Genomic DNA, 142,331 nt, shown 5'->3' on the forward strand with positions numbered 1-142,331 from the left:
TCTTTGCTATTCACCTCAAGGAGATGATTCTCTCTTAGAAACACTACAGCTCGTTTTTCGAAGGACAAAGAACATGGTCCCTTTCACAAAAAATTTCTCCAGTTGCTGATTCTTCCCCAGACTCTCACTACACTGGGAATTTGGATTCCTCCTTCCAACTTCTACTGCTAACAGAGCCCAAAACCCAAGAAAGAGTCTGAACCCCTCTACAGGCAGCAGGGAGTAAGTCAGCATAGCATTTTCCTGGGAAGAAAGTACAGAACTGAACAACAGAAAAGGAAATACAAAAGGCAAAACAACAATAAGGGAAAAAAGAGGAGGCTAAGCATTCCTGTTACTGATATATGCTTAATAATTAGCTGAGCACTTCGAAAGACAAAGAACTGTGCTGCTTTTGGCACTAAAGTAAGAAAAAGTCTAAAGCACAGCCCTCCTAATGTGGGAAGAGGTGTCCCCAGAAGAGACACAAGATCTAATGCAAAAACTTCTCTACGCCTTGCTGAAAACTGGCACGCCAAGAACCACCAGCTTCTGATTCAAGGGCACACCCCAGAGCAGCTTAGCGGTGGTAGCAGTTTTGCCCCATACAAGAAGTCAGAAAGCGCACTGTCCTTTAAGGATGCAGCACAATAATTTCTAAGCCTTTTTACTGATTTAGTTCAGTCAAGATGTCACTTGTTCAGACACAGCGAGGAGATGCAAGGTAGCTAAGACAGCAAAATGATTACTCCCCATTCACACAGAGCCAACTTTGACTCAAGTCAGTCCTCCTCTTCTCTTCCCACACCATTAGGAATGCCCTTCTGTGGGAAGGCCAGACTTTGTAGCCATCTATGCATGTGAGCAAAAAACCACCATGGATCTGCTGTTGTGGTGTTCAGGGATTTGCAGAATTCAGCTTAGGGATGCATAATCACAGCATTTCATGACCGTTTCAGTACTGATCTACAGACATCAGCACATGATAAACTGAAAGTCACGGTGCTTCTGGCTTGGTATAATCCAGCAGAACTCCAGGGATTTTTTCAGAGCACATAAAGGTACAGATCTCCAGGCGTCACAGGGTATCATAATCGCCAAATGGCTCAATGAGCCTCTAAGCATCCAAAGTGCTGCAAACGCATTTATACATTAATAATGGATTAAATGTAGATATATTCCACCTGCATGCATATACATGCAAACACTCATGAGTTAAAAGCTTCTGTAGGAACTGGCCTACAGAGTGGGTAACAAAGCCAGTGATTCCCTTACACACCTGAAGACCAGGGAAACATTCACCAAAATAAAATCAGGGCCACGCTCTTTTCATTTTACATTTTTTTAAACTGTAACACATACCAGGTAAGGCAATAAGATCGCTTTTCCAGCATCATTCATACACACATACACCCTGGAAGCGACTTGAAAGTACCTTATGTAACGGAAGTGTCTGGAAAGCGCAGCTTGAGCTAGCTGACCCCAGTTCCTGCTCAGCTTACGGGTACAGAAAATAAATGCCTGCAGCCTTTTAACAGCAATGACTTACCACTGTTACGTTATTTCCATTTAGCAAAATCTGGTCCAGCTTTGTGATTCTTCGGCCCTCGGGTGTAATCTCACTGAAGCAACATTAGAAAAATCAAGAAAGAACACAAAAGCAGAGACAGTGATTCCAGTTTTTACTACAGAAACTGACGTAATCTCTGCATTAAGATGACAGTTGTTGCAACTAACAAATAAATTAGCTGCACTACTGCCTAATCTTAATAAATTGACCCCCTGGGCAAAGAAAGCTGCCTGGCAACGAAAAATGTCCATTGTACTTTTCTGCTCAGTACATAAAGACACAGATTCACCCTCTAAATCTGGCAATTTCTTGAATACCACCAATGCTCCAAACAGGGTTTGAGTAGCAACACAGCATGACAAAGTAATAAATACTTATCCTGAAGTCAGCTAACTTTTTAAATCCTTGCCCAGGCCTCAAGGAAATGTAAAAGTAAACTCCTGGAAAATTCCACAACCCAGGCAAAATTAAGGCTGCAAATTAGGAACCTGATTACAAGTATAAATCATGCACCAGCTACTCCATGACATGGCTGTCCTGGATAGATCACCCTCTAGAGTTTAAATCCAAGGTATAAACTATTCAGCTGGCAAATATTCCTAAAATATAAAACGACCATGCTTCTAAATCTTATGCAGCATTTCTCCTCAGGACATCAAACATTAAACAGCAACAAGATGCAGAAATAATCATTAGAATGCTGTAATGTCTTCTAATGCCCTATCTGAAAATCCAGTTTCAAGGAAAATAAGGCCCAGAAATTTAAAATCAAAACATTTATTTTCATTTTGTACTGAACTGTGATTTTATCTGTAAAATAAAAATACCAGAATAATTCAACTGATCCCTGCAAAAAGGTTCTATCCAGTGCACTCAAACTTCTCAAAAGCAATGTGGGAATTAAGCCAAAGCATAAAGATAACAGCCTTAAACATTTCTATCCAAAGAGACTGACAAAGCCATCAAATCCTAGAAATATTCCAACAATTTATTCTTTTCATCACACTATGAACGTGTGAACATGGCATTTCTCCACCAGTTCTGTAAGTAAAAAAACTGAACCGTACAAGAGCTTGTTTAATAGAGCAGACATTTTTTGAACAAAGCCCCCCTGTTTTTAACAAGTGCCCCATCCCCGATACTGCTGCAGGTGCACACTTCCACTCCATTCCCCAGACAGGGTGTCAGCCCACCCTTCAGACAACTCTTCTTCTTGTGCGGCATGAGAGGTGCAGGGATTTCATGTTATTTTAGGTTCTTCCCCAGATAGTTCACAAGAGGGGTGTTGCAGGAAGGATTTTTGCAAGCCCTTTTGCATATACACAGGGGGCCCGAAGCCAAAACTCCACTGGCAGTTCCAAAATGCTTTGCCTAATGCTACAGCCTGAAATAAATCTGGTATTTCCTCTTTTAGAGTCATTGTATGTTTCTTGACGGGGCAGGCTCCAGAAGAATTGAGCCTGAATAAACCCTGTCCTCTGCCTGGGAGAGGGGTGCTGTCCCCGGAAACACACGGACCTTTCGAGGGGTGGGCAGTGGCCAGAATTGTTGAAGGTTAAACTTCCAGGACAATGTAGCGAAATTATGCTTCAGTCAAGAAAGACGTTCTTTGTCTATGTTAAAGCCAAAAGCATCTCTCATCAGATAAACACATAGATAGCTGCCTTCATCAAGGACATCCTGGACCCATTAGACCTTGAAGAGGGCACATGGCCAACTTGGTGAGCAAACTCAAGGTCCGTGTGCCCCAAGCTGAATTGCACCCATGGTCATACTAAAAATCACGCCTGTAGGTCAAGAAGACCCTTGAACTGGCAGCAGGCAGCTGCGCAGCTGTGGCCTGGCGGGTTTGACATCAGAGCTATGCAAGGCTCGAGGGAATTTGTGAAGGGAAGAATTACTCCACAACATGAAACTAAGTAGACAGAGTCCTACATGCATTCGCTAACAATAACGATTGTTGTTGCTGATTGACTGGCATTTTAATGACCGTAAATGACAGATACACTTTCTATGTCTGTGAACTATAGTAGCACAAATCTGCCTGGAATGGGATAACAGATTACACAGTGTCACAGAAATATTTTTTGCTTTTTTTAAGGTGGAGATACTGGAGAACTAGTACAAGAGCTGGGACGTGGGTAGGGAAGAGAACGCTGGCATGGTGGAAATGGGTCGCCATACAAAGCCATTCCATGGGAGTGAATAATGATGCTGTAGGCATGGGAATTAACATCAGGGCACCTCTGGAAGGGAAAAGAGGCTGCATGTGATCAAGGATAAGTCACAAACATGGTGCGATTTGGGGAAAGGGGGCAAAAACCAGAGTGCTATAGCGTATGTTTACTGATGTATAAAAATTCAGATCCACCTTGCAGAAAAATGTATTCCGCTTCTCTCTGTCGCTTCCAGGGTTGGATGAGGTAGGCTTTGGGCAGTCTGGTTTGAAGGAGGAGGAGGAAGAGGACTGAGAGGAGCTTGGCTAGGCTGACTAACAAAATAAGGCTTCCAGAAAGTAAGCCTTGTTTTGCCAGGTTGGTTTTGAGCCGGATGGTTCACGGGTTCTGTTTGCCGAGCAGACACCCGCAGAAGACAGCTACCCAGGCACAAGGACACCTGCAAGGGGGTGGGAAGGAGGCTCTTGACAGTGGCAGTCTGGGACCTCTGTTTTTGGTTGCCCTGTTTGCTCCTGGTGTTCGGAGTGTTCGCTGAACCACCGCATTACACACAGTCTGACACAGAGAATGTTGGAAAGGTAAAAAATAAGGAGGAAAACACCCCCACCACCCCATCACCCCTCCATTTAATCTAATAGACCGTGTTGGCACAAAAACAAGTGGCTATAACTGTCTGTAGACACGCTGCTACTGAAACATTTAATTAGGAGTCCAGAAAAGTTGCGGTTTTGATACGTGTTTGGTAGTGATAAGAGGAGTGGCCTAAGGAAAGAGGAACAGCAAACACAGCCCTTCATCATCTGTAGTTACTCATACTTCTGTCCATTTATGTAAAACACACAATCTTTACTTGGTAGGACTTTCTATACGCTTCTCAGCCTCTACAGGACAGAAGTGAATTGAGTCCTGTAGAGGAGAGTTTTTCTTGCCTGGAGCAAATTCTGGAATTGGGTTCACCATGACCCCACAAAAAGCCATGCTAACCATAATTATTTCTTTTCTTCTTAGCCTTTTTTGACTTACAAGCCAAAGAAGAGGGAACAGAGGGAACTGACCTGAGTGTTAGAGAAGTTCTTCAGCTCAGTCATGAAAGCATTTGCGCATAAATCGATGCTACAGAAGCCTGGCACAGGACAGGAACAACTTGCGGGCAAGAGAGTTACAGGCACAAGGCTGATTGCTGAGGAGGCAGATGCTCCCTTTGCCACTGCACGGCCTGGCCTGGCACAAGAATCCCCGTCCTCTCTTGATGCTACGAGGTTTTGAGGCTCTTACATCTGAGTAACTTCAGGCCCTGCATCACCACCAGTCAGGCCATGCCATACATAATCTCACTTCACCTGGGGCAAGGCCCAGCTTTTCTGCACTCGGTGTCCTGAGCAGTTCTGCAGATCACCGCTGAGCTTGTGCAGTGGGTGACCATTGTCTTGCCTATCCTCTCAAGAGCTTGACTACCTTCCAAACTGCTCCTGGCGTAAACATAGGCACTTCCAACTGTGCCGTGGAAAAGTGAAAATAGTGGATAGTGCGGAAAGTGCTGTGTGTGTCACGGAATGCTTGCATTGCTGGTCACTTTTGATTGCTTGGGATCCTTGCTCTGTAAAATAATGACAAGTGATCTCATTAAGCTAGTAAAAATCGAACCCAAAGAAAAGACAAACAATCCTCTAAAGACGTGCTCTGCACAGCAGCACTGACAAACCAGCACAAGACAAAGGGAAAAAGAAACTAGGAAATAGCAGAGAGTTGACACCTTCTCCCACGACACCAGTAACAGTTTCAAAGTCGGCATTGCCTTCTGCACAAGACAAGCCATGAAAGCAGAGGGCTGGAAGGACACAGGACAAAGGGGCACGCTGGCATCTGCTGTCACCATGGCAGCACAGGCACAGCAAGCTGTCACCAGCAACACCTGCACAGCCAGCTTAGTTTCCCTTCTCTCAACTACAGTCATCAAGGGTTCTGTTTGCAGACTGTTTGCCATTGAGTCACTGGGGAGGAAGGAAAAAGACCTCCCGTTCCTCCGTAACTGGTGCTGTGCTCTCAACAGCTTTTACCCTGCTGGAGGCCCACGGGCATCAACTGGTGGGAGAGACCTACACACCTGTCCTGGTTTGGGCCCAGAGGGCAACTGAGCACCATGCAGGCCCTTTTTCCTTCACTCCTTAACCCCTCAGGGATGGGGAGAAGAAGACAAAACAAAAGGCCCAGGGATCAAGACAAGGACAGACGGATGGCCCACCCGTTACGGTCATGGGAAAAGACAGACTCGATTGGGAAGAAAAAGAACATCAATTTAATTTCACCACTCCCACCAGCACCACCACCAGCACCACCACCACTAGTTTACCAATCAAAGAGAGGACAGTGAGAAATACAACCACATCTTAAAAACACCTTCTCACCACCCCTCCCTTCTTCCTGGGTTCAGCTTTGCTCCCCATTTGTTCTCCATCTTCCCCTTGCCACGGTGTGGGTTGGGGGAGCAGGGGATGGGGGTTGCGGTCAGCGCATCACCCCTTGTTTCTGCTGCCCCTTCCTCCTCAGGGGAGGACTCCTCACACTCTTACCCTGCTCCAGCATGGGGTCCCTCCCCATGGACACAGTCCTCCACAAACTTCTCCAACGTGGGTCCTTCCTACAGGGCTGCAGCTCTTCACAAACTGCTCCAGTGTGGCTCCCTGCCATGGGCTCCACTCCTCCCAGTCACTGACTGCTGCAGTGCTGGCTGTCCTCAGAGTCCTGGCCTTCTTCGGTCACAGACCCTGCTCTGGCGTGGGGTCCTCCACAGGCTGCAGGAGGGCATCTACTCCACCACTGATGGCCGTGGGCTGCAGGGCACAGGCTGCCCTCTCCCCATGGGCTGAGAGGAGTCTCTGCCCCAGCACACCACTCCCTCCCCCTCCTCCCCCACCCCTCTAGCTGCTCTGACCTCGGTGTTTGCAGAGGTATTTCCCTCCCTCCCCTCCTCCTCCCAGGTTTCCCTTCTTCAATATCTTATCACAGAGGCGCAGCCACCATTGCTAATTGGCTTGGCCTTGGCCAGAGGCGGGTCTGGCTTGGAGCCGGGGGAGCTTCTAGAAGCTTCTCACAGCAGCCACCCCTGTAGCCCCTGTCCCGCTACCAAACCTCGCCACACACAAACCCACCACCACAGCCTTCGCCCTGAGCACTCCCCCGAAGAGCCCGTAGCCAAGATGCAATCCGTCCCATATCCTTGTCTGGACTCACAGCTGACTGCAGCTGTTGTTTGTGCAAGGCTAGGGCGGCTCTGGCTTCACCTTCACCCACCCCTTCGGCAGCTGAGGCCAGAATGAGCTGGGGACAGCCGTCCCCCACGGGCCTTCCCACCCTCAGAGCCAAACCCCTGCTCCAGGCCCCAAGGGCCTCGGTGACCCTACAGCGGACGCCTCCCATCGCTCCTGCGCAGCAGCCGGGAGGACGCCAGGCCCTCTGCTGCCCTCTGCCCCTCTGTGCTCCTGTCGGCTGTGGGGACGGTGCCACTCGCAGCAGCCGAGCGCTTGGAGGGGGATGGAGACTCCCTGGCCCTGCTGGGACACTGTGGCCACTGGCCCGTTGAGGGCACCCCAGGCCTGGCCTGAGGAGGGGGCTGGAGCCCCGGGCACAGCAGGGGAGCTGGAGGCCATCCCAGTGCCTGAGGTGCGGCTCTGCTCTCTGGCAAGAAAATGGTGCCCGGAACAGGGCCTTCAAAGCCTCAAGGGCCTTCAGGGCCTCAGGGGCCACCTGGGCCTCAGGGGCCAATCCCAGCAGCGTCCGTTGGTGGTGTCAGCAGTGCCCGTTACACAACCCCCGCAACTGGCCCACAGCTCGGTTGTCAGTTGACCTTGTGCAGCAGGCGAGAGTAGTAGAGGAGCCCACATACAGTGGCGTGAGTACAAAGAGGTTCTTTGAACCAGTGAAGATGCCTCCACAGCCCCAGAAACTAAAGAGGGCTGACAGGAGCAGCAGCAGCAGTGGGAGGTCAGTCGAGCCCATGGAGACTGACCTGCCACAGCGGGGCCATGAGCCCATGGAGGTGGATCCTCCTCGAGAGGTGGAGGAGGCCATGGAGGTGGATCCATATCATCATATGGAAGAGTCCATGGAGGTGGATCCACCTCGTCATATGGAAGAGCCCATGGAGGTGGATCCACCTCAAGAAGAAGAGGAGCCCATGGAGGTGAATCCATCTCCTGTGGGGCTGATGGGACATGGCAGCACCATGACAGGGTGCCCAAAGCGCCGCAGGGCCCAGGGGGGCCTCTCAGCTGGCCTCTAAATAGCCCCCTCCCAACGAGCCGTGCTAGCCCCGAGGGGACCAGCCACTCAGACACCCGGTAAACTCATCATGTCAAGCCGCAGTTGAGCCTGGCTTTCCCATCCTCACCCCCTCTCCTCATGATGGGGGCCATCTCCTCTACCCTGAGCCCAAAGAGGTGAGGAGAGGGGCTGCCATCTTCTGTCTGGCAGTGCCATAGCGCCGGGAGGAGTCCCTTGGAGCCTGCTGGGGCCCACAAAGGACCATCGAGGAGTGCCAGAGGCCCCTGAGGACCACCGAGGACAGCCCGAGCCCACTGAGGATCATCGATGACCGCCAGAGAACCCCAAGGACAGCTGAGGATCATCGAGGACCGCTGGAGAACACTGAGGACTGGCAGAGACCCCCAAGGACCACTGGAGACTGTTGGACTCCCCTGGAGGCCATCAAGGTAACTGGGGCCATGGAGGTGCCATTTTTTCAGCCTGAGGATGAGGAAGGCGGTGGTGGGTCACTGTCTTTACCCAGCTCTCGTCTCAGCTCCCCAACGGGTGCATGAAGGGGAAGCCAGACCCACCCTGGCAGTGAGCAGAGAGCAGCAGAGCACAAAAGGCGGAAGATGCTTATGCTGGTTCTGGCAGGGACAGAGTTAGTTTTCTTCCAAGGAGCTGATCCAGTGCTGTATTTTGGATTTAGTACAAGGACAATGCTGATAACATGCTGATGCTGTAGTCGGTGCTAAGGAATGCTCATCCTAAATCAAGGATTTTTCATTTTCCTGGGTTTTGCATGCGAGCGGGTGCACAGGAAGCTGGGAGGGCGCAGGGCTGCCGGTAGAGCTGACCCCAGCTGAGCACGGGGACACGCTGTACCGTACGAGGTCATGCTCGGCACAGGAATCTGGGGGAAGGAGAAGGAACGGGGAGGACGGTCGAAGTGGTGACAGCACCATGGATGACCAGCTTTCTATGCCGAGGCACCTTGGGGCTCACCCAGCTCTCTCCCTGTCCCTTCCCTGTGCACAGGACACCAGAAAGATCCAAGAAACCCTAAGTGACCCCCGTCCCGTCACTGCAACTTCTGGAGAAGGAGCGGAGCCGCCACCATGCCGTGAGTGTCTCTCGGAGGGGGCGCTGTGCCCAGCACTGCTCCTCCCGCCGAGCAGCACAGGGATCGCTGCTCCCCTTCTGCCACTGCTGCTCTCTTGCCCGGTGGAGGCCGTTCAGCACCAGGAGGCTGCAGAGGCTGGTGGAGGGCCAGGCAGAGGGCAGAATGGCTGCCTTTCCCCTCTGGCTGTGCCGGGGTGCAGGGATGGGGGTGCAGTGGGATGGTGGGCTGGGGGCCCTTTCTGCTGCATGGTTGCTCCCTAAGCACAGCCTGGTTCTTGCAGGCTGATCTCAAGCACAGGCCTCCGACGATCCCGTCTAGCAGCGAAGGGGGACTTTGCCACTCACCAGGTGAGTTTGGGAAAGAAAGGCGCCTCCTGCAATCAGCTGGGCTGTGCTCCTTGTCCCTTGAGTGTCCCTGTGCAGGTTGGGCAGCCCGAGGGAGGACGTCAGCCAGAGGAGAAAGGACAGCGCTTGGCAGCGTTCGCTGGACGTGGTTCTGCGGGGACACGCAGCCTCTGGTGCTGCCCACAGCCTGGAGGAGGACAGGCCCAGGCCTGGGCCAGGCTGTCCGTGGACACACCGGCTCTCAGGAGCCCCCGAGCCGGAGCAGTTGAGCCGCAGCCACGGTTCCAGCTGCTGGCTCCCTGCCCGCCCTGCCGCACCGCTCAGCATGGTGCTGCAGGCAGGGCAGGGCAGGGCAGGCTCCAGGAGCACCGGCCTGGCGGCATCCACTGACGGCCTCTTCTCTCTTTTCCTTTGCAGCACAGGGGAGCAGCAGCAGCAGCGGGATGCAGAGGTGGAGGAGGAAGTGGAGGAGGAGGAGGCAGAGAAGGAGGAGGCAGAGGAGGAGGAGGAAGAGGAGGAGGAGGTGGAGGAGGAGGAGGAGGAGGCGGAGGAGGAAGCGGAGGAGAAGGAGGAGGAGGAGGAGGAGGGTGGCACGCTGCCCCAGCTCAGCCAGGTAAGCCAGCGCCAGCAACGGCTCTCTCCTCTGGGCCATCAGCAATTCCTCATAAATGACGTTCCCCAAAGAGTGGGCAACAAAACCCTGCCCCTTCCTGCCTTCATGGATTCACCAGAGCTTTCTGACTCTGTCGTTGCAGGTGCTGATTCCTTCTCCCTGACTGAACCGCTGTGACTCCAGGGCACCCACAGCTGCTGTCTACAATAAAAAGATCTTTTCTCTCTTATGACTGAGTCTGCTACAAGATATTCTGCAATGGGGAGCTGTTGTTCTGAGATGAATCCTCAGGGAGGGGTTTGGGATCGCCCCTTTCCCAGCACCCTTCCCAGTGGGCGTCAGGGCTGAGTCGAGGTGCTTTAAGAGGGAAACCCAATCCCAGAGTCATGCGGGAGGGTGGAGGTTGGAAGGAGCAAGTGACAAGAATAGTGACAAGTTGGTATCACTCAGAACGTAAACGTAGCCGCCCCCAGCCCCTCTGACACCTGAGGATAAACTGGGACACAAGGGGGGTTATTTTCTGCCAAATTACCCTGTAAGGTGACAGGTGATAATGTTGGGGACACTCCAGGGATGGAGGCGTCACCACAGACCCCCTGGGGACACTCTGGTCCCCTCCGTCAGTTGTGGGACATCAAAGTGGGGTGCACCCCAGGGATAGGGATGTCCCCAAGTGCCAGCTTGTGGTCCTAAAGGTCGTGGTGTGTCAACGGGGGGGACATCCTAAGGATGGCGACATCACTAAGAGCCACCTTGAGGTCCCTCAGGATAATGAGGCATCAACGTGGGGGATGTCTCATGGATGGAAATGTCCCCAGGAGCCACCTTGGTGTTCCTGTGTCCTCTCCCATGCCCAAGATAATGATTTGGGGACCTCCAGGAAACCCTAGGGGTGTGTCTGTGGTGTCCTCATGGCCCGCCGGGGTGCCCCTGTGTCCCCCATCATGGTTGCTGCCGTGGATGCACAGGTGGGGGCTCTTGGTGGCTTTCCTCGTCAGCCCGGTGTGGTCCCCAGTGGGGATAGGGGGACACACACGGGTGACTACAGGCTCCCCAAATCTGAGGGGAGTGGTTGTGGGGGGCACTGGGACACCCCCCTCTTCCCAGATGTCCTCGAGAGTTTGGGGGTTCAGGGATAGCGGTGTGGCGTCGGTGGGACCCCCCCAAAAAACCCTGCAGGGTATGATGGGGACAGCAGGGACAGTGTGTGGGTCAACTGAGGGGTGTGGGGGAATGACAGTGCTGGGACACCCCAAAGCTCCTGCAGGGGAAAGTAGGCATGTGGAGGAGGGGTTTGGGGGTCCCAGCGGGGGAACTGGGGGTGCAGGAGGAGGGGTGACATCACTAGGACATCCCCCAGACCCCTGCAGGGGACAGCAGGGATGGGGGCATCCCAAATGGGGAACTGAGGGTCTCTCAGGGGTTAAGGTGGAGTCCTTCCAATTTTTGGGGGGTGCTGGGGAGCTCTTGGTGATCCCAGAGGGCCTTAGGGGTCCCAGGGGGTTGTGGGGGGTCCCCCTGATTTTGGGGAGCCTCGGGGACTTTGGGGGTCTGAAGTGCTAAGGCTTGGACAATAGGCCCAAGCCAGAGTTGACCTATAGATGAATCCTGTGTATTTCATAACTGGTAACTGTTGGAGAATGGCTTCAAGAACAAGGACATGGCAGTATGGAAAAACTGTTTAGAGATGAAATACAGGGTGATTTGTTATGTCTGCACAAGATAGATATTGCTTGAGTTGCTTAGTTACTATCTCCTGCCTGGAGCTGAAGCTGCCCCCCTACCTGCGAGAATGCGTATGTCAGCAAAAGATTACTTCAAGAACCTACCCAAACTGGCTCAGCGGTTTGGCCCGGACCCAGGGCGCAAGGGAGGCTGTGCCGGACTTCAGGGTGAAAAGGTCAGCAGTGAGGAAGAGGAGAAACTTCCTCTTCACGACCACCGACCAGCCCTTTACGCCCCCTGCCCAGGACATTGAGAGCTCACTGCGCAGGCGCAAAAGGGAGGAGACCTAATTACAATAAGAAGCGAAGATAGGCGGAGATAGAACATAAATATGTATAGGCGTTCTATGTATATGTAATACTTAGTGGATATAAGGATGTAAGCAAACAGAATAAAGCTGAAGCTTGCTCTATCATTCACATTGAATCAACTGCTTGCTTCCTCCGCTCGTCGAAAGTTCGTGGACTACAGGTAACCGCTATGCCAACGGGTTTTATACTAAGTCATAACAAACCACCTATCCTGATGTAAAAGGTCGAAGTGTTGAAGCCTGAGCAACAGTCTCTGAACCGAAACTGTTAACCCAGGATGGAATCCTTAATGAAATGTGCATGGAGAATGTAGCTATCTGCAATTATGTTCCCTTCCTTTGTATGTGAATAGGATAACAGAGTCATGGAGGCAGGTGTCTGTCCCCGAGACCTGATGTGAGACCTTGCGCATAATCCCATCAGATAAACCGAGAAACACCTTTGGCTTCTTGAGCCCTGGCCAGGCTCTGGGGGGAACCAAATGTGAGACTGAAATCAGGTATTTCCACTTAAAACAAAGGTGCCAGCTCTTCTGGCTTGCTGATTTTCAGGCATATAAGGCTGGACCTGCTCACAGCGACTTTGGCAGCCTCACCTACGGGTGGACGCACCGCGTAGGATTTCCCACTTGCCAGGACAGGCTCTGCAAACCCTCGCTGTAACCGGGGCTGCCCAGCCACTGCGGGTCTGGGTGATGGTAACGTACGCAAGTGGGGATGGATCTTTCTTAATCACTATTCTCTTCCTCATGTAGTAATGATTTGATGCATTACACGGTGTTTTCCTATTTGTTTAAGCACACTGTTCTGTCTTTTCTTACTGTATGTTTTCTGTATTGTTCTGTTACATTATTTAGTTATTTTAAGTAAAAATAGGCCTGCTCTTTTCACTCTGGTGTCTGAGTATAATTGGTATCCCTGACCAGCAAAACAGGGTCCTGGGGGAGCTTGAGGGGGTCCCTACTATTTGGGGGGGCCTCAAGAGGTTTCTGGGTTGCCCCAGCGGTTTTGCGGGGCTTGGCAGGGAGTTGGTGTTTCCAAGGGGACAAGACTGCTAGAGAAGAAAAAAAGGAGCTCTTCTCCTCAGCACAAACCCTCTGCACACCACCCGCCACCCCCCAAAAAAGCACCTTCATTCACTGTTCCCGCTTAATCCTTCATCTTTCAAAGCGGCGTGGCAGCAAAGTTAGGAGGAAGGGATAAAGAGCTTACTTTGGAGCTGGAGGAGGAAAACAAACACAGAGTCCTCTCAGGTCTCATTTCAAGGACTCTGAAACCTTAAATCTACTTGCTGCATCCTGAGTCTGTCAGCAACCTGCTGCTATTTCTTTGCCAAACTCTCCTGCAACTAACCTGTGGCATATTTTCTTAAGGTGTATGTCTTTAGTAACCATTGCCTCTTATTACCTTTCATGACTTTTCCTTAGCTTTAATTTCTTGAGCTTTCTGATGCATACAACACGAGAAAGAAAATGTAGAAGTGAGCTGTCTACTGTATTGACCAGTCAAGTTAATTTCCAGTGACCTGACATGGCTTGTAATATGCAACACCCCTAATTAAAGACACACCAAGCCACGTTTCTTTCTAGCCTATGTTGTTTGTTGTTTGAAATCATGTCGTCATGTTTTTATTAAACGGGGAAAAAGAAGTGACTTGTATTACTAAAAGTCAAGTCATTACAAACTCAGCTGAGTTAGAATTCAACAGCACTGTCAAAGTGCTAATTAGAGAAAATCCCCGAGTCAGGAGCAGAGGCGGGAAGTACGTGATCTGCCCTCGCAGTATGTATATGAACTTCTAGAAGAAGGGAAAATTGGACCTTAAAAAAGAAAAAAAGAAGTTCATTCTAAACAGTCACTCTCCCCATTTTTTTCCTCCCATTTGTTTTGGTTTTTGACTCTCCATATGCTTGTGTCAAAGCTTCTTTCAGCTGCTGACATACTGCTACTGCAAACTGAACAACTTGCCAACACGTAAAAGTTTCTGCTGACAAGACAGAACAGCCACTGCTCTGTCAGTGCAAAAACATACAGGAAGGGAACCTCTGTTTCCACGGGCTTCTACCGCATGTAACACCACAGCTATTGACTGATTTAAGGGGGCCCGTGCTGGCCTCTACTGGTACGGGAACATTTTTCCCTACTCCACAACTATTTCCTTGCAGTAAGATGCAGACAGAGCAAGTCTTAGTGGCTACAGCGCAGGATCAAACGTCAAGGAAACCCCGTTTAGCCCAAAGACAGTAAAGGTCAGCTTTGCAATGCCAGCTTCATCTACTCGACGTCACTATGTCTCTGGCAATTTGTACCGGATGCAGAATGCTTGTACTGCAGTCTTACATACAGGACCATTTAATCCACACTTCTAGCCCAGATGTCCGAGCAAAATTTTCACATACCTCTGGCTCTAACCAGGGGTAGTGACTGCGCTGCAAGAAAAGTGACTTCTAAAAGCTTCTGAAGTCAGCCTCTAGTAACAGGACTCAACGCCATTCCTCTAGGAAAGATGATGCCAACAGCATTAATAAGAGAGAGCTCTTCAGACTCCTGCCCAAGTCAATTCTGGGCACAGAAAACATCAGCTACCCCAGTTTTTTCTTCTCACATGTTTTTCTTTCATTATTTTTAAAGAACCATTTCACAGTATTCCACATGTTCAGTGATATAATTCCTCCTCTCAAAGTCCTTCACCCATTTAAGTTTTCCTTACAAACAAGACTGATCTTCTAGTTCCTAAGAAAAACTGATCAATATCAAGACATTTCTAGGAAAGCCAACTGTTTGCAGTCCAGGTTAAGATCTCTCCATGTACCCACAGGAGATAAATAAAAGAGGAGATGAAGGCAATTTCTCTCCTGTATCTCCTCCCAAGTGCTTTGAGGTAACGGTTATAATCAGAACAGGGAGACGCAGAAAATCCAGCAACTAGACCTCTTCAGGTTCTGGCCTCCTCATGGCTGTCAGGAGGTGAAGGGTGTCACTGCAGAGAAGCTTTAGTAAAAGAGACACCTGCTCCTCGCAACTGCTGCCAAACTGTAACTCTCAGTCAACTGTAATCTCTGCCGTAGTGGAGCTAGTAGTTTACACACAGAACTCCTCTCCCTGCTAATCCCTGGAATCATCCCATCCATCTGGAGAGGGGCAGTGGAGATCCTTCTGATTCCTCTAGACAGCCGGCTTCTCCATTATGGACATGTAAAGCAGTTCCCTGGAAAACAAATGCCTGCACTCCTTTGGAGTCTTTTTACATTCCATCCGTTCCCAAATCATCTGTAAACCCATCAAGTCTGGGCTACTTCTTTTCCCTCTTACAGTAAATTTGACCTTTACTACAATTATAGCTCGACCTTTACTACAAAAAGACACCAAGAAACAAAACATGGACAACATGAGAAAATGCATACTGCTTGCAGATGCAGAGGTGGACGTGCTATATAAGCAAAACCAGTTTAGAATTCCTACAAGTCTTAGGGAAAGTTGCAGGATGACGTTCGTCTTGTTTTGGTTTTGCATGTTTACCATCTGCACCGAGAAAGTCTATTGGAGAAAACACTCTGTCAGTTTTGCTGATGTCAGATGCACTTGAGGGTAACCGCAGTCCGACAGGCCATCGAAACACAAACATGAAAAACAGCCCAACTTCACGGAGTCAAACCCCCAGTCTTTAAGTCTCATTGTTCTCTGTCAAACTCCACCCTAGACAAGGGAGGCCAACAGCACCCTGCTTGTGTCAGAAATCACAGTGGAACCAGGGGAGCAGCGGTGCCCCTGTCCTCGGCTCTGGTGAGGCTGCTCCTCAAATACTGTGTTCAGTTTTGGGCCCCTCACTACAAGACAGGAAGAGAGGAGAGCAACGAAGGTGGCGACGGATCTAGAGAACAAGTCCTGTGAGGAGCAGCTGAGGGAACTGGGGTGTTTAGCCTGGAGAACAGGAGGCTGCGGGGATACCTCATCACTCTCCACAGCTCCCTGAAGGGACGCTGTAGCAAGGTGGGGGTTGGTCTCTTTTCCCAAGTAACAAGCGATAGGAGGAGAAGCAACGGCCTCAAGTTGCACCCGGGGAGGTTTAGATCAGCTATTGGGGAACATTTCTCCACTGGAAGGATTGTCAAGCATTGGAACAGGCTGCCCAAGGGGGTGGTTGAGTCACCATCCACGGGTAGATGTGGCTCTGAGGGACATGGTTTAGTGGCGGACTTGGCAGTGTTGAGTTAGCAGTTGGAGAAAATTATCTTAGGGGGGGTTTCCAACCTCAGTGATTCTACGATTCTCTAGAGGTGCTTGTGGGATGGCATTTGAATAAGCCATTGGAATTACTCTTTGTTCTCAAGCTCATGACGTGTTTGCAGCAGCTGGGGGATATTCTGGAGGAGGATAGGTGAAAAACTGTCCAGATGGCAACTGAGGAGGAAACGGTTGTGGTGTTACCCCTGGGGGAAGAGGAAGTGTGTGGGGTGTGGAGGATACAAGGGAGCTGGAAGCACAGGCACAGACAGCACTGTTGATGCTGGTGGTGTTGGGTCCTGAGTCCTCTGGTACGTTTACTGTGCAAGCGTCCTTGATTTGAACTTCTAAAAAAAACGCCAAACACAAGTCACTGTTTCTTACACTCTGCCCTGATTTTAAAGAGGAAAACGAATGAAGGAGGAGCATATTGGCAAGCACTTCTTATTCTCAAGCATTTTTCTCCCCACTTTTTATTCATTTGAGACTGTGATCATTTCTTGGTCCTCATACTTGCTTTTCACATGCCCACCCCCAACAAATCCCTCAGTCTGCCCTTCTTACAGTCAGTTTTGCAACTGTGGCTGGAGGTTGATAAAAGAGTCACATGCCAAGTGCTCCACTGCCACACCTTGACACGCTTAATACTTCACAATTCTGTTCTTCAAGCCCAGGTATTAACTCATCTTCTCTCAAACTTCTTTTAACATCTTCCACATATGTTTCCTAGGTTGTTGCCTCACTATGATGTCTTTGCCCTCTTCTTGGCCCTGAATTGTTGGGGTTTGCTTACTGAATTTGAGGTTTTAGACAATCTGTGGCATGGACCCTGGTTTTTGTTTTGACTTTAAGATTTTATACACACAATGCACCCTTACAATCTGTCTATAACCGATACAAAAAGGAAAGACTAACTTGACTCCGCAATAAACCAAAGCAGACTCCTCTCTCTCCAACCGAGAGAAAGCATCTTGGTTATTTGGGATGACTAAAGAGTAAAATAACAGCCTTGCCTTTTCCAATAGTTTGCTCAATCAGTATTAATTAAGTTGTTAACAAAAGAATATTGGAGGCTGATTTCTGGGAAATCCATTTCTTCAGCCCTATTCAGTCTGTAATCAAGAGGGTGGCTTTCTATCTGATCCTTTAATTATGTTTCATTTTTATATGTAATGATGATCTCCTCAGAAGGACTTCATTGTTCAGAGTCCTCTTTTCAATCATGTACTGGAGTGTTATTTTAAATAATCCTCCTGAAAGCACAGATCCCCTTTGTGAAGGCCAGTTCAAATTAAGCCATTTAAAAATTAATTACCACATGTATTCTCCACAAGAAAGCTTTCTTAGCTTTCTTAGCAAGACACTCACTGAGCACAGTTAGCCTGTACACTGCTAGCTATGAGGGACTCCAAACGCTCGGGCATGCCTCCAAGAACCCCAAGAACTAACTCCAGAGGACCTGAAAGCGTTTTTGACCACTGTGCTTGCAAGTCAAGTGCACCTCCACTAAAAGACAGGGAACGTGCTGCTCTTCTCTGCTTGTCTCCCAGGGCTGCTGCTGGCTGGCTCCTGGACTCCTCACGCAGTCTGTGTTCAGCAATGACTTGTAGCTGCTGAAATACCCTGCCCTAGGGACTTCTGCATCACAAGCTGAAAATACAGATCACTCAACCCACCCTCATAAGTGCAGGAATCCAAGACCACAAAAACTGTACAGACTAGTTTCCACGGGGCTCAAAGGGCTCTACCCAGCATCACAGAAACCCAGACTGGAAACAGTTACATGCATCATCCATACAACATCACTGCAACGCTGACAGCACATCCCATTAAGCCTGCAGAATAATGGGGTCTCCACACAGCAGGCTGACTTTTCAAATGGATGAAGCCAAAAAAGCCCCTTGATAGAGGAGCTCTCACGGCAACCAGGCACTTTGCAGATGCTCCTGAATCCTAAGTGATTCTACTCTTACAGAACACTGCAGCAATAGCTGTCTAGTAGGCACAGCCTCCAAAGAAGGGCACTGTAACAGGAAACCCTTCGTTGCAGGACGAGGCCAGAGTCAAGACACACACCAATATGGTTAACAGTCAAGCTCCAAAGTTTATTATAAAAACCAAGTCCTTATATATCCTTGTACATTCTAAAAATATCAGCAAATCCATATGTTGCTCTTGTGCATGCTCATTTCAAAAAACAGTTCCTCTCGGCACTTTTGACAAATACTACTAACAGTGCGCAGCCAGTATATAAGTTTCTGCTTTGTAATTTTAAAGAATCCTTTCTTATCTGTTTCTTCCCTAACAAGCACAAATTCTTTTGCTTTTAGCTGTCATTATTCGAGACATCGTTAATCTTCTAACCGGAATGCTGATGATACATTTACATTGTCAATATACGCAGAAAGTTCGCAACCCAGCATACGCACCCTCAGGGCAAAACTGCTGAATGTACACAGATTGCAACAGCCTCCTGAATTATTCCTAAAATCCATCAGTGTTCCAGGTCCCAGTCAAGAAAAAAGCAGCAAAATTAAGGAAGAAGGGAGGGCAGTCTGGACATCACTACTTGTCCTGCTCCATGGTCAGGGTGGCACTTTGATTTATGATTATAGCCTTGAGGAAGAGCTAAAAGGTTGATAAGAGAGAAAATCACAGGTGGATAGTTGTCCAAGAATCTAAAACTGAAGGAAAAGGTAAAGGTGGTAGTGGCAGATCATGACCACCAACTCAATAGGACAAAAGGGTTAATGCACCCCATTCCCCCTCAGAGCATGCGCAGAACCCATGCTCCACCTTTTCCTCATCTCTCATGCAAATGAGTTCGTGGAATACCTTCCTGTCTTGGTCTTGTATGCAAATTGGACAATAAGATGAACTTAAAATGTGATAGAAAACTTTGCTGGGTGTGTACCCATCACCCCAGCTAATCAGACCTGGCATGGTGATCCAGAGTCTTCAACTGCTTTTCCCTCTCCTCTCCTCTCCTCTCCTCTCCTCTCCTCTCCTCTCCTCTCCTCGCCTCGCCTCGCCTCGCCTCGCCTCGCCTCGCCTCGCCTCGCCTCGCCTCCCCTCCCCTCCCCTCCCCTCCCCTCCCCTCTCCTCTCCCTGACCTTGACCCTTACCTTTTCTATCACTTGGAGAAGGACATTATCATCATCACATTCCAGAAGCCTCCTGGATTGCTGATGCCCCAATTAGTTGTTAGATATTCTTCCTCTGGGTTCAGAGTTTGAGGCTGCCATTTGATGCTTTTGTATCATCTTAGATTTTAACATTAGCCTAATTTAGCCTAAGTCATATAATGGACAACCAGGGGATCAGCCCTAGTCAGCATGGGTTTATGAATGGCAGGTCCTGCCTGACAAACCTGATCTCCTCCTATAACAAAATGACCCGACTATTGGACGAGGGAAAAGCTGTGGATATTGTCTACCTGGATTTTCGAAAAGCATTTAACACAGGTCCCCATAGGATTCTCATAGAAAAACTGGCTGCCCATGGCCTGGATGAGTGAACGGTCTGCTGGGTCAAGCACAGGCTGGATGGACGGTCCCAGAGAGTGGTGGTCAATGGAGCTAAATCCAGCTGGCGGCCGGTCACAAGTGGTGTTCCTCAGGGCTCGGTGTTGGGACCATTTCTGTTCAACATCCTTATTGATGATCTTGGTAAGGACATAGAGTGTATCATCAGTGAGTTCGCAGATGACACCAAGGTAAGCGGGAGTGTCAATCTGCATGAGGACAGGGAGGCTCTACAGAGAGACTTGGATAGATTGGATTGGTGGGCCAGCATTAATGGGAGGAGCTTCCACAAGGCCAAGTGCCAGGTCCTGCACTTAGGCCACATCAACTCCATGCATCGCTACAGCCTGTGGAGAGACCAGCATGGCTGAATTGAGACCTGCTGGTCAGACTAGAGGCCAATAAGGAAATGAACGGGCAGTGGAAGCAGGGACCAGGTATCCTCAGGAGAGTATAGGGATGCTTCCTGGCTGTGTAGGGATGGCGTCAGGAAGGCCGAGGCACAGCTGGAGCTGAACTTGCACATGTCAACAGGCTGCAGCTTGTGCCTTGTGCTGCCACACGGGGAGCAAGCTCAGACCTCACACCAGTCCCAGGAATCACAGAATCACAGATTCACAGAATTGTCTAGGTTGGAAAAGACCTTGAAGATCATCCAGTCCAACCATCAATCCAACATTAAAAGTTCACAACTACACCATGTCCCTCAGTGCTATGTCGATCTGACTCTTAAACACCTCCAGGGATGGGGACTCCACCACCTCCCTGGGCAGCCCATTCCAACGCCCAACAACCCCTTCTGGAAAGAAATGCTTCCTAATATCCAGTCTAAACCTTCCCTGGTGCAACTTGAGGCCATTACCTCTTGTCTTATCACTTATTACTTGGTTAAAGAGACTCATCCCCAGCTCTCTGCAACCTCCTTTCAGGGAGCTGTAGAGGGCAATGAGGTCTCCCCTCAGCCTCCTCTTCTCCAGACTAAACACCCCCAGTTCCCTCAGCCGCTCCTCGTACGACCTGTGCTCCAGACCCTGCACCAGCTCTGTTGCCCTTCTCTGGACACACTCAAGTCATTCAATGTCCTTTTTGTAGTGAGGGGCCCAAAACTGAACACAGGAATTGAGGGGCGGCCTCACCAGTGCCGAGTACAGGGGTAAGATCCCTGTTGGAGAACGGCTTGCAGAGAGCAAGGCCATGGGTCTCTGCAGAAGCTGATTGCAGCCATCTGAGGTAAACAAAGGAAAAAACCTAGGGTACAGTTATGCCAAACAACAGACTGTTATGTTAACAAAGAGAGAAACTGAGGTACACAATGGCCTTGATGGTAAAAACAACCTTGGGAAAGGAGGCAGGCCAGAAGAGGGAAGATGTTGTGACATGTCTGAGATGCCACAGAGGGCTGGGATATTATAATGTAGCTTTTTACATGTATCCAATAGATTTGTGAGTAGTATGCATGATTATTGTAGAGTGCTTATATAAGGGGTGATTTCTTTCAATAAAGTTGAAGCTTGCTCTGTCATTCACATTGAATCGGCTGCTTGCTTCCTCCGCCTGCCGCAAGTGGCGCACCGAACAGGGTTACCCGAACCCTGCTTTTCCACCGAACGGAACCCGGGAAGCAGCGGAACGGATTTTTCGGAGCTGGAAGGCGATAAGGTCACTGCCGACGGCAGTAGATGTGTGCCATCTCCTAAAGCGTCGGGATTCGTAAGTCTGACATCGAGGCAGCTGGTCCGGCTTCAGGAGATTTTGGTGTCCGTGGATGGCTACCCCGGAATTGGCCGCATAGGGGTAAGACCCAGGAAAGGCCAGGCCGCATAGGGATAATACCCAGGAAAGGCCAGAGGAATTAAAGGCTGAATAGGGATTTGTTACCCAGGAAAAGCCTTCCCTGGTGTCTGGCTACTTGATCGGACTTTGAGGAAGGTCGTCGAGCTGCACCAGGGGTGTGGAATTTGTGGAATTTGTGGAATTGCTGCCCGGGCAGACACATGGAACGAGAGGTAGCCATTCAACTTTTACAGCGCTTTTTAGAAAAGCGGGGAGTAGGTCCGTTAAAAAAGACTTAGCCGCGCTGATTGGTCTGGGCAAGGCTAAGGGACACTTTAAAGAGCCAAATTTATTGTTTGAAGACGCAGAATGGTGTGATAATCTTTTAGACCCTGATGCTGTAAATCCTGAAAAAGAATCTGGTCTGTCTGGTCTGTATCCTCCTTTAATTGGGGATGATCCATAGATAAAACTGAGGCGAAAAAAACATAAAAGTGAGGCGAAAAAATTTTGGCGCAAGGGAATATGGACATTGCAAGAAAAATTCTTACTCCTGTAAGCTATGAGCCGAGTCATCAGCCACGTTGTGAAGAACGGCATTTTTCTATTATTAAAGATTTAAGCATTAATAAGAACGGGCTGCAAAAACTCAGACTACAACAGCTGTACTGGAGGCGATGGCTCAGGGATATCGATTGGCCCCCTAGAAATTGGCTAACACTTTTAAGAAGAAAAAATGGCATTCACGCCGGGACAGTATTCTATCTGAAACAACGAGCATGTGGATCTCCGTGCTCAGCGTTCGGAGCTGGCGGCGGCGGCCCAGGGCCTCCCCGACCCCCCTGCTGCGGAGCGGCCGCCTGCGGCTGAGCCCGGCACTGAGCTCTCGGCACCCCCCCCACCCCCCCACCCCCGCCAAAAGCGGCAGGGTTATGCAGCACAGGCTTTAGATGTTCTTAATGGAATCTTCGTATTTGTAATATTTGTCATTTTATGTTGTGAGTGATGAGTGTCAGGAGCTCCTTTCTGTGTGTGTGTGTGTGTGTGTGTGTGTGAGCCGCGGCCCACTGCAGCCGCGGAGTTCTCCGGCCAGGGAAGCGGCCGGCCAGGAACTACAGGGTCCTAGTGCCCGCCCTCTGGGTCATCGGTGCTGCGGTTTGTTTGGGCTCAGTGTTCTAACTGTTACAGGTAAAATACCTCCACTAACGGGAGGCAGTAATTCTGTGTTGATTCTTATCTTAAATTTAGGTGCATACTCTGTGGGGAGAGTGCACCTCTGTACCATCTGCCTAATGAAAATATTGTCAAAAGGTCATCTGCAACCTTACACGGGTTGTTTGTTTTACCAGGGGTTGTAGATGCTGATTATGAAGAGAAAAATCAAAATTATGGTCTGTACCCCTGTGTTCTGTAACAAAAAAAAAAAAAAAAAAAAAAAAAAAATTGTTCAGCTTGTTAAAGAAGCTGCAATTACTCAGGATTTGGATCAGCAGGTACCCCTTAAATATTTTTGGACTAAAACAGTAACACAAGGTTAACTTCTGGTAAAATGTACTCTTGTTAAAGCTAAAAAATATGTCGAGCTGACATGCATTTTAGATACTGCTGCAAATGTGACCATAATATCTGTGAGCAGATTGGCTGTTAGCCCTGGTACCTCAAATGCTTTTCAGGGTTGGTGTCATGCTGTAACTATTTAAAGCAAGGATCTCATTCATGTAAGAGGCCCAGAAATTGGGTAGCAAATATTCATCCATTTATATTGGAAAACCCCTATTGCATTTTGGGGTCGTAACTGTATGACTCAATGAGGAACTCAAATTGCATCAAATTTGTCTTAATCACCACTGTAGCACAACCCACCCTGAAACCCACCCTGACACTAACCTTGTGAACCGAATCACCTGTGTGTATTGTTCTGCAACAACTTAAAACTGTTATTAAGACTTTAAAAGATTTACAGACACTGTTAGGAACCATAAATTAGATACAGCCGTTGTGGGCCTAACTCATGATGATCTGCATAGCCTTTTTGATATTTTGTGAAAAGATCCTTCACTGACATCACCCAAAGTACTTACAGAGAAAGCAAAACAAGATCTTCACCATATAGCTAACAAGCATCGCAAGTATACTGCATTCCCCCACAGGACAAACCATCGTAGAAAGAGGGCACCAGACCTTGAAAGTGCTTTTGCAAAAACAAAAGGGGGGAGAGATCTTGGCTCCAGGTCAACCATTTGCTCTGCTGTAAAACGCATGCATTTCTTCCACCAGAATGTCAGAGCAACACAAAAACAGTTTTCTTTATCAAGGTATCCAGCTAAAAACATCACTGCAACTTGCCCTGAATACCAGAAAGACTCCATCTCTTCAAACCTTTTAAATATCTCCCCTGTGTTACAGGTGTCACCAATATTGTGTCATTTTTCATCACAGATACCAGATCAACAAGAAGTCCAGAGCAAAGCTCAAGTGTTAACAAAAACCTAGAAAGGGGCAACTGGGAAGGACCATTTTCTTTAATAACCTGGGGAAGAGGTTATGCTTGTGTCTCCACAGGTCTCAGTCTCCAGTGGTCACCAGCAAGGTGTGTGCAACCACACCTGAGGGTGAGAGGCAGCCAGCACTCAGGATCCAGCTGTGGGTGCTGTGAGTGCCCCTGTGCCGACAGTTTGCGGTCTCTTCGACTGATCTTTTAAGCAGAATGTCTGAGTAATGTTTGCTACTGCAACAGGACAAACTACACTACAGTTGCCAATTCTTTTAAGAGAAAATGCTAACAGTAATTGTAACTCCTTAATGAAATATATAGGCTTACTAGTCACTTGTGCAAAATGTAGTTTAGATAAAATATAGTTATTAATAAGGATAAGATACTGTAAGAATATATGTATTCCACTTTCTTTGTTTAGTAATATTAAGAATTAAGAGCTCAAGTATTTAACCTTATTTAGAAACTCCCTTGGTTTTCCCCCTGGAGTACTGGCCAGGCTCCAGGTGGAACCCAACAGGAGGATGAAATCAGATGTTTCCGCTCAAAGAAAGTTGCCAGATATTTTGGCCTGTTACTTTAAAGGCTGGACCTGCTTGCAGCGACTTTGGATGTCTCACCTACGGATGGACGCATCACGTAGGGTTTCCAGTTTGTGAGGAAGGGCACTCTAAATTCTCGCTGCATCCAGGGTTCCCCAGCAATTGCGGATCTGAATGTTAGTACCGTATTTTCCTTACTGTTTATTTTTGTACTATTTAGTCATATCCCTTAAATATGGATAGTGAAATTAGTCTACTCTTTTTAATTAGAACTATTCTAAGTATGCTGTGTTTTGAAGTTTGTCTAACCCTTAATTGATACAGCTCTCAAACAAGTCTTGCAGGTGCCGCAGCAAAACAAAGAAAGGGGAGGGCTGGAAGGCATCGGCCTCACACAGCTTCTGACAAACAGCTAAGCTTTGATGAAGAACAGGCCTCGTAAGATAGATAAGAAACTGCAGAGTTGTGCCAAGGTGGCAGGGAAAGATCAATCAGGACAGTAGGCATTTTGCCTGGGCTTAGCAACTGCTGCCGACCCATCTCAGACCTGTTTGGTATGCCATTTGTACTAGTCATTATGGTTGGTATAATCAGACAATCTGGCTGAGATGGCAAGATGTGACTCCTTCAGCAGTACCGGTGAATAGCTCTAGGTTTTGTAGTGATGTTTATACAATAAATTTACATCTTGAAGAAGAAAGAGGGTTTAATAATGATTTGACTAAAAGGTTACCAATTATTAGATGGTTAAAAATTATTTTGTTTTTACATGGAATAAGAGTTTAAATTGTCATTGTAATCCTTTTAATGATATTAACCTGTGTGTGGAAGTGTTTTATGAGAACGATGGACTGAACAATAAAAGGGGTCTGGATCACTCAAAAACAAAAAGGGGGATTTGTGGAATGCCTGGGAAACAGCGGACATGTTATGAGTGATCCAGACTGAGTGGCATCACTGTAATCAGGCTGTAGCTGTTGGGAAGAACACCGGCAAGGCCAAGAGGATGAGAAACTGCGTGAGTAGCAAAGAAATAAGGATGCTGGGCTGTGGGAAATAAAATGTTTGCCTAACAGAAGAACTACGTGTGAACACCATAACGGGACCAACCATAGAGGGCGTGAAGGCTTGTGGACAGTAGTATAGAACCAATCATAGTTTGTTTGCTTTCATGTGATTGCTCTTCGATAGTATGTGGGATGCTTTGTACTTGATAAGGTACCTTTGACAGTTTAAGGCGCGCTGTATTACAGAGTCGAGCTGCCATACACTTTATTTTACCTGCCCAGGGGCATGGATGTAAAGATTTTGATGGGATGTGTTGTTTTAATCTATCCGACCACAGTCAATTAATGCAAAACCAATTACAATGGATGAAGCAACGTTTACAAAAAACACAAGTGGTTGTCAATCCTTGAGACAAATGGTTACAATCTGTGTTTGGTCTGTCCCTATGGCTACAAGGTCTGTTACAAGAAGGATTGCGGTGATTAGGAATAGTACTATCGATTGTAGTAATTGTTAAAATAGCATATAGTTGTATAATGACAAATATTAGTAAATTTATGCTTGTGCAGCCTGCATAAAAAGAAAAAGGGGGAATTGTTGGAGAACGGCTTGCAGAGAGCAAGGCCATGGGTCTCTGCAGAAGCTGATTGCAGCCATCTGAGGTAAACAAAGGAAAAAACCCAGGGTACAGTTATGCCTAACAAAGGACTGTTGTGTTAACAAAGAGAGAAACTGAGGTACACAATGGCCTTGATGGTAAAAACAACCTTGGGAAAGGAGGCAGGCCAGAAGAGGGAAGATGTTGTGACATGTCTGAGATGCCACAGAGGGCTGGGATATTATAATGTAGCTTTTTACATGTATCCAATAGATTTGTGAGTAGTATGCATGATTATTGTAGAGCGCTTATATAAGGGGTGATTTCTTTCAATAAAGTTGAAGCTTGCTCTGTCATTCACATTGAATCGGCTGCTTGCTTCCTCCGCCTGCCGCAGATCCCTTCCCTGTCCCTGCTGGCCACGCTATTGCTGACACAAGCCAGGATGCCATTGGCCTTCTTGGCCCCCTGGGCACACTGCTGGCTCCTGTTCAGCCGGCTGTCAATCAACCCCCCCAGGTCCCACTCTGACTGGCAGCTCTCCAGCCACTCCTTCCCAAGCCTGTAGCGCTGCTGGGGGTTGTTGTGGCCCAAGGGCAGCCCCCGGCATTTGGCCTTATGGAAACTCCTCCAGTTGGCCTCAGCCCATCGCTCCAGCCTGCCCAGGTCTCTCTGCAGAGCCTCCCTACCCTCGAGCACATCAACACTCCCACCCAACTTGGGGTCATCTGCAAACTCACTGAGGGTGCACTCGATCCCCTCGTCTAGATCATCAATAAAGATGTTAAACAGGAGTGGCCCCAAAACCGAGCCCTGGGGGACACCACTCGTGACCGGCCGCCAACTGGATTTAACTCCATTCATCACAACTCTTTGCGCCCGGCCATCCAGACAGTTTTTTACCCAGCAAAGCGTGTGCTCATCAAAGCCAGTTTTGTCAGGAGAATGCTGTGGGAAATGGTGTCGAAGTCCTTGCTAAAGTCAAGGTAGACAACATCCACAGCCTTTCCCTCATCCAATAAGCAGGTCGCCTTGTCGTAGAAGGAGATCAGGTTTGTCAAGCAGGACCTGCCTTTCACAAACCCATGCTGACTGGGCCTGGTCATCTGGTTGTCCCACATGTGTTGTGTGATGGTACTCAGGATGAGCTGCTCCACCAGCTTCCTGGGCACCAAAGTCAAGCTGACAGGCCTGTAATTTCCCGGATCATCCTTCCGACCCTTCTTATATATAGGTATCACATTGGCCAATTTCTAATCTGTCGGGACCTCCCTGGTCATTCAGGACTGCTGGTAAATGATGGAAAGCAGCTTGGCAAGCACCTCAGCCAGCTCCTTCAGCATTAGATCTCAAAGAGGGTACATTGCCAACTGGGCAAGCAAACTCAAGGTCCGTGTATCCTTCACTGAACAACCCTCATAATAATACTAAAAATCACGCCTAGGGGTCAAGAAGACCCTTGGCCAGGTGAAGACCCCTCCCCTGAGCATGTCAGCTGTCACATCCCGCTTAGACAAGGGAGACAAGTGACTCAGATTGGCAAATCCCCAATGCAGTAGACAACGGTGAGACAAGTCTCAAAGTCCAAACTTTTATTAACTACCCACAATGTACTAATTGAACACATGATAATTGGTGAAGTATATAAAGCAAGTTGTGCCAAGCAATACAATATGCCTTATATTTCTTAATGGAAAAAGGAAAAGAGGGAATGGGGAAATACAGATCACCGGTCTGGGTTCCTGTGCTGATGCCGCCAGCGAGGGTTCCAGAAGGCAGCTGTCTTCTTCACCGCACCCTCTAGGGCCCCCCCTTTCTTCCCCTCGCCTTGATCTATACACACTTCCCTTGGTTCCATCCCCTAGGCAAACCCACATACCTATGTAGGGGGAGGGGTGAGGTGTTTCATGGGATGATGTAATTAGCAGGATCTTGTTAGATTTCATGAACATATTGAGAGGTGTTAACTTTAATATGTATTTCATGGATAATGAAGCAAAGTTCATGCACCAGACAGATGGCCTTGAAATTTGCCCAGGTGCCCCAGAGCAGGGGTGTCCTGTCTCCACTGAGCTCCCCCCCGCCTGCAGCTGCATCTTGTGTTATTTGGGCGGCCTTATCAGCTTCAACCTCCACAGAATGCACCCTGTGACTCATAGTTTTGTCCTGAGAGTGTTTGAGGCATTTCTTTGATAAGCCTCAACTTTTGCTTTCTCAGGCTGCTTTTCTTAGTTTTTCGCAGACCTGGTTTCTTGTCTCTCACATCAGCACTGTTATAATTGTATGTAAACTACTGACCAATCCTCCTAGAGAGGATGAACTTGGAAAATTACTATCTCTGCAGGTTCTGTGTATAAATATATCAGGAAAAGCCCCATTGGTGTGCTTGATTTGTGGGAAAGCACTGAGCCCCAGGGCTTGAGCAACCCTAAAACAACTGTGTCTCCTGAGCGTGGGTTTACTGACCTGTTGCACAGCGGGTGATGAACCCGCTTTTTTGGGCACCAGCCCCAGCCCTGACAAACCGTCTCTCCCTCCTCACATTGTGCCCACCTGAAGCGTTGGGCACCTTAAAGCTGCTCCCCCAAAGCTGCCCCCACGAGCCCCGTTTTGCAGTGAAAATGACCTGTACCCCCCAGAAGCGTGAGCATGAACCCACCTTGCTGTGCCTTTGCAAATGTTTGGGTGCTCCCGAACGGGGCAGGGAGAGACCCCGCCTGGGCTCCCCGCCGGCAGCCCCCACCCCAGCTGCCACCCGGCGGGTCGCCCGTGCCGAGCCGAGCCCAGCTGAGCGGAGCCGTGCCCAGCCCAGCCCAGCCCAGCCCAGCCCAGCCCCCCAGCCCTGCCCGCGGCTCCCACACGTGTTTCTGGGCGGGGGGGCCCGCGCTGCCACTGGGCGCCGGCGGTCGCGCAGCGCGGGGCTGCCCGCGGCGGATGCTCCGCTCCGCGGCCGCGCCCGGGCGGCGCCGTCAGGCTGCCGATGCGCAGCGGCAGAGGCGGCGGCAGCGGCTGCGGACGTGCCCGCCGGGGCCGGCGCCGGCGCTGGCGGCGGGGGCTCGGCAGGCAGCGGCAGCTGGGCCGGCAGGGCGCCGGGGCGGGCGGGGGGTGGACGGGACGCCGAGCCCCGGGCCGCGGCGCGGCGGAGCGGTAGCGGCTCTCTCGGTGCCGGCGGCGGCGAACCGGCCGCGTTTGTCTGGCAGAAGCTGCGTCCCGGGCGGCCCCGGGTCGAGAACCGCCTCCCCCCGCCGTCTCCACAGCCCCGCGCCGCGGGGGGGAAACGGGGAAAGAACCCCCCCCGCGCCCGGCGCCCCCCGAGGGAGCGAAGCGCCGCTCCGTCCTGCCACCCCGCCCCAGTCCCCCGCCGCCTCTGGTCCGCCCCGTGGGGCCCCCCGGGAGGAGGGAGCCTTGCCCGGCCCCTGCGAGGGAGCAGCCGCTCTGGGTGAGTACAGCGGGATCCTGAAACGGCGGGATTTCTGTAACTGAAGGGGGAAAAAAAAACCAAGAAAAGCGCTTCCCCCCCCCCCCCCCCCCCCCAGCCCCTCGGCATCCAGCCGGTGGCTCTTGGTGCTGAATTCCCGTGCAGCGGGGCGAGCAGAAATGGTGGGGGGAAGCAGCGCTTTGGGGCTGGGAAGGCAACGTTCTTCAGCACTCTTCGGGTGGAGGAGTGACCCAGAGTTATTTGGCTGTTTTAATTGCATTTTTACATTATCATTTTAAATTACTGAGTCTTTGAAGTATTTTAAGCAGGTACATTTAATTACAAATTGCTTTAAATGGATTCCATTAGTTAGACTTGGATTTCTGGGAGAGTAAACCGCTTTGCTGTCGAATGAACTTGGCTGGGATAATGAGAGCAGCTTCACATTCCTACTCTGTCATGGTATGATATATTTGTGTGGGGGGAAGAAGCCAGTTTGTGATTGAATCACATCACTAACGGCAGACAGAGCCCAACAAAAAATCTGCCTGGGCTGCTTCTCGTCCCAGAGGCTTATGCCCAAATTTCCTCACATGGATGCGTAAGCCCAGGCAGCTCTGATCCAGGTGTGTTTTCTGTCACGGAATGTAGACTTACAGAAATACGCCTGAAGAGGACCTTATAAGGTCATCTTTTCCATCCTCCTCCTGATGTGATTCACTCTGGATTTTCTGTCTGGAGACAATAATGCCCCATTTTCCAATAGAAATCCTGTGACTGCAGATGTCATCACCTTCCTCGGATAGGTTGGAGCCTGGGGATAAATTCTATTGAAGGGAAGTCTGCTTTCTGAGCTTTGAGAGGCTTAAGCTGGCTCTGTATGCAGTAGGAAGTCCAGGACCAAGTAAGCGTGCTTGGCTGATTATCTTAGGCTGGACTGATTACCCTGGGAACTGTGTGGTGACAAAGAGTGTTCCTTCCTTCAGTGTTGCCCAAATACAGGTGCACCCATTGGGGTGCAGGCTGGCAGAGCCAGCACAGTGCACGGTCTCACACCGCAGGGGCTGCCTGGCTCGGGCCACACGGCACAGACGTGCCCTCCCTGGGGATGGCCAGATAGTGCGGAGGAGAGTGTTCGCAAGGCCCAGCAGCAGTTCAGGATGCTCTTTCCGTGTTCAGGGCATCTTTTCCTTGTCTCCAATTCTCGGGGTACAGTTTTTGGAAACTGCCTGTCGAGGGGGCAGGATGGGGTGGGGGGCAAGGAGCGCTTGCGTTGCCGTACGCCAGGCCGTGCGACCTGGCACAGCAGGCTGAGCAGCCTGGCAGGCAGTCCTGGGCTGCAGCTGGGCCCTCGCCTTGGTCCCAGAGTAGGGTTTCAAGGAAGGAAATGCCTTTTTCTGTAGTCCATATAAAAGCACAGATCCTAATTTTAACACTAGCTCTTGGAAGACTTTCCAAGGAAAGCAAAAGTCATGCTGCCTGTTTGATGGAGGAGGAGATGAAAGCAGAGCATCCAGCTGAACGGGCATGAGGTACTGGGCCTGAAGGAGCTGCCATCTGTGGCTGGGCTGCAGCAGATATGCCTGTGCTGGGCCTCAGGACTGAAGGAGCTTGGCCAGGGTTTGTGGCAGAGGGGCACAGAAATCAGTGCTCCCTTGTTTGATTCAGGTACTCCATCTACCAGGTGATGTGGCCCTTTATGAGATGTGGGAGATTACGGGCAGGTCTGCATATAGACGATCAGTGCCCCTGGCCTGCACTGGAAATGCTCTTGAGGTTCTTGCTGATAGAAGAAATAGCAGAAATAGACAGTGGGGGATGTCTGTGGATTGCTCATGAGCAGTAATTCCAAGGCCTTATTTGTAAAATACGACAACGTTTTTTCTTGGTAGTGAGTTCAAGCTTGCAGAAGGCACCCAGAACACTCCCTGTGACTATTGTCAGTGTATGGTGGTGTGGAATTAATGTTGAGCTGTAAAGGTGGCTCTTTATTTATATATTTTGTAATTGACTTAACTTTTCCTGGGATCTCTACTTAACTGTTTGGTTCATTCTAAAAAGCCAGAAACACCACAAGGCTCACCCAGCTCTCCACTGGCAGAGTTTGGAGGCATCAAAGTCTAATTAAATGTTTGAATTTATTTCTAGAATTTATTTATTTCTAGAATTAAAAACCGAGAGGGAAGGAATAGCAAAATCCCTGCCAATGTAACTGTGATAGTTGTAAATATTTTTTTCCATCTGGCGATCCAAAACAACAAACACAAGAGTGTTGCACTCTAGTAAATGTGCAAATAGCACTTCCCTCCTTATCTGTGCAGCAGTTCCATTCGCACGTTGTTGATATTCAGATGCTTCCTGTCAAGGCCTGAGGATCACAAAAAGACCTGGCTGGTTGGATGCCTGGTGTATAGCTGTCCGGGGTTCAGCAGCTTCAAACTAATGTATGTTGAGTTCCTGTGGCAGGAAATTTTAGCTTTATGCTGTCTGAGGTTTTGCAGAGCAGGCAGGTCCGTAGCCTGTGTGTGTCTGTTGGAAATATAAAAGGAATGTTCGCACCTCTGCATTTTTGTAAGCAAAAGTCTCCTTCCTGAGGAAATAAGGCCCATCCTATTTTCTTTCAGTTCTGTGATCTGTTTTCAGGTTAGTTTCTGGCAAGCAAAAAGAGCGCTGGGTGTTGGGACACTCCTCTGAGGAAACGTCAGCTGTGCCCCTCTGCTGGGAGCACCCGTTGTGGGAGGCTTTGCCACTGCTGCAGGCGGTGTGCTGAGCTGAAGGGACCTCGGGGCTGACCTCCTGCAGTGGTTCTTGTGTCGTGCCCCTTGTCAGGGGCTCAGGGGAATCTCTTTTGGCTGCTGGGGAGGGGGAAGGCGACGTGTCTGGCTGCCCTCGGACCGTGCACCAGCGCCAGCGCCTGTACCTGCGTGGGATTTCCCCCTTGGGAGTGAGTGTTAGGGGGTGACAGGTGGGGGGTGAAGGTTTTCTTTCTGCATTGGATTCACAGGTTTCCGTAAAGTGTTCAGGTGGAGTTTGTAAAACTGTACAAGGAAGGTTACAGGCATGCTTCCCTGTCTGCATCTTCTCATGATTTGTGTTTCTGCCTCTAAATTGTGGAGCCTTTTCTGGTCTGCTTGCCCTTGCCACCCCAGGGAGGAACCTGCTTTTGTGTAGTTGCTGTTAACAGTTGTGACTCACGTTTGCTTATCACGGGTGTAATTACATGAAAGCCTGACACTGGGATTTTATAACATGAGGCATGATTAAAGATTATTGTTCTGGGCTATTATTAAGCGCTCCTCTTATTGCAGTGAGTCTTGAAGGGAACTTGCTAGTTATTATTAACTGTAATCACGAATGCATAGAGTTGCAACAGACAACTTATACTGTTTCTAACGCACCGTAAAGCTGAATCCTTCTTCAGTTTGCTTCCCTCCTAGCCTTTTCCTGATTCCGGGCTACAACTGCACGCTTCAACATATGTTGTTCTCCTGTGCCCTGCATATAATCCTCCAGATTTTGGTGTCTGATATCTTTTTTGGGCTGTTTCAAATACCTTGAGGAGAAGCAAAGTTGCTGCAGATGCATGTTTTGCATGGGCCAAGGGATCTGTCCCATCTGGAGGGTGGGTTTTTTTTGCCATGCAACCTCTACGGCCACAGTAGCATTCAGGGTTTTGCACTTTCTCATGCAGAGTCCCCAGGTCCTTGGTAGACTGTACCTGTGCTGCTAAAGGGGTGAGCCTGGATGCTGCTCAGCCGTTCTTCCGAGCTGGTCCCTGGTGTGCTGCCAGCCCATGTGAGTGTCTGGATGGGGCTGGGTGGTCGCACTCAAGGGGCTGTTCTTACCCGTGGTCGTACACTGGCCCAGGGTTGGATCCCTTTGTGGGTGTTTCTGGGGGCCACTGGGCCCCACGGGAGCTCAGGCAGGGCAGCCTCAGGGCCAGAAACTCGTCTGTGGTCCTGTTCTGTTGAGCCCTGTAGGTGTAGCCTTGAAGGCTGACCACCGTTGTGACGTTTGACAGGCTGTGGCTCTGTGACAGAGGAGTTCGTTGTAATAGCAGAATTTTGTACGGTTATCCCGGAACACAGATGAGAATGTGCCTCCTGTTGCCTCTATGAGCAGGGGGGAAATTTACTTGCTTGGAGCCATAGAACTCCTTTGATTCTGTGTCCTCAGCTGAAGACAGTTTTTTTCTCAGACTGACAGATTTCCTTGCTTGTGCAAATTCTGGATGGTACAAAACTATCATCTGCAGAGCCCGTCAGTCTCTTGTTCCTCATACACGTACTGTGGGCTTCTGCACTCACCCTTCTTAACTGCTTCCTTATCTGTGTTCAGAGTGAAACTGTCTGTAAGTTAGCATCCTGATTTGGTGTAGGGAAATGGAGGTGAAGACAGACTTCTGAAAATGTAAGCATTGCTAGTGCAAGATGAGAGGTAAATCGGATGTGTGGCACTGCTTTGGTTTTCTGTATTAGTGCTAGTGGGAGTTCTTTGATCCTGATGTGCAGGTATGTAGTCTGGTACCACAGCAGACTAAAATCTTCTGATTTAATCTAATTTTATGGACTCCATTTGAAGCACAGTTTTAAAGTTGTTGTCAAAAACTTCAGAACAAAATGCCTTGAAGGAACTGGGAAATAAAGTTGTAGTTGCATGGAAAATTTTTGATGGTTATAATCAGCTTTCCAAGAAGAAAACAGTTTTTCCTCCGTCTCAGTATTCCCAAAAGAAATACAGTTAGAGATCAGCTAGCACCCATGGTCTTAGCTCCAGTCTCTCTAGAGAAAGTTTGTGTAGTGTGTATCAGGAGGGAACTCATTTCCATGCAAAACCAGTTTCCCTGATGATCCCTGCCCCGTCCTCTTCTGAGACTGTTTTGTGTGACATCTGCCAGTTCAGTCAGATTCTGTGGTAGTTTTGTGATGTCTGCGTCCAGTTATTTGTAGACTTTCAAACAAAAGCAAAGTGTGTCAGCCATGATTTAGCAATATTTATTTCTGTTTCCAGAAGGTGCAGAAGGTCACTGGAGCTTCACTGAAGTGCATGAGCGTGCTTTTATTTTGGTAGGGCTGAACGCAACCGGGAAGGTGGTGTTTTGTGCAGACTGGGGGTTCCTGAAGAAAAATAAATTGATCCTACAGCTTCTTTCTTCTCTCTGATCCTGGCCCTTTTGGTTTTGGCAGCTTATACAGCCTTCAAGCATTTGTCTTTGCGTTTCAGCGTCTCAGTGTCTGCTGCCTTCTCTTCCACCTGGAGAGTACGTGTTCTGTTGCTCTGAGGAATCTGTTGGATTCAGCAGCCGTGGTAGAAGCTGTTACTGCCTGTAGCCTGCCTCCCTTCTGCTGGAGGTTGTCATCAAGGCAACAGCAGCCAGCAGCTGCTGGCTCCTCAGCTCCTGCAGTGCAAAGCTGGCTGGCACAATACAGCATGTTAGCGCTGTGAACCTGGGGGAGCTGAAGAAATGCTGCACAGTTGCTGTTGTTGCCCCTTTGGTCCTGGTGTTAATCTCCAGCAAATAGCTGGAGGCGATCAGTGTTGCTCCTCTGCCAGAGCCCATGTGGCAGCCCTGAGCTGCAGGGCTTGTGCTGGGCTTGTGTTGGGGTGAGGTTCAGGCTGCATTGGAACTGGCAGGAATTTCTGTCATAAATTCAGTGGGGTCAGTGTGTTGAGCCTGATGTCTCCAGAGATGAGCATCTCTTGCCAAGGTCACAGACTGAGGGCCAACTTTCACTTCAGATCCTAAAAAATAGGCACTTATTAAGCTTCCAGTGAAGGTAAAGCAAGATAATCTGCTCTGAGAACGTTGAGTCTACCCAGCAAGCTGGGTAGCATTTGTGTTCCAAACAAGTGAATGTAGTGGCATACTAACCTAGTATGCATTGCTTGAGCTGTGTAGGGTTTTCTAAAAATGCTTCCTTTCATGTTTGTGAGCACACGTATGGATTTGGGGGCGGGGGGAGTTTGCCATGTTCTGACTGAAGACTTGTCGTTAAGCCTACAGATGTATTAATTGTGTATGATTCCTTTGGCTGTAAGGAGCCAAGGGAAACAATTCGGACATTGGCAATGTTATCAATTATTTACAAAGTGTTCTTTTAACGAGGAAAGCATAACTTCCAATTCTAGTCAGCTGAGGTCCAAAGGAAGTGGAAAACACCATCCACAGGAGTTGGCATTTGTGTTCTGTGGGGACGAGTTCCCGTGCAGGCCACTAGAGACAAGACCACAGACAATCAATATGATTGGAAGTCAAGCCCAAACTTTATTAGCAAGCAATTCCTTATATACTTGCTGTGAATTCTAAAAATAGCAGCAAGCCCTTATATACTTGTTGCTACCTTGCGTTACTCTTGCACATGCTTATTTCAAAAAATAGCTCCCCCTCGGTACTTTCCACAAACATTGCTCCCCGCACGCAGGCAGTAGATAAGTTCCTGCTCTTGCAATTCCAGGAAGTCCCTTCTTTATCAGTTTCTCCCTTAACAAGCACATTCTTTTCTTCTGGCCTTCTTGCTTTTAGACGTCGTAAATCTTCTGACCCGAATGCTGGTTGTACTTTTGCATTGTCAGTGTGTGCAGAAAGTTCAGCAACCCGGCATACGCACCCACAGTGTTCTGAAAGGCTAAGTCCACATTAAAACCAGTTTCCTTTTGTTTTCAACAAAAATAAAGAGGGAAGGAGAAGCAATAGCTTATATCTTGGTGTAGATTATAATTGTGTCCACGCTGTATTATGACATTAATTTGGAAAGATGTTATAGTAGAAGGGTGCCATCAGCACTCCATCTAAACCGTTTCAGTCTTCACTGTATATAGTGTAGGAACATTCTGGGCATCTGTATATTAGAATGTGGGTCCTGGGGCACAATGGTGATTTTATTTACTTGAGTTTCTGGCTCCTGCACTTTTGGAACTCAATGTAAGTGACAGAGTCAGGCTCTGTGTGCAGTAGAGTTGAGCCAGCTGTTGTGATACAGCAGTCTGGACTCAGCTTCCCCATTTCTTTTTAGAGTGGAGCAGAAAATGGCCTGCTGGATGTTAAGGTTGGCACTTTAAAACAAAAAAAACCCCAGGTGATTGCTCTAAATGCTCACATACGCTTTTTTGCCTGCAGCATAGTGCTGACTGAAAAGTTGTCCTGTTCATCGAAAATGATTACCACAAATCTTGTTACCACAGAAATAACAGAGGCAGTGGGTTACCATCTCTAACGCCTTGAAATACACATTGTTTATGGGGTTTTTTTGAAAGTATTAGTAACCAGTCATTCTGGCAGGGCTACCAGCAGGATTATGTTGTACTCCTGCGATGTCCACCAACTCCCCCCCTTGCTGCATAGGTTCTGGTTTGGGCAAGGGACTGTAGTGTTCAGCCTGACACATCTGCCCTCCAAGCATAGTAGGTGCTGTATTGCAAACCAACAGAAATCCCCATCTTGGGATGATCTGTAGAAGGACAAGTATTGGCTGAAGCAACATGAACCTCCTTTGCATATGCAAATAATATCTAGATGGATAAAATGTTCTTGCACTCAAACTGTGGGCGCAGTATCTAAAAGGTTGGAGTAACTTTTTCGGCTGTCCAAATACATCTCCTAACAACAAAACCAGAGCTGCTTAGACTTGACATGTGGAAACAGTCAGTAGCAATGTGGAAGAAACATGCATGTGATTCTGGGTTTTTTACTTCAGCAGCTTCTTTTGTTTCACTGAGCAGCAAGTGATGCTGAATTGCATTGCTCTTGTTGTTGCCCCGAGGACTGCTAGCAGCTGGGATATGAACAGAGTTTGCCGGGAAATGACAATTTAAAGCTGCTGGGTGAGCACAGCAACACAGGGTGCTGCCAGCCTCTATTCTAGAGATGTCCTAGAAGAAAGAAACAAAGTGTATGATTTTTATTTTTGTTGTAAAATCCCTCATTTTCTTTGCATGGTGAAAACCTCTTGGTGGGGATTTCTTAATATCACTTCCCTAGAAACCTGTAGATAAATAACAGCATCTGCCAGTAAAAACAATGCATAATTTCAAGAGAACAAAACTTCCCTTATCCTTTGGAGTTCCTGAAGGAGCACCTCTCCCCTCTTTCCTTGACCTTGCACCCAAGCTGTGGCCTTTTCTTTCTTTTATCTCCATGTAGTGGCCCCTTTGCTCAGCTCAGGACCGGAGTCAAACTTGGTCTCCATGTGCCCACACCAGTGAGCATGCCTACAAACAGCTCTCAGATCACAGGAGAGGGATGTGGCGGAGAGAAGTTCTTGGTTTCTGGACCAAAGTGGCTTTGGAAGTCCTTTCAGAAACAGCGAGGTGAGCCTATGCCTATTCTGCACTGTGGCAATGGGCTTCACAGATGGAGAGCAGCACGGCGTTAGTCAGCTGTGTTACAAGGCGCCCCATTTCTCACTGCTGTGGCAGCTCACCAGAGTGTGTCAGGAATGCAGAGTTAAGATTTTTGACCCCAAATCCTATAAACACTCGAGCCCTTTTAAAACCTGGAAACGGTTTCCCATCAAGTGACTTGACAATCAGATTCTCCTTTTTTTAATGGAAGTGGAAAGCTATAGACTGCACGGTTATAAATGAGTCTGGAAAACAGAGTATAGGTGACTCCTCAAAGTATGGGTCTGCTTCACTTCAGGGCAGCTGCTTGAAGCAGAGGCTCTGGGCAATGTGAATGGCTCAAATTCCTCCACAGCATCCTCATGCCAGGAGCGGCTTGCAGGAGAGATCTTGCCGGGCCAGGGGGTTCTGCACATGGATGTGTCTGTACCTGCCCTGAGGTAGGGAACTTGCCCAAGCAGATGCACTCTGGCTGCTGTGTAAGTGTTTGAGCACTCCTCCTCCTGCCACCTCCTGTGGCTCTTCTTTTCCTGGTGATTTCTTGCTCCATCTGGGAGGAGAGGCTGTCTTCTGTTACAGCCACGTCAGAGGATGATCTGCAGACATGGTGAACACCGAAGGCTCCTGATCAGCTGGGTCAAGTTTTGACTTGAGCTGAGTCATGAATAGCTCAGCTGTTTATATTGGGGATATTGCAAACAGGTATGCATCCTTATAGATGTATACTCCAGAAAGCATTCTGAGATTGACCCCAGGGTTAGCAGCAGAGCAGAAAAAACAGAATGCCTATGAATAAATAATTATGCAGGGGACCCCCTGTTTTCTAGATTTTTGTATTGCATTGACTGTGTAAAAGGCTGGAGAGCCATTAGCAGGGTCTTCTGAGATTACTTTTCCTTCCTTTAGTGTCTGTCAGAAGGAGAGGGTGTGGCAGGGCATTACATGCTCTGGTTATTTTCTCCTACTGCATTGAATCTTTAAGGTCATTGCTAAGTCTTGGCAGTATCATAGTATTCGAGGCTCACTTTTTCCCTCCAATCTTGCATGCTTTCCTGTGGTTGCTGCTGCTGCTCTTATTTTATATACATGATTGTAAGAGTAATCATTCAAAATGTTACCTGAGCTGCCTTTCTTGGCAGACGTCAACTTAGTAACGCAGTTTCATGAGGACACTGATCCAAAAGATCAGAAAGGTATTGGGCAGGCTGAAAAATAAACCTCTGGGCATTTATGTCAAGCAGCTGTGTGTACAGAAGCTTGATCTATATGTTAACACATGGAAATAACCATAAATTATAGAAGACCCTTGCTCTATGAGACCGACATACTATTTTTTTCTTTAGAGGGATTGAGTGTGGAAGGAGAGACCACCGCTCAGACATGACGTGGGGGGAAAAAAAGATTGTTGTAGGGAGCATAAAACACTGGAGGCTTTTCTTCAGTCAACCACATTCTTCCTCTTGTTGATTGACAAGAGGACTTCTGAGTCACTGATGTTGCTTCCCTATCAAATAGCAGATGATTCCAGAGTTCCTCGGTAAATTCATTCCTTGCTCTTGCAGACCTGGTCAGGGCTGCACGTTGAGGAGGGCTTTGCACATTTGACTTCTCCCTTGTGCTGCGCTGAGGTTGGGGGCATCTGTTGAATCTCTAGACCCTTTCTGGCCCTGGGAGAGAGGTGGTGGTTGCAGGCACTCAGCAGGGCCCTCAGCCTGCCAGGGGGGTCTGGCTGCTGTGGCAGTAGTTGGCAGAGGTGGGAAAAGAGAGCTCCGAGACCATCTCCCCAGCCTGACTCGCCAGTGTTCAACATCATGGTTCAAGTCACCAGCTGTGGTTGTCTGATTGCAGGGCAGCCTTCAGTGCTGTTTTACACATTCAAAGATGCGAGGTCAGTTATGGCCAGTGTGTATGTGCTAGGCTATGCATTGTTTAAAATTGAGTGAAAGTGCCTTTTCTTAAGAATTTGTGTTTTTTCTCCTCCCCGTTGAGTTTTGTTGTACTTTCTCTCTTCTCTATCCCTGGTAACAATGCTGAGTGATAAAATGCCTCTTGACTTCAAAGTAGGTCTAATAACACCAGTTTCAAACCAGTGGAAGAAGATAGGACTATGATATGACAGTCACTAGTTTCTTGTTTCTCCCTGATCTGGCAGAATATGTCTTATGGCCTTTGATAACTGTAACCACAGCAGCAAATAGTGATAGGTATATTTTGCATTAGGATCTCAGTAATCATGTTCTGCTTCCAGATGCCTTAGAGGTCACAAATCACATTAACATTCAACGGCATTACATCAGGATGGTGTGGAAAATTCCCTCCTCCCTTTCAGAGAAATGATCAGGTTGTTCGGGACCTTGGAGCAGGAGCTGACTTTTCCCAAGTCCGACAGTATCCCAACCTGACAGTTACTGAGCTGGCTGCTGTGTAAAGCCTAATGAAGTTGTCTGCCCAGATTAGTTGGAGGGGCTGTACAGATATCTGCAGGTAGAATGAAATTCAGTCTATACCAGCAGAAGACTGGAAAAGTGATTGAGGGGGGCGGGGTGTATCGGAGCTTTGGTAGTAGGGTACTCCCAGTTGTGTGGTGAAGGTTTTCTTAGTCCAGAAGCCTTTTAAAGTTGCATATGTTTATATTAGTTGTATTTCTTTGCTGCTGGTTTGCATTCCAAACTCTGGGATAGGAGCTAAACAGCACAGGAGTGTCATGTGGTGCTTTTGGAGAGTAGTTATGGTGCGGGCACAGATGTGAGTGTAACACTAATGTACCCTGGAACCAGAGGGAGGTGTGCTGGTGCAAGAGGTCTCGGGTGAGTGTAAAAGCAGTCGTGATTGTGGATGAAGTTCACACGTCCAGCTCTTGTCCCCAACACCTTGTAGGAAGGACTGAAAACAGCAGCAGAAGTGGTGTACTGAATGCAGTGGAGAACAGCTGTACCTTATACGAATAACATGTAACTGATCCTTCTTTGAAGGGTTGTTAAATTACTTTTGGCTTCTCTGAAATGAGGAAGGTAGATGTGTCCAGTTAAATCTTCCATTTGCTGTGTGCATAAACACATTTAGAAAAGTGAATTTTTGCCCAACCACAGGATGTCTTGAGATGAGTGTGATGAGAGCAAGTGGGATAAATTGCTTCTGAGGAGTGCCTGTTGCTTCCTACAGAAGTTAAAAAGACTCGTCAACCTTTACGTGTCTAAAGTCAGAAGAGATCTCAGTCTTACGAGGATATTTTGTAAAGCGTTTAAGAGGATGAAACAGAGGAGTGGTTAAACTGACCGGTTGAGTTACATCTTCAAATTGCATTTGTGCATGTAGTTACTTACCTTGGGCACTTTAGAAAATAATCTCCTTCTCAAGAGGTACTAAGCTGAATACACTTCTAGATAGTGACTGCATGTAAGGATGTAATACTTCTAAGGAGAAATAGAATTTTCTTTTACATTATTTAGCGAATTTGCCTGTGGCCTGTCTGCTACTCCCTTGTTAATAACATGGGTTTTCCTGAACAGTTCACAAATGTGTCAGTTCTGTAGTTACAGAAACATATAAAAAGTAAACTGTGCTCACAGAAACATTAGAAGAAACCGAGAGCATTACACTTGAATGTGAAAAACTGCATCTTGGACATAGCATCTAAGTACACAACAACACAGATACGACTGAAGAGAAATACTCATGAGATTGGTTATTTGCTTGAGAATTGCCGTCTTGCTGTTTGTTGATACTACTCTGATACTCTTAGGGGGGGGAAAATAATACTTCTGAAAGTCATTTGTGTCTGTTTCTGAAGTACTGAAGGATCATGGCTCAAAATATTTGACTTCAGTATACTTTGAAGTCATGCAGATACAAAACCAGAAAAACTAGGATATTTCTGAGGATTGTGTTGATGCTTGTAAGCACAGCTCCGATATCGCTGTGGATTCCATTTGCAAAAGAGGCTGATTATCCACTGCTGCTGCCTCTGTGTTAAGTAGTTCCCCTTCAGGGCTCTGTTGCCTGGCTGTGGGTTTTTCCTCATACCTGGATAAACTGCGCCTGTTACTGACCTCACGACAAATCTCGTCTGACCTATGAAATGTCCTGCTCCTGTCAAGAGAGTCGTCTGGGACAGAGGTTGGTCAGGACACAGTGGCCAGTCACAGACCACACAAGGGCAGCAATGAAACCCAACCAAAATGTGTTTTTTCATGCAGGTTCCTAGGTCAGCCTGGCTTTGGTCAGGCAGCTGCTGACTTGACAGACAACTGTCTCATGGCATGAATGTCTGTTTTTTCCTGCAGCTGCAGCTGCTGAGTCTCTCTGTTCCGGTTTGGGGCTGGAAGACTGCTGGAGCCTGTTACCCCTGGTCTGGAGTTAGCAATGAGGAAGCATTGCAGCTGCAGTGCTGCTAGGTGATACAAATATTGTGCCACTGTCATTAACTGGCATTTTTTTTTCTCAAGTCATGCTCTTCTGCTCTAGTAGTCATATTGATATAAAGCTGCCTTAAGCCAGGAAGAAGTGATCACAAGCTCTGAAGCCTACAAAACTCTTTTACTGACGTTACTACGTCCACTGCAAGGTTCATACCATGTATTTCTGCTGGTGGGAAAGCTGGCACTCTCTGCTGACTTCATTTAACTTCTGTAAAGGTGGTGTGTGGAACATCTAATTGGCAGTATCCAGTGCTGTTAGACTCCTTATATAGCCATATTGTAATCTTGGAAACAAACTTCTGTTCATTCTCTGTCAAATAATTACCTAGAAATTTCTTGGAAACCATTCTTTTATGTACATTCCCGTTTTCTCTCACAAGTGTGCGTTTGACTTAGGGCGATTCTAAACTAATATGAGTCTTTGCAGTTGCATTTATTTTAAGCAAAGCATTGGTTTACCTAAGCTGCGTGGGACCTTTACTCTAGGGATGCAGGAGTGGAGACTTCCAGCAGCTCCGCAGTGGAAGAGGTGTTTTAACTTGGATGGAGGGGGAAGGAAAGACTCCTTGTGGACTTATGAACTTGAAGCAGAAGGTGGAAAAGGTGATGTGTATTTATGCCCTGAGATAGGGAATTTAAACAATTTTAGTTAGATGGCGCAGGACTGAGGAGCTTGCGCCAAGATGAGGGGGCTATGCGCGAAGACATCCAGGTGCTGATAGTGTTGCTAAGATACTATCTTCTGGCTCAAACAGAAGCTTCCTATTGTCCTTGAAGTAGTACAAATCAGCAATAGATCACCTCAAATCCTAGCACAAACTGGCCTTGCGGTTTAGCTAGGAGCCAGGGAACAACTGAGGCTGCGCAGAAGGACAGGGTAAAAAGTTCATCAGCGAGGAAGAGGAGATACTTCATCTATACGACCCCCGCCCAGGAATTTGCGACCACCAAAGGAGCTCAACGCGCAGACTCAAGAGGAGGAGACCTAATTACCATGAGAAGCGAGGGGAGGCAGGGAAATATTATGTTTATGTATAAGCATTCTATGAATATGCATTATTTTGTAATATATAAGCAGGACGAGAGCTGCAAGGGGCACGCATGCTTGTGGAGGAGCGATCCCCCATGCGCCCAGTGCTGAATAAACATACCTACTTTACAACTTCACAGTTGTAGAGTTAGTTTTTTCCGCAAGTCAGCCCTACTCAGCCTCTTTTCACAGTGCTTAAGGTCCAGGCTTCTGCAGTCACTTCTTTGGACCCAAATTGTGGGAGAATTTATGGTGTATGGATGAGTGGAGTCAGAGGTGAGGATTTGTGGATGGCTCTGTCGGAAATAAGAAGTAGGAATTCTGCTGGGGTGTTTGAAGAGCTGTTAGGATGCGTGTGCTGAGAGTGGTCTGGATGGCAAGACTGCTGCAACTGACCTGCCTCCATGAGAAGCTGGGGCTTTACTCATCTGCAGGGGTTTGTCTCCCCAACAAGCTTTGGAGCTCTACATCTCTAAGCAGGTTTTGTTCATGTTAGAAAAGAAACGAAACCACAGTCTTGCTCCTCTGCCCCAGAGAAGCCAGTCCTCCCTTGCAAGGTGGCTGGGTGTGATGAGCAAAAGGGAGGATGGCACTGTCTTGGTAATTTGTGGAAATTACCTGCAGCTTCCTTACTAGATATAATTTGCCCTGGGGAAATAATTTGGAAATTACTGTGGTTCACTCAGGTCAGTACTTTGTATTTGAGAGTGACTAGAAGTTTGGGTTTCTGAGGAGACAAAACCCTTCTGAGGACAGTTACCGAGCAGTTGTGCAGATGTGAAGCTTTTTTCTTAACCAGACCACTTAGCGTTGGCGTTATGCTTTGTAGCATGTACTTTCTTCTATTAAAGATGTATAACAAGTGTCTAGGCATATGTGAGAGACGAGAAACCAGGCCTGTGAGAAACTAAGACAAACAACCTGGGAAAGCAAAAGTTGAGGCTGATTGAAGAAATGCCTCAAACACTCGCAAGACAAAACTCTGAGTCCCAGGGTGCATTCTGTGGAGGCCGAAGCTGATAACGCTGCCCGATGTAGCTGGGGGAGAGAGCCCTGTGGAGACAGGACGGCTCTGCCCTGGGGCACCTGGGCAAATTTCAAGGGCCATGTGTCCGGTGAATGAACTTTGCTTCATTATCCACAAAATGCATATTAAAGTTAAGTTAACCCCCCTCAATATGCTAACGAGGGCTGTCATGATCATGCTAATGACATCATCCCATGGAACACCTTACCCCTCCCCGTACATGGGATACGTAGCTATGTGGGTCGACCTAGGGGACGGACCCAAGGAAAATGGGTATAAATCAAAGGGGGGAAGAAAGGACTCGCTCTGTCTCTCTCTCTGCCCCTCTCCCTGCACCACCACCCCCCCACCCCCACCCCGCCCCCCCCCCAACCGTCTGGAGAAAGCAGTGAAGCGAAGCAGACGAATGCCAGCGAAGAAGACGGCTGCCTCCTGGAACCCTCGCCGGCGGGATCAGCGCAGGAACCCAGACCGGTGATCTGTATTCCCCCATTCCCTCTATCTCCCTCTTTCCCTTTTTCTATTAAGAAATGCAAGGCATATTATATTGCTCGCCACAACTTGCTCTGTACTTGGCCAATTATCATGTGTTCAATAAGTGCATTGTAGGTAGTTAATAAATGCTTGAACTTGGAGACTTGTTGTCCGCTCCAATTGGGGATTTGCGAATCTGAGTCACTTGTCCCCCTCGTCGGAGCGGGACGTGACAGCATATTTCTTATCTTCCTGACAATAATTGCATTAGAATTCATATCTCTACCGTGCTCTATTATGTGTAGAAAAAATTAAACTGGTGAATGGTAATTTTTCTACTGAAAGCTCTCAGGAGGAAGATATTCCAAACATGCCTTTTCCTGTTTGGAGAAGACTTCTAATCTTTAGAAACGTGAGATTGCTCTCTTTACTGATGTAGTTCAGTTTGCTGTGTTATAAACACAGACAAATGGATACAGATCTCGTGTTGGACTGCAGTGATGCTACAGTTGTTGCTCCTGTTCCTGTTTGTGGCTTCTGGTGGAGGATGCTGCAAAGGCAGGTTGGTATCACTGGTTTGATGTGGCTGTGCTCTTGGCCAGTGCGTGCTGCCCAGTGCAGGTGTGATCTCTGCTTGAAGTGGAAGAAAATGTTGCAACTGGACGGTGGTGGTGGTGGTGGTGAAGGAAATAAAGCAGCAACTCCAAAGTGCCTATGCTCCTTCAAAAGTGAGGGGCAGGGGGAAATGTAAAAGAGAATGCAAAAGACTGAATGCAAAAGACCAGCAGCATATGTGGGTTTTTTGGGGGACTTCTATAGCTGACTTATATCCTTGGCTCTTCCATGGTAATGCTTTTCCCATGACATAGATGAAAAAGGTTTGATTAACAAAATACTCATCTATTTTTCCATTAGCCCTAACAGAACTAGTAGCTGAAGTTTTCTGTGCCCGGAATTGACTTGGGCAGGAGTCTGAAGAGCTCTCTCTTATTAATGCTGTTGGCATCATCTTTCCTAGAGGAATGGCGTTGAGTCCTGTTACTAGAGGCTGACTTCAGAAGCTTTTAGAAGTCACTTTTCTTGCAGCGCAGTCACTACCCCTGGTTAGAGCCAGAGGTATGTGAAAATTTTGCTCGGACATCTGGGCTAGAAGTGTGGATTAAATGGTCCTGTATGTAAGACTGCAGTACAAGCATTCTGCATCCTGTACAAATTGCCAGAGACGTAGTGACGTCGAGTAGATGAAGCTGGCATTGCAAAGCTGACCTTTACTGTCTTTGGGCTAAACGGGGTTTCCTTGACGTTTGATCCTGCGCTGTAGCCACTAAGACTTGCTCTGTCTGCATCTTACTGCAAGGAAATAGTTGTGGAGTAGGGAAAAATGTTCCCGTACCAGTAGAGGCCAGCACGGGCCCCCTTAAATCAGTCAATAGCTGTGGTGTTACATGCGGTAGAAGCCCGTGGAAACAGAGGTTCCCTTCCTGTATGTTTTTGCACTGACAGAGCAGTGGCTGTTCTGTCTTGTCAGCAGAAACTTTTACGTGTTGGCAAGTTGTTCAGTTTGCAGTAGCAGTATGTCAGCAGCTGAAAGAAGCTTTGACACAAGCATATGGAGAGTCAAAAACCAAAACAAATGGGAGGAAAAAAATGGGGAGAGTGACTGTTTAGAATGAACTTCTTTTTTTCTTTTTTAAGGTCCAATTTTCCCTTCTTCTAGAAGTTCATATACATACTGCGAGGGCAGATCACGTACTTCCCGCCTCTGCTCCTGACTGGGGGATTTTCTCTAATTAGCACTTTGACAGTGCTGTTGAATTCTAACTCAGCTGAGTTTGTAATGACTTGACTTTTAGTAATACAAGTCACTTCTTTTTCCCCGTTTAATAAAAACATGACGACACGATTTCAAACAACAAACAACATAGGCTAGAAAGAAACGTGGCTTGGTGTGTCTTTAATTAGGGGTGTTGCATATTACAAGCCATGTCAGGTCACTGGAAATTAACTTGACTGGTCAATACAGTAGACAGCTCACTTCTACATTTTCTTTCTCGTGTTGTATGCATCAGAAAGCTCAAGAAATTAAAGCTAAGGAAAAGTCATGAAAGGTAATAAGAGGCAATGGTTACTAAAGACATACACCTTAAGAAAATATGCCACAGGTTAGTTGCAGGAGAGTTTGGCAAAGAAATAGCAGCAGGTTGCTGACAGACTCAGGATGCAGCAAGTAGATTTAAGGTTTCAGAGTCCTTGAAATGAGACCTGAGAGGACTCTGTGTTTGTTTTCCTCCTCCAGCTCCAAAGTAAGCTCTTTATCCCTTCCTCCTAACTTTGCTGCCACGCCGCTTTGAAAGATGAAGGATTAAGCGGGAACAGTGAATGAAGGTGCTTTTTTGGGGGGTGGCGGGTGGTGTGCAGAGGGTTTGTGCTGAGGAGAAGAGCTCCTTTTTTTCTTCTCTAGCAGTCTTGTCCCCTTGGAAACACCAACTCCCTGCCAAGCCCCGCAAAACCGCTGGGGCAACCCAGAAACCTCTTGAGGCCCCCCCAAATAGTAGGGACCCCCTCAAGCTCCCCCAGGACCCTGTTTTGCTGGTCAGGGATACCAATTATACTCAGACACCAGAGTGAAAAGAGCAGGCCTATTTTTACTTAAAATAACTAAATAATGTAACAGAACAATACAGAAAACATACAGTAAGAAAAGACAGAACAGTGTGCTTAAACAAATAGGAAAACACCGTGTAATGCATCAAATCATTACTACATGAGGAAGAGAATAGTGATTAAGAAAGATCCATCCCCACTTGCGTACGTTACCATCACCCAGACCCGCAGTGGCTGGGCAGCCCCGGTTACAGCGAGGGTTTGCAGAGCCTGTCCTGGCAAGTGGGAAATCCTACGCGGTGCGTCCACCCGTAGGTGAGGCTGCCAAAGTCGCTGTGAGCAGGTCCAGCCTTATATGCCTGAAAATCAGCAAGCCAGAAGAGCTGGCACCTTTGTTTTAAGTGGAAATACCTGATTTCAGTCTCACATTTGGTTCCCCCCAGAGCCTGGCCAGGGCTCAAGAAGCCAAAGGTGTTTCTCGGTTTATCTGATGGGATTATGCGCAAGGTCTCACATCAGGTCTCGGGGACAGACACCTGCCTCCATGACTCTGTTATCCTATTCACATACAAAGGAAGGGAACATAATTGCAGATAGCTACATTCTCCATGCACATTTCATTAAGGATTCCATCCTGGGTTAACAGTTTCGGTTCAGAGACTGTTGCTCAGGCTTCAACACTTCGACCTTTTACATCAGGATAGGTGGTTTGTTATGACTTAGTATAAAACCCGTTGGCATAGCGGTTACCTGTAGTCCACGAACTTTCGACGAGCGGAGGAAGCAAGCAGTTGATTCAATGTGAATGATAGAGCAAGCTTCAGCTTTATTCTGTTTGCTTACATCCTTATATCCACTAAGTATTACATATACATAGAACGCCTATACATATTTATGTTCTATCTCCGCCTATCTTCGCTTCTTATTGTAATTAGGTCTCCTCCCTTTTGCGCCTGCGCAGTGAGCTCTCAATGTCCTGGGCAGGGGGCGTAAAGGGCTGGTCGGTGGTCGTGAAGAGGAAGTTTCTCCTCTTCCTCACTGCTGACCTTTTCACCCTGAAGTCCGGCACAGCCTCCCTTGCGCCCTGGGTCCGGGCCAAACCGCTGAGCCAGTTTGGGTAGGTTCTTGAAGTAATCTTTTGCTGACATACGCATTCTCGCAGGTAGGGGGGCAGCTTCAGCTCCAGGCAGGAGATAGTAACTAAGCAACTCAAGCAATATCTATCTTGTGCAGACATAACAAATCACCCTGTATTTCATCTCTAAACAGTTTTTCCATACTGCCATGTCCTTGTTCTTGAAGCCATTCTCCAACAGTTACCAGTTATGAAATACACAGGATTCATCTATAGGTCAACTCTAGCTTGGGCCTATTGTCCAAGCCTTAGCACTTCAGACCCCCAAAGTCCCCGAGGCTCCCCAAAATCAGGGGGACCCCCCACAACCCCCTGGGACCCCTAAGGCCCTCTGGGATCACCAAGAGCTCCCCAGCACCCCCCAAAAATTGGAAGGACTCCACCTTAACCCCTGAGAGACCCTCAGTTCCCCATTTGGGATGCCCCCATCCCTGCTGTCCCCTGCAGGGGTCTGGGGGATGTCCTAGTGATGTCACCCCTCCTCCTGCACCCCCAGTTCCCCCGCTGGGACCCCCAAACCCCTCCTCCACATGCCTACTTTCCCCTGCAGGAGCTTTGGGGTGTCCCAGCACTGTCATTCCCCCACACCCCTCAGTTGACCCACACACTGTCCCTGCTGTCCCCATCATACCCTGCAGGGTTTTTTGGGGGGGTCCCACCGACGCCACACCGCTATCCCTGAACCCCCAAACTCTCGAGGACATCTGGGAAGAGGGGGGTGTCCCAGTGCCCCCCACAACCACTCCCCTCAGATTTGGGGAGCCTGTAGTCACCCGTGTGTGTCCCCCTATCCCCACTGGGGACCACACCGGGCTGACGAGGAAAGCCACCAAGAGCCCCCACCTGTGCATCCACGGCAGCAACCATGATGGGGGACACAGGGGCACCCCGGCGGGCCATGAGGACACCACAGACACACCCCTAGGGTTTCCTGGAGGTCCCCAAATCATTATCTTGGGCATGGGAGAGGACACAGGAACACCAAGGTGGCTCCTGGGGACATTTCCATCCATGAGACATCCCCCACGTTGATGCCTCATTATCCTGAGGGACCTCAAGGTGGCTCTTAGTGATGTCGCCATCCTTAGGATGTCCCCCCCGTTGACACACCACGACCTTTAGGACCACAAGCTGGCACTTGGGGACATCCCTATCCCTGGGGTGCACCCCACTTTGATGTCCCACAACTGACGGAGGGGACCAGAGTGTCCCCAGGGGGTCTGTGGTGACGCCTCCATCCCTGGAGTGTCCCCAACATTATCACCTGTCACCTTACAGGGTAATTTGGCAGAAAATAACCCCCCTTGTGTCCCAGTTTATCCTCAGGTGTCAGAGGGGCTGGGGGCGGCTACGTTTACGTTCTGAGTGATACCAACTTGTCACTATTCTTGTCACTTGCTCCTTCCAACCTCCACCCTCCCGCATGACTCTGGGATTGGGTTTCCCTCTTAAAGCACCTCGACTCAGCCCTGACGCCCACTGGGAAGGGTGCTGGGAAAGGGGCGATCCCAAACCCCTCCCTGAGGATTCATCTCAGAACAACAGCTCCCCATTGCAGAATATCTTGTAGCAGACTCAGTCATAAGAGAGAAAAGATCTTTTTATTGTAGACAGCAGCTGTGGGTGCCCTGGAGTCACAGCGGTTCAGTCAGGGAGAAGGAATCAGCACCTGCAACGACAGAGTCAGAAAGCTCTGGTGAATCCATGAAGGCAGGAAGGGGCAGGGTTTTGTTGCCCACTCTTTGGGGAACGTCATTTATGAGGAATTGCTGATGGCCCAGAGGAGAGAGCCGTTGCTGGCGCTGGCTTACCTGGCTGAGCTGGGGCAGCGTGCCACCCTCCTCCTCCTCCTCCTCCTTCTCCTCCGCTTCCTCCTCCGCCTCCTCCTCCTCCTCTTCCTCCTCCTCCTCTGCCTCCTCCTTCTCTGCCTCCTCCTCCTCCACTTCCTCCTCCACCTCTGCATCCCGCTGCTGCTGCTGCTCCCCTGTGCTGCAAAGGAAAAGAGAGAAGAGGCCGTCAGTGGATGCCGCCAGGCCGGTGCTCCTGGAGCCTGCCCTGCCCTGCCCTGCCTGCAGCACCATGCTGAGCGGTGCGGCAGGGCGGGCAGGGAGCCAGCAGCTGGAACCGTGGCTGCGGCTCAACTGCTCCGGCTCGGGGGCTCCTGAGAGCCGGTGTGTCCACGGACAGCCTGGCCCAGGCCTGGGCCTGTCCTCCTCCAGGCTGTGGGCAGCACCAGAGGCTGCGTGTCCCCGCAGAACCACGTCCAGCGAACGCTGCCAAGCGCTGTCCTTTCTCCTCTGGCTGACGTCCTCCCTCGGGCTGCCCAACCTGCACAGGGACACTCAAGGGACAAGGAGCACAGCCCAGCTGATTGCAGGAGGCGCCTTTCTTTCCCAAACTCACCTGGTGAGTGGCAAAGTCCCCCTTCGCTGCTAGACGGGATCGTCGGAGGCCTGTGCTTGAGATCAGCCTGCAAGAACCAGGCTGTGCTTAGGGAGCAACCATGCAGCAGAAAGGGCCCCCAGCCCACCATCCCACTGCACCCCCATCCCTGCACCCCGGCACAGCCAGAGGGGAAAGGCAGCCATTCTGCCCTCTGCCTGGCCCTCCACCAGCCTCTGCAGCCTCCTGGTGCTGAACGGCCTCCACCGGGCAAGAGAGCAGCAGTGGCAGAAGGGGAGCAGCGATCCCTGTGCTGCTCGGCGGGAGGAGCAGTGCTGGGCACAGCGCCCCCTCCGAGAGACACTCACGGCATGGTGGCGGCTCCGCTCCTTCTCCAGAAGTTGCAGTGACGGGACGGGGGTCACTTAGGGTTTCTTGGATCTTTCTGGTGTCCTGTGCACAGGGAAGGGACAGGGAGAGAGCTGGGTGAGCCCCAAGGTGCCTCGGCATAGAAAGCTGGTCATCCATGGTGCTGTCACCACTTCGACCGTCCTCCCCGTTCCTTCTCCTTCCCCCAGATTCCTGTGCCGAGCATGACCTCGTACGGTACAGCGTGTCCCCGTGCTCAGCTGGGGTCAGCTCTACCGGCAGCCCTGCGCCCTCCCAGCTTCCTGTGCACCCGCTCGCATGCAAAACCCAGGAAAATGAAAAATCCTTGACTTAGGATGAGCATTCCTTAGCACCGACTACAGCATCAGCATGTTATCAGCATTGTCCTTGTACTAAATCCAAAATACAGCACTGGATCAGCTCCTTGGAAGAAAACTAACTCTGTCCCTGCCAGAACCAGCATAAGCATCTTCCGCCTTTTGTGCTCTGCTGCTCTCTGCTCACTGCCAGGGTGGGTCTGGCTTCCCCTTCATGCACCCGTTGGGGAGCTGAGACGAGAGCTGGGTAAAGACAGTGACCCACCACCGCCTTCCTCATCCTCAGGCTGAAAAAATGGCACCTCCATGGCCCCAGTTACCTTGATGGCCTCCAGGGGAGTCCAACAGTCTCCAGTGGTCCTTGGGGGTCTCTGCCAGTCCTCAGTGTTCTCCAGCGGTCCTCGATGATCCTCAGCTGTCCTTGGGGTTCTCTGGCGGTCATCGATGATCCTCAGTGGGCTCGGGCTGTCCTCGGTGGTCCTCAGGGGCCTCTGGCACTCCTCGATGGTCCTTTGTGGGCCCCAGCAGGCTCCAAGGGACTCCTCCCGGCGCTATGGCACTGCCAGACAGAAGATGGCAGCCCCTCTCCTCACCTCTTTGGGCTCAGGGTAGAGGAGATGGCCCCCATCATGAGGGGAGGGGGTGAGGATGGGAAAGCCAGGCTCAACTGCGGCTTGACATGATGAGTTTACCGGGTGTCTGAGTGGCTGGTCCCCTCGGGGCTAGCACGGCTCGTTGGGAGGGGGCTATTTAGAGGCCAGCTGAGAGGCCCCCCTGGGCCCTGCGGCGCTTTGGGCACCCTGTCATGGTGCTGCCATGTCCCATCAGCCCCACAGGAGATGGATTCACCTCCATGGGCTCCTCTTCTTCTTGAGGTGGATCCACCTCCATGGGCTCTTCCATATGACGAGGTGGATCCACCTCCATGGACTCTTCCATATGATGATATGGATCCACCTCCATGGCCTCCTCCACCTCTCGAGGAGGATCCACCTCCATGGGCTCATGGCCCCGCTGTGGCAGGTCAGTCTCCATGGGCTCGACTGACCTCCCACTGCTGCTGCTGCTCCTGTCAGCCCTCTTTAGTTTCTGGGGCTGTGGAGGCATCTTCACTGGTTCAAAGAACCTCTTTGTACTCACGCCACTGTATGTGGGCTCCTCTACTACTCTCGCCTGCTGCACAAGGTCAACTGACAACCGAGCTGTGGGCCAGTTGCGGGGGTTGTGTAACGGGCACTGCTGACACCACCAACGGACGCTGCTGGGATTGGCCCCTGAGGCCCAGGTGGCCCCTGAGGCCCTGAAGGCCCTTGAGGCTTTGAAGGCCCTGTTCCGGGCACCATTTTCTTGCCAGAGAGCAGAGCCGCACCTCAGGCACCGGGATGGCCTCCAGCTCCCCTGCTGTGCCCGGGGCTCCAGCCCCCTCCTCAGGCCAGGCCTGGGGTGCCCTCAACGGGCCAGTGGCCACAGTGTCCCAGCAGGGCCAGGGAGTCTCCATCCCCCTCCAAGCGCTCGGCTGCTGCGAGTGGCACCGTCCCCACAGCCGACAGGAGCACAGAGGGGCAGAGGGCAGCAGAGGGCCTGGCGTCCTCCCGGCTGCTGCGCAGGAGCGATGGGAGGCGTCCGCTGTAGGGTCACCGAGGCCCTTGGGGCCTGGAGCAGGGGTTTGGCTCTGAGGGTGGGAAGGCCCGTGGGGGACGGCTGTCCCCAGCTCATTCTGGCCTCAGCTGCCGAAGGGGTGGGTGAAGGTGAAGCCAGAGCCGCCCTAGCCTTGCACAAACAACAGCTGCAGTCAGCTGTGAGTCCAGACAAGGATATGGGACGGATTGCATCTTGGCTACGGGCTCTTCGGGGGAGTGCTCAGGGCGAAGGCTGTGGTGGTGGGTTTGTGTGTGGCGAGGTTTGGTAGCGGGACAGGGGCTACAGGGGTGGCTGCTGTGAGAAGCTTCTGGAAGCTCCCCCGGCTCCAAGCCAGACCCGCCTCTGGCCAAGGCCAAGCCAATTAGCAATGGTGGCTGCGCCTCTGTGATAAGATATTGAAGAAGGGAAACCTGGGAGGAGGAGGGGAGGGAGGGAAATACCTCTGCAAACACCGAGGTCAGAGCAGCTAGAGAGGTGGGGGAGGAGGGGGAGGGAGTGGTGTGCTGGGGCAGAGACTCCTCTCAGCCCATGGGGAGAGGGCAGCCTGTGCCCTGCAGCCCACGGCCATCAGTGGTGGAGTAGATGCCCTCCTGCAGCCTGTGGAGGACCCCACGCCAGAGCAGGGTCTGTGACCGAAGAAGGCCAGGACTCTGAGGACAGCCAGCACTGCAGCAGTCAGTGACTGGGAGGAGTGGAGCCCATGGCAGGGAGCCACACTGGAGCAGTTTGTGAAGAGCTGCAGCCCTGTAGGAAGGACCCACGTTGGAGAAGTTTGTGGAGGACTGTGTCCATGGGGAGGGACCCCATGCTGGAGCAGGGTAAGAGTGTGAGGAGTCCTCCCCTGAGGAGGAAGGGGCAGCAGAAACAAGGGGTGATGCGCTGACCGCAACCCCCATCCCCTGCTCCCCCAACCCACACCGTGGCAAGGGGAAGATGGAGAACAAATGGGGAGCAAAGCTGAACCCAGGAAGAAGGGAGGGGTGGTGAGAAGGTGTTTTTAAGATGTGGTTGTATTTCTCACTGTCCTCTCTTTGATTGGTAAACTAGTGGTGGTGGTGCTGGTGGTGGTGCTGGTGGGAGTGGTGAAATTAAATTGATGTTCTTTTTCTTCCCAATCGAGTCTGTCTTTTCCCATGACCGTAACGGGTGGGCCATCCGTCTGTCCTTGTCTTGATCCCTGGGCCTTTTGTTTTGTCTTCTTCTCCCCATCCCTGAGGGGTTAAGGAGTGAAGGAAAAAGGGCCTGCATGGTGCTCAGTTGCCCTCTGGGCCCAAACCAGGACAGGTGTGTAGGTCTCTCCCACCAGTTGATGCCCGTGGGCCTCCAGCAGGGTAAAAGCTGTTGAGAGCACAGCACCAGTTACGGAGGAACGGGAGGTCTTTTTCCTTCCTCCCCAGTGACTCAATGGCAAACAGTCTGCAAACAGAACCCTTGATGACTGTAGTTGAGAGAAGGGAAACTAAGCTGGCTGTGCAGGTGTTGCTGGTGACAGCTTGCTGTGCCTGTGCTGCCATGGTGACAGCAGATGCCAGCGTGCCCCTTTGTCCTGTGTCCTTCCAGCCCTCTGCTTTCATGGCTTGTCTTGTGCAGAAGGCAATGCCGACTTTGAAACTGTTACTGGTGTCGTGGGAGAAGGTGTCAACTCTCTGCTATTTCCTAGTTTCTTTTTCCCTTTGTCTTGTGCTGGTTTGTCAGTGCTGCTGTGCAGAGCACGTCTTTAGAGGATTGTTTGTCTTTTCTTTGGGTTCGATTTTTACTAGCTTAATGAGATCACTTGTCATTATTTTACAGAGCAAGGATCCCAAGCAATCAAAAGTGACCAGCAATGCAAGCATTCCGTGACACACACAGCACTTTCCGCACTATCCACTATTTTCACTTTTCCACGGCACAGTTGGAAGTGCCTATGTTTACGCCAGGAGCAGTTTGGAAGGTAGTCAAGCTCTTGAGAGGATAGGCAAGACAATGGTCACCCACTGCACAAGCTCAGCGGTGATCTGCAGAACTGCTCAGGACACCGAGTGCAGAAAAGCTGGGCCTTGCCCCAGGTGAAGTGAGATTATGTATGGCATGGCCTGACTGGTGGTGATGCAGGGCCTGAAGTTACTCAGATGTAAGAGCCTCAAAACCTCGTAGCATCAAGAGAGGACGGGGATTCTTGTGCCAGGCCAGGCCGTGCAGTGGCAAAGGGAGCATCTGCCTCCTCAGCAATCAGCCTTGTGCCTGTAACTCTCTTGCCCGCAAGTTGTTCCTGTCCTGTGCCAGGCTTCTGTAGCATCGATTTATGCGCAAATGCTTTCATGACTGAGCTGAAGAACTTCTCTAACACTCAGGTCAGTTCCCTCTGTTCCCTCTTCTTTGGCTTGTAAGTCAAAAAAGGCTAAGAAGAAAAGAAATAATTATGGTTAGCATGGCTTTTTGTGGGGTCATGGTGAACCCAATTCCAGAATTTGCTCCAGGCAAGAAAAACTCTCCTCTACAGGACTCAATTCACTTCTGTCCTGTAGAGGCTGAGAAGCGTATAGAAAGTCCTACCAAGTAAAGATTGTGTGTTTTACATAAATGGACAGAAGTATGAGTAACTACAGATGATGAAGGGCTGTGTTTGCTGTTCCTCTTTCCTTAGGCCACTCCTCTTATCACTACCAAACACGTATCAAAACCGCAACTTTTCTGGACTCCTAATTAAATGTTTCAGTAGCAGCGTGTCTACAGACAGTTATAGCCACTTGTTTTTGTGCCAACACGGTCTATTAGATTAAATGGAGGGGTGATGGGGTGGTGGGGGTGTTTTCCTCCTTATTTTTTACCTTTCCAACATTCTCTGTGTCAGACTGTGTGTAATGCGGTGGTTCAGCGAACACTCCAAACACCAGGAGCAAACAGGGCAACCAAAAACAGAGGTCCCAGACTGCCACTGTCAAGAGCCTCCTTCCCACCCCCTTGCAGGTGTCCTTGTGCCTGGGTAGCTGTCTTCTGCGGGTGTCTGCTCAGCAAACAGAACCCGTGAACCATCCGGCTCAAAACCAACCTGGCAAAACAAGGCTTACTTTCTGGAAGCCTTATTTTGTTAGTCAGCCTAGCCAAGCTCCTCTCAGTCCTCTTCCTCCTCCTCCTTCAAACCAGACTGCCCAAAGCCTACCTCATCCAACCCTGGAAGCGACAGAGAGAAGCGGAATACATTTTTCTGCAAGGTGGATCTGAATTTTTATACATCAGTAAACATACGCTATAGCACTCTGGTTTTTGCCCCCTTTCCCCAAATCGCACCATGTTTGTGACTTATCCTTGATCACATGCAGCCTCTTTTCCCTTCCAGAGGTGCCCTGATGTTAATTCCCATGCCTACAGCATCATTATTCACTCCCATGGAATGGCTTTGTATGGCGACCCATTTCCACCATGCCAGCGTTCTCTTCCCTACCCACGTCCCAGCTCTTGTACTAGTTCTCCAGTATCTCCACCTTAAAAAAAGCAAAAAATATTTCTGTGACACTGTGTAATCTGTTATCCCATTCCAGGCAGATTTGTGCTACTATAGTTCACAGACATAGAAAGTGTATCTGTCATTTACGGTCATTAAAATGCCAGTCAATCAGCAACAACAATCGTTATTGTTAGCGAATGCATGTAGGACTCTGTCTACTTAGTTTCATGTTGTGGAGTAATTCTTCCCTTCACAAATTCCCTCGAGCCTTGCATAGCTCTGATGTCAAACCCGCCAGGCCACAGCTGCGCAGCTGCCTGCTGCCAGTTCAAGGGTCTTCTTGACCTACAGGCGTGATTTTTAGTATGACCATGGGTGCAATTCAGCTTGGGGCACACGGACCTTGAGTTTGCTCACCAAGTTGGCCATGTGCCCTCTTCAAGGTCTAATGGGTCCAGGATGTCCTTGATGAAGGCAGCTATCTATGTGTTTATCTGATGAGAGATGCTTTTGGCTTTAACATAGACAAAGAACGTCTTTCTTGACTGAAGCATAATTTCGCTACATTGTCCTGGAAGTTTAACCTTCAACAATTCTGGCCACTGCCCACCCCTCGAAAGGTCCGTGTGTTTCCGGGGACAGCACCCCTCTCCCAGGCAGAGGACAGGGTTTATTCAGGCTCAATTCTTCTGGAGCCTGCCCCGTCAAGAAACATACAATGACTCTAAAAGAGGAAATACCAGATTTATTTCAGGCTGTAGCATTAGGCAAAGCATTTTGGAACTGCCAGTGGAGTTTTGGCTTCGGGCCCCCTGTGTATATGCAAAAGGGCTTGCAAAAATCCTTCCTGCAACACCCCTCTTGTGAACTATCTGGGGAAGAACCTAAAATAACATGAAATCCCTGCACCTCTCATGCCGCACGAGAAGAAGAGTTGTCTGAAGGGTGGGCTGACACCCTGTCTGGGGAATGGAGTGGAAGTGTGCACCTGCAGCAGTATCGGGGATGGGGCACTTGTTAAAAACAGGGGGGCTTTGTTCAAAAAATGTCTGCTCTATTAAACAAGCTCTTGTACGGTTCAGTTTTTTTACTTACAGAACTGGTGGAGAAATGCCATGTTCACACGTTCATAGTGTGATGAAAAGAATAAATTGTTGGAATATTTCTAGGATTTGATGGCTTTGTCAGTCTCTTTGGATAGAAATGTTTAAGGCTGTTATCTTTATGCTTTGGCTTAATTCCCACATTGCTTTTGAGAAGTTTGAGTGCACTGGATAGAACCTTTTTGCAGGGATCAGTTGAATTATTCTGGTATTTTTATTTTACAGATAAAATCACAGTTCAGTACAAAATGAAAATAAATGTTTTGATTTTAAATTTCTGGGCCTTATTTTCCTTGAAACTGGATTTTCAGATAGGGCATTAGAAGACATTACAGCATTCTAATGATTATTTCTGCATCTTGTTGCTGTTTAATGTTTGATGTCCTGAGGAGAAATGCTGCATAAGATTTAGAAGCATGGTCGTTTTATATTTCAGGAATATTTGCCAGCTGAATAGTTTATACCTTGGATTTAAACTCTAGAGGGTGATCTATCCAGGACAGCCATGTCATGGAGTAGCTGCATGATTTATACTTGTAATCAGGTTCCTAATTTGCAGCCTTAATTTTGCCTGGGTTGTGGAATTTTCCAGGAGTTTACTTTTACATTTCCTTGAGGCCTGGGCAAGGATTTAAAAAGTTAGCTGACTTCAGGATAAGTATTTATTACTTTGTCATGCTGTGTTGCTACTCAAACCCTGTTTGGAGCATTGGTGGTATTCAAGAAATTGCCAGATTTAGAGGGTGAATCTGTGTCTTTATGTACTGAGCAGAAAAGTACAATGGACATTTTTCGTTGCCAGGCAGCTTTCTTTGCCCAGGGGGTCAATTTATTAAGATTAGGCAGTAGTGCAGCTAATTTATTTGTTAGTTGCAACAACTGTCATCTTAATGCAGAGATTACGTCAGTTTCTGTAATAAAAACTGGAATCACTGTCTCTGCTTTTGTGTTCTTTCTTGATTTTTCTAATGTTGCTTCAGTGAGATTACACCCGAGGGCCGAAGAATCACAAAGCTGGACCAGATTTTGCTAAATGGAAATAACGTAACAGTGGTAAGTCATTGCTGTTAAAAGGCTGCAGGCATTTATTTTCTGTACCCGTAAGCTGAGCAGGAACTGGGGTCAGCTAGCTCAAGCTGCGCTTTCCAGACACTTCCGTTACATAAGGTACTTTCAAGTCGCTTCCAGGGTGTATGTGTGTATGAATGATGCTGGAAAAGCGATCTTATTGCCTTACCTGGTATGTGTTACAGTTTAAAAAAATGTAAAATGAAAAGAGCGTGGCCCTGATTTTATTTTGGTGAATGTTTCCCTGGTCTTCAGGTGTGTAAGGGAATCACTGGCTTTGTTACCCACTCTGTAGGCCAGTTCCTACAGAAGCTTTTAACTCATGAGTGTTTGCATGTATATGCATGCAGGTGGAATATATCTACATTTAATCCATTATTAATGTATAAATGCGTTTGCAGCACTTTGGATGCTTAGAGGCTCATTGAGCCATTTGGCGATTATGATACCCTGTGACGCCTGGAGATCTGTACCTTTATGTGCTCTGAAAAAATCCCTGGAGTTCTGCTGGATTATACCAAGCCAGAAGCACCGTGACTTTCAGTTTATCATGTGCTGATGTCTGTAGATCAGTACTGAAACGGTCATGAAATGCTGTGATTATGCATCCCTAAGCTGAATTCTGCAAATCCCTGAACACCACAACAGCAGATCCATGGTGGTTTTTTGCTCACATGCATAGATGGCTACAAAGTCTGGCCTTCCCACAGAAGGGCATTCCTAATGGTGTGGGAAGAGAAGAGGAGGACTGACTTGAGTCAAAGTTGGCTCTGTGTGAATGGGGAGTAATCATTTTGCTGTCTTAGCTACCTTGCATCTCCTCGCTGTGTCTGAACAAGTGACATCTTGACTGAACTAAATCAGTAAAAAGGCTTAGAAATTATTGTGCTGCATCCTTAAAGGACAGTGCGCTTTCTGACTTCTTGTATGGGGCAAAACTGCTACCACCGCTAAGCTGCTCTGGGGTGTGCCCTTGAATCAGAAGCTGGTGGTTCTTGGCGTGCCAGTTTTCAGCAAGGCGTAGAGAAGTTTTTGCATTAGATCTTGTGTCTCTTCTGGGGACACCTCTTCCCACATTAGGAGGGCTGTGCTTTAGACTTTTTCTTACTTTAGTGCCAAAAGCAGCACAGTTCTTTGTCTTTCGAAGTGCTCAGCTAATTATTAAGCATATATCAGTAACAGGAATGCTTAGCCTCCTCTTTTTTCCCTTATTGTTGTTTTGCCTTTTGTATTTCCTTTTCTGTTGTTCAGTTCTGTACTTTCTTCCCAGGAAAATGCTATGCTGACTTACTCCCTGCTGCCTGTAGAGGGGTTCAGACTCTTTCTTGGGTTTTGGGCTCTGTTAGCAGTAGAAGTTGGAAGGAGGAATCCAAATTCCCAGTGTAGTGAGAGTCTGGGGAAGAATCAGCAACTGGAGAAATTTTTTGTGAAAGGGACCATGTTCTTTGTCCTTCGAAAAACGAGCTGTAGTGTTTCTAAGAGAGAATCATCTCCTTGAGGTGAATAGCAAAGAGAAAAACCAGGATGTGTGTTATGTAGGAACTCCTTTGTGCTTTGTTAAATGTTCTTTGTGAGATTCTTTCTGGCATGTTCTTCTCTGATGGTAACTGACTTGTTCTGTTGGGAGAGGAAGATAATACTGACTCTAAAAACCACTTTTGTGATCTACCACAAAGTCTCCATCTGCTCAAATGTTGTAAAGCAGGAACTGTCACATATGGGTTTGTAAAACTGAAGTCTATGGCACTAACACAAAACTGTCTTATGCTTTTCTAGCTGGTTCCAGGAGGAGAAGGACCTGAAGTATAAATTGATGAAGTTGTCATCTGTGAAGATGTGTCATATAGATACATATATGTATAATGTAAGTAGAGCTCTTGAGTTGTGGGTTTGGGTTGTTCGTTTATTTGTTTTGTTTGCACAATCTTGCTGTTGACAAGACAAGGATTAAGACAAGGATTTCCTCTTTGGGAAGGGTGCATGATGAAGGGTGTAATGATAATGCTGACTTTGGCAGTTGGAATCATTGTGACTTTTTGGGGAAGACACACTAGTCTATTCAGAATAAAAGGCTCTCTTCTTGTTAGTTCTGGTGTTCTGTTATGCAAGTGCACAAGTTAGTTTTCTACCTGGTTAATGGGAAAATAGTAGCTCTGTTTCAGCTGCTGTCAGTCTTCAGTTTTTCTCCATCTGTTGCATTTGTTTAATGGCCCAAGTCTGTATAAACTACAGGTGGTGAGGCAAGGGGCAGGTGCTAAGCTGGATCAGTTGTTTAAACCCTGCTTCAGACTGTGTCACCAGAAACCAGGGGGTAGAGCGCTGAAATGCTGAGGTTTCAACCCCAAGTCCCAAATTAAGGTTGACATGTGGGTGATTCCCACAGCCCTTCACAAAGGGGGGTGAGTTTGCCTTTAGGCTTCCCTCCAGGGTGCGGCCGGCCTTGTGAGGAGAGCCATAGGGTAAAGGAGCCCCAGGTGTCCCACATTAAGGAAACAAGGGTCAGGTGTCCCACTTAGGGATAAAAGCTGGGACCCCTTGCAGGCAGGGGCAGTGTGTGTCTGTGAGGTGGATGCACTTTGCAGAGTTTCCTGTTGGGGAAGGACCTCCCGCCTCCCTGGAACTGGGCTCCAGTCAGGTCTGGCTTTTGTAAAAACGGGCTGTGTAGAGATTTGGTATGTGGCTTCCTGGGCATTATGTATTTGGCTTGTTGACTCGGTTGTCTCCCGTCCCTTCCATGGGAAACTGCATTTCACCATTTATTCCACCCCTTGTTGGTCGTGCGGTGTCGCTGTTGGGGTCAGTGGGATTGATGTCAGTTATGTACAATCAGACTGACTTGTTTGTACCCCTAGCGCTTGCCCATGTACCGACCCTTTTGTATCAAATACAATTTGGTTATTGGTTCATCTTTATGATGGCTGTGTCCTTTATGCTAGGCCTGATAATTGGCAAAAACATTCATGTGAGCAAAAATCAACCCCTACAGGGATTTTTATTCTGCATAGCAGAACTCAGAAACCAGAGGTGTTTCTGCCCACGTGTGCAAGGAATTCCCCGGGGTACTGCTGGCCTGTCCAAGCGTCTCGGAGCCAAGCGGTCATTAGGTTGCCCACACAAGTCCGACCAGTCACGATCACTGTGCAGCACCCCTTGAAGACCTCTGTGCTCAAGGACATCAGCAGCGCCCCCCGACATTTCACGGTCTTCGTAAGTCTCTGTCAGGTGCTCGGGGCTGGGACCTGGTGCTGGGGAAAAGCCGTAAGGGGGACTTGCTGCTCTCTGCACATCTGCTGACATTCTTGTGCGGGTCTCTGCCGAGCACTGCTGTGCCCAGAGGGGACATCTCAGAGGACGTGCAGGGTGGTGTCATCCCACCTTAAGGCTTGCTCAGTGCCTTCTGGCTCAACAGCTCGGCTCCACCGCATCCTGCGCCGGACTGTGCCAGAGCTGTGGGAGAGGGGGTGGGTCGTGGGCACGGGTCTGGCATGCGTGTTTTCTGTGGGTGGCTGAGTTAAGCCGGACCTGCTCCCCTGTGCTTTATCTCCAAGGGAGTGGGTGAGGAAGAAGAGGAAACTCTGCTCGGGACATTCAGCTACGACACAGAGAGCAAGCCGACCCAGAACTTCCTTCTGCAGGTACGGGAAGTTTGTGCGGGCAAGAGGCCGGGGCAGAAAGGTGGGCTTGCCAGCAAGTCCGTGGCAGAAGGAGTGTGGATGGTCCCTCCCGGGGCAGGGGCCCAAGCCTGGCCGAGAGAATCATGGCAGGGTTTGGAGGGCTGAGCGGCACCCAGCAAGGGCAGCACAAGTAGAGCGAGACCCAGGTCAGTCGGCCAGTCGGTCCCACAGCCCTGCAAATCCCCAGAGCTCCCCGCCTATGCCTGCTGCTGCTTCTGGCAGAGCCAGCCACGGCCTCGCCACCCCACGTGCGCCACGCAGTGCCCTGAAACGCAAGTGTTGGGGGTGACAGCCAACAGGCAGCAACACAGGGATGGCCCGCACCCAGCTACAGGGTGGCCAGCATCCCCGGGGCCGGGGCTCTGCAGGGGAGGCAGCTGGAGGAGCTGCTGGGTGCTGCCACAGCCCAGGCGCAGGAGCCTTTGCTCTGCAGAGGCACGGGGGTCCCGGGTGGGGGAAGGGAAGGAGAGAGAAGCTGTTCGCTCGGCCTGGGGGGGAGCTGCGCCTGCCAGAGCAGGGCCCAGCCTAGCAGAGGAAGACACGCGGGGCCTCCTGCCACCCCTTACGCTCCGGGAGTGACATGTCTTTTTGCTGTGTTTCCTTTGCAGAACAAGACTCACAGAACATTTCAGTTCCTCAGAATTCTCATGCAGAGCAACTGGGGGAAGTCAGGCTATACCTGCATTTATCAAGGGCAGGTTGATGGGCAGATAGTGGAATGAATGTGGTCAGCCAGGCATGAGGAGACCTCCCAACAGGCTGCCCTGAGGAATTCCTTGCACACGTGGGCAGAAACACCTCTGGTTTCTGAGTTCTGCTATGCAGAATAAAAATCCCTGTAGGGGTTGATTTTTGCTCACATGAATGTTTTTGCCAATTATCAGGCCTAGCATAAAGGACACAGCCATCATAAAGATGAACCAATAACCAAATTGTATTTGATACAAAATGGTCGGTACATGGGCGATCGCTAGGGGTACAAACAAGTCAGTCTGATTATACATAACTGACATCAATCCCACTGACCCCAACAGCGACACCGCACGACCAACAAGGGGTGGAATAAATGGTGAAATGCAGTTTCCCATGGAAGGGACGGGAGACAACCGAGTCAACAAGCCAAATACATAAGACCCAGGAAGCCACATACCAAATCTCTACACAGCCCGTTTTTACAAAAGCCAGACCTGACTGGAGCCCAGTTCCAGGGAGGCGGGAGGTCCTTCCCCAACAGGAAACTCTGCAAAGTGCATCCACCTCACAGACAGACACTGCCCTTCCTGCAAGGGGTCCCAGCTTTTATCCCTAAGTGGGACACCTGACCCTTGTTTCCTTAATGTGGGACACCTGGGGCTCCTTTACCCTATGGCTCTCCCCACAAGGCCGGCCGCACCCTGGAGGGAAGCCTAAAGGCAAACTCACCCCCCCCTTTGTGAAGGGCTGTGGGAATCACCCACATGTCAACCTTAATTTGGGGCTTGGGGTTGAAACCCCAGCATTTCACCCTGTGCTGACGGTTTGCGATCTCTTCGACTGATCATTTAAGCAGAATGTCTGGGTAATGTTTGCTACTGCAACAGAACAAACTACACTACAGTTGCCAATTCTCTTAAGAGAAAATGCTAACAGTAATTGCAACTCCTTAATGAAATATATAGGCTTACTAGTCACTAGTGAAAGATGTAGTTTAGATGAAATGTAGTTATTAATCAGGATGAAATTCTGTAAGAATGTGTGTATTCAACTTTCTTTGTTTAGCAATATGAAGAATTAAGAGCTTAAGTGTTTAACATTTCCTGAAACTCCCTTGGTTTTCCCCCTGGAGTGCTGGCCAGGCTCTGGGTGGAACCCAACAGGAGGATGAAATCAGATGTTTCCGTTCAAAGAAAATTGCCCGTTATTTTGGCCTGTTGATTTAGAGGCTGGACCTGCTTGCAGCGGTGGTGGGATGCCTCACCTATGGATGGATGCATCGCGTAGGGTTTCCAGTTTGCGAGGAAGGGCACTCTGAATTCTCGCTGCATTCAGGGTTCCCTAGCAATTGCGGATCTGAACGTTAGTACTTCTATTAATTAAGTGTGCTATTCTGTATTTTCCTTACTGTTTACTTTTGTAGTGTTTAGTCATATCCCTTATTTATAGGTAGTGAAATTAGCCTACTCTTTTTAACTAGTAATTGTAACTGCTCTATTGTTGTAGCCTTCCGTGGAACTATTCTAAGTATGCTGTGTTTTGAAGTTTATCTAACCCTTAATTGATAACAGCTCCCAAACAAGTCTTGCAGGTGCCGCTGCAAAACAGAGAAAGACGAGATCTGGGCGGCATCGGCCTTGCACAGCCTCTGACAAACAGCTGAGCTTTGATGAAGAACAGGCCTCGTAAGATAGATAAGAAACTGCTGAGTTGTGCCAAGGTGGCAGGGAAAAATCAATCAGGACAGCAGACATTTTGCCTGGGCTTAGCAACTGCTGCCGACCCATCTCAGACCCGTTTGACTGGAGTTAGAGCTGAGAGGGTCTCTTCCCCCAGTAGCTGGGAATAGCATGCAAGATCAGGCCTGGGGATGTATATAGGCTAGGATGGCAAAACATGACTCCTTCAGCAGTACCAGTAAATGACACTTGGTTTTGTAGTGATGCTTACACGATGGGTTTACATCTCGAAGGAGGAAGAATATTTAATAATGATTCAGCTAAAAGGTTACCAATTACTAGATGGTTAAAGAATTTGGTTTTATGTGGAATAACCATTTTAATTGTCATTGTAATCTTTTCATGATGTTAAGCTGTGTGTGGAAGTGTTTTATGAAAATGATGGACTGAACAATAGAAGGGGTCTAGATCGCTCAAAAACAGAAAGAGGGATTCGTGGACTGCTTAAAATACATGTTATGAGCGATCCAGACCGAGTGGCCTCACTGTAACAACAGGCTGTAGCTGTTGTGAAGAACACCTGCAAAGCCAAGGGGCTGACAAACAGTGTGCGTAGCAAAAGATAAGAAAGCTGTACTGTTGAAAGCAAGATGTTTGCCCAGCAGGAGAAGAGCGCATGGACACCACGCCGGGACCAATCATAGAGGGCAAAAGGGCAAGCAATAGTGGAACGTGCGCATCGCACCCTAAAAGCAAAACTGCAACAGCTTGGGGAGGGGGAAGGTCATAAGGGGACAATACCCATAGACCGACAGCAGACTCTTTGGTCCCGTGCCCTTTATGCTTTAAATCATGTTGTTAGAGGCGACGAGTCCACACCTCCCCTGTGGAAACACTTTATGCCAACCCAGGCGACAAAAAACTATCCTTTGGTTCAGGTCAAGGAACTGGGAGCGATGGCGTGGGAATCAGGCTGGTCGCTGAGAGCGTTTGGGCATGGGTACGCAGCAGTGGGAAAGGATGGTTTAATTGAATGGATACCTGCACGATGTCTAAAATCTGAAATAACCATTTCTTCTTAAAAGTTTTTGCAGATTTTCTGTGGCCTTTGGCTACTTGGATCTTTCGCTAGACAAACCATCTCGCCCAGACCCAACATACGGGCAAGCACTACAGAGAAGCATGCAGCAGCTGTGGTTAATACAGGAAAAGGGCCAAGAGAGAAAGCAAAGGAAAAAGGGAACGGAGTAAAAATCCCTACATATGAAGAAACAGAACAACAAGCACGTCAACTATTACAAATATAGCTATATAGCATGGGGAGGAGGCAGTGTAGGGAGAGTTATGACATGCGGTTCCTACGCCTCTGAGGTCAGGGCCTTGCTCAGCCACAGGACACTCGGGCCACAGCTGCCTGGCTGGAAGCAGCTCGTGCTGTCCTGGTGGCTGTGCACCCACGGTGGGAGCGCTTCTGCCAGGGATCAGGTTGGAGCTTTTGCCCCAGTGGCCGAGCCTTGTGCAGGCAAAACTCCTGGGGCCGAAGGAGGGACACGGCAAGATTGCCGCAGAGCTTCCTTTCTCCCCAACATGGCGCGGAGACAGGCTCCCCCAAAATCACAAGGGGCACTGAGAACCGGCTCCAGGAGAAGAGCTGGCAGCGACACAGAGAATAGGTACGTATGTGCCGGGGCCTCAGCGCTCACAGCTCGCGCCTGCCTCAGGCCGCACGGTGTGGAGACAGTGCACAAGAGGACTTTGTCTTATTCCTCCCCCAGGTTCACCCCTTCTCCGGCGCGCCAGGGCGCGGCCCAGCCAGGGCCTGTGTGCTGCAGGGACAGCTCTCAAGAAAAGGAGAGTAAGTTCAATGCTGCTTTGATCGGCAAAATCCTCTGGGATGCACCCACAGAGCTCCTCTGGGCCAGAGCTGGAGTAGGTGGTGCTGGCATGCCTGCACCCGAGAGAGGGGCCTGCTGGCTGCCCTGCTCTGGGCATGGCTCTGCGCGACAGGTTTTTGCCAGGAGCTTGGCTCGGAAGGGGAGGGCAAGCGCTCACAGGCTGCTAGGGCCTGACACAGGGCAGGCAGCTTTCTTGGGAAAGATGCCTGAGATCCTCCTGCCTCCCCCGGGTGCGCTGGGGCCCGGTGTTAAAGGAGCCAGTGAGGAGTGAGGATGAGAGGCTGCCTGTCACCCCACATTTGGGGCCAGGCTCAAGAGCCCTGCAGAGCCAGCATCATCCTGCTGTGGGGCAGGCCTGGGGCCATCCTGGCATTGTGGCTGCGGCAGAACTGGCTACCATTTCCACGTGTCCTTGGGGGATTCCTCTAGCAACCACGGGGTACAGCCCTATGGTGGGAGCCCAGAGGCTGAAGCCTCGTGCTGCCCTCCTTCCCTGGACGGGCCGTAAGTGCCGTGCCCGCGACAGGATCCTGCCGGGCCCTCAGTCCCTTGCTCCCAGGGTGCACCCAGCTGCCCCCTCCCCAGGGCAAAACCCTGGCCCTGCCCTTGCCACTGACCTGGGGTGGGGGGGACCAGCGCCCACCTCCCCGCAGGGTGTGACCTGCGTCCCCATGGGTGTCCTCGAGAAGGGTCCTCAGGTGTTTCTCCGGTTTCTTTGCCAGGCTTGGTCTTGATCACCTCTTCTGGCCGTCTCGTCTGGCGCTGTCCCTGGTGTCCCTTCAGGGATACCTGAGCACCTTCAGCTCCATCACGTGAGTGTGGCACGTGTTCCATGTGGATGTGGACGGGGGTGCCGGTGGGCCGGGGGGAGGCTGGCGGTGCTCTGGACTCGGAGAGCGTGGCTCCTGCTGGCAGCAGGTCAGGTGCTGCCAGGGCTGGGGTAGCTGCTTGGAAAGCAACGAGAGCAAAACCCTTCAGCAGCCCCACTCAGCGCACATGTCAGTGGCCGAAACTTCATCTGCCAGGGAGGGCCCTTGGGTGTGGCGGAGTGCTCAGGGTCAGGGCTGAGCCTCTGCGGGAGAAGGCATTGCTGTGGCCTTGAGCAGGCTCTGGTTGGGGGGGGAGAGGGGGTGGGCCTGCTGGGGGCGGGGGGACGGGGTTGGGGGGAAGGAGCAAGTACCTGCTGCTCCACCCAGCACTGTGGCAGCACCCAAAAACAAGAGGTGTTTCAACTCAAGTGCAACCAGGTCTGCTGCCTTAGTGCAAGGGAAGAGAAGCAGAGACCGCCTGCCAAAGAGCGGCTTTCCCTTGCTAGGTCGGCTTACTTCCCTGGATCACGCTAACTCCGTCTCTGGAGGTGATCCTCAGAGCACTTTTGGGGGCAAGTTCTGCCTGCAGCATTGAAGGGTGCAGGCAGACAGCGCGCTCCTCCTGTACGGGGCTGGCCTGTCAGCTTTCTGTCAGCAGCTGACCTCCAGAACCCGTGTTTCTCAGCTTACAAGTGAAAGTGTCCCCATACAGGGGTCTGCCCCAGCCCCTGAGCACTGGGAACACCAGGACTCCCTCTTTTTCAGGCAAGACATCACCCAGAAGAGGAGTGGGCTCTTTATGACCTTGTGCCTCATGTTCACAGTCACTCTTGGTGAGTATTTGCCCGCTGCTCGCAGTAGCATGCAGGTGTGGGGTGCAAGCTTCAGCATGAGGGAGAAGCGCTGGAACACCTGTGGGGACCTTCCAACCTCCTGCTTCTGCAGCTCGGGGAGCTCCTGACACGGAGCTCCCGGCCGGCTGAAGGGCCGCTGCAGATGCCTGCAGCGTTAGGAAGCGCAGCCAGTGGGACCCTTTTGGACAGAGGTCCCTCCCCTTGTGCAGCTTTCCTCTGTGGACAGGTTGTGCAGAAGCTGCCACGGCCCAAGGGAACCCCTCGCTTAGCCGGCAAGGCTGCGCGGGGAGGCTGTATGTACTTCCAGTCTGGCCAGCAGGATGGAGGCATGTGAGTGAGAGAGGGAGACGGGCAGAGGCAGCGGGAGAGAACAGCCTCCTTGGAGAAGGGCTTTCTCTCTCGGGGAAACGAGTGCCAGGTTGCAAGCCCATGCCAGGGACAGCCCTAGCTCCTGCGCGGCTGTGCTACAGCTGCTCCCGTAGCCCCCTGCTCAGAGGCACGCTGGAGGAAGCAGAGACGGCAACAGCCAGGGCCAGAGCTGGGCATCGCTGGGGAAGCAGAGCCCAGCTCAAGTGAAGCTCCTTGGTGGTGCTGTGCAGGGAGAGGGATGGCAAGGTGGCTCTCCCGCAGCCTGTGGAGCCAGGTGTTGGCACTCAGTGCATCAGGGAGAGAACCTCTCAAGTGAGTCTCTTGCCACCCTGGTGTGGGAGGAGACAGTGTGACTATGGGGATCATCAGAAACACCGGTAAAATAACTCGGTGATGTGAATTACAGCTGGCGTCTACGGCAGAATCTTTCTGACCCTGGGGATGACATGGAAAAAAGAGATGCCACAGGTCAGTGACTGCTGTTGTGGGACAGGGAAGGTTCACAGAGGAGCCCTGCTGACAGTGGCTGGGTAACCTGACGAATGTGGCCATGACCCAAAGAAGCAGCAGCAGCTGTGCCTTCCTAGAGCCGCCAGCCCTAGAAAGCCCTGGCAGCTCTGGGACTCAAAAGAGAGCCTTTCCCTTTCAGGTGCTGCTGGAGCAGACTGTGAGTGAGCTGACGTCCGTGGCCCGTTTGGTGGGGTAGTGGGAGCCGGCCTCGTGCTGTTGGCACTCGCGTGCGTAGCACCCAGGGCTCGTGCCTTTCCCTCTCTCTTTGCCTTTTGCTAAAGCTGAAGGTGAAGGGAAGCACTCACAAAGCAGGGAAAGAACAGGGGACTCAAGCACCTGTGTGTCTGCTCATCTCCAAGTTTGGAGGCTCTGAGAGGGGCTGAGCAGCTCCCTGACAGGTGGTGTGTTCCCGGTGTCTGCAGGAAGTCACTTGCTCTGCTGGGCCAGGAGGTGCAAGAGCTGAGGAAGGAGCTGACGAGCATGGCTGAAGAGATGAGCCATGGGAAGAAGGTAAAGGTGCACTTCGGGAAAGAGGGCTGGGATAAACGAGGCCCCGCACGGGGTGCTTTCCTGGGGCTGCTGGTGGGGCCTTCCTGCTCACTCCACCCACCCATCCCTCTGGGGGTTGCTGGCTGAGCTTCTCCGCTATACAGCCCCTTCCTCTTGCGACGCTTAACTGGGCCGCGTCTGGCGGTGGAGGACTGCTGAAATCCTTCTCCCGGTGCACTGGGGCCTCTCTGGGCCTGGCCGCAGAGAGCAGTGAGACCCGAGTGCCCTCCCAGGAGCATCTGGCCCTGGCAGGGCTGAGCCCGTCTCCAGGTTGAGCTGGACAGCGTGGAGGCTGTGGGGCCCAGACCCACGCCCGCAGCGTTGCTGTGGGCACGAATGCTCTTGCCAAGCCCTCGCTCTTCTCATCAGCAGGGTTTGAGTCTGGCAGCTGTTTGGACAGGGCTTGTCTTGCGCTTTCTGACACGGGCTTGTTACTTTGCTCTGTGCCAGGACTCCATGGTAACACTGAACAGCCTGCTGATGTGGTGGTCTCCTGTGTGCGTTTCTGTCTTTCGCAGGAACTTCTGCACATGAGAATGGCAACATCTGTGAAGGCCTTTGGAAGAGAACATCCTGATGTCTGCCTGGGCTCTGAAAAGCGCAGGTGTGTCTGCGGGCAGGCAGGTCTTGTTGTGCTGGGCTCCTGCTTAGTGCTCCAGAAGGGAGACTGCGCTGCAGACTCTGTTCGTCGAGGCAGGGGGAGACAAGACAAAATCACAGGGCTCAGCAGGGCGCCTGTGGCAGAGCAGGTCCCTTGGGCTCACCCCAGTCCTGCCCTCGGGCCCCTCACAGGTGCCCCTGGCATGCCCCTGCCAGCATTTCTGTGCTCTCCCTCTTAACTGAGCTTTCTGGGGACCAAAAAGCGGATGGTCGGGTCATCCTTTGCTCTCCATGCGGTGGGGCCCTCAGCTTGTGCCCCCTGCCCTTCCCACGGGGGCTTGCGGGCTGCCAGCGCCCGCAGACCGTGTCTTTGTGTGGCTGTGAGAGAGATGCTGTCACTGGGCAGGGGGATCTCCTCCTTACCTGTGTCGCCCCCGAGGGCACGGGGCTGGGCACAGGACTGGCCGGCAGGCTTTAGCAATTCCCTGCAGCCACCGGCCCTCCGAGCCTGAAGTTTCTGACAGTCAGCTGCTCTCTTCTCCCTTCAGGGGTCACCGTCAACCTGCAGAGATTGCCCAGGAGCTACGTATGGCCCTTCAGAGTGTTGGGGTTCTTTGGGGGACTGAACCTTCAGGATACTTTTGTGCAGGTATGGTGGGAGAAATCATCAGTGGTGGTTTTGTTCCCCCTGGTAAGGCTGAGAGCAAGCGCCGGGGCATCTGCCCTCAGGCCAGTGGCATTGCTGAAGCCCACAGCAACGGTCAGGTGCCAGACACCTGAGGTCTCACACGGGGCTTGTTTCGCCAAAAGCCAGCAGCTTCCCGCAGGAGCTGAGCTGCTGCATCCTTTCCATCAGCCCTGGTCACCGCTGGGTGAAGGAGCTTCTTTGATCTGGGTTCGGGGATCGAGTGCACCTCAGTAAGTTTGCAGATGACGCCAAGTTGGGTGGCAGTGTTCATTGGCTGGAGGGTAGAATGGCTCTACAGGGAGATCTGGACAGGCTGGAGCGACGGGCCGAGGCCGCTGTAGGGGGTTCAGCGTGGCTAAGCACTGATTCCTGGATTTGGGCCCAACAGCATCCTGGCTCATACCCGAAAGAGCGTGGCCAGCAGCACTGGGGAAGTGATTGTCCCTCTTATCGCTCTGCACAGCTACTTGGAGGGAGGTTGCAGCGTGGTGGGGGTTGGTCTCTTCTCCCAAGTACCAAGTGATAGGACAAGAGGAAACGGCCTCAAGTTGTGCCTGGGGAGGTTTAGATGGGATTTGAGGAACAACTTCTTCACTGGAAGGGTTGTCAGGCACTGGAACAGGCTGCCCAGGGAAGTAAGTGGTTGTGTCACTATCCCTGGAGATATTTAAAAGCCCTGTAGGTGTAGCACTGAGGGAAGTGGTTTAGTGGTGCACTTGGCAGTGGTAGGTTAACGGTTGGACCTGATGATCTTAAGGGTCTTTTCCAAGGTCAGTGATTCTATGATTCTGTCGTTCTCCTTTGCGACCCCAGTTGCCTTCCCCAGCTCTGATGGTTCCTTTTTAGATGGGGTGAGGCGGGTGTAGGGAAAGATGCGGAGCTGCTGGCCAAAGAGAGAGCCTCCTTCGTAGGCCTGCCTCAGGTGCAGGGTATCAGGTGTTTCACGATGGGTATTTTCCTCTCCGGGGGAATTCAGCGAGTCCTCTTTTCCCGGCCGGGAAGGCGTCTGTTCGCTTCTGTCCATTTCCCAACACACCACTCATTTTTGAGACCAAATACAGCCCACGGGCACTGTACCGCCAGTGCTGCTGGCTGCACTGGTAGCAGCGCCAGCCGTGTTGCACCCTCACCAACCATTGCCATTTCCCTCCGCTTTCAGCCGGACATTTCCCCGGGGTACTGCTGGCCTGTCCAAGCGTCTCGGAGCCAAGCGGTCATTAGGTTGCCCACACAAGTCCGACCAGTCACGATCACTGTGCAGCACCCCTTGAAGACCTCTGTGCTCAAGGACATCAGCAGCGCCCCCCGACATTTCACGGTCTTCGTAAGTCTCTGTCAGGTGCTCGGGGCTGGGACCTGGTGCTGGGGAAAAGCCGTAAGGGGGACTTGCTGCTCTCTGCACATCTGCTGACATTCTTGTGCGGGTCTCTGCCGAGCACTGTTGTGCCCAGAGGGGACATCTCAGAGGACGTGCAGGGTGGTGTCATCCCACCTTAAGGCTTGCTCAGTGCCTTCTGGCTCAACAGCTCGGCTCCACCGCATCCTGCGCCGGACTGTGCCAGAGCTGTGGGAGAGGGGGTGGGTCGTGGGCACGGGTCTGGCATGCGTGTTTTCTGTGGGTGGCTGAGTTAAGCCGGACCTGCTCCCCTGTGCTTTATCTCCAAGGGAGTGGGTGAGGAAGAAGAGGAAACTCTGCTCGGGACATTCAGCTACGACACAGAGAGCAAGCCGACCCAGAACTTCCTTCTGCAGGTACGGGAAGTTTGTGCGGGCAAGAGGCCGGGGCAGAAAGGTGGGCTTGCCAGCAAGTCCGTGGCAGAAGGAGTGTGGATGGTCCCTCCCGGGGCAGGGGCCCAAGCCTGGCCGAGAGAATCATGGCAGGGTTTGGAGGGCTGAGCGGCACCCAGCAAGGGCAGCACAAGTAGAGCGAGACCCAGGTCAGTCGGCCAGTCGGTCCCACAGCCCTGCAAATCCCCAGAGCTCCCCGCCTATGCCTGCTGCTGCTTCTGGCAGAGCCAGCCACGGCCTCGCCACCCCACGTGCGCCACGCAGTGCCCTGAAACGCAAGTGTTGGGGGTGACAGCCAACAGGCATCAACACAGGGATGGCCCGCACCCAGCTACAGGGTGGCCAGCATCCCCGGGGCCGGGGCTCTGCAGGGGAGGCAGCTGGAGGAGCTGCTGGGTGCTGCCACAGCCCAGGCGCAGGAGCCTTTGCTCTGCAGAGGCACGGGGGTCCCGGGTGGGGGAAGGGAAGGAGAGAGAAGCTGTTCGCTCGGCCTGGGGGGGAGCTGCGCCTGCCAGAGCAGGGCCCAGCCTAGCAGAGGAAGACACGCGGGGCCTCCTGCCACCCCTTACGCTCCGGGAGTGACATGTCTTTTTGCTGTGTTTCCTTTGCAGAACAAGACTCACAGAACATTTCAGTTCCTCAGAATTCTCATGCAGAGCAACTGGGGGAAGTCAGGCTATACCTGCATTTATCAAGGGCAGGTTGATGGGCAGATAGTGGAATGAATGTGGTCAGCCAGGCATGAGGAGACCTCCCAACAGGCTGCCCTGAGGAATTCCTTGCACACGTGGGCAGAAACACCTCTGGTTTCTGAGTTCTGCTATGCAGAATAAAAATCCCTGTAGGGGTTGATTTTTGCTCACATGAATGTTTTTGCCAATTATCAGGCCTAGCATAAAGGACACAGCCATCATAAAGATGAACCAATAACCAAATTGTATTTGATACAAAATGGTCGGTACATGGGCGATCGCTAGGGGTACAAACAAGTCAGTCTGATTATACATAACTGACATCAATCCCACTGACCCCAACAGCGACACCGCACGACCAGCAAGGGGTGGAATAAATGGTGAAATGCAGTTTCCCATGGAAGGGACGGGAGACAACCGAGTCAACAAGCCAAATACATAAGACCCAGGAAGCCACATACCAAATCTCTACACAGCCCGTTTTTACAAAAGCCAGACCTGACTGGAGCCCAGTTCCAGGGAGGCGGGAGGTCCTTCCCCAACAGGAAACTCTGCAAAGTGCATCCACCTCACAGACAGACACTGCCCTTCCTGCAAGGGGTCCCAGCTTTTATCCCTAAGTGGGACACCTGACCCTTGTTTCCTTAATGTGGGACACCTGGGGCTCCTTTACCCTATGGCTCTCCCCACAAGGCCGGCCGCACCCTGGAGGGAAGCCTAAAGGCAAACTCACCCCCCCCTTTGTGAAGGGCTGTGGGAATCACCCACATGTCAACCTTAATTTGGGGCTTGGGGTTGAAACCCCAGCATTTCACCCTGTGCTGACGGTTTGCGATCTCTTCGACTGATCATTTAAGCAGAATGTCTGGGTAATGTTTGCTACTGCAACAGAACAAACTACACTACAGTTGCCAATTCTCTTAAGAGAAAATGCTAACAGTAATTGCAACTCCTTAATGAAATATATAGGCTTACTAGTCACTAGTGAAAGATGTAGTTTAGATGAAATGTAGTTATTAATCAGGATGAAATTCTGTAAGAATGTGTGTATTCAACTTTCTTTGTTTAGCAATATGAAGAATTAAGAGCTTAAGTGTTTAACATTTCCTGAAACTCCCTTGGTTTTCCCCCTGGAGTGCTGGCCAGGCTCTGGGTGGAACCCAACAGGAGGATGAAATCAGATGTTTCCGTTCAAAGAAAATTGCCCGTTATTTTGGCCTGTTGATTTAGAGGCTGGACCTGCTTGCAGCGGTGGTGGGATGCCTCACCTATGGATGGATGCATCGCGTAGGGTTTCCAGTTTGCGAGGAAGGGCACTCTGAATTCTCGCTGCATTCAGGGTTCCCTAGCAATTGCGGATCTGAACGTTAGTACTTCTATTAATTAAGTGTGCTATTCTGTATTTTCCTTACTGTTTACTTTTGTAGTGTTTAGTCATATCCCTTATTTATAGGTAGTGAAATTAGCCTACTCTTTTTAACTAGTAATTGTAACTGCTCTATTGTTGTAGCCTTCCGTGGAACTATTCTAAGTATGCTGTGTTTTGAAGTTTATCTAACCCTTAATTGATAACAGCTCCCAAACAAGTCTTGCAGGTGCCGCTGCAAAACAGAGAAAGACGAGATCTGGGCGGCATCGGCCTTGCACAGCCTCTGACAAACAGCTGAGCTTTGATGAAGAACAGGCCTCGTAAGATAGATAAGAAACTGCTGAGTTGTGCCAAGGTGGCAGGGAAAAATCAATCAGGACAGCAGACATTTTGCCTGGGCTTAGCAACTGCTGCCGACCCATCTCAGACCCGTTTGACTGGAGTTAGAGCTGAGAGGGTCTCTTCCCCCAGTAGCTGGGAATAGCATGCAAGATCAGGCCTGGGGATGTATATAGGCTAGGATGGCAAAACATGACTCCTTCAGCAGTACCAGTAAATGACACTTGGTTTTGTAGTGATGCTTACACGATGGGTTTACATCTCGAAGGAGGAAGAATATTTAATAATGATTCAGCTAAAAGGTTACCAATTACTAGATGGTTAAAGAATTTGGTTTTATGTGGAATAACCATTTTAATTGTCATTGTAATCTTTTCATGATGTTAAGCTGTGTGTGGAAGTGTTTTATGAAAATGATGCACTGAACAATAGAAGGGGTCTAGATCGCTCAAAAACAGAAAGAGGGATTCGTGGACTGCTTAAAATACATGTTATGAGCGATCCAGACCGAGTGGCCTCACTGTAACAACAGGCTGTAGCTGTTGTGAAGAACACCTGCAAAGCCAAGGGGCTGACAAACAGTGTGCGTAGCAAAAGATAAGAAAGCTGTACTGTTGAAAGCAAGATGTTTGCCCAGCAGGAGAAGAGCGCATGGACACCACGCCGGGACCAATCATAGAGGGCAAAAGGGCAAGCAATAGTGGAACGTGCGCATCGCACCCTAAAAGCAAAACTGCAACAGCTTGGGGAGGGGGAAGGTCATAAGGGGACAATACCCATAGACCGACAGCAGACTCTTTGGTCCCGTGCCCTTTATGCTTTAAATCATGTTGTTAGAGGCGACGAGTCCACACCTCCCCTGTGGAAACACTTTATGCCAACCCAGGCGACAAAAAACTATCCTTTGGTTCAGGTCAAGGAACTGGGAGCGATGGCGTGGGAATCAGGCTGGTCGCTGAGAGCGTTTGGGCATGGGTACGCAGCAGTGGGAAAGGATGGTTTAATTGAATGGATACCTGCACGATGTCTAAAATCTGAAATAACCATTTCTTCTTAAAAGTTTTTGCAGATTTTCTGTGGCCTTTGGCTACTTGGATCTTTCGCTAGACAAACCATCTCGCCCAGACCCAACATACGGGCAAGCACTACAGAGAAGCATGCAGCAGCTGTGGTTAATACAGGAAAAGGGCCAAGAGAGAAAGCAAAGGAAAAAGGGAACGGAGTAAAAATCCCTACATATGAAGAAACAGAACAACAAGCACGTCAACTATTACAAATATAGCTATATAGCATGGGGAGGAGGCAGTGTAGGGAGAGTTATGACATGCGGTTCCTACGCCTCTGAGGTCAGGGCCTTGCTCAGCCACAGGACACTCGGGCCACAGCTGCCTGGCTGGAAGCAGCTCGTGCTGTCCTGGTGGCTGTGCACCCACGGTGGGAGCGCTTCTGCCAGGGATCAGGTTGGAGCTTTTGCCCCAGTGGCCGAGCCTTGTGCAGGCAAAACTCCTGGGGCCGAAGGAGGGACACGGCAAGATTGCCGCAGAGCTTCCTTTCTCCCCAACATGGCGCGGAGACAGGCTCCCCCAAAATCACAAGTGGCACTGAGAACCGGCTCCAGGAGAAGAGCTGGCAGCGACACAGAGAATAGGTACGTATGTGCCGGGGCCTCAGCGCTCACAGCTCGCGCCTGCCTCAGGCCGCACGGTGTGGAGACAGTGCACAAGAGGACTTTGTCTTATTCCTCCCCCAGGTTCACCCCTTCTCCGGCGCGCCAGGGCGCGGCCCAGCCAGGGCTTGTGTGCTGCAGGGACAGCTCTCAAGAAAAGGAGAGTAAGTTCAATGCTGCTTTGATCGGCAAAATCCTCTGGGATGCACCCACAGAGCTCCTCTGGGCCAGAGCTGGAGTAGGTGGTGCTGGCATGCCTGCACCCGAGAGAGGGGCCTGCTGGCTGCCCTGCTCTGGGCATGGCTCTGCGCGACAGGTTTTTGCCAGGAGCTTGGCTCGGAAGGGGAGGGCAAGCGCTCACAGGCTGCTAGGGCCTGACACAGGGCAGGCAGCTTTCTTGGGAAAGATGCCTGAGATCCTCCTGCCTCCCCCGGGTGCGCTGGGGCCCAGTGTTAAAGGAGCCAGTGAGGAGTGAGGATGAGAGGCTGCCTGTCACCCCACATTTGGGGCCAGGCTCAAGAGCCCTGCAGAGCCAGCATCATCCTGCTGTGGGGCAGGCCTGGGGCCATCCTGGCATTGTGGCTGCGGCAGAACTGGCTACCATTTCCACGTGTCCTTGGGGGATTCCTCTAGCAACCACGGGGTACAGCCCTATGGTGGGAGCCCAGAGGCTGAAGCCTCGTGCTGCCCTCCTTCCCTGGACGGGCCGTAAGTGCCGTGCCCGCGACAGGATCCTGCCGGGCCCTCAGTCCCTTGCTCCCAGGGTGCACCCAGCTGCCCCCTCCCCAGGGCAAAACCCTGGCCCTGCCCTTGCCACTGACCTGGGGTGGGGGGGACCAGCGCCCACCTCCCCGCAGGGTGTGACCTGCGTCCCCATGGGTGTCCTCGAGAAGGGTCCTCAGGTGTTTCTCCGGTTTCTTTGCCAGGCTTGGTCTTGATCACCTCTTCTGGCCGTCTCGTCTGGCGCTGTCCCTGGTGTCCCTTCAGGGATACCTGAGCACCTTCAGCTCCATCACGTGAGTGTGGCACGTGTTCCATGTGGATGTGGACGGGGGTGCCGGTGGGCCGGGGGGAGGCTGGCGGTGCTCTGGACTCGGAGAGCGTGGCTCCTGCTGGCAGCAGGTCAGGTGCTGCCAGGGCTGGGGTAGCTGCTTGGAAAGCAACGAGAGCAAAACCCTTCAGCAGCCCCACTCAGCGCACATGTCAGTGGCCGAAACTTCATCTGCCAGGGAGGGCCCTTGGGTGTGGCGGAGTGCTCAGGGTCAGGGCTGAGCCTCTGCGGGAGAAGGCATTGCTGTGGCCTTGAGCAGGCTCTGGTTGGGGGGGGAGAGGGGGTGGACCTGCTGGGGGCGGGGGGACGGGGTTGGGGGGAAGGAGCAAGTACCTGCTGCTCCACCCAGCACTGTGGCAGCACCCAAAAACAAGAGGTGTTTCAACTCAAGTGCAACCAGGTCTGCTGCCTTAGTGCAAGGGAAGAGAAGCAGAGACCGCCTGCCAAAGAGCGGCTTTCCCTTGCTAGGTCGGCTTACTTCCCTGGATCACGCTAACTCCGTCTCTGGAGGTGATCCTCAGAGCACTTTTGGGGGCAAGTTCTGCCTGCAGCATTGAAGGGTGCAGGCAGACAGCGCGCTCCTCCTGTACGGGGCTGGCCTGTCAGCTTTCTGTCAGCAGCTGACCTCCAGAACCCGTGTTTCTCAGCTTACAAGTGAAAGTGTCCCCATACAGGGGTCTGCCCCAGCCCCTGAGCACTGGGAACACCAGGACTCCCTCTTTTTCAGGCAAGACATCACCCAGAAGAGGAGTGGGCTCTTTATGACCTTGTGCCTCATGTTCACAGTCACTCTTGGTGAGTATTTGCCCGCTGCTCGCAGTAGCATGCAGGTGTGGGGTGCAAGCTTCAGCATGAGGGAGAAGCGCTGGAACACCTGTGGGGACCTTCCAACCTCCTGCTTCTGCAGCTCGGGGAGCTCCTGACACGGAGCTCCCGGCCGGCTGAAGGGCCGCTGCAGATGCCTGCAGCGTTAGGAAGCGCAGCCAGTGGGACCCTTTTGGACAGAGGTCCCTCCCCTTGTGCAGCTTTCCTCTGTGGACAGGTTGTGCAGAAGCTGCCACGGCCCAAGGGAACCCCTCGCTTAGCCGGCAAGGCTGCGCGGGGAGGCTGTATGTACTTCCAGTCTGGCCAGCAGGATGGAGGCATGTGAGTGAGAGAGGGAGACGGGCAGAGGCAGCGGGAGAGAACAGCCTCCTTGGAGAAGGGCTTTCTCTCTCGGGGAAACGAGTGCCAGGTTGCAAGCCCATGCCAGGGACAGCCCTAGCTCCTGCGCGGCTGTGCTACAGCTGCTCCCGTAGCCCCCTGCTCAGAGGCACGCTGGAGGAAGCAGAGACGGCAACAGCCAGGGCCAGAGCTGGGCATCGCTGGGGAAGCAGAGCCCAGCTCAAGTGAAGCTCCTTGGTGGTGCTGTGCAGGGAGAGGGATGGCAAGGTGGCTCTCCCGCAGCCTGTGGAGCCAGGTGTTGGCACTCAGTGCATCAGGGAGAGAACCTCTCAAGTGAGTCTCTTGCCACCCTGGTGTGGGAGGAGACAGTGTGACTATGGGGATCATCAGAAACACCGGTAAAATAACTCGGTGATGTGAATTACAGCTGGCGTCTACGGCAGAATCTTTCTGACCCTGGGGATGACATGGAAAAAAGAGATGCCACAGGTCAGTGACTGCTGTTGTGGGACAGGGAAGGTTCACAGAGGAGCCCTGCTGACAGTGGCTGGGTAACCTGACGAATGTGGCCATGACCCAAAGAAGCAGCAGCAGCTGTGCCTTCCTAGAGCCGCCAGCCCTAGAAAGCCCTGGCAGCTCTGGGACTCAAAAGAGAGCCTTTCCCTTTCAGGTGCTGCTGGAGCAGACTGTGAGTGAGCTGACGTCCGTGGCCCGTTTGGTGGGGTAGTGGGAGCCGGCCTCGTGCTGTTGGCACTCGCGTGCGTAGCACCCAGGGCTCGTGCCTTTCCCTCTCTCTTTGCCTTTTGCTAAAGCTGAAGGTGAAGGGAAGCACTCACAAAGCAGGGAAAGAACAGGGGACTCAAGCACCTGTGTGTCTGCTCATCTCCAAGTTTGGAGGCTCTGAGAGGGGCTGAGCAGCTCCCTGACAGGTGGTGTGTTCCCGCTGTCTGCAGGAAGTCACTTGCTCTGCTGGGCCAGGAGGTGCAAGAGCTGAGGAAGGAGCTGACGAGCATGGCTGAAGAGATGAGCCATGGGAAGAAGGTAAAGGTGCACTTCGGGAAAGAGGGCTGGGATAAACGAGGCCCCGCACGGGGTGCTTTCCTGGGGCTGCTGGTGGGGCCTTCCTGCTCACTCCACCCACCCATCCCTCTGGGGGTTGCTGGCTGAGCTTCTCCGCTATACAGCCCCTTCCTCTTGCGACGCTTAACTGGGCCGCGTCTGGCGGTGGAGGACTGCTGAAATCCTTCTCCCGGTGCACTGGGGCCTCTCTGGGCCTGGCCGCAGAGAGCAGTGAGACCCGAGTGCCCTCCCAGGAGCATCTGGCCCTGGCAGGGCTGAGCCCGTCTCCAGGTTGAGCTGGACAGCGTGGAGGCTGTGGGGCCCAGACCCACGCCCGCAGTGTTGCTGTGGGCACGAATGCTCTTGCCAAGCCCTCGCTCTTCTCATCAGAAGGGTTTGAGTCTGGCAGCTGTTTGGACAGGGCTTGTCTTGCGCTTTCTGACACGGGCTTGTTATTTTGCTCTGTGCCAGGACTCCATGGTAACACTGAACAGCCTGCTGATGTGGTGGTCTCCTGTGTGCGTTTCTGTCTTTCGCAGGAACTTCTGCACATGAGAATGGCAACATCTGTGAAGGCCTTTGGAAGAGAACATCCTGATGTCTGCCTGGGCTCTGAAAAGCGCAGGTGTGTCTGCGGGCAGGCAGGTCTTGTTGTGCTGGGCTCCTGCTTAGTGCTCCAGAAGGGAGACTGCGCTGCAGACTCTGTTCGTCGAGGCAGGGGGAGACAAGACAAAATCACAGGGCTCAGCAGGGCGCCTGTGGCAGAGCAGGTCCCTTGGGCTCACCCCAGTCCTGCCCTCGGGCCCCTCACAGGTGCCCCTGGCATGCCCCTGCCAGCATTTCTGTGCTCTCCCTCTTAACTGAGCTTTCTGGGGACCAAAAAGCGGATGGTCGGGTCATCCTTTGCTCTCCATGCGGTGGGGCCCTCAGCTTGTGCCCCCTGCCCTTCCCACGGGGGCTTGCGGGCTGCCAGCGCCCGCAGACCGTGTCTTTGTGTGGCTGTGAGAGAGATGCTGTCACTGGGCAGGGGGATCTCCTCCTTACCTGTGTCGCCCCCGAGGGCACGGGGCTGGGCACAGGACTGGCCGGCAGGCTTTAGCAATTCCCTGCAGCCACCGGCCCTCCGAGCCTGAAGTTTCTGACAGTCAGCTGCTCTCTTCTCCCTTCAGGGGTCACCGTCAACCTGCAGAGATTGCCCAGGAGCTACGTATGGCCCTTCAGAGTGTTGGGGTTCTTTGGGGGACTGAACCTTCAGGATACTTTTGTGCAGGTATGGTGGGAGAAATCATCAGTGGTGGTTTTGTTCCCCCTGGTAAGGCTGAGAGCAAGCGCCGGGGCATCTGCCCTCAGGCCAGTGGCATTGCTGAAGCCCACGGCAACGGTCAGGTGCCAGACACCTGAGGTCTCACACGGGGCTTGTTTCGCCAAAAGCCAGCAGCTTCCCGCAGGAGCTGAGCTGCTGCATCCTTTCCATCAGCCCTGGTCACCGCTGGGTGAAGGAGCTTCTTTGATCTGGGTTCGGGGATCGAGTGCACCTCAGTAAGTTTGCAGATGACGCCAAGTTGGGTGGCAGTGTTCATTGGCTGGAGGGTAGAATGGCTCTACAGGGAGATCTGGACAGGCTGGAGCGACGGGCCGAGGCCGCTGTAGGGGGTTCAGCGTGGCTAAGCACTGATTCCTGGATTTGGGCCCAACAGCATCCTGGCTCATACCCGAAAGAGCGTGGCCAGCAGCACTGGGGAAGTGATTGTCCCTCTTATCGCTCTGCACAGCTACTTGGAGGGAGGTTGCAGCGTGGTGGGGGTTGGTCTCTTCTCCCAAGTACCAAGTGATAGGACAAGAGGAAACGGCCTCAAGTTGTGCCTGGGGAGGTTTAGATGGGATTTGAGGAACAACTTCTTCACTGGAAGGGTTGTCAGGCACTGGAACAGGCTGCCCAGGGAAGTAAGTGGTTGTGTCACTATCCCTGAAGATATTTAAAAGCCCTGTAGGTGTAGCACTGAGGGAAGTGGTTTAGTGGTGCACTTGGCAGTGGTAGGTTAACGGTTGGACCTGATGATCTTAAGGGTCTTTTCCAAGGTCAGTGATTCTATGATTCTGTCGTTCTCCTTTGCGACCCCAGTTGCCTTCCCCAGCTCTGATGGTTCCTTTTTAGATGGGGTGAGGCGGGTGTAGGGAAAGATGCGGAGCTGCTGGCCAAAGAGAGAGCCTCCTTCGTAGGCCTGCCTCAGGTGCAGGGTATCAGGTGTTTCACGATGGGTATTTTCCTCTCCGGGGGAATTCAGCGAGTCCTCTTTTCCCGGCCGGGAAGGCGTCTGTTCGCTTCTGTCCATTTCCCAACACACCACTCATTTTTGAGACCAAATACAGCCCACGGGCACTGTACCGCCAGTGCTGCTGGCTGCACTGGTAGCAGCGCCAGCCGTGTTGCACCCTCACCAACCATTGCCATTTCCCTCCGCTTTCAGCCGGACATTTCCCCGGGGTACTGCTGGCCTGTCCAAGCGTCTCGGAGCCAAGCGGTCATTAGGTTGCCCACACAAGTCCGACCAGTCACGATCACTGTGCAGCACCCCTTGAAGACCTCTGTGCTCAAGGACATCAGCAGCGCCCCCCGACATTTCACGGTCTTCGTAAGTCTCTGTCAGGTGCTCGGGGCTGGGACCTGGTGCTGGGGAAAAGCCGTAAGGGGGACTTGCTGCTCTCTGCACATCTGCTGACATTCTTGTGCGGGTCTCTGCCGAGCACTGTTGTGCCCAGAGGGGACATCTCAGAGGACGTGCAGGGTGGTGTCATCCCACCTTAAGGCTTGCTCAGTGCCTTCTGGCTCAACAGCTCGGCTCCACCGCATCCTGCGCCGGACTGTGCCAGAGCTGTGGGAGAGGGGGTGGGTCGTGGGCACGGGTCTGGCATGCGTGTTTTCTGTGGGTGGCTGAGTTAAGCCGGACCTGCTCCCCTGTGCTTTATCTCCAAGGGAGTGGGTGAGGAAGAAGAGGAAACTCTGCTCGGGACATTCAGCTACGACACAGAGAGCAAGCCGACCCAGAACTTCCTTCTGCAGGTACGGGAAGTGTGTGTGGGCAAGAGGCCGGGGCAGAAAGGTGGGCTTGCCAGCAAGTCCGTGGCAGAAGGAGTGTGGATGGTCCCTCCCGGGGCAGGGGCCCAAGCCTGGCCGAGAGAATCATGGCAGGGTTTGGAGGGCTGAGCGGCACCCAGCAAGGGCAGCACAAGTAGAGCGAGACCCAGGTCAGTCGGCCAGTCGGTCCCACAGCCCTGCAAATCCCCAGAGCTCCCCGCCTATGCCTGCTGCTGCTTCTGGCAGAGCCAGCCACGGCCTCGCCACCCCACGTGCACCACGCAGTGCCCTGAAACGCAAGTGTTGGGGGTGACAGCCAACAGGCATCAACACAGGGATGGCCCGCACCCAGCTACAGGGTGGCCAGCATCCCCGGGGCCGGGGCTCTGCAGGGGAGGCAGCTGGAGGAGCTGCTGGGTGCTGCCACAGCCCAGGCGCAGGAGCCTTTGCTCTGCAGAGGCACGGGGGTCCCGGGTGGGGGAAGGGAAGGAGAGAGAAGCTGTTCGCTCGGCCTGGGGGGGAGCTGCGCCTGCCAGAGCAGGGCCCAGCCTAGCAGAGGAAGACACGCGGGGCCTCCTGCCACCCCTTACGCTCCGGGAGTGACATGTCTTTTTGCTGTGTTTCCTTTGCAGAACAAGACTCACAGAACATTTCAGTTCCTCAGAATTCTCATGCAGAGCAACTGGGGGAAGTCAGGCTATACCTGCATTTATCAAGGGCAGGTTGATGGGCAGATAGTGGAATGAATGTGGTCAGCCAGGCATGAGGAGACCTCCCAACAGGCTGCCCTGAGGAATTCCTTGCACACGTGGGCAGAAACACCTCTGGTTTCTGAGTTCTGCTATGCAGAATAAAAATCCCTGTAGGGGTTGATTTTTGCTCACATGAATGTTTTTGCCAATTATCAGGCCTAGCATAAAGGACACAGCCATCATAAAGATGAACCAATAACCAAATTGTATTTGATACAAAATGGTCGGTACATGGGCGATCGCTAGGGGTACAAACAAGTCAGTCTGATTATACATAACTGACATCAATCCCACTGACCCCAACAGCGACACCGCACGACCAGCAAGGGGTGGAATAAATGGTGAAATGCAGTTTCCCATGGAAGGGACGGGAGACAACCGAGTCAACAAGCCAAATACATAAGACCCAGGAAGCCACATACCAAATCTCTACACAGCCCGTTTTTACAAAAGCCAGACCTGACTGGAGCCCAGTTCCAGGGAGGCGGGAGGTCCTTCCCCAACAGGAAACTCTGCAAAGTGCATCCACCTCACAGACAGACACTGCCCTTCCTGCAAGGGGTCCCAGCTTTTATCCCTAAGTGGGACACCTGACCCTTGTTTCCTTAATGTGGGACACCTGGGGCTCCTTTACCCTATGGCTCTCCCCACAAGGCCGGCCGCACCCTGGAGGGAAGCCTAAAGGCAAACTCACCCCCCCCTTTGTGAAGGGCTGTGGGAATCACCCACATGTCAACCTTAATTTGGGGCTTGGGGTTGAAACCCCAGCATTTCACCCTGTGCTGACGGTTTGCGATCTCTTCGACTGATCATTTAAGCAGAATGTCTGGGTAATGTTTGCTACTGCAACAGAACAAACTACACTACAGTTGCCAATTCTCTTAAGAGAAAATGCTAACAGTAATTGCAACTCCTTAATGAAATATATAGGCTTACTAGTCACTAGTGAAAGATGTAGTTTAGATGAAATGTAGTTATTAATCAGGATGAAATTCTGTAAGAATGTGTGTATTCAACTTTCTTTGTTTAGCAATATGAAGAATTAAGAGCTTAAGTGTTTAACATTTCCTGAAACTCCCTTGGTTTTCCCCCTGGAGTGCTGGCCAGGCTCTGGGTGGAACCCAACAGGAGGATGAAATCAGATGTTTCCGTTCAAAGAAAATTGCCCGTTATTTTGGCCTGTTGATTTAGAGGCTGGACCTGCTTGCAGCGGTGGTGGGATGCCTCACCTATGGATGGATGCATCGCGTAGGGTTTCCAGTTTGCGAGGAAGGGCACTCTGAATTCTCGCTGCATTCAGGGTTCCCTAGCAATTGCGGATCTGAACGTTAGTACTTCTATTAATTAAGTGTGCTATTCTGTATTTTCCTTACTGTTTACTTTTGTAGTGTTTAGTCATATCCCTTATTTATAGGTAGTGAAATTAGCCTACTCTTTTTAACTAGTAATTGTAACTGCTCTATTGTTGTAGCCTTCCGTGGAACTATTCTAAGTATGCTGTGTTTTGAAGTTTATCTAACCCTTAATTGATAACAGCTCCCAAACAAGTCTTGCAGGTGCCGCTGCAAAACAGAGAAAGACGAGATCTGGGCGGCATCGGCCTTGCACAGCCTCTGACAAACAGCTGAGCTTTGATGAAGAACAGGCCTCGTAAGATAGATAAGAAACTGCTGAGTTGTGCCAAGGTGGCAGGGAAAAATCAATCAGGACAGCAGACATTTTGCCTGGGCTTAGCAACTGCTGCCGACCCATCTCAGACCCGTTTGACTGGAGTTAGAGCTGAGAGGGTCTCTTCCCCCAGTAGCTGGGAATAGCATGCAAGATCAGGCCTGGGGATGTATATAGGCTAGGATGGCAAAACATGACTCCTTCAGCAGTACCAGTAAATGACACTTGGTTTTGTAGTGATGCTTACACGATGGGTTTACATCTCGAAGGAGGAAGAATATTTAATAATGATTCAGCTAAAAGGTTACCAATTACTAGATGGTTAAAGAATTTGGTTTTATGTGGAATAACCATTTTAATTGTCATTGTAATCTTTTCATGATGTTAAGCTGTGTGTGGAAGTGTTTTATGAAAATGATGCACTGAACAATAGAAGGGGTCTAGATCGCTCAAAAACAGAAAGAGGGATTCGTGGACTGCTTAAAATACATGTTATGAGCGATCCAGACCGAGTGGCCTCACTGTAACAACAGGCTGTAGCTGTTGTGAAGAACACCTGCAAAGCCAAGGGGCTGACAAACAGTGTGCGTAGCAAAAGATAAGAAAGCTGTACTGTTGAAAGCAAGATGTTTGCCCAGCAGGAGAAGAGCGCATGGACACCACGCCGGGACCAATCATAGAGGGCAAAAGGGCAAGCAATAGTGGAACGTGCGCATCGCACCCTAAAAGCAAAACTGCAACAGCTTGGGGAGGGGGAAGGTCATAAGGGGACAATACCCATAGACCGACAGCAGACTCTTTGGTCCCGTGCCCTTTATGCTTTAAATCATGTTGTTAGAGGCGATGAGTCCACACCTCCCCTGTGGAAACACTTTATGCCAACCCAGGCGACAAAAAACTATCCTTTGGTTCAGGTCAAGGAACTGGGAGCGATGGCGTGGGAATCAGGCTGGTCGCTGAGAGCGTTTGGGCATGGGTACGCAGCAGTGGGAAAGGATGGTTTAATTGAATGGATACCTGCACGATGTCTAAAATCTGAAATAACCATTTCTTCTTAAAAGTTTTTGCAGATTTTCTGTGGCCTTTGGCTACTTGGATCTTTCGCTAGACAAACCATCTCGCCCAGACCCAACATACGGGCAAGCACTACAGAGAAGCATGCAGCAGCTGTGGTTAATACAGGAAAAGGGCCAAGAGAGAAAGCAAAGGAAAAAGGGAACGGAGTAAAAATCCCTACATATGAAGAAACAGAACAACAAGCACGTCAACTATTACAAATATAGCTATATAGCATGGGGAGGAGGCAGTGTAGGGAGAGTTATGACATGCGGTTCCTACGCCTCTGAGGTCAGGGCCTTGCTCAGCCACAGGACACTCGGGCCACAGCTGCCTGGCTGGAAGCAGCTCGTGCTGTCCTGGTGGCTGTGCACCCACGGTGGGAGCGCTTCTGCCAGGGATCAGGTTGGAGCTTTTGCCCCAGTGGCCGAGCCTTGTGCAGGCAAAACTCCTGGGGCCGAAGGAGGGACACGGCAAGATTGCCGCAGAGCTTCCTTTCTCCCCAACATGGCGCGGAGACAGGCTCCCCCAAAATCACAAGTGGCACTGAGAACCGGCTCCAGGAGAAGAGCTGGCAGCGACACAGAGAATAGGTACGTATGTGCCGGGGCCTCAGCGCTCACAGCTCGCGCCTGCCTCAGGCCGCACGGTGTGGAGACAGTGCACAAGAGGACTTTGTCTTATTCCTCCCCCAGGTTCACCCCTTCTCCGGCGCGCCAGGGCGCGGCCCAGCCAGGGCCTGTGTGCTGCAGGGACAGCTCTCAAGAAAAGGAGAGTAAGTTCAATGCTGCTTTGATCGGCAAAATCCTCTGGGATGCACCCACAGAGCTCCTCTGGGCCAGAGCTGGAGTAGGTGGTGCTGGCATGCCTGCACCCGAGAGAGGGGCCTGCTGGCTGCCCTGCTCTGGGCATGGCTCTGCGCGACAGGTTTTTGCCAGGAGCTTGGCTCGGAAGGGGAGGGCAAGCGCTCACAGGCTGCTAGGGCCTGACACAGGGCAGGCAGCTTTCTTGGGAAAGATGCCTGAGATCCTCCTGCCTCCCCCGGGTGCGCTGGGGCCCGGTGTTAAAGGAGCCAGTGAGGAGTGAGGATGAGAGGCTGCCTGTCACCCCACATTTGGGGCCAGGCTCAAGAGCCCTGCAGAGCCAGCATCATCCTGCTGTGGGGCAGGCCTGGGGCCATCCTGGCATTGTGGCTGCGGCAGAACTGGCTACCATTTCCACGTGTCCTTGGGGGATTCCTCTAGCAACCACGGGGTACAGCCCTATGGTGGGAGCCCAGAGGCTGAAGCCTCGTGCTGCCCTCCTTCCCTGGACGGGCCGTAAGTGCCGTGCCCGCGACAGGATCCTGCCGGGCCCTCAGTCCCTTGCTCCCAGGGTGCACCCAGCTGCCCCCTCCCCAGGGCAAAACCCTGGCCCTGCCCTTGCCACTGACCTGGGGTGGGGGGGACCAGCGCCCACCTCCCCGCAGGGTGTGACCTGCGTCCCCATGGGTGTCCTCGAGAAGGGTCCTCAGGTGTTTCTCCGGTTTCTTTGCCAGGCTTGGTCTTGATCACCTCTTCTGGCCGTCTCGTCTGGCGCTGTCCCTGGTGTCCCTTCAGGGATACCTGAGCACCTTCAGCTCCATCACGTGAGTGTGGCACGTGTTCCATGTGGATGTGGACGGGGGTGCCGGTGGGCCGGGGGGAGGCTGGCGGTGCTCTGGACTCGGAGAGCGTGGCTCCTGCTGGCAGCAGGTCAGGTGCTGCCAGGGCTGGGGTAGCTGCTTGGAAAGCAACGAGAGCAAAACCCTTCAGCAGCCCCACTCAGCGCACATGTCAGTGGCCAAAACTTCATCTGCCAGGGAGGGCCCTTGGGTGTGGCGGAGTGCTCAGGGTCAGGGCTGAGCCTCTGCGGGAGAAGGCATTGCTGTGGCCTTGAGCAGGCTCTGGTTGGGGGGGGAGAGGGGGTGGGCCTGCTGGGGGCGGGGGGACGGGGTTGGGGGGAAGGAGCAAGTACCTGCTGCTCCACCCAGCACTGTGGCAGCACCCAAAAACAAGAGGTGTTTCAACTCAAGTGCAACCAGGTCTGCTGCCTTAGTGCAAGGGAAGAGAAGCAGAGACCGCCTGCCAAAGAGCGGCTTTCCCTTGCTAGGTCGGCTTACTTCCCTGGATCACGCTAACTCCGTCTCTGGAGGTGATCCTCAGAGCACTTTTGGGGGCAAGTTCTGCCTGCAGCATTGAAGGGTGCAGGCAGACAGCGCGCTCCTCCTGTACGGGGCTGGCCTGTCAGCTTTCTGTCAGCAGCTGACCTCCAGAACCCGTGTTTCTCAGCTTACAAGTGAAAGTGTCCCCATACAGGGGTCTGCCCCAGCCCCTGAGCACTGGGAACACCAGGACTCCCTCTTTTTCAGGCAAGACATCACCCAGAAGAGGAGTGGGCTCTTTATGACCTTGTGCCTCATGTTCACAGTCACTCTTGGTGAGTATTTGCCCGCTGCTCGCAGTAGCATGCAGGTGTGGGGTGCAAGCTTCAGCATGAGGGAGAAGCGCTGGAACACCTGTGGGGACCTTCCAACCTCCTGCTTCTGCAGCTCGGGGAGCTCCTGACACGGAGCTCCCGGCCGGCTGAAGGGCCGCTGCAGATGCCTGCAGCGTTAGGAAGCGCAGCCAGTGGGACCCTTTTGGACAGAGGTCCCTCCCCTTGTGCAGCTTTCCTCTGTGGACAGGTTGTGCAGAAGCTGCCACGGCCCAAGGGAACCCCTCGCTTAGCCGGCAAGGCTGCGCGGGGAGGCTGTATGTACTTCCAGTCTGGCCAGCAGGATGGAGGCATGTGAGTGAGAGAGGGAGACGGGCAGAGGCAGCGGGAGAGAACAGCCTCCTTGGAGAAGGGCTTTCTCTCTCGGGGAAACGAGTGCCAGGTTGCAAGCCCATGCCAGGGACAGCCCTAGCTCCTGCGCGGCTGTGCTACAGCTGCTCCCGTAGCCCCCTGCTCAGAGGCACGCTGGAGGAAGCAGAGACGGCAACAGCCAGGGCCAGAGCTGGGCATCGCTGGGGAAGCAGAGCCCAGCTCAAGTGAAGCTCCTTGGTGGTGCTGTGCAGGGAGAGGGATGGCAAGGTGGCTCTCCCGCAGCCTGTGGAGCCAGGTGTTGGCACTCAGTGCATCAGGGAGAGAACCTCTCAAGTGAGTCTCTTGCCACCCTGGTGTGGGAGGAGACAGTGTGACTATGGGGATCATCAGAAACACCGGTAAAATAACTCGGTGATGTGAATTACAGCTGGCGTCTACGGCAGAATCTTTCTGACCCTGGGGATGACATGGAAAAAAGAGATGCCACAGGTCAGTGACTGCTGTTGTGGGACAGGGAAGGTTCACAGAGGAGCCCTGCTGACAGTGGCTGGGTAACCTGACGAATGTGGCCATGACCCAAAGAAGCAGCAGCAGCTGTGCCTTCCTAGAGCCGCCAGCCCTAGAAAGCCCTGGCAGCTCTGGGACTCAAAAGAGAGCCTTTCCCTTTCAGGTGCTGCTGGAGCAGACTGTGAGTGAGCTGACGTCCGTGGCCCGTTTGGTGGGGTAGTGGGAGCCGGCCTCGTGCTGTTGGCACTCGCGTGCGTAGCACCCAGGGCTCGTGCCTTTCCCTCTCTCTTTGCCTTTTGCTAAAGCTGAAGGTGAAGGGAAGCACTCACAAAGCAGGGAAAGAACAGGGGACTCAAGCCCCTGTGTGTCTGCTCATCTCCAAGTTTGGAGGCTCTGAGAGGGGCTGAGCAGCTCCCTGACAGGTGGTGTGTTCCCGCTGTCTGCAGGAAGTCACTTGCTCTGCTGGGCCAGGAGGTGCAAGAGCTGAGGAAGGAGCTGACGAGCATGGCTGAAGAGATGAGCCATGGGAAGAAGGTAAAGGTGCACTTCGGGAAAGAGGGCTGGGATAAACGAGGCCCCGCACGGGGTGCTTTCCTGGGGCTGCTGGTGGGGCCTTCCTGCTCACTCCACCCACCCATCCCTCTGGGGGTTGCTGGCTGAGCTTCTCCGCTATACAGCCCCTTCCTCTTGCGACGCTTAACTGGGCCGCGTCTGGCGGTGGAGGACTGCTGAAATCCTTCTCCCGGTGCACTGGGGCCTCTCTGGGCCTGGCCGCAGAGAGCAGTGAGACCCGAGTGCCCTCCCAGGAGCATCTGGCCCTGGCAGGGCTGAGCCCGTCTCCAGGTTGAGCTGGACAGCGTGGAGGCTGTGGGGCCCAGACCCACGCCCGCAGTGTTGCTGTGGGCACAAATGCTCTTCCCAAGCCCTCGCTCTTCTCATCAGAAGGGTTTGAGTCTGGCAGCTGTTTGGACAGGGCTTGTCTTGCGCTTTCTGACACGGGCTTGTTATTTTGCTCTGTGCCAGGACTCCATGGTAACACTGAACAGCCTGCTGATGTGGTGGTCTCCTGTGTGCGTTTCTGTCTTTCGCAGGAACTTCTGCACATGAGAATGGCAACATCTGTGAAGGCCTTTGGAAGAGAACATCCTGATGTCTGCCTGGGCTCTGAAAAGCGCAGGTGTGTCTGCGGGCAGGCAGGTCTTGTTGTGCTGGGCTCCTGCTTAGTGCTCCAGAAGGGAGACTGCGCTGCAGACTCTGTTCGTCGAGGCAGGGGGAGACAAGACAAAATCACAGGGCTCAGCAGGGCGCCTGTGGCAGAGCAGGTCCCTTGGGCTCACCCCAGTCCTGCCCTCGGGCCCCTCACAGGTGCCCCTGGCATGCCCCTGCCAGCATTTCTGTGCTCTCCCTCTTAACTGAGCTTTCTGGGGACCAAAAAGCGGATGGTCGGGTCATCCTTTGCTCTCCATGCGGTGGGGCCCTCAGCTTGTGCCCCCTGCCCTTCCCACGGGGGCTTGCGGGCTGCCAGCGCCCGCAGACCGTGTCTTTGTGTGGCTGTGAGAGAGATGCTGTCACTGGGCAGGGGGATCTCCTCCTTACCTGTGTCGCCCCCGAGGGCACGGGGCTGGGCACAGGACTGGCCGGCAGGCTTTAGCAATTCCCTGCAGCCACCGGCCCTCCGAGCCTGAAGTTTCTGACAGTCAGCTGCTCTCTTCTCCCTTCAGGGGTCACCGTCAACCTGCAGAGATTGCCCAGGAGCTACGTATGGCCCTTCAGAGTGTTGGGGTTCTTTGGGGGACTGAACCTTCAGGATACTTTTGTGCAGGTATGGTGGGAGAAATCATCAGTGGTGGTTTTGTTCCCCCTGGTAAGGCTGAGAGCAAGCGCCGGGGCATCTGCCCTCAGGCCAGTGGCATTGCTGAAGCCCACGGCAACGGTCAGGTGCCAGACACCTGAGGTCTCACACGGGGCTTGTTTCGCCAAAAGCCAGCAGCTTCCCGCAGGAGCTGAGCTGCTGCATCCTTTCCATCAGCCCTGGTCACCGCTGGGTGAAGGAGCTTCTTTGATCTGGGTTCGGGGATCGAGTGCACCTCAGTAAGTTTGCAGATGACGCCAAGTTGGGTGGCAGTGTTCATTGGCTGGAGGGTAGAATGGCTCTACAGGGAGATCTGGACAGGCTGGAGCGACGGGCCGAGGCCGCTGTAGGGGGTTCAGCGTGGCTAAGCACTGATTCCTGGATTTGGGCCCAACAGCATCCTGGCTCATACCCGAAAGAGCGTGGCCAGCAGCACTGGGGAAGTGATTGTCCCTCTTATCGCTCTGCACAGCTACTTGGAGGGAGGTTGCAGCGTGGTGGGGGTTGGTCTCTTCTCCCAAGTACCAAGTGATAGGACAAGAGGAAACGGCCTCAAGTTGTGCCTGGGGAGGTTTAGATGGGATTTGAGGAACAACTTCTTCACTGGAAGGGTTGTCAGGCACTGGAACAGGCTGCCCAGGGAAGTAAGTGGTTGTGTCACTATCCCTGGAGATATTTAAAAGCCCTGTAGGTGTAGCACTGAGGGAAGTGGTTTAGTGGTGCACTTGGCAGTGGTAGGTTAACGGTTGGACCTGATGATCTTAAGGGTCTTTTCCAAGGTCAGTGATTCTATGATTCTGTCGTTCTCCTTTGCGACCCCAGTTGCCTTCCCCAGCTCTGATGGTTCCTTTTTAGATGGGGTGAGGCGGGTGTAGGGAAAGATGCGGAGCTGCTGGCCAAAGAGAGAGCCTCCTTCGTAGGCCTGCCTCAGGTGCAGGGTATCAGGTGTTTCACGATGGGTATTTTCCTCTCCGGGGGAATTCAGCGAGTCCTCTTTTCCCGGCCGGGAAGACGTCTGTTCGCTTCTGTCCATTTCCCAACACACCACTCATTTTTGAGACCAAATACAGCCCACGGGCACTGTACCGCCAGTGCTGCTGGCTGCACTGGTAGCAGCGCCAGCCGTGTTGCACCCTCACCAACCATTGCCATTTCCCTCCGCTTTCAGCCGGACATTTCCCCGGGGTACTGCTGGCCTGTCCAAGCGTCTCGGAGCCAAGCGGTCATTAGGTTGCCCACACAAGTCCGACCAGTCACGATCACTGTGCAGCACCCCTTGAAGACCTCTGTGCTCATGGACATCAGCAGCGCCCCCCGACATTTCACGGTCTTCGTAAGTCTCTGTCAGGTGCTCGGGGCTGGGACCTGGTGCTGGGGAAAAGCCGTAAGGGGGACTTGCTGCTCTCTGCACATCTGCTGACATTCTTGTGCGGGTCTCTGCCGAGCACTGCTGTGCCCAGAGGGGACATCTCAGAGGACGTGCAGGGTGGTGTCATCTCACCTTAAGGCTTGCTCAGTGCCTTCTGGCTCAACAGCTCGGCTCCACCGCATCCTGCGCCGGACTGTTCCAGAGCTGTGGGAGAGCGGGCGGGTCGTGGGCACGGGTCTGGCATGCGTGTTTTCTGTGGGTGGCTGAGTTAAGCCGGACCTGCTCCCCTGTGCTTTATCTCCAAGGGAGTGGGTGAGGAAGAAGAGGAAACTCTGCTCGGGACATTCAGCTACGACACAGAGAGCAAGCCGACCCAGAACTTCCTTCTGCAGGTACGGGAAGTGTGTGCGGGCAAGAGGCCGGGGCAGAAAGGTGGGCTTGCCAGCAAGTCCGTGGCAGAAGGAGTGTGGATGGTCCCTCCCGGGGCAGGGGCCCAAGCCTGGCCGAGAGAATCATGGCAGGGTTTGGAGGGCTGAGCGGCACCCAGCAAGGGCAGCACAAGTAGAGCGAGACCCAGGTCAGTCGGCCAGTCGGTCCCACAGCCCTGCAAATCCCCAGAGCTCCCCGCCTATGCCTGCTGCTGCTTCTGGCAGAGCCAGCCACGGCCTCGCCACCCCACGTGCGCCACGCAGTGCCCTGAAACGCAAGTGTTGGGGGTGACAGCCAACAGGCATCAACACAGGGATGGCCCGCACCCAGCTACAGGGTGGCCAGCATCCCCGGGGCCGGGGCTCTGCAGGGGAGGCAGCTGGAGGAGCTGCTGGGTGCTGCCACAGCCCAGGCGCAGGAGCCTTTGCTCTGCAGAGGCACGGGGGTCCCGGGTGGGGGAAGGGAAGGAGAGAGAAGCTGTTCGCTCGGCCTGGGGGGGAGCTGCGCCTGCCAGAGCAGGGCCCAGCCTAGCAGAGGAAGACACGCGGGGCCTCCTGCCACCCCTTACGCTCCGGGAGTGACATGTCTTTTTGCTGTGTTTCCTTTGCAGAACAAGACTCACAGAACATTTCAGTTCCTCAGAATTCTCATGCAGAGCAACTGGGGGAAGTCAGGCTATACCTGCATTTATCAAGGGCAGGTTGATGGGCAGATAGTGGAATGGATGTGGTCAGCCAGGCATGAGGAGACCTCCCAACAGGCTGCCCTGAGGAATTCCTTGCACACGTGGGCAGAAACACCTCTGGTTTCTGAGTTCTGCTATGCAGAATAAAAATCCCTGTAGGGGTTGATTTTTGCTCACATGAATGTTTTTGCCAATTATCAGGCCTAGCATAAAGGACACAGCCATCATAAAGATGAACCAATAACCAAATTGTATTTGATACAAAATGGTCGGTACATGGGCGATCGCTAGGGGTACAAACAAGTCAGTCTGATTATACATAACTGACATCAATCCCACTGACCCCAACAGCGACACCGCACGACCAGCAAGGGGTGGAATAAATGGTGAAATGCAGTTTCCCATGGAAGGGACGGGAGACAACCGAGTCAACAAGCCAAATACATAAGACCCAGGAAGCCACATACCAAATCTCTACACAGCCCGTTTTTACAAAAGCCAGACCTGACTGGAGCCCAGTTCCAGGGAGGCGGGAGGTCCTTCCCCAACAGGAAACTCTGCAAAGTGCATCCACCTCACAGACAGACACTGCCCTTCCTGCAAGGGGTCCCAGCTTTTATCCCTAAGTGGGACACCTGACCCTTGTTTCCTTAATGTGGGACACCTGGGGCTCCTTTACCCTATGGCTCTCCCCACAAGGCCGGCCGCACCCTGGAGGGAAGCCTAAAGGCAAACTCACCCCCCCCTTTGTGAAGGGCTGTGGGAATCACCCACATGTCAACCTTAATTTGGGGCTTGGGGTTGAAACCCCAGCATTTCACCCTGTGCTGACGGTTTGCGATCTCTTCGACTGATCATTTAAGCAGAATGTCTGGGTAATGTTTGCTACTGCAACAGAACAAACTACACTACAGTTGCCAATTCTCTTAAGAGAAAATGCTAACAGTAATTGCAACTCCTTAATGAAATATATAGGCTTACTAGTCACTAGTGAAAGATGTAGTTTAGATGAAATGTAGTTATTAATCAGGATGAAATTCTGTAAGAATGTGTGTATTCAACTTTCTTTGTTTAGCAATATGAAGAATTAAGAGCTTAAGTGTTTAACATTTCCTGAAACTCCCTTGGTTTTCCCCCTGGAGTGCTGGCCAGGCTCTGGGTGGAACCCAACAGGAGGATGAAATCAGATGTTTCCGTTCAAAGAAAATTGCCCGTTATTTTGGCCTGTTGATTTAGAGGCTGGACCTGCTTGCAGCGGTGGTGGGATGCCTCACCTATGGATGGATGCATCGCGTAGGGTTTCCAGTTTGCGAGGAAGGGCACTCTGAATTCTCGCTGCATTCAGGGTTCCCTAGCAATTGCGGATCTGAACGTTAGTACTTCTATTAATTAAGTGTGCTATTCTGTATTTTCCTTACTGTTTACTTTTGTAGTGTTTAGTCATATCCCTTATTTATAGGTAGTGAAATTAGCCTACTCTTTTTAACTAGTAATTGTAACTGCTCTATTGTTGTAGCCTTCCGTGGAACTATTCTAAGTATGCTGTGTTTTGAAGTTTATCTAACCCTTAATTGATAACAGCTCCCAAACAAGTCTTGCAGGTGCCGCTGCAAAACAGAGAAAGACGAGATCTGGGCGGCATCGGCCTTGCACAGCCTCTGACAAACAGCTGAGCTTTGATGAAGAACAGGCCTCGTAAGATAGATAAGAAACTGCTGAGTTGTGCCAAGGTGGCAGGGAAAAATCAATCAGGACAGCAGACATTTTGCCTGGGCTTAGCAACTGCTGCCGACCCATCTCAGACCCGTTTGACTGGAGTTAGAGCTGAGAGGGTCTCTTCCCCCAGTAGCTGGGAATAGCATGCAAGATCAGGCCTGGGGATGTATATAGGCTAGGATGGCAAAACATGACTCCTTCAGCAGTACCAGTAAATGACACTTGGTTTTGTAGTGATGCTTACACGATGGGTTTACATCTCGAAGGAGGAAGAATATTTAATAATGATTCAGCTAAAAGGTTACCAATTACTAGATGGTTAAAGAATTTGGTTTTATGTGGAATAACCATTTTAATTGTCATTGTAATCTTTTCATGATGTTAAGCTGTGTGTGGAAGTGTTTTATGAAAATGATGGACTGAACAATAGAAGGGGTCTAGATCGCTCAAAAACAGAAAGAGGGATTCGTGGACTGCTTAAAATACATGTTATGAGCGATCCAGACCGAGTGGCCTCACTGTAACAACAGGCTGTAGCTGTTGTGAAGAACACCTGCAAAGCCAAGGGGCTGACAAACAGTGTGCGTAGCAAAAGATAAGAAAGCTGTACTGTTGAAAGCAAGATGTTTGCCCAGCAGGAGAAGAGCGCATGGACACCACGCCGGGACCAATCATAGAGGGCAAAAGGGCAAGCAATAGTGGAACGTGCGCATCGCACCCTAAAAGCAAAACTGCAACAGCTTGGGGAGGGGGAAGGTCATAAGGGGACAATACCCATAGACCGACAGCAGACTCTTTGGTCCCGTGCCCTTTATGCTTTAAATCATGTTGTTAGAGGCGACGAGTCCACACCTCCCCTGTGGAAACACTTTATGCCAACCCAGGCGACAAAAAACTATCCTTTGGTTCAGGTCAAGGAACTGGGAGCGATGGCGTGGGAATCAGGCTGGTCGCTGAGAGCGTTTGGGCATGGGTACGCAGCAGTGGGAAAGGATGGTTTAATTGAATGGATACCTGCACGATGTCTAAAATCTGAAATAACCATTTCTTCTTAAAAGTTTTTGCAGATTTTCTGTGGCCTTTGGCTACTTGGATCTTTCGCTAGACAAACCATCTCGCCCAGACCCAACATACGGGCAAGCACTACAGAGAAGCATGCAGCAGCTGTGGTTAATACAGGAAAAGGGCCAAGAGAGAAAGCAAAGGAAAAAGGGAACGGAGTAAAAATCCCTACATATGAAGAAACAGAACAACAAGCACGTCAACTATTACAAATATAGCTATATAGCATGGGGAGGAGGCAGTGTAGGGAGAGTTATGACATGCGGTTCCTACGCCTCTGAGGTCAGGGCCTTGCTCAGCCACAGGACACTCGGGCCACAGCTGCCTGGCTGGAAGCAGCTCGTGCTGTCCTGGTGGCTGTGCACCCACGGTGGGAGCGCTTCTGCCAGGGATCAGGTTGGAGCTTTTGCCCCAGTGGCCGAGCCTTGTGCAGGCAAAACTCCTGGGGCCGAAGGAGGGACACGGCAAGATTGCCGCAGAGCTTCCTTTCTCCCCAACATGGCGCGGAGACAGGCTCCCCCAAAATCACAAGGGGCACTGAGAACCGGCTCCAGGAGAAGAGCTGGCAGCGACACAGAGAATAGGTACGTATGTGCCGGGGCCTCAGCGCTCACAGCTCGCGCCTGCCTCAGGCCGCACGGTGTGGAGACAGTGCACAAGAGGACTTTGTCTTATTCCTCCCCCAGGTTCACCCCTTCTCCGGCGCGCCAGGGCGCGGCCCAGCCAGGGCCTGTGTGCTGCAGGGACAGCTCTCAAGAAAAGGAGAGTAAGTTCAATGCTGCTTTGATCGGCAAAATCCTCTGGGATGCACCCACAGAGCTCCTCTGGGCCAGAGCTGGAGTAGGTGGTGCTGGCATGCCTGCACCCGAGAGAGGGGCCTGCTGGCTGCCCTGCTCTGGGCATGGCTCTGCGCGACAGGTTTTTGCCAGGAGCTTGGCTCGGAAGGGGAGGGCAAGCGCTCACAGGCTGCTAGGGCCTGACACAGGGCAGGCAGCTTTCTTGGGAAAGATGCCTGAGATCCTCCTGCCTCCCCCGGGTGCGCTGGGGCCCGGTGTTAAAGGAGCCAGTGAGGAGTGAGGATGAGAGGCTGCCTGTCACCCCACATTTGGGGCCAGGCTCAAGAGCCCTGCAGAGCCAGCATCATCCTGCTGTGGGGCAGGCCTGGGGCCATCCTGGCATTGTGGCTGCGGCAGAACTGGCTACCATTTCCACGTGTCCTTGGGGGATTCCTCTAGCAACCACGGGGTACAGCCCTATGGTGGGAGCCCAGAGGCTGAAGCCTCGTGCTGCCCTCCTTCCCTGGACGGGCCGTAAGTGCCGTGCCCGCGACAGGATCCTGCCGGGCCCTCAGTCCCTTGCTCCCAGGGTGCACCCAGCTGCCCCCTCCCCAGGGCAAAACCCTGGCCCTGCCCTTGCCACTGACCTGGGGTGGGGGGGACCAGCGCCCACCTCCCCGCAGGGTGTGACCTGCGTCCCCATGGGTGTCCTCGAGAAGGGTCCTCAGGTGTTTCTCCGGTTTCTTTGCCAGGCTTGGTCTTGATCACCTCTTCTGGCCGTCTCGTCTGGCGCTGTCCCTGGTGTCCCTTCAGGGATACCTGAGCACCTTCAGCTCCATCACGTGAGTGTGGCACGTGTTCCATGTGGATGTGGACGGGGGTGCCGGTGGGCCGGGGGGAGGCTGGCGGTGCTCTGGACTCGGAGAGCGTGGCTCCTGCTGGCAGCAGGTCAGGTGCTGCCAGGGCTGGGGTAGCTGCTTGGAAAGCAACGAGAGCAAAACCCTTCAGCAGCCCCACTCAGCGCACATGTCAGTGGCCAAAACTTCATCTGCCAGGGAGGGCCCTTGGGTGTGGCGGAGTGCTCAGGGTCAGGGCTGAGCCTCTGCGGGAGAAGGCATTGCTGTGGCCTTGAGCAGGCTCTGGTTGGGGGGGGAGAGGGGGTGGGCCTGCTGGGGGCGGGGGGACGGGGTTGGGGGGAAGGAGCAAGTACCTGCTGCTCCACCCAGCACTGTGGCAGCACCCAAAAACAAGAGGTGTTTCAACTCAAGTGCAACCAGGTCTGCTGCCTTAGTGCAAGGGAAGAGAAGCAGAGACCGCCTGCCAAAGAGCGGCTTTCCCTTGCTAGGTCGGCTTACTTCCCTGGATCACGCTAACTCCGTCTCTGGAGGTGATCCTCAGAGCACTTTTGGGGGCAAGTTCTGCCTGCAGCATTGAAGGGTGCAGGCAGACAGCGCGCTCCTCCTGTACGGGGCTGGCCTGTCAGCTTTCTGTCAGCAGCTGACCTCCAGAACCCGTGTTTCTCAGCTTACAAGTGAAAGTGTCCCCATACAGGGGTCTGCCCCAGCCCCTGAGCACTGGGAACACCAGGACTCCCTCTTTTTCAGGCAAGACATCACCCAGAAGAGGAGTGGGCTCTTTATGACCTTGTGCCTCATGTTCACAGTCACTCTTGGTGAGTATTTGCCCGCTGCTCGCAGTAGCATGCAGGTGTGGGGTGCAAGCTTCAGCATGAGGGAGAAGCGCTGGAACACCTGTGGGGACCTTCCAACCTCCTGCTTCTGCAGCTCGGGGAGCTCCTGACACGGAGCTCCCGGCCGGCTGAAGGGCCGCTGCAGATGCCTGCAGCGTTAGGAAGCGCAGCCAGTGGGACCCTTTTGGACAGAGGTCCCTCCCCTTGTGCAGCTTTCCTCTGTGGACAGGTTGTGCAGAAGCTGCCACGGCCCAAGGGAACCCCTCGCTTAGCCGGCAAGGCTGCGCGGGGAGGCTGTATGTACTTCCAGTCTGGCCAGCAGGATGGAGGCATGTGAGTGAGAGAGGGAGACGGGCAGAGGCAGCGGGAGAGAACAGCCTCCTTGGAGAAGGGCTTTCTCTCTCGGGGAAACGAGTGCCAGGTTGCAAGCCCATGCCAGGGACAGCCCTAGCTCCTGCGCGGCTGTGCTACAGCTGCTCCCGTAGCCCCCTGCTCAGAGGCACGCTGGAGGAAGCAGAGACGGCAACAGCCAGGGCCAGAGCTGGGCATCGCTGGGGAAGCAGAGCCCAGCTCAAGTGAAGCTCCTTGGTGGTGCTGTGCAGGGAGAGGGATGGCAAGGTGGCTCTCCCGCAGCCTGTGGAGCCAGGTGTTGGCACTCAGTGCATCAGGGAGAGAACCTCTCAAGTGAGTCTCTTGCCACCCTGGTGTGGGAGGAGACAGTGTGACTATGGGGATCATCAGAAACACCGGTAAAATAACTCGGTGATGTGAATTACAGCTGGCGTCTACGGCAGAATCTTTCTGACCCTGGGGATGACGTGGAAAAAGGAGATGCCACAGGTCAGTGACTGCTGTTGTGGGACAGGGAAGGTTCACAGAGGAGCCCTGCTGACAGTGGCTGGGTAACCTGACGAATGTGGCCATGACCCAAAGAAGCAGCAGCAGCTGTGCCTTCCTAGAGCCGCCAGCCCTAGAAAGCCCTGGCAGCTCTGGGACTCAAAAGAGAGCCTTTCCCTTTCAGGTGCTGCTGGAGCAGACTGTGAGTGAGCTGACGTCCGTGGCCCGTTTGGTGGGGTAGTGGGAGCCGGCCTCGTGCTGTTGGCACTCGCGTGCGTAGCACCCAGGGCTCGTGCCTTTCCCTCTCTCTTTGCCTTTTGCTAAAGCTGAAGGTGAAGGGAAGCACTCACAAAGCAGGGAAAGAACAGGGGACTCAAGCACCTGTGTGTCTGCTCATCTCCAAGTTTGGAGGCTCTGAGAGGGGCTGAGCAGCTCCCTGACAGGTGGTGTGTTCCCGCTGTCTGCAGGAAGTCACTTGCTCTGCTGGGCCAGGAGGTGCAAGAGCTGAGGAAGGAGCTGACGAGCATGGCTGAAGAGATGAGCCATGGGAAGAAGGTAAAGGTGCACTTCGGGAAAGAGGGCTGGGATAAACGAGGCCCCGCACGGGGTGCTTTCCTGGGGCTGCTGGTGGGGCCTTCCTGCTCACTCCACCCACCCATCCCTCTGGGGGTTGCTGGCTGAGCTTCTCCGCTATACAGCCCCTTCCTCTTGCGACGCTTAACTGGGCCGCGTCTGGCGGTGGAGGACTGCTGAAATCCTTCTCCCGGTGCACTGGGGCCTCTCTGGGCCTGGCCGCAGAGAGCAGTGAGACCCGAGTGCCCTCCCAGGAGCATCTGGCCCTGGCAGGGCTGAGCCCGTCTCCAGGTTGAGCTGGACAGCGTGGAGGCTGTGGGGCCCAGACCCACGCCCGCAGCGTTGCTGTGGGCACGAATGCTCTTGCCAAGCCCTCGCTCTTCTCATCAGCAGGGTTTGAGTCTGGCAGCTGTTTGGACAGGGCTTGTCTTGCGCTTTCTGACACGGGCTTGTTACTTTGCTCTGTGCCAGGACTCCATGGTAACACTGAACAGCCTGCTGATGTGGTGGTCTCCTGTGTGCGTTTCTGTCTTTCGCAGGAACTTCTGCACATGAGAATGGCAACATCTGTGAAGGCCTTTGGAAGAGAACATCCTGATGTCTGCCTGGGCTCTGAAAAGCGCAGGTGTGTCTGCGGGCAGGCAGGTCTTGTTGTGCTGGGCTCCTGCTTAGTGCTCCAGAAGGGAGACTGCGCTGCAGACTCTGTTCGTCGAGGCAGGGGGAGACAAGACAAAATCACAGGGCTCAGCAGGGCGCCTGTGGCAGAGCAGGTCCCTTGGGCTCACCCCAGTCCTGCCCTCGGGCCCCTCACAGGTGCCCCTGGCATGCCCCTGCCAGCATTTCTGTGCTCTCCCTCTTAACTGAGCTTTCTGGGGACCAAAAAGCGGATGGTCGGGTCATCCTTTGCTCTCCATGCGGTGGGGCCCTCAGCTTGTGCCCCCTGCCCTTCCCACGGGGGCTTGCGGGCTGCCAGCGCCCGCAGACCGTGTCTTTGTGTGGCTGTGAGAGAGATGCTGTCACTGGGCAGGGGGATCTCCTCCTTACCTGTGTCGCCCCCGAGGGCACGGGGCTGGGCACAGGACTGGCCGGCAGGCTTTAGCAATTCCCTACAGCCACCGGCCCTCCGAGCCTGAAGTTTCTGACAGTCAGCTGCTCTCTTCTCCCTTCAGGGGTCACCGTCAACCTGCAGAGATTGCCCAGGAGCTACGTATGGCCCTTCAGAGTGTTGGGGTTCTTTGGGGGACTGAACCTTCAGGATACTTTTGTGCAGGTATGGTGGGAGAAATCATCAGTGGTGGTTTTGTTCCCCCTGGTAAGGCTGAGAGCAAGCGCCGGGGCATCTGCCCTCAGGCCAGTGGCATTGCTGAAGCCCACGGCAACGGTCAGGTGCCAGACACCTGAGGTCTCACACGGGGCTTGTTTTGCCAAAAGCCAGCAGCTTCCCGCAGGAGCTGAGTTGCTGCATCCTTTCCATCAGCCCTGGTCACCGCTGGGTGAAGGAGCTTCTTTGATCTGGGTTCGGGGATCGAGTGCACCTCAGTAAGTTTGCAGATGACGCCAAGTTGGGTGGCAGTGTTCATTGGCTGGAGGGTAGAATGGCTCTACAGGGAGATCTGGACAGGCTGGAGTGACGGGCCGAGGCCACTGTAGGGGGTTCAGCGTGGCTAAGCACTGATTCCTGGATTTGGGCCCAACAGCATCCTGGCTCATACCCGAAAGAGCGTGGCCAGCAGCACTGGGGAAGTGATTGTCCCTCTTATCGCTCTCTGTACAGCTACTTGGAGGGAGGTTGCAGCGTGGTGGGGGTTGGTCTCTTCTCCCAAGTACCAAGTGATAGGACAAGAGGAAACGGCCTCAAGTTGTGCCCGGGGAGGTTTAGATGGGATTTGAGGAACAACTTCTTCACTGGAAGGGTTGTCAGGCACTGGAACAGGCTGCCCAGGGAAGTAAGTGGTTGTGTCACTATCCCTGGAGATATTTAAAAGCCCTGTAGGTGTAGCACTGAGGGAAGTGGTTTAGTGGTGCACTTGGCAGTGGTAGGTTAACGGTTGGACCTGATGATCTTAAGGGTCTTTTCCAAGGTCAGTGATTCTATGATTCTGTCGTTCTCCTTTGCGACCCCAGTTGCCTTCCCCAGCTCTGATGGTTCCTTTTTAGATGGGGTGAGGCGGGTGTAGGGAAAGATGCGGAGCTGCTGGCCAAAGAGAGAGCCTCCTTCGTAGGCCTGCCTCAGGTGCAGGGTATCAGGTGTTTCACGATGGGTATTTTCCTCTCCGGGGGAATTCAGCGAGTCCTCTTTTCCCGGCCGGGAAGACGTCTGTTCGCTTCTGTCCATTTCCCAACACACCACTCATTTTTGAGACCAAATACAGCCCACGGGCACTGTACCGCCAGTGCTGCTGGCTGCACTGGTAGCAGCGCCAGCCGTGTTGCACCCTCACCAACCATTGCCATTTCCCTCCGCTTTCAGCCGGACATTTCCCCGGGGTACTGCTGGCCTGTCCAAGCGTCTCGGAGCCAAGCGGTCATTAGGTTGCCCACACAAGTCCGACCAGTCACGATCACTGTGCAGCACCCCTTGAAGACCTCTGTGCTCAAGGACATCAGCAGCGCCCCCCGACATTTCACGGTCTTCGTAAGTCTCTGTCAGGTGCTCGGGGCTGGGACCTGGTGCTGGGGAAAAGCCGTAAGGGGGACTTGCTGCTCTCTGCACATCTGCTGACATTCTTGTGCGGGTCTCTGCCGAGCACTGCTGTGCCCAGAGGGGACATCTCAGAGGACGTGCAGGGTGGTGTCATCCCACCTTAAGGCTTGCTCAGTGCCTTCTGGCTCAACAGCTCGGCTCCACCGCATCCTGCGCCGGACTGTGCCAGAGCTGTGGGAGAGGGGGCGGGTCGTGGGCACGGGTCTGGCATGCGTGTTTTCTGTGGGTGGCTGAGTTAAGCCGGACCTGCTCCCCTGTGCTTTATCTCCAAGGGAGTGGGTGAGGAAGAAGAGGAAACTCTGCTCGGGACATTCAGCTACGACACAGAGAGCAAGCCGACCCAGAACTTCCTTCTGCAGGTACGGGAAGTGTGTGCGGGCAAGAGGCCGGGGCAGAAAGGTGGGCTTGCCAGCAAGTCCGTGGCAGAAGGAGTGTGGATGGTCCCTCCCGGGGCAGGGGCCCAAGCCTGGCCGAGAGAATCATGGCAGGGTTTGGAGGGCTGAGCGGCACCCAGCAAGGGCAGCACAAGTAGAGCGAGACCCAGGTCAGTCGGCCAGTCGGTCCCACAGCCCTGCAAATCCCCAGAGCTCCCCGCCTATGCCTGCTGCTGCTTCTGGCAGAGCCAGCCACGGCCTCGCCACCCCACGTGCGCCACGCAGTGCCCTGAAACGCAAGTGTTGGGGGTGACAGCCAACAGGCATCAACACAGGGATGGCCCGCACCCAGCTACAGGGTGGCCAGCATCCCCGGGGCCGGGGCTCTGCAGGGGAGGCAGCTGGAGGAGCTGCTGGGTGCTGCCACAGCCCAGGCGCAGGAGCCTTTGCTCTGCAGAGGCACGGGGGTCCCGGGTGGGGGAAGGGAAGGAGAGAGAAGCTGTTCGCTCGGCCTGGGGGGGAGCTGCGCCTGCCAGAGCAGGGCCCAGCCTAGCAGAGGAAGACACGCGGGGCCTCCTGCCACCCCTTACGCTCCGGGAGTGACATGTCTTTTTGCTGTGTTTCCTTTGCAGAACAAGACTCACAGAACATTTCAGTTCCTCAGAATTCTCATGCAGAGCAACTGGGGGAAGTCAGGCTACACCTGCATTTATCAAGGGCAGGTTGATGGGCAGATAGTGGAATGAATGTGGTCAGCCAGGCATGAGGAGACCTCCCAACAGGCTGCCCTGAGGAATTCCTTGCACACGTGGGCAGAAACACCTCTGGTTTCTGAGTTCTGCTATGCAGAATAAAAATCCCTGCAGGGGTTGATTTTTGCTCACATGAATGTTTTTGCCAATTATCAGGCCTAGCATAAAGGACACAGCCATCATAAAGATGAACCAATAACCAAATTGTATTTGATACAAAAGGGTCGGTACATGGGCGAGCGCTAGGGGTACAAACAAGTCAGTCTGATTATACATAACTGACATCAATCCCACTGACCCCAACAGCGACACCGCACGACCAACAAGGGGTGGAATAAATGGTGAAATGCAGTTTCCCATGGAAGGGACGGGAGACAACCGAGTCAACAAGCCAAATACATAAGACCCAGGAAGCCACATACCAAATCTCTACACAGCCCGTTTTTACAAAAGCCAGACCTGACTGGAGCCCAGTTCCAGGGAGGCGGGAGGTCCTTCCCCAACAGGAAACTCTGCAAAGTGCATCCACCTCACAGACAGACACTGCCCTTCCTGCAAGGGGTCCCAGCTTTTATCCCTAAGTGGGACACCTGACCCTTGTTTCCTTAATGTGGGACACCTGGGGCTCCTTTACCCTATGGCTCTCCCCACAAGGCCGGCCGCACCCTGGAGGGAAGCCTAAAGGCAAACTCACCCCCCCCTTTGTGAAGGGCTGTGGGAATCACCCACATGTCAACCTTAATTTGGGGCTTGGGGTTGAAACCCCAGCATTTCACCCTGTGCTGATGGTTTGCGATCTCTTCGACTGATCATTTAAGCAGAATGTCTGGGTAATGTTTGCTACTGCAACAGAACAAACTACACTACAGTTGCCAATTCTTTTAAGAGAAAATGCTAACAGTAATTGCAACTCCTTAATGAAATATATAGGCTTACTAGTCACTAGTGAAAGATGTAGTTTAGATGAAATGTAGTTATTAATCAGGATGAAATTCTGTAAGAATGTGTGTATTCAACTTTCTTTGTTTAGCAATATGAAGAATTAAGAGCTTAAGTGTTTAACATTTCCTGAAACTCCCTTGGTTTTCCCCCTGGAGTGCTGGCCAGGCTCTGGGTGGAACCCAACAGGAGGATGAAATCAGATGTTTCCGTTCAAAGAAAATTGCCCGTTATTTTGGCCTGTTGATTTAGAGGCTGGACCTGCTTGCAGCGGTGGTGGGATGCCTCACCTATGGATGGATGCATCGCGTAGGGTTTCCAGTTTGCGAGGAAGGGCACTCTGAATTCTCGCTGCATTCAGGGTTCCCTAGCAATTGCGGATCTGAACGTTAGTACTTCTATTAATTAAGTGTGCTATTCTGTATTTTCCTTACTGTTTACTTTTGTAGTGTTTAGTCATATCCCTTATTTATAGGTAGTGAAATTAGCCTACTCTTTTTAACTAGTAATTGTAACTGCTCTATTGTTGTAGCCTTCCGTGGAACTATTCTAAGTATGCTGTGTTTTGAAGTTTATCTAACCCTTAATTGATAACAGCTCCCAAACAAGTCTTGCAGGTGCCGCTGCAAAACAGAGAAAGACGAGATCTGGGCGGCATCGGCCTTGCACAGCCTCTGACAAACAGCTGAGCTTTGATGAAGAACAGGCCTCGTAAGATAGATAAGAAACTGCTGAGTTGTGCCAAGGTGGCAGGGAAAAATCAATCAGGACAGCAGACATTTTGCCTGGGCTTAGCAACTGCTGCCGACCCATCTCAGACCCGTTTGACTGGAGTTAGAGCTGAGAGGGTCTCTTCCCCCAGTAGCTGGGAATAGCATGCAAGATCAGGCCTGGGGATGTATATAGGCTAGGATGGCAAAACATGACTCCTTCAGCAGTACCAGTAAATGACACTTGGTTTTGTAGTGATGCTTACACGATGGGTTTACATCTCGAAGGAGGAAGAATATTTAATAATGATTCAGCTAAAAGGTTACCAATTACTAGATGGTTAAAGAATTTGGTTTTATGTGGAATAACCATTTTAATTGTCATTGTAATCTTTTCATGATGTTAAGCTGTGTGTGGAAGTGTTTTATGAAAATGATGCACTGAACAATAGAAGGGGTCTAGATCGCTCAAAAACAGAAAGAGGGATTCGTGGACTGCTTAAAATACATGTTATGAGCGATCCAGACCGAGTGGCCTCACTGTAACAACAGGCTGTAGCTGTTGTGAAGAACACCTGCAAAGCCAAGGGGCTGACAAACAGTGTGCGTAGCAAAAGATAAGAAAGCTGTACTGTTGAAAGCAAGATGTTTGCCCAGCAGGAGAAGAGCGCATGGACACCACGCCGGGACCAATCATAGAGGGCAAAAGGGCAAGCAATAGTGGAACGTGCGCATCGCACCCTAAAAGCAAAACTGCAACAGCTTGGGGAGGGGGAAGGTCATAAGGGGACAATACCCATAGACCGACAGCAGACTCTTTGGTCCCGTGCCCTTTATGCTTTAAATCATGTTGTTAGAGGCGACGAGTCCACACCTCCCCTGTGGAAACACTTTATGCCAACCCAGGCGACAAAAAACTATCCTTTGGTTCAGGTCAAGGAACTGGGAGCGATGGCGTGGGAATCAGGCTGGTCGCTGAGAGCGTTTGGGCATGGGTACGCAGCAGTGGGAAAGGATGGTTTAATTGAATGGATACCTGCACGATGTCTAAAATCTGAAATAACCATTTCTTCTTAAAAGTTTTTGCAGATTTTCTGTGGCCTTTGGCTACTTGGATCTTTCGCTAGACAAACCATCTCGCCCAGACCCAACATACGGGCAAGCACTACAGAGAAGCATGCAGCAGCTGTGGTTAATACAGGAAAAGGGCCAAGAGAGAAAGCAAAGGAAAAAGGGAACGGAGTAAAAATCCCTACATATGAAGAAACAGAACAACAAGCACGTCAACTATTACAAATATAGCTATATAGCATGGGGAGGAGGCAGTGTAGGGAGAGTTATGACATGCGGTTCCTACGCCTCTGAGGTCAGGGCCTTGCTCAGCCACAGGACACTCGGGCCACAGCTGCCTGGCTGGAAGCAGCTCGTGCTGTCCTGGTGGCTGTGCACCCACGGTGGGAGCGCTTCTGCCAGGGATCAGGTTGGAGCTTTTGCCCCAGTGGCCGAGCCTTGTGCAGGCAAAACTCCTGGGGCCGAAGGAGGGACACGGCAAGATTGCCGCAGAGCTTCCTTTCTCCCCAACATGGCGCGGAGACAGGCTCCCCCAAAATCACAAGGGGCACTGAGAACCGGCTCCAGGAGAAGAGCTGGCAGCGACACAGAGAATAGGTACGTATGTGCCGGGGCCTCAGCGCTCACAGCTCGCGCCTGCCTCAGGCCGCACGGTGTGGAGACAGTGCACAAGAGGACTTTGTCTTATTCCTCCCCCAGGTTCACCCCTTCTCCGGCGCGCCAGGGCGCGGCCCAGCCAGGGCCTGTGTGCTGCAGGGACAGCTCTCAAGAAAAGGAGAGTAAGTTCAATGCTGCTTTGATCGGCAAAATCCTCTGGGATGCACCCACAGAGCTCCTCTGGGCCAGAGCTGGAGTAGGTGGTGCTGGCATGCCTGCACCCGAGAGAGGGGCCTGCTGGCTGCCCTGCTCTGGGCATGGCTCTGCGCGACAGGTTTTTGCCAGGAGCTTGGCTCGGAAGGGGAGGGCAAGCGCTCACAGGCTGCTAGGGCCTGACACAGGGCAGGCAGCTTTCTTGGGAAAGATGCCTGAGATCCTCCTGCCTCCCCCGGGTGCGCTGGGGCCCGGTGTTAAAGGAGCCAGTGAGGAGTGAGGATGAGAGGCTGCCTGTCACCCCACATTTGGGGCCAGGCTCAAGAGCCCTGCAGAGCCAGCATCATCCTGCTGTGGGGCAGGCCTGGGGCCATCCTGGCATTGTGGCTGCGGCAGAACTGGCTACCATTTCCACGTGTCCTTGGGGGATTCCTCTAGCAACCACGGGGTACAGCCCTATGGTGGGAGCCCAGAGGCTGAAGCCTCGTGCTGCCCTCCTTCCCTGGACGGGCCGTAAGTGCCGTGCCCGCGACAGGATCCTGCCGGGCCCTCAGTCCCTTGCTCCCAGGGTGCACCCAGCTGCCCCCTCCCCAGGGCAAAACCCTGGCCCTGCCCTTGCCACTGACCTGGGGTGGGGGGGACCAGCGCCCACCTCCCCGCAGGGTGTGACCTGCGTCCCCATGGGTGTCCTCGAGAAGGGTCCTCAGGTGTTTCTCCGGTTTCTTTGCCAGGCTTGGTCTTGATCACCTCTTCTGGCCGTCTCGTCTGGCGCTGTCCCTGGTGTCCCTTCAGGGATACCTGAGCACCTTCAGCTCCATCACGTGAGTGTGGCACGTGTTCCATGTGGATGTGGACGGGGGTGCCGGTGGGCCGGGGGGAGGCTGGCGGTGCTCTGGACTCGGAGAGCGTGGCTCCTGCTGGCAGCAGGTCAGGTGCTGCCAGGGCTGGGGTAGCTGCTTGGAAAGCAACGAGAGCAAAACCCTTCAGCAGCCCCACTCAGCGCACATGTCAGTGGCCGAAACTTCATCTGCCAGGGAGGGCCCTTGGGTGTGGCGGAGTGCTCAGGGTCAGGGCTGAGCCTCTGCGGGAGAAGGCATTGCTGTGGCCTTGAGCAGGCTCTGGTTGGGGGGGGAGAGGGGGTGGGCCTGCTGGGGGCGGGGGGACGGGGTTGGGGGGAAGGAGCAAGTACCTGCTGCTCCACCCAGCACTGTGGCAGCACCCAAAAACAAGAGGTGTTTCAACTCAAGTGCAACCAGGTCTGCTGCCTTAGTGCAAGGGAAGAGAAGCAGAGACCGCCTGCCAAAGAGCGGCTTTCCCTTGCTAGGTCGGCTTACTTCCCTGGATCACGCTAACTCCGTCTCTGGAGGTGATCCTCAGAGCACTTTTGGGGGCAAGTTCTGCCTGCAGCATTGAAGGGTGCAGGCAGACAGCGCGCTCCTCCTGTACGGGGCTGGCCTGTCAGCTTTCTGTCAGCAGCTGACCTCCAGAACCCGTGTTTCTCAGCTTACAAGTGAAAGTGTCCCCATACAGGGGTCTGCCCCAGCCCCTGAGCACTGGGAACACCAGGACTCCCTCTTTTTCAGGCAAGACATCACCCAGAAGAGGAGTGGGCTCTTTATGACCTTGTGCCTCATGTTCACAGTCACTCTTGGTGAGTATTTGCCCGCTGCTCGCAGTAGCATGCAGGTGTGGGGTGCAAGCTTCAGCATGAGGGAGAAGCGCTGGAACACCTGTGGGGACCTTCCAACCTCCTGCTTCTGCAGCTCGGGGAGCTCCTGACACGGAGCTCCCGGCCGGCTGAAGGGCCGCTGCAGATGCCTGCAGCGTTAGGAAGCGCAGCCAGTGGGACCCTTTTGGACAGAGGTCCCTCCCCTTGTGCAGCTTTCCTCTGTGGACAGGTTGTGCAGAAGCTGCCACGGCCCAAGGGAACCCCTCGCTTAGCCGGCAAGGCTGCGCGGGGAGGCTGTATGTACTTCCAGTCTGGCCAGCAGGATGGAGGCATGTGAGTGAGAGAGGGAGACGGGCAGAGGCAGCGGGAGAGAACAGCCTCCTTGGAGAAGGGCTTTCTCTCTCGGGGAAACGAGTGCCAGGTTGCAAGCCCATGCCAGGGACAGCCCTAGCTCCTGCGCGGCTGTGCTACAGCTGCTCCCGTAGCCCCCTGCTCAGAGGCACGCTGGAGGAAGCAGAGACGGCAACAGCCAGGGCCAGAGCTGGGCATCGCTGGGGAAGCAGAGCCCAGCTCAAGTGAAGCTCCTTGGTGGTGCTGTGCAGGGAGAGGGATGGCAAGGTGGCTCTCCCGCAGCCTGTGGAGCCAGGTGTTGGCACTCAGTGCATCAGGGAGAGAACCTCTCAAGTGAGTCTCTTGCCACCCTGGTGTGGGAGGAGACAGTGTGACTATGGGGATCATCAGAAACACCGGTAAAATAACTCGGTGATGTGAATTACAGCTGGCGTCTACGGCAGAATCTTTCTGACCCTGGGGATGACATGGAAAAAAGAGATGCCACAGGTCAGTGACTGCTGTTGTGGGACAGGGAAGGTTCACAGAGGAGCCCTGCTGACAGTGGCTGGGTAACCTGACGAATGTGGCCATGACCCAAAGAAGCAGCAGCAGCTGTGCCTTCCTAGAGCCGCCAGCCCTAGAAAGCCCTGGCAGCTCTGGGACTCAAAAGAGAGCCTTTCCCTTTCAGGTGCTGCTGGAGCAGACTGTGAGTGAGCTGACGTCCGTGGCCCGTTTGGTGGGGTAGTGGGAGCCGGCCTCGTGCTGTTGGCACTCGCGTGCGTAGCACCCAGGGCTCGTGCCTTTCCCTCTCTCTTTGCCTTTTGCTAAAGCTGAAGGTGAAGGGAAGCACTCACAAAGCAGGGAAAGAACAGGGGACTCAAGCACCTGTGTGTCTGCTCATCTCCAAGTTTGGAGGCTCTGAGAGGGGCTGAGCAGCTCCCTGACAGGTGGTGTGTTCCCGCTGTCTGCAGGAAGTCACTTGCTCTGCTGGGCCAGGAGGTGCAAGAGCTGAGGAAGGAGCTGACGAGCATGGCTGAAGAGATGAGCCATGGGAAGAAGGTAAAGGTGCACTTCGGGAAAGAGGGCTGGGATAAACGAGGCCCCGCACGGGGTGCTTTCCTGGGGCTGCTGGTGGGGCCTTCCTGCTCACTCCACCCACCCATCCCTCTGGGGGTTGCTGGCTGAGCTTCTCCGCTATACAGCCCCTTCCTCTTGCGACGCTTAACTGGGCCGCGTCTGGCGGTGGAGGACTGCTGAAATCCTTCTCCCGGTGCACTGGGGCCTCTCTGGGCCTGGCCGCAGAGAGCAGTGAGACCCGAGTGCCCTCCCAGGAGCATCTGGCCCTGGCAGGGCTGAGCCCGTCTCCAGGTTGAGCTGGACAGCGTGGAGGCTGTGGGGCCCAGACCCACGCCCGCAGCGTTGCTGTGGGCACGAATGCTCTTGCCAAGCCCTCGCTCTTCTCATCAGCAGGGTTTGAGTCTGGCAGCTGTTTGGACAGGGCTTGTCTTGCGCTTTCTGACACGGGCTTGTTACTTTGCTCTGTGCCAGGACTCCATGGTAACACTGAACAGCCTGCTGATGTGGTGGTCTCCTGTGTGCGTTTCTGTCTTTCGCAGGAACTTCTGCACATGAGAATGGCAACATCTGTGAAGGCCTTTGGAAGAGAACATCCTGATGTCTGCCTGGGCTCTGAAAAGCGCAGGTGTGTCTGCGGGCAGGCAGGTCTTGTTGTGCTGGGCTCCTGCTTAGTGCTCCAGAAGGGAGACTGCGCTGCAGACTCTGTTCGTCGAGGCAGGGGGAGACAAGACAAAATCACAGGGCTCAGCAGGGCGCCTGTGGCAGAGCAGGTCCCTTGGGCTCACCCCAGTCCTGCCCTCGGGCCCCTCACAGGTGCCCCTGGCATGCCCCTGCCAGCATTTCTGTGCTCTCCCTCTTAACTGAGCTTTCTGGGGACCAAAAAGCGGATGGTCGGGTCATCCTTTGCTCTCCATGCGGTGGGGCCCTCAGCTTGTGCCCCCTGCCCTTCCCACGGGGGCTTGCGGGCTGCCAGCGCCCGCAGACCGTGTCTTTGTGTGGCTGTGAGAGAGATGCTGTCACTGGGCAGGGGGATCTCCTCCTTACCTGTGTCGCCCCCGAGGGCACGGGGCTGGGCACAGGACTGGCCGGCAGGCTTTAGCAATTCCCTGCAGCCACCGGCCCTCCGAGCCTGAAGTTTCTGACAGTCAGCTGCTCTCTTCTCCCTTCAGGGGTCACCGTCAACCTGCAGAGATTGCCCAGGAGCTACGTATGGCCCTTCAGAGTGTTGGGGTTCTTTGGGGGACTGAACCTTCAGGATACTTTTGTGCAGGTATGGTGGGAGAAATCATCAGTGGTGGTTTTGTTCCCCCTGGTAAGGCTGAGAGCAAGCGCCGGGGCATCTGCCCTCAGGCCAGTGGCATTGCTGAAGCCCACGGCAACGGTCAGGTGCCAGACACCTGAGGTCTCACACGGGGCTTGTTTCGCCAAAAGCCAGCAGCTTCCCGCAGGAGCTGAGCTGCTGCATCCTTTCCATCAGCCCTGGTCACCGCTGGGTGAAGGAGCTTCTTTGATCTGGGTTCGGGGATCGAGTGCACCTCAGTAAGTTTGCAGATGACGCCAAGTTGGGTGGCAGTGTTCATTGGCTGGAGGGTAGAATGGCTCTACAGGGAGATCTGGACAGGCTGGAGTGACGGGCCGAGGCCACTGTAGGGGGTTCAGCGTGGCTAAGCACTGATTCCTGGATTTGGGCCCAACAGCATCCTGGCTCATACCCGAAAGAGCGTGGCCAGCAGCACTGGGGAAGTGATTGTCCCTCTTATCGCTCTCTGTACAGCTACTTGGAGGGAGGTTGCAGCGTGGTGGGGGTTGGTCTCTTCTCCCAAGTACCAAGTGATAGGACAAGAGGAAACGGCCTCAAGTTGTGCCCGGGGAGGTTTAGATGGGATTTGAGGAACAACTTCTTCACTGGAAGGGTTGTCAGGCACTGGAACAGGCTGCCCAGGGAAGTAAGTGGTTGTGTCACTATCCCTGGAGATATTTAAAAGCCCTGTAGGTGTAGCACTGAGGGAAGTGGTTTAGTGGTGCACTTGGCAGTGGTAGGTTAACGGTTGGACCTGATGATCTTAAGGGTCTTTTCCAAGGTCAGTGATTCTATGATTCTGTCGTTCTCCTTTGCGACCCCAGTTGCCTTCCCCAGCTCTGATGGTTCCTTTTTAGATGGGGTGAGGCGGGTGTAGGGAAAGATGCGGAGCTGCTGGCCAAAGAGAGAGCCTCCTTCGTAGGCCTGCCTCAGGTGCAGGGTATCAGGTGTTTCACGATGGGTATTTTCCTCTCCGGGGGAATTCAGCGAGTCCTCTTTTCCCGGCCGGGAAGACGTCTGTTCGCTTCTGTCCATTTCCCAACACACCACTCATTTTTGAGACCAAATACAGCCCACGGGCACTGTACCGCCAGTGCTGCTGGCTGCACTGGTAGCAGCGCCAGCCGTGTTGCACCCTCACCAACCATTGCCATTTCCCTCCGCTTTCAGCCGGACATTTCCCCGGGGTACTGCTGGCCTGTCCAAGCGTCTCGGAGCCAAGCGGTCATTAGGTTGCCCACACAAGTCCGACCAGTCACGATCACTGTGCAGCACCCCTTGAAGACCTCTGTGCTCAAGGACATCAGCAGCGCCCCCCGACATTTCACGGTCTTCGTAAGTCTCTGTCAGGTGCTCGGGGCTGGGACCTGGTGCTGGGGAAAAGCCGTAAGGGGGACTTGCTGCTCTCTGCACATCTGCTGACATTCTTGTGCGGGTCTCTGCCGAGCACTGCTGTGCCCAGAGGGGACATCTCAGAGGACGTGCAGGGTGGTGTCATCCCACCTTAAGGCTTGCTCAGTGCCTTCTGGCTCAACAGCTCGGCTCCACCGCATCCTGCGCCGGACTGTGCCAGAGCTGTGGGAGAGGGGGCGGGTCGTGGGCACGGGTCTGGCATGCGTGTTTTCTGTGGGTGGCTGAGTTAAGCCGGACCTGCTCCCCTGTGCTTTATCTCCAAGGGAGTGGGTGAGGAAGAAGAGGAAACTCTGCTCGGGACATTCAGCTACGACACAGAGAGCAAGCCGACCCAGAACTTCCTTCTGCAGGTACGGGAAGTGTGTGCGGGCAAGAGGCCGGGGCAGAAAGGTGGGCTTGCCAGCAAGTCCGTGGCAGAAGGAGTGTGGATGGTCCCTCCCGGGGCAGGGGCCCAAGCCTGGCCGAGAGAATCATGGCAGGGTTTGGAGGGCTGAGCGGCACCCAGCAAGGGCAGCACAAGTAGAGCGAGACCCAGGTCAGTCGGCCAGTCGGTCCCACAGCCCTGCAAATCCCCAGAGCTCCCCGCCTATGCCTGCTGCTGCTTCTGGCAGAGCCAGCCACGGCCTCGCCACCCCACGTGCGCCACGCAGTGCCCTGAAACGCAAGTGTTGGGGGTGACAGCCAACAGGCATCAACACAGGGATGGCCCGCACCCAGCTACAGGGTGGCCAGCATCCCCGGGGCCGGGGCTCTGCAGGGGAGGCAGCTGGAGGAGCTGCTGGGTGCTGCCACAGCCCAGGCGCAGGAGCCTTTGCTCTGCAGAGGCACGGGGGTCCCGGGTGGGGGAAGGGAAGGAGAGAGAAGCTGTTCGCTCGGCCTGGGGGGGAGCTGCGCCTGCCAGAGCAGGGCCCAGCCTAGCAGAGGAAGACACGCGGGGCCTCCTGCCACCCCTTACGCTCCGGGAGTGACATGTCTTTTTGCTGTGTTTCCTTTGCAGAACAAGACTCACAGAACATTTCAGTTCCTCAGAATTCTCATGCAGAGCAACTGGGGGAAGTCAGGCTACACCTGCATTTATCAAGGGCAGGTTGATGGGCAGATAGTGGAATGAATGTGGTCAGCCAGGCATGAGGAGACCTCCCAACAGGCTGCCCTGAGGAATTCCTTGCACACGTGGGCAGAAACACCTCTGGTTTCTGAGTTCTGCTATGCAGAATAAAAATCCCTGCAGGGGTTGATTTTTGCTCACATGAATGTTTTTGCCAATTATCAGGCCTAGCATAAAGGACACAGCCATCATAAAGATGAACCAATAACCAAATTGTATTTGATACAAAAGGGTCGGTACATGGGCGAGCGCTAGGGGTACAAACAAGTCAGTCTGATTATACATAACTGACATCAATCCCACTGACCCCAACAGCGACACCGCACGACCAACAAGGGGTGGAATAAATGGTGAAATGCAGTTTCCCATGGAAGGGACGGGAGACAACCGAGTCAACAAGCCAAATACATAAGACCCAGGAAGCCACATACCAAATCTCTACACAGCCCGTTTTTACAAAAGCCAGACCTGACTGGAGCCCAGTTCCAGGGAGGCAGGAGGTCCTTCCCCAACAGGAAACTCTGCAAAGTGCATCCACCTCACAGACAGACACTGCCCTTCCTGCAAGGGGTCCCAGCTTTTATCCCTAAGTGGGACACCTGACCCTTGTTTCCTTAATGTGGGACACCTGGGGCTCCTTTACCCTATGGCTCTCCCCACAAGGCCGGCCGCACCCTGGAGGGAAGCCTAAAGGCAAACTCACCCCCCCCTTTGTGAAGGGCTGTGGGAATCACCCACATGTCAACCTTAATTTGGGGCTTGGGGTTGAAACCCCAGCATTTCACCCTGTGCTGATGGTTTGCGATCTCTTCGACTGATCATTTAAGCAGAATGTCTGGGTAATGTTTGCTACTGCAACAGAACAAACTACACTACAGTTGCCAATTCTTTTAAGAGAAAATGCTAACAGTAATTGCAACTCCTTAATGAAATATATAGGCTTACTAGTCACTAGTGAAAGATGTAGTTTAGATGAAATGTAGTTATTAATCAGGATGAAATTCTGTAAGAATGTGTGTATTCAACTTTCTTTGTTTAGCAATATGAAGAATTAAGAGCTTAAGTGTTTAACATTTCCTGAAACTCCCTTGGTTTTCCCCCTGGAGTGCTGGCCAGGCTCTGGGTGGAACCCAACAGGAGGATGAAATCAGATGTTTCCGTTCAAAGAAAATTGCCCGTTATTTTGGCCTGTTGATTTAGAGGCTGGACCTGCTTGCAGCGGTGGTGGGATGCCTCACCTATGGATGGATGCATCGCGTAGGGTTTCCAGTTTGCGAGGAAGGGCACTCTGAATTCTCGCTGCATTCAGGGTTCCCTAGCAATTGCGGATCTGAACGTTAGTACTTCTATTAATTAAGTGTGCTATTCTGTATTTTCCTTACTGTTTACTTTTGTAGTGTTTAGTCATATCCCTTATTTATAGGTAGTGAAATTAGCCTACTCTTTTTAACTAGTAATTGTAACTGCTCTATTGTTGTAGCCTTCCGTGGAACTATTCTAAGTATGCTGTGTTTTGAAGTTTATCTAACCCTTAATTGATAACAGCTCCCAAACAAGTCTTGCAGGTGCCGCTGCAAAACAGAGAAAGACGAGATCTGGGCGGCATCGGCCTTGCACAGCCTCTGACAAACAGCTGAGCTTTGATGAAGAACAGGCCTCGTAAGATAGATAAGAAACTGCTGAGTTGTGCCAAGGTGGCAGGGAAAAATCAATCAGGACAGCAGACATTTTGCCTGGGCTTAGCAACTGCTGCCGACCCATCTCAGACCCGTTTGACTGGAGTTAGAGCTGAGAGGGTCTCTTCCCCCAGTAGCTGGGAATAGCATGCAAGATCAGGCCTGGGGATGTATATAGGCTAGGATGGCAAAACATGACTCCTTCAGCAGTACCAGTAAATGACACTTGGTTTTGTAGTGATGCTTACACGATGGGTTTACATCTCGAAGGAGGAAGAATATTTAATAATGATTCAGCTAAAAGGTTACCAATTACTAGATGGTTAAAGAATTTGGTTTTATGTGGAATAACCATTTTAATTGTCATTGTAATCTTTTCATGATGTTAAGCTGTGTGTGGAAGTGTTTTATGAAAATGATGGACTGAACAATAGAAGGGGTCTAGATCGCTCAAAAACAGAAAGAGGGATTCGTGGACTGCTTAAAATACATGTTATGAGCGATCCAGACCGAGTGGCCTCACTGTAACAACAGGCTGTAGCTGTTGTGAAGAACACCTGCAAAGCCAAGGGGCTGACAAACAGTGTGCGTAGCAAAAGATAAGAAAGCTGTACTGTTGAAAGCAAGATGTTTGCCCAGCAGGAGAAGAGCGCATGGACACCACGCCGGGACCAATCATAGAGGGCAAAAGGGCAAGCAATAGTGGAACGTGCGCATCGCACCCTAAAAGCAAAACTGCAACAGCTTGGGGAGGGGGAAGGTCATAAGGGGACAATACCCATAGACCGACAGCAGACTCTTTGGTCCCGTGCCCTTTATGCTTTAAATCATGTTGTTAGAGGCGACGAGTCCACACCTCCCCTGTGGAAACACTTTATGCCAACCCAGGCGACAAAAAACTATCCTTTGGTTCAGGTCAAGGAACTGGGAGCGATGGCGTGGGAATCAGGCTGGTCGCTGAGAGCGTTTGGGCATGGGTACGCAGCAGTGGGAAAGGATGGTTTAATTGAATGGATACCTGCACGATGTCTAAAATCTGAAATAACCATTTCTTCTTAAAAGTTTTTGCAGATTTTCTGTGGCCTTTGGCTACTTGGATCTTTCGCTAGACAAACCATCTCGCCCAGACCCAACATACGGGCAAGCACTACAGAGAAGCATGCAGCAGCTGTGGTTAATACAGGAAAAGGGCCAAGAGAGAAAGCAAAGGAAAAAGGGAACGGAGTAAAAATCCCTACATATGAAGAAACAGAACAACAAGCACGTCAACTATTACAAATATAGCTATATAGCATGGGGAGGAGGCAGTGTAGGGAGAGTTATGACATGCGGTTCCTACGCCTCTGAGGTCAGGGCCTTGCTCAGCCACAGGACACTCGGGCCACAGCTGCCTGGCTGGAAGCAGCTCGTGCTGTCCTGGTGGCTGTGCACCCACGGTGGGAGCGCTTCTGCCAGGGATCAGGTTGGAGCTTTTGCCCCAGTGGCCGAGCCTTGTGCAGGCAAAACTCCTGGGGCCGAAGGAGGGACACGGCAAGATTGCCGCAGAGCTTCCTTTCTCCCCAACATGGCGCGGAGACAGGCTCCCCCAAAATCACAAGGGGCACTGAGAACCGGCTCCAGGAGAAGAGCTGGCAGCGACACAGAGAATAGGTACGTATGTGCCGGGGCCTCAGCGCTCACAGCTCGCGCCTGCCTCAGGCCGCACGGTGTGGAGACAGTGCACAAGAGGACTTTGTCTTATTCCTCCCCCAGGTTCACCCCTTCTCCGGCGCGCCAGGGCGCGGCCCAGCCAGGGCCTGTGTGCTGCAGGGACAGCTCTCAAGAAAAGGAGAGTAAGTTCAATGCTGCTTTGATCGGCAAAATCCTCTGGGATGCACCCACAGAGCTCCTCTGGGCCAGAGCTGGAGTAGGTGGTGCTGGCATGCCTGCACCCGAGAGAGGGGCCTGCTGGCTGCCCTGCTCTGGGCATGGCTCTGCGCGACAGGTTTTTGCCAGGAGCTTGGCTCGGAAGGGGAGGGCAAGCGCTCACAGGCTGCTAGGGCCTGACACAGGGCAGGCAGCTTTCTTGGGAAAGATGCCTGAGATCCTCCTGCCTCCCCCGGGTGCGCTGGGGCCCGGTGTTAAAGGAGCCAGTGAGGAGTGAGGATGAGAGGCTGCCTGTCACCCCACATTTGGGGCCAGGCTCAAGAGCCCTGCAGAGCCAGCATCATCCTGCTGTGGGGCAGGCCTGGGGCCATCCTGGCATTGTGGCTGCGGCAGAACTGGCTACCATTTCCACGTGTCCTTGGGGGATTCCTCTAGCAACCACGGGGTACAGCCCTATGGTGGGAGCCCAGAGGCTGAAGCCTCGTGCTGCCCTCCTTCCCTGGACGGGCCGTAAGTGCCGTACCCGCGACAGGATCCTGCCGGGCCCTCAGTCCCTTGCTCCCAGGGTGCACCCAGCTGCCCCCTCCCCAGGGCAAAACCCTGGCCCTGCCCTTGCCACTGACCTGGGGTGGGGGGGACCAGCGCCCACCTCCCCGCAGGGTGTGACCTGCGTCCCCATGGGTGTCCTCGAGAAGGGTCCTCAGGTGTTTCTCCGGTTTCTTTGCCAGGCTTGGTCTTGATCACCTCTTCTGGCCGTCTCGTCTGGCGCTGTCCCTGGTGTCCCTTCAGGGATACCTGAGCACCTTCAGCTCCATCACGTGAGTGTGGCACGTGTTCCATGTGGATGTGGACGGGGGTGCCGGTGGGCCGGGGGGAGGCTGGCGGTGCTCTGGACTCGGAGAGCGTGGCTCCTGCTGGCAGCAGGTCAGGTGCTGCCAGGGCTGGGGTAGCTGCTTGGAAAGCAACGAGAGCAAAACCCTTCAGCAGCCCCACTCAGCGCACATGTCAGTGGCCGAAACTTCATCTGCCAGGGAGGGCCCTTGGGTGTGGCGGAGTGCTCAGGGTCAGGGCTGAGCCTCTGCGGGAGAAGGCATTGCTGTGGCCTTGAGCAGGCTCTGGTTGGGGGGGGAGAGGGGGTGGGCCTGCTGGGGGCGGGGGGACGGGGTTGGGGGGAAGGAGCAAGTACCTGCTGCTCCACCCAGCACTGTGGCAGCACCCAAAAACAAGAGGTGTTTCAACTCAAGTGCAACCAGGTCTGCTGCCTTAGTGCAAGGGAAGAGAAGCAGAGACCGCCTGCCAAAGAGCGGCTTTCCCTTGCTAGGTCGGCTTACTTCCCTGGATCACGCTAACTCCGTCTCTGGAGGTGATCCTCAGAGCACTTTTGGGGGCAAGTTCTGCCTGCAGCATTGAAGGGTGCAGGCAGACAGCGCGCTCCTCCTGTACGGGGCTGGCCTGTCAGCTTTCTGTCAGCAGCTGACCTCCAGAACCCGTGTTTCTCAGCTTACAAGTGAAAGTGTCCCCATACAGGGGTCTGCCCCAGCCCCTGAGCACTGGGAACACCAGGACTCCCTCTTTTTCAGGCAAGACATCACCCAGAAGAGGAGTGGGCTCTTTATGACCTTGTGCCTCATGTTCACAGTCACTCTTGGTGAGTATTTGCCCGCTGCTCGCAGTAGCATGCAGGTGTGGGGTGCAAGCTTCAGCATGAGGGAGAAGCGCTGGAACACCTGTGGGGACCTTCCAACCTCCTGCTTCTGCAGCTCGGGGAGCTCCTGACACGGAGCTCCCGGCCGGCTGAAGGGCCGCTGCAGATGCCTGCAGCGTTAGGAAGCGCAGCCAGTGGGACCCTTTTGGACAGAGGTCCCTCCCCTTGTGCAGCTTTCCTCTGTGGACAGGTTGTGCAGAAGCTGCCACGGCCCAAGGGAACCCCTCGCTTAGCCGGCAAGGCTGCGCGGGGAGGCTGTATGTACTTCCAGTCTGGCCAGCAGGATGGAGGCATGTGAGTGAGAGAGGGAGACGGGCAGAGGCAGCGGGAGAGAACAGCCTCCTTGGAGAAGGGCTTTCTCTCTCGGGGAAACGAGTGCCAGGTTGCAAGCCCATGCCAGGGACAGCCCTAGCTCCTGCGCGGCTGTGCTACAGCTGCTCCCGTAGCCCCCTGCTCAGAGGCACGCTGGAGGAAGCAGAGACGGCAACAGCCAGGGCCAGAGCTGGGCATCGCTGGGGAAGCAGAGCCCAGCTCAAGTGAAGCTCCTTGGTGGTGCTGTGCAGGGAGAGGGATGGCAAGGTGGCTCTCCCGCAGCCTGTGGAGCCAGGTGTTGGCACTCAGTGCATCAGGGAGAGAACCTCTCAAGTGAGTCTCTTGCCACCCTGGTGTGGGAGGAGACAGTGTGACTATGGGGATCATCAGAAACACCGGTAAAATAACTCGGTGATGTGAATTACAGCTGGCGTCTACGGCAGAATCTTTCTGACCCTGGGGATGACATGGAAAAAAGAGATGCCACAGGTCAGTGACTGCTGTTGTGGGACAGGGAAGGTTCACAGAGGAGCCCTGCTGACAGTGGCTGGGTAACCTGACGAATGTGGCCATGACCCAAAGAAGCAGCAGCAGCTGTGCCTTCCTAGAGCCGCCAGCCCTAGAAAGCCCTGGCAGCTCTGGGACTCAAAAGAGAGCCTTTCCCTTTCAGGTGCTGCTGGAGCAGACTGTGAGTGAGCTGACGTCCGTGGCCCGTTTGGTGGGGTAGTGGGAGCCGGCCTCGTGCTGTTGGCACTCGCGTGCGTAGCACCCAGGGCTCGTGCCTTTCCCTCTCTCTTTGCCTTTTGCTAAAGCTGAAGGTGAAGGGAAGCACTCACAAAGCAGGGAAAGAACAGGGGACTCAAGCACCTGTGTGTCTGCTCATCTCCAAGTTTGGAGGCTCTGAGAGGGGCTGAGCAGCTCCCTGACAGGTGGTGTGTTCCCGCTGTCTGCAGGAAGTCACTTGCTCTGCTGGGCCAGGAGGTGCAAGAGCTGAGGAAGGAGCTGACGAGCATGGCTGAAGAGATGAGCCATGGGAAGAAGGTAAAGGTGCACTTCGGGAAAGAGGGCTGGGATAAACGAGGCCCCGCACGGGGTGCTTTCCTGGGGCTGCTGGTGGGGCCTTCCTGCTCACTCCACCCACCCATCCCTCTGGGGGTTGCTGGCTGAGCTTCTCCGCTATACAGCCCCTTCCTCTTGCGACGCTTAACTGGGCCGCGTCTGGCGGTGGAGGACTGCTGAAATCCTTCTCCCGGTGCACTGGGGCCTCTCTGGGCCTGGCCGCAGAGAGCAGTGAGACCCGAGTGCCCTCCCAGGAGCATCTGGCCCTGGCAGGGCTGAGCCCGTCTCCAGGTTGAGCTGGACAGCGTGGAGGCTGTGGGGCCCAGACCCACGCCCGCAGCGTTGCTGTGGGCACGAATGCTCTTGCCAAGCCCTCGCTCTTCTCATCAGCAGGGTTTGAGTCTGGCAGCTGTTTGGACAGGGCTTGTCTTGCGCTTTCTGACACGGGCTTGTTACTTTGCTCTGTGCCAGGACTCCATGGTAACACTGAACAGCCTGCTGATGTGGTGGTCTCCTGTGTGCGTTTCTGTCTTTCGCAGGAACTTCTGCACATGAGAATGGCAACATCTGTGAAGGCCTTTGGAAGAGAACATCCTGATGTCTGCCTGGGCTCTGAAAAGCGCAGGTGTGTCTGCGGGCAGGCAGGTCTTGTTGTGCTGGGCTCCTGCTTAGTGCTCCAGAAGGGAGACTGCGCTGCAGACTCTGTTCGTCGAGGCAGGGGGAGACAAGACAAAATCACAGGGCTCAGCAGGGCGCCTGTGGCAGAGCAGGTCCCTTGGGCTCACCCCAGTCCTGCCCTCGGGCCCCTCACAGGTGCCCCTGGCATGCCCCTGCCAGCATTTCTGTGCTCTCCCTCTTAACTGAGCTTTCTGGGGACCAAAAAGCGGATGGTCGGGTCATCCTTTGCTCTCCATGCGGTGGGGCCCTCAGCTTGTGCCCCCTGCCCTTCCCACGGGGGCTTGCGGGCTGCCAGCGCCCGCAGACCGTGTCTTTGTGTGGCTGTGAGAGAGATGCTGTCACTGGGCAGGGGGATCTCCTCCTTACCTGTGTCGCCCCCGAGGGCACGGGGCTGGGCACAGGACTGGCCGGCAGGCTTTAGCAATTCCCTGCAGCCACCGGCCCTCCGAGCCTGAAGTTTCTGACAGTCAGCTGCTCTCTTCTCCCTTCAGGGGTCACCGTCAACCTGCAGAGATTGCCCAGGAGCTACGTATGGCCCTTCAGAGTGTTGGGGTTCTTTGGGGGACTGAACCTTCAGGATACTTTTGTGCAGGTATGGTGGGAGAAATCATCAGTGGTGGTTTTGTTCCCCCTGGTAAGGCTGAGAGCAAGCGCCGGGGCATCTGCCCTCAGGCCAGTGGCATTGCTGAAGCCCACGGCAACGGTCAGGTGCCAGACACCTGAGGTCTCACACGGGGCTTGTTTTGCCAAAAGCCAGCAGCTTCCCGCAGGAGCTGAGCTGCTGCATCCTTTCCATCAGCCCTGGTCACCGCTGGGTGAAGGAGCTTCTTTGATCTGGGTTCGGGGATCGAGTGCACCTCAGTAAGTTTGCAGATGACGCCAAGTTGGGTGGCAGTGTTCATTGGCTGGAGGGTAGAATGGCTCTACAGGGAGATCTGGACAGGCTGGAGTGACGGGCCGAGGCCACTGTAGGGGGTTCAGCGTGGCTAAGCACTGATTCCTGGATTTGGGCCCAACAGCATCCTGGCTCATACCCGAAAGAGCGTGGCCAGCAGCACTGGGGAAGTGATTGTCCCTCTTATCGCTCTCTGTACAGCTACTTGGAGGGAGGTTGCAGCGTGGTGGGGGTTGGTCTCTTCTCCCAAGTACCAAGTGATAGGACAAGAGGAAACGGCCTCAAGTTGTGCCCGGGGAGGTTTAGATGGGATTTGAGGAACAACTTCTTCACTGGAAGGGTTGTCAGGCACTGGAACAGGCTGCCCAGGGAAGTAAGTGGTTGTGTCACTATCCCTGGAGATATTTAAAAGCCCTGTAGGTGTAGCACTGAGGGAAGTGGTTTAGTGGTGCACTTGGCAGTGGTAGGTTAACGGTTGGACCTGATGATCTTAAGGGTCTTTTCCAAGGTCAGTGATTCTATGATTCTGTCGTTCTCCTTTGCGACCCCAGTTGCCTTCCCCAGCTCTGATGGTTCCTTTTTAGATGGGGTGAGGCGGGTGTAGGGAAAGATGCGGAGCTGCTGGCCAAAGAGAGAGCCTCCTTCGTAGGCCTGCCTCAGGTGCAGGGTATCAGGTGTTTCACGATGGGTATTTTCCTCTCCGGGGGAATTCAGCGAGTCCTCTTTTCCCGGCCGGGAAGACGTCTGTTCGCTTCTGTCCATTTCCCAACACACCACTCATTTTTGAGACCAAATACAGCCCACGGGCACTGTACCGCCAGTGCTGCTGGCTGCACTGGTAGCAGCGCCAGCCGTGTTGCACCCTCACCAACCATTGCCATTTCCCTCCGCTTTCAGCCGGACATTTCCCCGGGGTACTGCTGGCCTGTCCAAGCGTCTCGGAGCCAAGCGGTCATTAGGTTGCCCACACAAGTCCGACCAGTCACGATCACTGTGCAGCACCCCTTGAAGACCTCTGTGCTCAAGGACATCAGCAGCGCCCCCCGACATTTCACGGTCTTCGTAAGTCTCTGTCAGGTGCTCGGGGCTGGGACCTGGTGCTGGGGAAAAGCCGTAAGGGGGACTTGCTGCTCTCTGCACATCTGCTGACATTCTTGTGCGGGTCTCTGCCGAGCACTGCTGTGCCCAGAGGGGACATCTCAGAGGACGTGCAGGGTGGTGTCATCCCACCTTAAGGCTTGCTCAGTGCCTTCTGGCTCAACAGCTCGGCTCCACCGCATCCTGCGCCGGACTGTGCCAGAGCTGTGGGAGAGGGGGCGGGTCGTGGGCACGGGTCTGGCATGCGTGTTTTCTGTGGGTGGCTGAGTTAAGCCGGACCTGCTCCCCTGTGCTTTATCTCCAAGGGAGTGGGTGAGGAAGAAGAGGAAACTCTGCTCGGGACATTCAGCTACGACACAGAGAGCAAGCCGACCCAGAACTTCCTTCTGCAGGTACGGGAAGTGTGTGCGGGCAAGAGGCCGGGGCAGAAAGGTGGGCTTGCCAGCAAGTCCGTGGCAGAAGGAGTGTGGATGGTCCCTCCCGGGGCAGGGGCCCAAGCCTGGCCGAGAGAATCATGGCAGGGTTTGGAGGGCTGAGCGGCACCCAGCAAGGGCAGCACAAGTAGAGCGAGACCCAGGTCAGTCGGCCAGTCGGTCCCACAGCCCTGCAAATCCCCAGAGCTCCCCGCCTATGCCTGCTGCTGCTTCTGGCAGAGCCAGCCACGGCCTCGCCACCCCACGTGCGCCACGCAGTGCCCTGAAACGCAAGTGTTGGGGGTGACAGCCAACAGGCATCAACACAGGGATGGCCCGCACCCAGCTACAGGGTGGCCAGCATCCCCGGGGCCGGGGCTCTGCAGGGGAGGCAGCTGGAGGAGCTGCTGGGTGCTGCCACAGCCCAGGCGCAGGAGCCTTTGCTCTGCAGAGGCACGGGGGTCCCGGGTGGGGGAAGGGAAGGAGAGAGAAGCTGTTCGCTCGGCCTGGGGGGGAGCTGCGCCTGCCAGAGCAGGGCCCAGCCTAGCAGAGGAAGACACGCGGGGCCTCCTGCCACCCCTTACGCTCCGGGAGTGACATGTCTTTTTGCTGTGTTTCCTTTGCAGAACAAGACTCACAGAACATTTCAGTTCCTCAGAATTCTCATGCAGAGCAACTGGGGGAAGTCAGGCTACACCTGCATTTATCAAGGGCAGGTTGATGGGCAGATAGTGGAATGAATGTGGTCAGCCAGGCATGAGGAGACCTCCCAACAGGCTGCCCTGAGGAATTCCTTGCACACGTGGGCAGAAACACCTCTGGTTTCTGAGTTCTGCTATGCAGAATAAAAATCCCTGCAGGGGTTGATTTTTGCTCACATGAATGTTTTTGCCAATTATCAGGCCTAGCATAAAGGACACAGCCATCATAAAGATGAACCAATAACCAAATTGTATTTGATACAAAAGGGTCGGTACATGGGCGAGCGCTAGGGGTACAAACAAGTCAGTCTGATTATACATAACTGACATCAATCCCACTGACCCCAACAGCGACACCGCACGACCAACAAGGGGTGGAATAAATGGTGAAATGCAGTTTCCCATGGAAGGGACGGGAGACAACCGAGTCAACAAGCCAAATACATAAGACCCAGGAAGCCACATACCAAATCTCTACACAGCCCGTTTTTACAAAAGCCAGACCTGACTGGAGCCCAGTTCCAGGGAGGCGGGAGGTCCTTCCCCAACAGGAAACTCTGCAAAGTGCATCCACCTCACAGACAGACACTGCCCTTCCTGCAAGGGGTCCCAGCTTTTATCCCTAAGTGGGACACCTGACCCTTGTTTCCTTAATGTGGGACACCTGGGGCTCCTTTACCCTATGGCTCTCCCCACAAGGCCGGCCGCACCCTGGAGGGAAGCCTAAAGGCAAACTCACCCCCCCCTTTGTGAAGGGCTGTGGGAATCACCCACATGTCAACCTTAATTTGGGGCTTGGGGTTGAAACCCCAGCATTTCACCCTGTGCTGATGGTTTGCGATCTCTTCGACTGATCATTTAAGCAGAATGTCTGGGTAATGTTTGCTACTGCAACAGAACAAACTACACTACAGTTGCCAATTCTTTTAAGAGAAAATGCTAACAGTAATTGCAACTCCTTAATGAAATATATAGGCTTACTAGTCACTAGTGAAAGATGTAGTTTAGATGAAATGTAGTTATTAATCAGGATGAAATTCTGTAAGAATGTGTGTATTCAACTTTCTTTGTTTAGCAATATGAAGAATTAAGAGCTTAAGTGTTTAACATTTCCTGAAACTCCCTTGGTTTTCCCCCTGGAGTGCTGGCCAGGCTCTGGGTGGAACCCAACAGGAGGATGAAATCAGATGTTTCCGTTCAAAGAAAATTGCCCGTTATTTTGGCCTGTTGATTTAGAGGCTGGACCTGCTTGCAGCGGTGGTGGGATGCCTCACCTATGGATGGATGCATCGCGTAGGGTTTCCAGTTTGCGAGGAAGGGCACTCTGAATTCTCGCTGCATTCAGGGTTCCCTAGCAATTGCGGATCTGAACGTTAGTACTTCTATTAATTAAGTGTGCTATTCTGTATTTTCCTTACTGTTTACTTTTGTAGTGTTTAGTCATATCCCTTATTTATAGGTAGTGAAATTAGCCTACTCTTTTTAACTAGTAATTGTAACTGCTCTATTGTTGTAGCCTTCCGTGGAACTATTCTAAGTATGCTGTGTTTTGAAGTTTATCTAACCCTTAATTGATAACAGCTCCCAAACAAGTCTTGCAGGTGCCGCTGCAAAACAGAGAAAGACGAGATCTGGGCGGCATCGGCCTTGCACAGCCTCTGACAAACAGCTGAGCTTTGATGAAGAACAGGCCTCGTAAGATAGATAAGAAACTGCTGAGTTGTGCCAAGGTGGCAGGGAAAAATCAATCAGGACAGCAGACATTTTGCCTGGGCTTAGCAACTGCTGCCGACCCATCTCAGACCCGTTTGACTGGAGTTAGAGCTGAGAGGGTCTCTTCCCCCAGTAGCTGGGAATAGCATGCAAGATCAGGCCTGGGGATGTATATAGGCTAGGATGGCAAAACATGACTCCTTCAGCAGTACCAGTAAATGACACTTGGTTTTGTAGTGATGCTTACACGATGGGTTTACATCTCGAAGGAGGAAGAATATTTAATAATGATTCAGCTAAAAGGTTACCAATTACTAGATGGTTAAAGAATTTGGTTTTATGTGGAATAACCATTTTAATTGTCATTGTAATCTTTTCATGATGTTAAGCTGTGTGTGGAAGTGTTTTATGAAAATGATGCACTGAACAATAGAAGGGGTCTAGATCGCTCAAAAACAGAAAGAGGGATTCGTGGACTGCTTAAAATACATGTTATGAGCGATCCAGACCGAGTGGCCTCACTGTAACAACAGGCTGTAGCTGTTGTGAAGAACACCTGCAAAGCCAAGGGGCTGACAAACAGTGTGCGTAGCAAAAGATAAGAAAGCTGTACTGTTGAAAGCAAGATGTTTGCCCAGCAGGAGAAGAGCGCATGGACACCACGCCGGGACCAATCATAGAGGGCAAAAGGGCAAGCAATAGTGGAACGTGCGCATCGCACCCTAAAAGCAAAACTGCAACAGCTTGGGGAGGGGGAAGGTCATAAGGGGACAATACCCATAGACCGACAGCAGACTCTTTGGTCCCGTGCCCTTTATGCTTTAAATCATTTTGTTAGAGGCGACGAGTCCACACCTCCCCTGTGGAAACACTTTATGCCAACCCAGGCGACAAAAAACTATCCTTTGGTTCAGGTCAAGGAACTGGGAGCGATGGCGTGGGAATCAGGCTGGTCGCTGAGAGCGTTTGGGCATGGGTACGCAGCAGTGGGAAAGGATGGTTTAATTGAATGGATACCTGCACGATGTCTAAAATCTGAAATAACCATTTCTTCTTAAAAGTTTTTGCAGATTTTCTGTGGCCTTTGGCTACTTGGATCTTTCGCTAGACAAACCATCTCGCCCAGACCCAACATACGGGCAAGCACTACAGAGAAGCATGCAGCAGCTGTGGTTAATACAGGAAAAGGGCCAAGAGAGAAAGCAAAGGAAAAAGGGAACGGAGTAAAAATCCCTACATATGAAGAAACAGAACAACAAGCACGTCAACTATTACAAATATAGCTATATAGCATGGGGAGGAGGCAGTGTAGGGAGAGTTATGACATGCGGTTCCTACGCCTCTGAGGTCAGGGCCTTGCTCAGCCACAGGACACTCGGGCCACAGCTGCCTGGCTGGAAGCAGCTCGTGCTGTCCTGGTGGCTGTGCACCCACGGTGGGAGCGCTTCTGCCAGGGATCAGGTTGGAGCTTTTGCCCCAGTGGCCGAGCCTTGTGCAGGCAAAACTCCTGGGGCCGAAGGAGGGACACGGCAAGATTGCCGCAGAGCTTCCTTTCTCCCCAACATGGCGTGGAGACAGGCTCCCCCAAAATCACAAGTGGCACTGAGAACCGGCTCCAGGAGAAGAGCTGGCAGCGACACAGAGAATAGGTACGTATGTGCCGGGGCCTCAGCGCTCACAGCTCGCGCCTGCCTCAGGCCGCACGGTGTGGAGACAGTGCACAAGAGGACTTTGTCTTATTCCTCCCCCAGGTTCACCCCTTCTCCGGCGCGCCAGGGCGCGGCCCAGCCAGGGCCTGTGTGCTGCAGGGACAGCTCTCAAGAAAAGGAGAGTAAGTTCAATGCTGCTTTGATCGGCAAAATCCTCTGGGATGCACCCACAGAGCTCCTCTGGGCCAGAGCTGGAGTAGGTGGTGCTGGCATGCCTGCACCCGAGAGAGGGGCCTGCTGGCTGCCCTGCTCTGGGCATGGCTCTGCGCGACAGGTTTTTGCCAGGAGCTTGGCTCGGAAGGGGAGGGCAAGCGCTCACAGGCTGCTAGGGCCTGACACAGGGCAGGCAGCTTTCTTGGGAAAGATGCCTGAGATCCTCCTGCCTCCCCCGGGTGCGCTGGGGCCCGGTGTTAAAGGAGCCAGTGAGGAGTGAGGATGAGAGGCTGCCTGTCACCCCACATTTGGGGCCAGGCTCAAGAGCCCTGCAGAGCCAGCATCATCCTGCTGTGGGGCAGGCCTGGGGCCATCCTGGCATTGTGGCTGCGGCAGAACTGGCTACCATTTCCACATGTCCTTGGGGGATTCCTCTAGCAACCACGGGGTACAGCCCTATGGTGGGAGCCCAGAGGCTGAAGCCTCGTGCTGCCCTCCTTCCCTGGACGGGCCGTAAGTGCCGTGCCCGCGACAGGATCCTGCCGGGCCCTCAGTCCCTTGCTTCCAGGGTGCACCCAGCTGCCCCCTCCCCAGGGCAAAACCCTGGCCATGCCCTTGCCACTGACCTGGGGTGGGGGGGACCAGCGCCCACCTCCCCGCAGGGTGTGACCTGCGTCCCCATGGGTGTCCTCGAGAAGGGTCCTCAGGTGTTTCTCCGGTTTCTTTGCCAGGCTTGGTCTTGATCACCTCTTCTGGCCGTCTCGTCTGGCGCTGTCCCTGGTGTCCCTTCAGGGATACCTGAGCACCTTCAGCTCCATCACGTGAGTGTGGCACGTGTTCCATGTGGATGTGGACGGGGGTGCCGGTGGGCCGGGGGGAGGCTGGCGGTGCTCTGGACTCGGAGAGCGTGGCTCCTGCTGGCAGCAGGTCAGGTGCTGCCAGGGCTGGGGTAGCTGCTTGGAAAGCAACGAGAGCAAAACCCTTCAGCAGCCCCACTCAGCGCACATGTCAGTGGCCGAAACTTCATCTGCCAGGGAGGGCCCTTGGGTGTGGCGGAGTGCTCAGGGTCAGGGCTGAGCCTCTGCGGGAGAAGGCATTGCTGTGGCCTTGAGCAGGCTCTGGTTGGGGGGGGAGAGGGGGTGGGCCTGCTGGGGGCGGGGGGACGGGGTTGGGGGGAAGGAGCAAGTACCTGCTGCTCCACCCAGCACTGTGGCAGCACCCAAAAACAAGAGGTGTTTCAACTCAAGTGCAACCAGGTCTGCTGCCTTAGTGCAAGGGAAGAGAAGCAGAGACCGCCTGCCAAAGAGCGGCTTTCCCTTGCTAGGTCGGCTTACTTCCCTGGATCACGCTAACTCCGTCTCTGGAGGTGATCCTCAGAGCACTTTTGGGGGCAAGTTCTGCCTGCAGCATTGAAGGGTGCAGGCAGACAGCATGCTCCTCCTGTACGGGGCTGGCCTGTCAGCTTTCTGTCAGCAGCTGACCTCCAGAACCCGTGTTTCTCAGCTTACAAGTGAAAGTGTCCCCATACAGGGGTCTGCCCCAGCCCCTGAGCACTGGGAACACCAGGACTCCCTCTTTTTCAGGCAAGACATCACCCAGAAGAGGAGTGGGCTCTTTATGACCTTGTGCCTCATGTTCACAGTCACTCTTGGTGAGTATTTGCCCGCTGCTCGCAGTAGCATGCAGGTGTGGGGTGCAAGCTTCAGCATGAGGGAGAAGCGCTGGAACACCTGTGGGGACCTTCCAACCTCCTGCTTCTGCAGCTCGGGGAGCTCCTGACACGGAGCTCCCGGCCGGCTGAAGGGCCGCTGCAGATGCCTGCAGCGTTAGGAAGCGCAGCCAGTGGGACCCTTTTGGACAGAGGTCCCTCCCCTTGTGCAGCTTTCCTCTGTGGACAGGTTGTGCAGAAGCTGCCACGGCCCAAGGGAACCCCTCGCTTAGCCGGCAAGGCTGCGTGGGGAGGCTGTATGTACTTCCAGTCTGGCCAGCAGGATGGAGGCATGTGAGTGAGAGAGGGAGACGGGCAGAGGCAGCGGGAGAGAACAGCCTCCTTGGAGAAGGGCTTTCTCTCTCGGGGAAACGAGTGCCAGGTTGCAAGCCCATGCCAGGGACAGCCCTAGCTCCTGCGCGGCTGTGCTACAGCTGCTCCCGTAGCCCCCTGCTCAGAGGCACGCTGGAGGAAGCAGAGACGGCAACAGCCAGGGCCAGAGCTGGGCATCGCTGGGGAAGCAGAGCCCAGCTCAAGTGAAGCTCCTTGGTGGTGCTGTGCAGGGAGAGGGATGGCAAGGTGGCTCTCCCGCAGCCTGTGGAGCCAGGTGTTGGCACTCAGTGCATCAGGGAGAGAACCTCTCAAGTGAGTCTCTTGCCACCCTGGTGTGGGAGGAGACAGTGTGACTATGGGGATCATCAGAAACACCGGTAAAATAACTCGGTGATGTGAATTACAGCTGGCGTCTATGGCAGAATCTTTCTGACCCTGGGGATGACGTGGAAAAAGGAGATGCCACAGGTCAGTGACTGCTGTTGTGGGACAGGGAAGGTTCACAGAGGAGCCCTGCTGACAGTGGCTGGGTAACCTGACGAATGTGGCCATGACCCAAAGAAGCAGCAGCAGCTGTGCCTTCCTAGAGCCGCCAGCCCTAGAAAGCCCTGGCAGCTCTGGGACTCAAAAGAGAGCCTTTCCCTTTCAGGTGCTGCTGGAGCAGACTGTGAGTGAGCTGACGTCCGTGGCCCGTTTGGTGGGGTAGTGGGAGCCGGCCTCGTGCTGTTGGCACTCGCGTGCGTAGCACCCGGGGCTCGTGCCTTTCCCTCTCTCTTTGCCTTTTGCTGAAGCTGGAGGTGAAGGGAAGCACTCACAAAGCAGGGAAAGAACAGGGGGCTCAAGCACCTGTGTGTCTGCTCATCCCCACGTTTGGAGGCTCTGAGAGGGGCTGAGCAGCTCCCTGACAGGTGGTGTGTTCCCGGTGTCTGCAGGAAGTCACTTGCTCTGCTGGGCCAGGAGGTGCAAGAGCTGAGGAAGGAGCTGACGAGCATGGCTGAAGAGATGAGCCATGGGAAGAAGGTAAAGGTGCACTTCGGGAAAGAGGGCTGGGATAAACGAGGCCCCGCACGGGGTGCTTTCCTGGGGCTGCTGGTGGGGCCTTCCTGCTCACTCCACCCACCCATCCCTCTGGGGGTTGCTGGCTGAGCTTCTCCGCTATACAGCCCCTTCCTCTTGCGACGCTTAACTGGGCCGCGTCTGGCGGTGGAGGACTGCTGAAATCCTTCTCCCGGTGCACTGGGGCCTCTCTGGGCCTGGCCGCAGAGAGCAGTGAGACCCGAGTGCCCTCCCAGGAGCATCTGGCCCTGGCAGGGCTGAGCCCGTCTCCAGGTTGAGCTGGACAGCGTGGAGGCTGTGGGGCCCAGACCCACGCCCGCAGTGTTGCTGTGGGCACGAATGCTCTTGCCAAGCCCTCGCTCTTCTCATCAGAAGGGTTTGAGTCTGGCAGCTGTTTGGACAGGGCTTGTCTTGCGCTTTCTGACACGGGCTTGTTACTTTGCTCTGTGCCAGGACTCCATGGTAACACTGAACAGCCTGCTGATGTGGTGGTCTCCTGTGTGCGTTTCTGTCTTTCGCAGGAACTTCTGCACATGAGAATGGCAACATCTGTGAAGGCCTTTGGAAGAGAACATCCTGATGTCTGCCTGGGCTCTGAAAAGCGCAGGTGTGTCTGCGGGCAGGCAGGTCTTGTTGTGCTGGGCTCCTGCTTAGTGCTCCAGAAGGGAGACTGCGCTGCAGACTCTGTTCGTCGAGGCAGGGGGAGACAAGACAAAATCACAGGGCTCAGCAGGGCGCCTGTGGCAGAGCAGGTCCCTTGGGCTCACCCCAGTCCTGCCCTCGGGCCCCTCACAGGTGCCCCTGGCATGCCCCTGCCAGCATTTCTGTGCTCTCCCTCTTAACTGAGCTTTCTGGGGACCAAAAAGCGGATGGTCGGGTCATCCTTTGCTCTCCATGCGGTGGGGCCCTCAGCTTGTGCCCCCTGCCCTTCCCACGGGGGCTTGCGGGCTGCCAGCGCCCGCAGACCGTGTCTTTGTGTGGCTGTGAGAGAGATGCTGTCACTGGGCAGGGGGATCTCCTCCTTACCTGTGTCGCCCCCGAGGGCACGGGGCTGGGCACAGGACTGGCCGGCAGGCTTCAGCAATTCCCTACAGCCACCGGCCCTCCGAGCCTGAAGTTTCTGACAGTCAGCTGCTCTCTTCTCCCTTCAGGGGTCACCGTCAACCTGCAGAGATTGCCCAGGAGCTACGTATGGCCCTTCAGAGTGTTGGGGTTCTTTGGGGGACTGAACCTTCAGGACACTTTTGTGCAGGTATGGTGGGAGAAATCATCAGTGGTGGTTTTGTTCCCCCTGGTAAGGCTGAGAGCAAGCGCCGGGGCATCTGCCCTCAGGCCAGTGGCATTGCTGAAGCCCACGGCAACGGTCAGGTGCCAGACACCTGAGGTCTCACACGGGGCTTGTTTCGCCAAAAGCCAGCAGCTTCCCGCAGGAGCTGAGCTGCTGCATCCTTTCCATCAGCCCTGGTCACCGCTGGGTGAAGGAGCTTCTTTGATCTGGGTTCGGGGATCGAGTGCACCTCAGTAAGTTTGCAGATGACACCAAGTTGGGTGGCAGTGTTCATTGGCTGGAGGGTAGAATGGCTCTACAGGGAGATCTGGACAGGCTGGAGCGACGGGCCGAGGCCGCTGTAGGGGGTTCAGCGTGGCTAAGCACTGATTCCTGGATTTGGGCCCAACAGCATCCTGGCTCATACCCGAAAGAGCGTGGCCAGCAGCACTGGGGAAGTGATTGTCCCTCTTATCGCTCTGCACAGCTACTTGGAGGGAGGTTGCAGCGTGGTGGGGGTTGGTCTCTTCTCCCAAGTACCAAGTGATAGGACAAGAGGAAACGGCCTCAAGTTGTGCCTGGGGAGGTTTAGATGGGATTTGAGGAACAACTTCTTCACTGGAAGGGTTGTCAGGCACTGGAACAGGCTGCCCAGGGAAGTAAGTGGTTGTGTCACCATCCCTGGAGATATTTAAAAGCCCTGTAGGTGTAGCACTGAGGGAAGTGGTTTAGTGGTGCACTTGGCAGTGGTAGGTTAACGGTTGGACCTGATGATCTTAAGGGTCTTTTCCAAGGTCAGTGATTCTATGATTCTGTCGTTCTCCTTTGCGACCCCAGTTGCCTTCCCCAGCTCTGATGGTTCCTTTTTAGATGGGGTGAGGCGGGTGTAGGGAAAGATGCGGAGCTGCTGGCCAAAGAGAGAGCCTCCTTCGTAGGCCTGCCTCAGGTGCAGGGTATCAGGTGTTTCACGATGGGTATTTTCCTCTCCGGGGGAATTCAGCGAGTCCTCTTTTCCCGGCCGGGAAGACGTCTGTTCGCTTCTGTCCATTTCCCAACACACCACTCATTTTTGAGACCAAATACAGCCCACGGGCACTGTACCGCCAGTGCTGCTGGCTGCACTGGTAGCAGCGCCAGCCGTGTTGCACCCTCACCAACCATTGCCATTTCCCTCCGCTTTCAGCCGGACATTTCCCCGGGGTACTGCTGGCCTGTCCAAGCGTCTCGGAGCCAAGCGGTCATTAGGTTGCCCACACAAGTCCGACCAGTCACGATCACTGTGCAGCACCCCTTGAAGACCTCTGTGCTCAAGGACATCAGCAGCGCCCCCCGACATTTCACGGTCTTCGTAAGTCTCTGTCAGGTGCTCGGGGCTGGGACCTGGTGCTGGGGAAAAGCCGTAAGGGGGACTTGCTGCTCTCTGCACATCTGCTGACATTCTTGTGCGGGTCTCTGCCGAGCACTGCTGTGCCCAGAGGGGACATCTCAGAGGACGTGCAGGGTGGTGTCATCTCACCTTAAGGCTTGCTCAGTGCCTTCTGGCTCAACAGCTCGGCTCCACCGCATCCTGCGCCGGACTGTGCCAGAGCTGTGGGAGAGCGGGCGGGTCGTGGGCACGGGTCTGGCATGCGTGTTTTCTGTGGGTGGCTGAGTTAAGCCGGACCTGCTCCCCTGTGCTTTATCTCCAAGGGAGTGGGTGAGGAAGAAGAGGAAACTCTGCTCGGGACATTCAGCTACGACACAGAGAGCAAGCCGACCCAGAACTTCCTTCTGCAGGTACGGGAAGTGTGTGTGGGCAAGAGGCCGGGGCAGAAAGGTGGGCTTGCCAGCAAGTCCGTGGCAGAAGGAGTGTGGATGGTCCCTCCCGGGGCAGGGGCCCAAGCCTGGCCGAGAGAATCATGGCAGGGTTTGGAGGGCTGAGCGGCACCCAGCAAGGGCAGCACAAGTAGAGCGAGACCCAGGTCAGTCGGCCAGTCGGTCCCACAGCCCTGCAAATCCCCAGAGCTCCCCGCCTATGCCTGCTGCTGCTTCTGGCAGAGCCAGCCACGGCCTCGCCACCCCACGTGCGCCACGCAGTGCCCTGAAACGCAAGTGTTGGGGGTGACAGCCAACAGGCAGCAACACAGGGATGCCCCACAACCAGCTACAGGGTGGCCAGCATCCCCGGGGCCGGGGCTCTGCAGGGGAGGCAGCTGGAGGAGCTGCTGGGTGCTGCCACAGCCCAGGAGCCTTTGCTCTGCAGAGGCACGGGGGTCCCGGGTGGGGGAAGGGAAGGAGAGAGAAGCTGTTCGCTCGGCCTGGGGGGGAGCTGCGCCTGCCAGAGCAGGGCCCAGCCTAGCAGAGGAAGACACGCGGGGCCTCCTGCCACCCCTTACGCTCCGGGAGTGACATGTCTTTTTGCTGTGTTTCCTTTGCAGAACAAGACTCACAGAACATTTCAGTTCCTCAGAATTCTCATGCAGAGCAACTGGGGGAAGTCAGGCTACACCTGCATTTATCAAGGGCAGGTTGATGGGCAGATAGTGGAATGAATGTGGTCAGCCAGGCATGAGGAGACCTCCCAACAGGCTGCCCTGAGGAATTCCTTGCACAAGCGGGCAGAAACACCTCTGGTTTCTGAGTTCTGCTATGCAGAATAAAAATCCCTGTAGGGGTTGATTTTTGCTCACATGAATGTTTTTGCCAATTATCAGGCCTAGCATAAAGGACACAGCCATCATAAAGATGAACCAATAACCAAATTGTATTTGATACAAAAGGGTCGGTACATGGGCGAGCGCTAGGGGTACAAACAAGTCAGTCTGATTATACATAACTGACATCAATCCCACTGACCCCAACAGCGACACCGCACGACCAACAAGGGGTGGAATAAATGGTGAAATGCAGTTTCCCATGGAAGGGACAGGAGACAACCGAGTCAACAAGCCAAATACATAAGACCCAGGAAGCCACATACCAAATCTCTACACAGCCCGTTTTTACAAAAGCCAGACCTGACTGGAGCCCAGTTCCAGGGAGGCGGGAGGTCCTTCCCCAACAGGAAACTCTGCAAAGTGCATCCACCTCACAGACAGACACTGCCCCTGCCTGCAAGGGGTCCCAGCTTTTATCCCTAAGTGGGACACCTGACCCTTGTTTCCTTAATGTGGGACACCTGGGGCTCCTTTACCCTATGGCTCTCCCCACAAGGCCGGCCGCACCCTGGAGGGAAGCCTAAAGGCAAACTCACCCCCCCCTTTGTGAAGGGCTGTGGGAATCACCCACATGTCAACCTTAATTTGGGACTTGGGGTTGAAACCTCAGCATTTCAGCACTCTACCCCCTGGTTTCTGGTGACACAGCCTGAAGCAGAGTTTAAACAACTGATCCAGCTTAGCACCTGCCCCTTGCCTCACCACCTGTAGTTTATACACACGTGGGCCATAAACAAATGCAACAGATGGAGAAAAACTGAAGACTGACAGCAGCTGAAACAGAGCTACTACTTTCCCATTAACCAGGTAGAAAACTAACTTGTGCACTTGCATAACAGAACACCACAACTAACAAGAAGAGAGCCTTTTATTCTGAATAGACTAGTGTGTCTTCCCCAAAAAGTCACAATGATTCCAACTGCCAAAGTCAGCATTATCATTACACCCTTCATCATGCACCCTTCCCAAAGAGGAAATCCTTGTCTTAATCCTTGTCTTGTCAACAGCAAGATTGTGCAAACAAAACAAATAAACGAACAACCCAAACCCACAACTCAAGAGCTCTACTTACATTATACATATATGTATCTATATGACACATCTTCACAGATGACAACTTCATCAATTTATACTTCAGGTCCTTCTCCTCCTGGAACCAGCTAGAAAAGCATAAGACAGTTTTGTGTTAGTGCCATAGACTTCAGTTTTACAAACCCATATGTGACAGTTCCTGCTTTACAACATTTGAGCAGATGGAGACTTTGTGGTAGATCACAAAAGTGGTTTTTAGAGTCAGTATTATCTTCCTCTCCCAACAGAACAAGTCAGTTACCATCAGAGAAGAACATGCCAGAAAGAATCTCACAAAGAACATTTAACAAAGCACAAAGGAGTTCCTACATAACACACATCCTGGTTTTTCTCTTTGCTATTCACCTCAAGGAGATGATTCTCTCTTAGAAACACTACAGCTCGTTTTTCGAAGGACAAAGAACATGGTCCCTTTCACAAAAAATTTCTCCAGTTGCTGATTCTTCCCCAGACTCTCACTACACTGGGAATTTGGATTCCTCCTTCCAACTTCTACTGCTAACAGAGCCCAAAACCCAAGAAAGAGTCTGAACCCCTCTACAGGCAGCAGGGAGTAAGTCAGCATAGCATTTTCCTGGGAAGAAAGTACAGAACTGAACAACAGAAAAGGAAATACAAAAGGCAAAACAACAATAAGGGAAAAAAGAGGAGGCTAAGCATTCCTGTTACTGATATATGCTTAATAATTAGCTGAGCACTTCGAAAGACAAAGAACTGTGCTGCTTTTGGCACTAAAGTAAGAAAAAGTCTAAAGCACAGCCCTCCTAATGTGGGAAGAGGTGTCCCCAGAAGAGACACAAGATCTAATGCAAAAACTTCTCTACGCCTTGCTGAAAACTGGCACGCCAAGAACCACCAGCTTCTGATTCAAGGGCACACCCCAGAGCAGCTTAGCGGTGGTAGCAGTTTTGCCCCATACAAGAAGTCAGAAAGCGCACTGTCCTTTAAGGATGCAGCACAATAATTTCTAAGCCTTTTTACTGATTTAGTTCAGTCAAGATGTCACTTGTTCAGACACAGCGAGGAGATGCAAGGTAGCTAAGACAGCAAAATGATTACTCCCCATTCACACAGAGCCAACTTTGACTCAAGTCAGTCCTCCTCTTCTCTTCCCACACCATTAGGAATGCCCTTCTGTGGGAAGGCCAGACTTTGTAGCCATCTATGCATGTGAGCAAAAAACCACCATGGATCTGCTGTTGTGGTGTTCAGGGATTTGCAGAATTCAGCTTAGGGATGCATAATCACAGCATTTCATGACCGTTTCAGTACTGATCTACAGACATCAGCACATGATAAACTGAAAGTCACGGTGCTTCTGGCTTGGTATAATCCAGCAGAACTCCAGGGATTTTTTCAGAGCACATAAAGGTACAGATCTCCAGGCGTCACAGGGTATCATAATCGCCAAATGGCTCAATGAGCCTCTAAGCATCCAAAGTGCTGCAAACGCATTTATACATTAATAATGGATTAAATGTAGATATATTCCACCTGCATGCATATACATGCAAACACTCATGAGTTAAAAGCTTCTGTAGGAACTGGCCTACAGAGTGGGTAACAAAGCCAGTGATTCCCTTACACACCTGAAGACCAGGGAAACATTCACCAAAATAAAATCAGGGCCACGCTCTTTTCATTTTACATTTTTTTAAACTGTAACACATACCAGGTAAGGCAATAAGATCGCTTTTCCAGCATCATTCATACACACATACACCCTGGAAGCGACTTGAAAGTACCTTATGTAACGGAAGTGTCTGGAAAGCGCAGCTTGAGCTAGCTGACCCCAGTTCCTGCTCAGCTTACGGGTACAGAAAATAAATGCCTGCAGCCTTTTAACAGCAATGACTTACCACTGTTACGTTATTTCCATTTAGCAAAATCTGGTCCAGCTTTGTGATTCTTCGGCCCTCGGGTGTAATCTCACTGAAGCAACATTAGAAAAATCAAGAAAGAACACAAAAGCAGAGACAGTGATTCCAGTTTTTACTACAGAAACTGACGTAATCTCTGCATTAAGATGACAGTTGTTGCAACTAACAAATAAATTAGCTGCACTACTGCCTAATCTTAATAAATTGACCCCCTGGGCAAAGAAAGCTGCCTGGCAACGAAAAATGTCCATTGTACTTTTCTGCTCAGTACATAAAGACACAGATTCACCCTCTAAATCTGGCAATTTCTTGAATACCACCAATGCTCCAAACAGGGTTTGAGTAGCAACACAGCATGACAAAGTAATAAATACTTATCCTGAAGTCAGCTAACTTTTTAAATCCTTGCCCAGGCCTCAAGGAAATGTAAAAGTAAACTCCTGGAAAATTCCACAACCCAGGCAAAATTAAGGCTGCAAATTAGGAACCTGATTACAAGTATAAATCATGCACCAGCTACTCCATGACATGGCTGTCCTGGATAGATCACCCTCTAGAGTTTAAATCCAAGGTATAAACTATTCAGCTGGCAAATATTCCTAAAATATAAAACGACCATGCTTCTAAATCTTATGCAGCATTTCTCCTCAGGACATCAAACATTAAACAGCAACAAGATGCAGAAATAATCATTAGAATGCTGTAATGTCTTCTAATGCCCTATCTGAAAATCCAGTTTCAAGGAAAATAAGGCCCAGAAATTTAAAATCAAAACATTTATTTTCATTTTGTACTGAACTGTGATTTTATCTGTAAAATAAAAATACCAGAATAATTCAACTGATCCCTGCAAAAAGGTTCTATCCAGTGCACTCAAACTTCTCAAAAGCAATGTGGGAATTAAGCCAAAGCATAAAGATAACAGCCTTAAACATTTCTATCCAAAGAGACTGACAAAGCCATCAAATCCTAGAAATATTCCAACAATTTATTCTTTTCATCACACTATGAACGTGTGAACATGGCATTTCTCCACCAGTTCTGTAAGTAAAAAAACTGAACCGTACAAGAGCTTGTTTAATAGAGCAGACATTTTTTGAACAAAGCCCCCCTGTTTTTAACAAGTGCCCCATCCCCGATACTGCTGCAGGTGCACACTTCCACTCCATTCCCCAGACAGGGTGTCAGCCCACCCTTCAGACAACTCTTCTTCTCGTGCGGCATGAGAGGTGCAGGGATTTCATGTTATTTTAGGTTCTTCCCCAGATAGTTCACAAGAGGGGTGTTGCAGGAAGGATTTTTGCAAGCCCTTTTGCATATACACAGGGGGCCCGAAGCCAAAACTCCACTGGCAGTTCCAAAATGCTTTGCCTAATGCTACAGCCTGAAATAAATCTGGTATTTCCTCTTTTAGAGTCATTGTATGTTTCTTGACGGGGCAGGCTCCAGAAGAATTGAGCCTGAATAAACCCTGTCCTCTGCCTGGGAGAGGGGTGCTGTCCCCGGAAACACACGGACCTTTCGAGGGGTGGGCAGTGGCCAGAATTGTTGAAGGTTAAACTTCCAGGACAATGTAGCGAAATTATGCTTCAGTCAAGAAAGACGTTCTTTGTCTATGTTAAAGCCAAAAGCATCTCTCATCAGATAAACACATAGATAGCTGCCTTCATCAAGGACATCCTGGACCCATTAGACCTTGAAGAGGGCACATGGCCAACTTGGTGAGCAAACTCAAGGTCCGTGTGCCCCAAGCTGAATTGCACCCATGGTCATACTAAAAATCACGCCTGTAGGTCAAGAAGACCCTTGAACTGGCAGCAGGCAGCTGCGCAGCTGTGGCCTGGCGGGTTTGACATCAGAGCTATGCAAGGCTCGAGGGAATTTGTGAAGGGAAGAATTACTCCACAACATGAAACTAAGTAGACAGAGTCCTACATGCATTCGCTAACAATAACGATTGTTGTTGCTGATTGACTGGCATTTTAATGACCGTAAATGACAGATACACTTTCTATGTCTGTGAACTATAGTAGCACAAATCTGCCTGGAATGGGATAACAGATTACACAGTGTCACAGAAATATTTTTTGCTTTTTTTAAGGTGGAGATACTGGAGAACTAGTACAAGAGCTGGGACGTGGGTAGGGAAGAGAACGCTGGCATGGTGGAAATGGGTCGCCATACAAAGCCATTCCATGGGAGTGAATAATGATGCTGTAGGCATGGGAATTAACATCAGGGCACCTCTGGAAGGGAAAAGAGGCTGCATGTGATCAAGGATAAGTCACAAACATGGTGCGATTTGGGGAAAGGGGGCAAAAACCAGAGTGCTATAGCGTATGTTTACTGATGTATAAAAATTCAGATCCACCTTGCAGAAAAATGTATTCCGCTTCTCTCTGTCGCTTCCAGGGTTGGATGAGGTAGGCTTTGGGCAGTCTGGTTTGAAGGAGGAGGAGGAAGAGGACTGAGAGGAGCTTGGCTAGGCTGACTAACAAAATAAGGCTTCCAGAAAGTAAGCCTTGTTTTGCCAGGTTGGTTTTGAGCCGGATGGTTCACGGGTTCTGTTTGCCGAGCAGACACCCGCAGAAGACAGCTACCCAGGCACAAGGACACCTGCAAGGGGGTGGGAAGGAGGCTCTTGACAGTGGCAGTCTGGGACCTCTGTTTTTGGTTGCCCTGTTTGCTCCTGGTGTTCGGAGTGTTCGCTGAACCA

Source organism: Athene noctua, chromosome Z, assembly GCF_965140245.1.
Source record: "Athene noctua chromosome Z, bAthNoc1.hap1.1, whole genome shotgun sequence".
Lineage (NCBI taxonomy): Eukaryota > Metazoa > Chordata > Aves > Strigiformes > Strigidae > Athene > Athene noctua.